This window comes from Chionomys nivalis, chromosome 2 (assembly GCF_950005125.1).
Source record: "Chionomys nivalis chromosome 2, mChiNiv1.1, whole genome shotgun sequence".
NCBI lineage: Eukaryota > Metazoa > Chordata > Mammalia > Rodentia > Cricetidae > Chionomys > Chionomys nivalis.
Genome location: NC_080087.1, coordinates 77,737,230 through 77,855,186, shown reverse-complemented (window position 1 = coordinate 77,855,186; position 117,957 = coordinate 77,737,230). Strand labels below are relative to the sequence as shown.

At 50.6% G+C, this 117,957-nt stretch overlaps 5 protein-coding genes across 10 annotated transcripts; 4 read left to right on the top strand and 1 right to left on the bottom strand.

Moving 5' to 3' along the window:
- The first annotated feature begins 3,318 nt into the window (after positions 1 to 3,318).
- On the top strand, positions 3,319 to 29,452 carry Relb (RELB proto-oncogene, NF-kB subunit). Its single transcript, XM_057762131.1, has 11 exons — positions 3,319 to 3,551; positions 4,555 to 4,602; positions 11,998 to 12,329; positions 13,650 to 13,807; positions 15,360 to 15,451; positions 16,089 to 16,220; positions 18,085 to 18,189; positions 20,005 to 20,220; positions 21,859 to 21,927; positions 22,043 to 22,120; positions 28,557 to 29,452. Exons 1-11 carry the CDS (start codon positions 3,500 to 3,502, stop codon positions 28,943 to 28,945), a joined length of 1,671 nt encoding a protein of 556 aa, XP_057618114.1. The 5' UTR covers positions 3,319 to 3,499; the 3' UTR covers positions 28,946 to 29,452.
- Positions 29,453 to 30,512: 1,060 nt separating this feature from the next.
- On the top strand, positions 30,513 to 55,838 carry Clasrp (CLK4 associating serine/arginine rich protein). Of its 5 annotated transcripts, none has more exons than XM_057755426.1 (21): positions 30,513 to 30,603; positions 31,705 to 31,824; positions 38,880 to 38,977; positions 39,452 to 39,553; positions 39,718 to 39,797; positions 42,407 to 42,491; positions 43,347 to 43,495; positions 44,174 to 44,270; positions 47,542 to 47,620; positions 47,703 to 47,776; positions 48,733 to 48,774; positions 49,994 to 50,209; positions 50,312 to 50,581; positions 51,644 to 51,895; positions 52,138 to 52,177; positions 52,435 to 52,495; positions 52,645 to 52,703; positions 52,784 to 52,830; positions 54,409 to 54,491; positions 55,504 to 55,528; positions 55,724 to 55,838. In XM_057755426.1, the coding sequence occupies exons 2-21, from the start codon at positions 31,726 to 31,728 to the stop codon at positions 55,764 to 55,766; spliced, it is 2,001 nt and encodes a 666-aa protein (XP_057611409.1). In that variant the 5' UTR covers positions 30,513 to 30,603; positions 31,705 to 31,725; the 3' UTR covers positions 55,767 to 55,838. The 5 variants fall into 5 exon arrangements, 3 of the variants coding, with proteins under 3 accessions (XP_057611409.1, XP_057611390.1, XP_057611400.1); XM_057755407.1 differs by having other exon boundaries at positions 52,784 to 52,832; positions 54,387 to 54,491; XM_057755417.1 differs by lacking the exon at positions 30,513 to 30,603 and adding an exon at positions 31,210 to 31,279 and having other exon boundaries at positions 52,784 to 52,832; positions 54,387 to 54,491.
- Positions 55,839 to 56,245: 407 nt separating this feature from the next.
- Positions 56,246 to 59,650, bottom strand: Znf296 (zinc finger protein 296). The gene is made up of 3 exons (XM_057762757.1): positions 59,345 to 59,650; positions 58,796 to 58,939; positions 56,246 to 57,272 (listed from the first exon to the last, which is right to left on the bottom strand). The coding sequence occupies exons 1-3, from the start codon at positions 59,601 to 59,603 to the stop codon at positions 56,299 to 56,301; spliced, it is 1,377 nt and encodes a 458-aa protein (XP_057618740.1). The 5' UTR covers positions 59,604 to 59,650; the 3' UTR covers positions 56,246 to 56,298.
- A 5,144-nt stretch (positions 59,651 to 64,794) lies between these two features.
- Gemin7 (gem nuclear organelle associated protein 7) lies at positions 64,795 to 69,001 on the top strand. Its single transcript, XM_057761535.1, has 2 exons — positions 64,795 to 64,877; positions 68,027 to 69,001. Exon 2 carries the CDS (start codon positions 68,035 to 68,037, stop codon positions 68,434 to 68,436), a length of 402 nt encoding a protein of 133 aa, XP_057617518.1. The 5' UTR covers positions 64,795 to 64,877; positions 68,027 to 68,034; the 3' UTR covers positions 68,437 to 69,001.
- Positions 64,827 to 112,644, top strand: Ppp1r37 (protein phosphatase 1 regulatory subunit 37). 2 transcript variants are annotated; one of them, XM_057761534.1, is made up of 14 exons: positions 64,827 to 64,877; positions 72,444 to 72,898; positions 105,832 to 105,929; positions 107,476 to 107,521; positions 107,632 to 107,732; positions 108,131 to 108,250; positions 108,532 to 108,682; positions 108,763 to 108,918; positions 109,196 to 109,308; positions 110,478 to 110,619; positions 110,724 to 110,890; positions 111,002 to 111,734; positions 111,957 to 112,043; positions 112,118 to 112,644. In XM_057761534.1, exons 2-13 carry the CDS (start codon positions 72,685 to 72,687, stop codon positions 112,037 to 112,039), a joined length of 2,124 nt encoding a protein of 707 aa, XP_057617517.1. In that variant the 5' UTR covers positions 64,827 to 64,877; positions 72,444 to 72,684; the 3' UTR covers positions 112,040 to 112,043; positions 112,118 to 112,644. The 2 variants fall into 2 exon arrangements, with proteins under 2 accessions (XP_057617517.1, XP_057617516.1); XM_057761533.1 differs by lacking the exon at positions 64,827 to 64,877 and having other exon boundaries at positions 72,301 to 72,898.
- Positions 112,645 to 117,957: the final 5,313 nt, after the last annotated feature.

The following is a 117,957-nucleotide window of genomic DNA, read 5'->3' as shown; positions in this document are numbered from 1 at the left end:
GGTCTTTCGCTCAGGGTAGTGGTAGTTGGTGTACCCATTTTTCTTGCTGGGCTCCTACTCAACCTGCCATGGCTCCCCAGGGTCCTCAGAAGAGTACAAGACTCATAGGGCGGTGGTGGTGCATGCCTTTAACCCAGGAGTCAGAGGCAGATGGGTTTCTGTGAGTTGGAGGCCAGCCTGGTCTTCTACAGGAACTAGTTTCGGGACAGCTAGAACTGTTACACAAGAAAAACCCGGTCTCAAAAAACAAAGAAGTACAAGACTCCTACAGGTGAGATCTCAGGGGCTTTTGCATGCCCCATAACCTCCCCTACAGGGGACCCAAGTACCTGCAGGATGCATTGGTGTTTCTTCCAGGAAACCTCTTACCCCCAAATCCTGATGCTCTCCCAGCAGCTCTGCCCACTGGTACATCATGGCAAGGTCCCTTTCCTGGACCAAGACTTAACTTGTGAGAACATGGCTAGGGTTGTCTTAGTGACCGCCATGTCCGTTTGCTTTCACAGACATTTGAACATGTCCAGAGCCCTTACTGGTGTGCTGGTGGGTGGATGTATGTTTGGTTAGCAGTTCCTGAGACCCGGGCAGATACAACACAGGACAGTTCTATATACATCACAGGGACCAACATTCCATCACAGCCCTCTGAAGCTCGCAACCTGGCAGGAACCCTAGAAACTTCTGTATTCTACCACATCCTTGATTTTGAGAGGTTGAGGCAGGAGGATTTGATGGTTTTGGCCAGCCTGGGCTACAAAACAGGACTTCGCATGCTGGCACTCACTTGTAATGCCAGCACTTGGGGCAAAAGGATCAGGAGTTCAGGGTCATCCTCACTGACTATAAATGGAGTCTGAGACCAGTCTGGGTTACCTGACTGAAACAATAAATAAAGGGAAACACCATGCACGCGCCTTATGCTGTCTCCAGTTGTGAGAGCAGGGCACAGCACTGTTACGTAATAATTGTTTTTCATGTTCATGATAGCCCTTTGAAGTTTGTGCTGTTGTTTATCTGTACCTCCAAATGAGAAATCCAGAGTTTTTCCAAAGTTGGGTATGGGGATACACACCTTTAATCTCAGCACTCAGGAAGCAGAGGCCAGCTTGGTTTATGTAGCCTGACAAGGAGTTAGAAATTTGAATGGTGCAGGCACACGAAAGACTATGACAAGGGTCAGCTGTACTGTGTCTTTATTGAAGCCTCACAACATCCTTGGGGATGTTGGGGAAACTCAAGTCCAGAGTGAGTGGGGAAATCAATTGCCTGGGGTTATATAACTGTCCAGAAAACCTAGGATTTGAGCACAAGAAATTGATTCAGGATCCTGAAATTACAACTTCTTTTGAGACACTGCTTATTTTTTCTTTTTTTGGTTACTGCTTATTTTTTGAGGCAGGGTCTTGCCATCGGTAGCCTAGACTAGCCTAGAACTCCTGGCAATTCCCTGCCTAAGCCTTCCAAGTGTTGAAATTACTGATGTGAGATATCTTGCCTGGTGCCCAGATTTGCTCTTGAGTTCACAGTCCTGCTGTGTCAGATCCAAGGCTGGTGTTGGCACTTGCTTTCTTGATGCTGGGCAACCAATCCAAGTCTTCTTGCTAAGAAGGGACTCTCAGTGAGCTATGCCCCCAGTCCCTCACTGGGGGATTCTAGGCAGGTGCTCTACCACTAAGCCACACCCCAACTTCTCACTGGGGGATTCTAGGCAGGGGCTCTACCACTGAGTAACCCCAATCTTTCACTGGGGGATTCTAGACAGGGGCTTTGCCACTGAACCACACCCTATTTCCCTTATTTTTCTCCTTTTCCTCTCCTTTATGCTTTGAATTGAGACAAGATCCTGCTGTGCAGCCATTGTCCCAGAATTCACTACTTGATTCACTACTTGAATCTCCTGCCTCTTCCTCTCCAGTACCTGGCTACGATATTTTTGTGTGCTGCTGATGGTACAACCTAGGATCTCATACGTGTTAGGCAAACATTCTATCACAAGTCACATCCTCAGCCCGACAGTAGGAAAAACCTAAAGGAAAGCACTGGTATGACTGGTAAATCCAACTCTGAGGCTTGTATTATAGATGTCCACCCGGACTTACCTACTACACCGGTATATGACCCCTCTGGTGCAAAAAAAAAAAATACACAGAAAGTTACTTGATGTTCCCATTTTCATATTCATCAAATTGTGGTCTGTTAGAAAGCAGTCACACTCCTGATTATTTATGGACTGTGGCTGTTTATGTACCTTGGCATAGCTGAGAATTAAGAGCATTTGGTTCTCAAAGTCTAGGTGTAATGTGTTCCATTGCAAGAAAAATGTTGCTCTTAGCTGGGCATGATGGTAGGTCCCTGTGATCCCAGCACTCAGAAGACCAAGGCAGGAGGACTGCTATGGGTTCAGATGCCAGCCTGAGCTCCACAGCAAAACCAAAACTATCTTTGCTTTGCTGTGTAGTGGGAGCTACCGCTGTCATCCCATTCAGTGCTGCAATTTCTGTCTCCTGGGAGCAGGAACTGGGCCTGATTTTCAGCATGCTGTGTCCTAGTGTTCATTACAGGCTGCAGCATGCAGCAGGTGCTGTGCCCTAGTGTTCATTACGGGCTGCAGCATGCAGCAGGTGCTCAATTAAGCATACAGCATACGTTGCAGGAATCATTGGTCACACAGACTGAGAGAAATGGAATAGAACACACAGATTTTTACAGAAGCTGTCAGAAAGAGATCACCAAGGGGCTAGCGCAGAAGATAAGAGTGCTTGTCTAACATGCAAGAAACCCTGGGTACAATCCTCAGTACTGCATAAACCAGGTGGTGGTGCATGCCAGTCATCCCAGCACTTGGGAGGTGGAGGCAGAAGGATCTGAAGTTCAAGGTCATCTTTAGCTATGCGGAGAACCGGAAGCCAGTCTGGGCTAGATAAGATCTTATCTCAAAAAAATTTAAGTTAAAAAAAAATTATCAATTGTTGCTAACTTCCCGCTCCTGACTTCCTTCCTTTTCCAGCCTGAGAAACAGCAGGTTCAAGTCCTAGTGAGGGAGTAAGGGTATCCGTTTCTCAGCTTGTTCTGCGAATAGGGCGCGGGTGAACTCTGGCAAGCCTCAGTGGTCTCGGCCAGTGCAATGGGCAGCGACAGGCACCAGACCCTGCGCAGTGCCAAGCCTGCTCTTCCCGGCCGGCCCCGCCCCCGCCATCACGTGACCAACGGGGGTTTTCCCATTCCCTTTGTCGTGACGTCACGGAGGAGTGAAAGCCAATGGGTGCGCAGGCCGGCGGCGCCGGGGAATTCCGCCGCCCCGCCCCCGCCCGCCGCCCGCCCGGCCCGGCGCCCCCCGCAGCCCCGGGCGCCGTGCGTCCAGCCCGGCCTTCGGCCCCAGCCTTGCGCCGCTCGCCCGGTCCGTGATCGCCCCAGCAAATCGGGCCGTCCGGCGCGCTTGCCCTCGTGCGCGCTTAGCCCTGAGCCGGCCTGAGGGCTGTCCGTCCCTACGGGCCGGGCCATGCCGAGTCGCCGCGCTACCAGAGCGTCCGCGCCCGAGCTGGGGGCCTTGGGTAAGCGGAGTGGAACGTCTGGGGCGGGGCTCGGGCTGGGGGTGTTCGGGACACTCGGAGTTATCTGCAGCTTCCCGCAGGACTCGCGCTTCGGTACGGAGAGTACGAGGGTGGCGGGGACACTGCGTGGGAGACGAGGCAGGAGGCAGAGGATGGTGAAGGGTCCTGCCCGAGGTACGGGCTAGGCGTCCCGCAACGGAGTGAGAAGGGGGCGGGGCCTGAGCCTGAGGCAAAGAAGGGGGCGGGATTCGGCCACCAGCGAGGGGAGGGGCGGAGCCTGACTCTGAGGGGGAGGAGCCGGGTAGGCCCAGGGGCGGGGCAAACTCCGAGAGGTCCGAGTGGAGGCTCCCAGTTTACCAAGCGGGTAATGGGCGGAGCCTAATTAAAGAACTGTCTCTGTGTTCTCCAGATTAGGGGACCAGGCGAGGCCTAAAGGCAAAGAAGGAGGCGGGGCTCAGCGACAAACTAGGGGAGGACGGGGCCTGACTTCGAATGGGCCGAATCAGGCCGAGTTTGACAGGAAATAGGGGCGGGGTCAGACTCTGAAAGCGCGAAGAGGAGGTGTGGGGCTCAGTGAGTGGGCGGAACCTACCCTGAGGAGAAGGGAAAAAGCCTGACCTGAAAATAAAGGGCGGAGCCTGGCGCAGGGATTGAAAAGGGGCGGGGCCTGCACGAGAGAGGAGGGGCGGGTTCTCCAGCATTAGGGCTGGGATGTCGCTCAGAAGGCGGAAAGAAGATGGGGTTTTCCTGGGGTATTCCTCCAAGTCTGACCTTAACCGGGAAAGTAGCAGATGTTGAATGGTGATGGCATAATCAGTGGCAGAATCGAAAACCCAGAACTTTGTCAAGAGTTAGAGAGAGAAGCCCGGCCTCACCGGAGCTCAGCAAAGAGGACGGGCCTCATTCAAAGGGCCGAGTCCAGGTGAGGACCGGGCCGGCTGAGTCTGGTCCTCTAGCTGCCCTGCCCTGTGTCATCTTGTTCATTCAGGTCTCCCTCTCCCAGGTTCCAGTGACCCTTCCTCGCTGTCACTGACGGCCTCCAAATCCGCAGGTGAGCTACCCTCCAGTCCCTGCCCATCTGCTTGTAGGAAATGGAGGGACCCCTAGAGAGGGATGATGAGCGCACCTACTTTGTAAACTGTGCCCCTCCATTCTGGTTTAAATGACTCCCTACGTGTCCATACTTCCAAGATGGTTAGAAACTTGTGTAGTGCCGGTCCCCTTTTCGAGGTTCCCCACCATCCAGAATCTGGGACCTTGGAACTGAAGTTCACATGTGATGTTACCACCCTCTCACTGGGTGAATGCACAAGTGACTTCCTAAACGCTCCTCAGTTTTCCTCATCTGTGTGATGGATGATGTACCCATTTGTTCTTTTGCGGGGCTGGAGAAAGTTGGATGAACTGATACTTGTAAAGCCAGAGGGAGCATTCCACTTAGCAGTAACTGTTAGTGGCATAGTCATGCTGAGAAGAACATAATAATAACTGTGTTAGTCATAAGTTCTCAGACCACGTGTGTTCAAATTACCTTGTTGAAAGAAAAAAAAGGACTGCTGCCCAGAGTGACCATGCATGCCTGTAACCCCAGTGCAGGAGAAGCTGAAGAGGAAGGTGGACACAAATTTGAAACCATTAAGGACAATGTAGTAAGCTGAAGGCCAGCCTTCAACTTCTCACTATAACTGAAGGGTTATAGTGAGACCCTGAATCAAAACACAAAATAGCCAGGTTGTGGTGACAAACACCATTAATCCCAGCACTCAGGCAGGTAGATCTCTGAGTTCGAAATCAGCCTGGTCTACAACATGAGTTTCAGGACAGTCATGGCTGTTACACAGCTCCGTTGGGAGAGAGCTTGCCTAGCATGCACAACATCCTTGGTTTGGTTCCCACCACTCTATAAAATGGGGTCTATTGGTTTACACCTGCAATTCCAGTACTTGAGAGGTAGGAATGAGAGGATCAGAAGTTCAAAGCCAGCCTGAGTTGCTTGTCTGTTGCTGTGACAAAACACAAGACCACGGCAACTTCCAGCAGAAAGTTTACAGTGTTTTGGAGGGTAAGTACATGACCATTTTAGCAGGGAGAATGGCAACAGGCAGGCGGGCATGGCGGGAGTGGTAGCTAAGAGCTCCTGTCCTGATTCCCCAGCAGGAGGTGGGTGGAGGGGAAGACTAGGAGTGGGTATGTGCCTCCTATGCAAGGCCACACCCACTGATTTCTCCCATATTGATTCACCAGTTGGGGACCAAGTATTTAAACATACAAACCTAGAGGAGCTGTTATCATTCAAACCACCATGGTGGGCAACATAGGAGACTCACCAGCACTCAGGAGGCAGAGGCAAGAGGATCTCTGAGTTCCAGGACAGCCAAAGCTGTCTTAAAAAACAAACAAAAAAAAGTTTTTTAAGAAAAAAAAAGACTGTCTCAAAGTGAACTAAATAAACAACAACAACAAACCTTAAGCGCTGATGTGTGGCACAGTGGTAAACTTTCGTTTAGCATGCACTAGGCCCTGCTTTCCACCCTGTCTTAGTTAGGGTTTCTAATGCTGTGAGGAGACACCATGATCATGGCAACTCTTTTTTTATTAATTAATTGATGCATACCGTGTTCTTCCTGCATATATGCTTGCAGGCCAGAAGATAGCACCAGATCTCATTACTGATGGTTGTCAGCCACCATGTGGTTGCTGGGAGTTGAACTCAGGACCTTCAGAAGAGCAGGCAGTGCTCTCTTAAGCACTGAGCCATCTCTCCAGCCCCCATGGCAACTCTTTTTTTTTTTTTTTTTTTTTGGTTTTTCGAGACAGGGTTTCTCTGTGGTTTTGGAGTCTGTCCTGGAACTAGCTCTTGTAGACCAGGCTGGTCTCGAACTCACAGAGATCCACCTGCCTCTGCCTCCCAAGTGCTGGGATTAAAGGTGTGCGCCACCACCGCCCGGCTCCCATGGCAACTCTTATAACGAAAAAGATTTTATTAGGTCAGGCTTACAGTTGCAAGGTCTAGTCCTTCATCCTCGTGGCAGGAAACATGGTGGCCTGCAGGCATACATGGTGCTGGAGAAGCAGCTGAGAGTTCTACATCCCAGTTGTCAGGCAGCAAGAAGAGAGAGTGATACTGGGCCTGGCTTGAGCATTTGAAACCTCAGAATCCACCACAGTGACATCCTCCAAGGCCACACCTACTCCAACAGGCTGCACCTCTTAAAAGTGCCACTCCCTAGGAACCTATGGGGGCCGTTCCCATTCAAACCACCATACGCCTTGAATATGGCAAAACATACACAGACAATACAAACACCTTTAGGTGTAACTTTTAGAATTTTTTTAAAGATTTATTTATTATATATACAGTGGTCTGCCTGCATGTGTCCCTGCAGACAGAAGTTGGCACCAGATCTTATTACTGGTGGTTGTGAGCCACCATATGATTGCTGGGAATTGAACTCAGGACCTCTGGAAGAGCAATCAATGCTCTTAACCACTGAGCCATCTCTCCAGCCCCCAACTTTTAGAATTTCTGAGTCTAAGTTTGGAACAACTTCTGAGAGTTTCAGTTTCAGGAACTTCCTGGGAGATGTTTTTCTATTAGATGACTATTCTCATAGGTCCCTCAAGCCAATCATGGTGCTGAATGCCTCCCGTCCCCTTGCTTAGGAGGCTGAGGCAGGAAGTTCTCAAGTGTGAAGTCATACCGTTTACATAGAGAGAGCCTACCTCAAACAAAACAAAACATCAGAGACATGATTTATTTTCTGAGATTTGATGACAGAGCTGGGTCTCACATGTGTGATACTCAGTAGCCTCAGTGGTTGGTCAGGTCTGGACTTCTCTCAGGGTGGACACTGGAAGCCTGGAGTGAGCATGAGAGAGGCTGAGAGTTTTAGAGGTGTAGAAAGGTGGGGGATGGCTTTGGAGACAGGGGTGACCCCAGTGCTGTTTCTGGACAGGAGCAAGCTGAGACTTGTGTGGTCCAAGACACATCTCTGATGTTTCCAAGGAGAGTCATTCCTGGCGTCATCTGTCCAGCGAATGTTTACTGAATGCCAGTTCTGTTGAGAGCCAGTGTGGGCATAGTCTCAGCCCTGTCCTTCAGGGCTCCCTACCCAAACGAGGAGGCAGGTCTATAAACAATTAAAGGCGGGATTATAAAAGGCAGTGAGGGCTATGAAGAGATCATGGGGTCAGTGATATTGAACAGCAGGGTGGGGAGAGGATGATGAAGTATGGCAAATGGAAGGGCAAATTCCTTCATTCTGATGGGCAGACACAGACCGAGCTCTGGGTACAGTGACGACGTGACAGGCACGGTCTCCTCTTCAGGATTCACAGTTGATAGTGTCACTTAGTAAGAGAGTCTCATACATAACAGGCAAGCTCTGAACTTCTGAAGCCCATGCCCCGCTTGGAAGTGATTGTGTTTGCTTCATTGTTGGAGATAAGTATCTAAGTTACTCAGGCTAGCCTGCAAGAGTTGCAATCCTCCTGCCTCAGCATCCTGAGTGCTGGGATAACAGCTGTGTACCTCCATGCCCAGCTCCCTGGATTCTGTTGAGGACCCCTAGGTAGAATTTATTGAGTATGGGTTTGGTTTGGTTGACACAAGGTCTCACTCTTTAGTGTAGGCTGTTCTGGAACTCACTATGTAGCCCAGGCTGGCCTCAGGCTCTGAGTCACATGCCTCAGCTCATTTGTCTTAGGATCTCTAGCTTCGTCCAGCATGGTTATCTGAGAAGGGCTTTTTCAAAACAGAGCGATTGAGCCGGGCAGTGGTGGCGCACGCCTTTAATCCCAGCACTCAGGAGGCAGAGGCAGGTGGATCTCTGTGAGTTCGAGACCAGCCTGGTCTACAAGAGCTAGTTCCAGGACAGGCTCCAAAACCACAGAGAAACCCTGTCTCGAAAAACCAGAAAAAAAAAAAAAAAAAAAACAGAGCGATTGGAGGTTGGCACTGTCAGGTTCCCTTTACTCTCCAGGCCTCAGTACACCCCATTTCACGGGAAGGGAGAGACCTTGGCATCTACTGATCTCACAGATCAAATGAGATAAGGGGTACCTGAAAACTGCTTTCTAAGGAGCAAAGTTCTGCTTCCAGGAGCCACTCCTTCCAGGAGAAGGGAAAGGGGAGGAGGAAAGACCTGGCTGATACTGGGATACTACAGGATCAGTCCTCAGCCAGTAGCCTTCAGAACTGGGTGGGACAGTTGGGTGACCCTCCTTGCTGCGGACTTCTGGGCTTGTTTGCTTCCTCTGACCTTCCCCTGTCCAGTCTGGGGAATGATGGGAAGTTGGTTTCGATTACTGAGTTTTATTGGGGAAGCGGCAGGACTTCTTCACTGGGTACCTAGTATGGTTGTTACCCTCTTCTCCTTCTGGGAAGTATGGGTAAGCCAGAGATTTGGGGAGCTGGACTATGGTGCAGAGTGGGCAACACCCTGGGTTTGGGCAGCTTCATGTTCAGACTATAGCAGTGATCTCTGGGGCCCAGGGTAGATTTTCAGGATGGAACCTGTTCATAATTTACCTAGATTGCCAGATGGGTCTCTGTGAGTTTGAGGCCAGCCTGGTCTACAGAGCGAGTTCCAGGACAGGCTCCCAAGCTACAGTGGAACCTTGTCTCTGAAAACAAAACAAAACAACTTGTGTTCATCATCTACCCCAGCCCCCCATTCCCTCTGTTGCTTTTCCACAAGTCTGGATAACAAGTCTGAGTGCTTTGGGAGGTGACCTTTGAGTTTCTTTGGGGATACCTTAATACTGGGCCCTCAACATTAAGAACTGAAGGGATAGCCCAAAAGAGGTAATGGAGATTGGGGATGGGAGCCCTAGCAAGTCCTCCTTGGGGACAAGGTGGGAGAGTCTATGTTAGAAGATGTCAAGCCTGACAGTACCTGAACTTCACCTTTCTTTTCTCTTTCTTCCACAGATGAACTGGGTGAGTATCAGGAGGCAGGTGTGTGGGAGGCTGAGGGTTCTGGGGAGAATGGGGGCAGGGCTACCTTGTTTGATGGGAGCAGGTCCTGATGTGATTCCAGGACTATTGAGGACTTGAGCAAGGTCATACTCCCAAGATCCAGAGCATTACGTGTTTGTTATATTTGTTTCTATTATCTATAATCTGTAATGGTCACTCGTGGATGTCATTGACCCTTCTTGGACCAGGCAGTGGGAATCTAGCATTGAACAAAGCTAAGTCACTGCCCCGCAGGAGCTACCAGTGTGCACTGGGGAGTTGGGAGACAAGAGAACAGAGAATGAGCAGGAGAAAGTGAGGTTGAGTGGGGCTTGCAAAGGGAGAAAGACACAGTTCAGGCAGGCACGCCTGCATCATGCCTGGAATCTCAGCACTCACAAGTCTGAGGCAGGAGGATCCAAGAGAATTTGAGTCCAGTCTGAGCTACATAGTGAGTTTTAGGTTAGCCTGTCTCAGAAAAGGGGGAGAGAGAATGGGGCAGAGAAGGGAGAGGGAGAAAGGTAAAGAGGCATGGCTTTCATAGAAATGGCAGCATAAAGTGCCTTACCGGTTGAATGAGGGGAAATCTAGAAACAAGGAAAGAGGAAGAACAAGTTCATGGACCAGAAGGTGACCGAGCTAGGTGGGAGCAAGAAACAGGAGGGGTGCAGCTGTTTTATCTGAGAGAATCATTTTAAGGAGTGTTTTGTAAGTTTGTTTTTGAGACAAAGTTTCAAGCAGCCCAGACTGAAACTGCAGTGGTGGTGCATGCCTTTAATCCCAGCGCTTGGGAGGCAGAGGCAGTGGATCTCTGAGTTCCAGGACAGCCTGTTCTACAGAGTGAGTTCCAGGACAGCCAGGGCCACACAGAGAAACCCTGTCTCCAAACAAAAGACTCAGGCTGGCCTTAAATAACAGACTACCTGAGGATGAGAATGACCTTGAACTTCTGATCCTTCTCCTCCTCCCTCCCTAGGGCTGGGATTGGATGCAGTGCTGAGAGTGGAACCCAGGGCTTCATGCCTTGGCATGCTGGGCCAGCCTTCTGTTTATGTGAGGCAGGATCTTGCCACATAGACCAGGCTCACAATTACCATCCTGTGGTCTTAACCTCCCAGTGATGGATTTACACATGTACACCTTCACACCTAGATGATGATGATGATGATCATGATTATCATTAAATACTAGGCATTGAACTAGGCCTCCCCCATGCTAGACAAAATTCTACCACTGAGTCACATTCCCAGCCCCTCACTGGGGGATTCTAGGCAGGGGTTCTACCACTGAGCCACACCCTCACTCTTTACTGGGGGATTGCAAGGCAGACTCTGCTGATGAAGTATATCATCACATTTGAGGCAAATTTTTTGTGGGGGACATTGTTAGCCTTGACTACCAAGGAATTGGGAGCCGTGGGAGGCTTCTAGGCAAAAGAGGTACAGGTTAGTACTACTAAAATCCCTCTGACTGGATGAGATGGACAAATACAAGAGGCAAAAGGCAGGAGAGGAAGAGAGCTGGCAACTGCCTCAATCCGTGAATGGAGCAGGGGCAGGAGGGGGAGACCACAGGGAAAGTAAATGTGGTTTTGAAACAGGCGCAGAGGTGGAAGTGCCCTGTGGAGTTCTGCTGGTAGCACTCCAGAGGTGGAGGCAAGAGGATCGCAGATCAGAGAGCAGCCTTGTCTGCACAGTGAAACCCTGTCTCAAAAACCCAAGTGGAAGGACTAGGGAGCCGGCTCAGTGGTTACGAGTACTTGTTCTCATAGAGACCCAAGTTTGGTTCCCAGTAGTCACGCCGAGGGTCTCACAGCTCCAGGACAGGCTGGGCACTCTTTGGCACACACCTGTATAAATACACAGACACATAACTTTAAAGATTTTTAGAGGTCTGGAGAGCTGGCTTAGCAGTTAAAATGATTGTTCTTCCAGACATCCCTGGTTTGATTCCCAGCACCCACATGGCAGCTCACAATTACTTATAACCCCAGTTCTAAGGGCTCAGATGCCCTCTTGCTTCTAAGGGCACTCGACCTTCCTAATGGTGCACAGACATATATGCAGGCAACACACACACACACACACACACACTAAATCTAAATGGGGTGGAACTTAAAGAAAATAAAGTGTGAGCCAGAATGGTGGTGCATGGATTAATCCCAGCACTCTGGATGCCAACCTGGTTTACATAGTTTGGGGACAGCCAGGCTATGTAGAGAGAACCTGTCTCAAAATACCAAAACAAACCACACAAAAACCAAGAGTGGTATGCAGTTATGGTGGTAGATCTCAGCAGAGGAAGGTGGTTCTCTGTGTTTGAGACCTGCCTAGTCTATATGGCAAGTTCCAGTTCAGTCACAGCTATACAATGAGACCCTGTCTGAAAAGAATAAACCAAAACCAGGTGGAGAAAGTGTGAGAAGAAAGGAAGGGAGCTTAGTCCCGTCCTTCACCGCCCTCACCTATTTGTCTGTCTGTCCTGCAGAAATCATCGACGAATACATTAAGGAAAACGGTTTCGGCCTGGACGGAGCACAGCTGGGCGAAATGCCTCTTTTGGTGCCCCGCGGGCAGGCCCCACTGAGCACTGTCACCTTGGGTCCAGCCGCACCACCTACTCCTGTCACACTGTCGCCATGGAGCTGCACCCTAGGCCGGCTGGTGTCACCGGGCCCGGGCCCACGGCCGCACCTGGTCATCACAGAGCAGCCAAAGCAGCGCGGGATGCGCTTCCGCTATGAGTGCGAGGGCCGCTCTGCGGGCAGCATCCTTGGGGAGAGCAGCACCGAAGCCAGCAAGACGCTGCCGGCAATCGAGGTGTGTGCGGTACTGCCCGTGCCGCTGTTGTACCTGGGAATAGGATCGTGGTGGTTCCACCCTGAAACCTCAAAACAACTTGGCTCATACTTATAAACCTCAGCACTTCGGGAAATTGGGGCAGGAGAAAAATCAGGCCAGCCTGAATCATATAGAGTGTAACCTTTTAAATATAACAACAGCAAAGACGAATTATATGATATGGGGTGGTTGTGTGAGGCTGTTCCAATGACAAACTAGTATTTATGGCCCCGAAGACAAGCCATCCAAAGTTACTTTTGCCGCTAGAGGGCAGCACTCACTCAAACTCCTGGGTGAAGTGTGTCACTTCAGAACTGCTTTCAGAGACTTGACGCCAGCAGGCCCAGCCACTGATCCGGAGCAAAGTTGTGTGTAAGAGATCAGTTTCTCTGTTGGATTTTTTTCAGTAATGGGCATTGAACCTAGGTTTTCATACTTGTTAGGCAGGTGCTCTACCGTTGAACTGCACCCCAGCCCCTCACTGGGGGATTCTAGACATCACTTAGTCATGGTCCCAGCATCCTCTTCCCCCTCCCCCTCCCCCTCCTCCCCCTCCACCTCTCCGTTTTTCGAGACAGGGTTTCTCTGTAGTTTTGGAGCCTGTCCTGTAAGTAGCTCTTGTAGACCACACTGGCCTCAAACTCACAGAGATCTGCCTGCCTCTGCCTCCTGAGTGCTGGGATTAAAGGCACATGCCACCACTGCCTGGCTTACGTTTTACTTTTTATTATGAGTCACATCCTCACTCTTTGCCCAGGTTGGCACTCATCTTTTTATCCTTCCTCAGCTCCCGAGCATCTGGAATCACAGGCCTATACTACCAGGCCTGATTTTTTTGTCTGTTTTGGTTTTTTTTTTTTTTTTTTTTTTTTTTTTGGTTTTTCGAGACAGGGTTTCTCTGTGGTTTTGGAGCCTGTCCTGGAACTAGCTCTTGTAGACCAGGCTGGTCTCGAACTCACAGAGATCCGCCTGCCTCTGCCTCCCGAGTGCTGGGATTAAAGACGTGCGCCACCACCGCCCGGCTGTTTTTGGTTTTTGAGAGGGTTTTTCTGTGTCTCTTTGGCTGTCCTGAAATTCAGCCTGTAAACCAGGCTGGCCTTGAACTCACAGAGATCCACCTGCCTCTCCTTCTGGATAGCTGGGATCAAAGGCATTGCATGGCAGGAGAGCAATCTCTAGCAGGGCCTTTTCATGATTTGTCTCTGCAGAAGAAATAGGGGTAGCTACAAGGGAGCCCCAGGGAGCTTGAATAGGGACAGGGGTCCAGCAAACACCTAATAAGGCCATGTCTTCCTACAGCTTCGAGACTGTGGCGGGCTGCGGGAGGTAGAGGTGACAGCATGCCTTGTGTGGAAGGACTGGCCTCACCGGGTACACCCACACAGCCTCGTGGGAAAAGACTGCACCGATGGCGTCTGCAGGGTGCGGCTGCGGCCTCACGTCAGCCCCAGGCACAGGTACCAGACCCTGACTCAAACCCCTGACTCTTTTTTTTTTTTTTTTAAATATTTATTTATTTATTATGTATACAATATTCTGTCTGTGTGCATGTCTGCAGGCCAGAAGAGGGCACCAGACCTCTTTACAGATGGTTGTGAGCCACCATGTGGTTGCTGGGAATTGAACTCAGGACCTTTGGAAGAGCAGGCAATGCTCTTAGCCACTGAGCCATCTCTCCAGCCCCAAACCCCTGACTCTTGACTCCAGCTTCTTCCCTCTGCTTGAGGAGACTCCAGAGGTGGACACTGCTCCCTGGGAAAGCCTGGGGCATAGGCATCTTGGCTGGACCTTCCTTGCTCGTCTCAGATGAAGGAGGAGTGTTAGGTGTGGAGACAGCAATGGCCCCCTCTGAAAACCTGCCACACCTGTCCACATCTGTTCCATTTTTGCTTTTTGAGACGGTCTTGCTGTGTAGTCAAAACTAACTTTGAACTTGAGATCCTCCTGCCTTGGTCTCCATAGGCAGGTACCAGCAGACCCATTTATCTCCGTGCTGTAGGGGGTCAGAGAGGAGACAGCGCAGGTGCACAGCTGCCCTGGCCTCCAACCTGATTTCACAGAGAACAGCTCGTGGGGATCAGTTCTCTCCCTCCACTGTGGGTGTCCTGAGGGCTGAGCTCAGGTAGTCAGGCTGCCTGGCAAAGACTTTACCTGCTGAGCCATCTAACCAACCCTAGTTTTGTTTTCTTTTGTTTTTTTGAGCCAAGGTCTCATGTAGGCCAGGCTAGCCTCAAATTCATGTTCGTAGCTGAGGATGACCTTCATTTTTTTTTCTTTTGACAGTCTCACTGTGTAGCCTGACTAGCCTGAAACTTGTTGTCTGGGACAGAGATCTTCCTGTCTCTGCCTCCCCAGTGCTGGGATTTAAGAGTATACCACCATACTTGAAATTGTCTCTGTAGATCAGGCTGGCCTTGAACTCAGAGATCCACTTACCTGCCTCAGTCATGACTGAGTGGCTGACCTTAAAGACCATTTTTTTACCTTGAACCTTTGACCCTCCTGCCTTTACCTGAGAGCTAAGAGCACCGTTGTAGCCATTTATTGAGTTTTTTACTTAATTATTTTGGAGGCATGTTTTCCTGTGCACAACAGGCTAGCCTCAAATTCTGGTTCCCCTGCTTCAGCTTCTCAAGTATAGAGAATACAGGCTTCCTTTACATCTTCTTTGATATAAAGGACCCTGGCGGGCATTTTCTTTTTTTCAAAGCAGGGATCTCTGTGTATCCCTGGCTGTCCTGAACTAGGCCTGTAGACCACGCTGGCCTCAAATTCACAGAGGTCTGCCTGCTTCTGCTTCACTGGTGTGCCACCATTGCTCACCGGCTGGTGTTTTATGTGGTAAAAAAGGCACGTTCTTGGTCTCACCTGACTCCTGGTGGCCTCTGAGAGATTCGAATCCCAGGTCTTTCCCAGTGCTCTCTGAGCCCTGTGCCTGCAGCATCTCTGCACATCCTGCTGTGTCCAGGGGAGGCTGCCTCTCAGTCTCTCCTCTTGTCTCCCTTTCAGCTTTAACAACCTGGGCATCCAGTGTGTTCGGAAGAAGGAAATTGAAGCTGCAATTGAGCGAAAAATCCAGCTAGGAATTGATCCCTACAATGGTTAGTGCCCCACCTGCTTCCCTAGCCACTTTCCTTTAGTTGGTGTTCTTTGCTTTCTCTTCTTCCTACTTTCCTTCCTCTCTCACTCTCTTCCTTTCTTTTTTCAAGACAGGGTTTCTCTGTGTAGCCCTGACTGTCCTGGAGCTCACGCTGTAGACTAGGCTACCGAGAATCCCCCCTGCCTCTGCCTCCTGAGTGCTGGGATTAAAGGCGTGGGCCACCACCACCCGGCTTCTTTTCTTTAAAAAAAAAATTACATGTCCTTTTTGTGTGTGTTTGTGTGTGGGTTTTGTGTGGTATAAACATGCCTGTGGAGGTTAAGGGATACCCTACAGATGTCGGTTTTCTCCCTCTACCGTGGGTCCAGCAGATGAAGTCAGGTTCTAGGGCTCTGCAGCAAGCGCTTTTACCTGCTGAGCCTTCTCACCAGCCCTTCACTTGGTTTTTCCTTTTGGTTTTCAAGACCAGGTCTCAGCATAGACCAGGCTGTCCTTGAACTCCTGTGTAGCTGAGGGTGACTTGAAATCCTCCTCAGTGCTGGAGGGACAAGTGTGCGTCTCCCTGCCTTGGTCCCCTTCCCTCCATCAGCCTGCTCCAGCAGCTCAACCGACTCCAGCCTCCCTTTGTCCTCCCCCAGCCGGCTCTCTGAAGAACCATCAGGAGGTAGACATGAATGTTGTCAGGATCTGTTTCCAGGCCTCCTATCGTGACCAGCAAGGACAGTTGCGCCGCCTGGAACCCGTCCTCTCTGAGCCTGTCTACGATAAGAGTGAGTCAAGGCTGCCATGTCTCTTGGGATTAACTTGTCATGGGTATCAGAAAGCCCGGATGAGCAGGGCATCATTGAGGTTTCTGGGTTTTCATTTTCTACATTTGCACAGTGGTTCAGTGTCCGCAGTCTTAGGGAAGCTGGGTCTGTACTTCTTCCATTCATTCTCTTTCCCTCCTGGACACGTAGTGAGGGCCATGACTCCAGACATCACATATGCAGATGGGCAGTGCCGTCATGTGTGCTTGTACAGTTTGCACCTTGTCTGGTTCTACAGTTATTTCTCTTTCCTTTTGTACTTTTTATTGAGTAAATTTGCTCCTTGAAATTCTGTACATATGGTGCATTAGGACTCCTCACCGTCCCTACCCCCATCTTAGCTCCTCCCACAGGTCCCTTCTACTTTCACTTCTTTGTGTTTTATTTTGTAACCCACTGATTTTAATTGGGACCCCTGTATGACCACAGCTTGGGAACTGTCCGCTGAAGCCACGTGGATTCACCTTTGGATACACAAACAACAACAAAATGACGGTCCCTTCCCCAGAACCCATCAGTAGCCAATAGTTCCTTTTGAGACAGGCCTCAATTGGCCTCAATTGTCCTTGTAGCTGGAGATGACCTTGAACCCTTGACTTCCTGCCTCCACCTCCTGAGTGCTGAGATGACCAGCCTGAACTACCAGGACCCATTTATTGAGACTCAGGCTTGTGCATGTTAGGGAAGTACTTGAGCCAAATCCCCAGGCCTGTGTTTATTATTTTAAGACATGATACCACTATGTGGCCAAGCAAATCAGCAATCCTCCTGAGTGGAGGAATCACAAGCATACACTACCATGCCTGACATCATACAGTTTGCTCTCGGCTTCTGCACCTGCTCTCATTGGCAGGAGTTTGGTCATTTGCTCCTCAACCATTCAGCAGTGTCCATGGGGAGGTACTGCTCTGATTGACGAGGTCTAGGCCATAGGATTACTGCTGACCTAAAGGATGGCTCATCACTCTGAGCTCCGAGTTTTCAGAGCTGCTAATAAAAGAAGGACCAGGAATATTGGTCAAGCTAAAGGAGTGTGCACTCCAAGATGTCAGGTCAGGTGACAGATAGACATGTGACAGGTGCTTGTAATTCCAGCCACTGGGGGAGGCTCAGGCAGGGAGAGGGTAAGTAAATTCAAGGCCAGTTTGGGCAGCTGATCAAGATTAATTTAGGTGTGATAAAAGATGAGAGCTGAGCCGGGCGGTGGTGGTGCACGCCTTTAATCCCAGCACTTGGGAGGCAGAGGCAGGTGGATCTCTGTGAGTTCGAGACCAGCCTGGTCTACAAGAGCTAGTTCCAGGACAGGCTCCAAAGCCACAGAGAAACCCTGTCTCGAAAAACCAAAAAAAAAAAAAAAAAAAAAAATGAGAGCTGTAGGTGTGGCTCAGCAGTAGAGCCCCTGCCTAGAATCCCCCAGTGAGGGACTGGAGTGTGGCTCAGAGACAAAGCACCTGCCTAGAATCCCCCAGTGAGGGGCTGGGGGCGTTACTCAATAGTAGAATTCTTATGTAGCAAGATCCTAGGTTCCATCACTTCCACTGGGGGGAAGCATACAAATAAACACAGTATTTCAGGTTGTAAACCCTCATCTGGGGACCTTGTGTCACCCTGGACAAGTCTCCCTGAGTCTGGGGGGTCTCCATTTTGGATAGACTCTAAGCAGATTTCAGAGGGGAGTTCTGGTCATTGTACGTTGTACCTGTCTGTTTGAGCATTCTGTGTCCCACCTGGAAAGGATGTCTTCCCTTTCTGTCTCTCTCACCTGTCAGAAAGCCCCATGATGTGATAACTGAATTGTTGATTTTCCTTCTGCATTCCTCCCCAGAGTCCACCAACACATCAGAGCTGCGGATTTGCCGAATCAACAAGGAGAGCGGGCCATGCACAGGTGGTGAGGAGCTGTACTTGCTGTGTGACAAGGTGCAAAAAGGTGAGAGGTCCAGAGACAGAGGGGGGTGCTGGTTTACCAGGGCAGCACTCTGGAGGGAGTCAGAGCCTTTGCTGCAGAGTCAGGCAGATGCAGGCAATGGCTTTGTTTGCTAGCTCATCTCTGCCAGGTATGGAAGCCATTGAGCTGACCAAGGGTATGCAGTGCTCTTTCAGGATGCTGCCACACTAGAAATGCAATTGCTCAAATGTTTTAAGAGGAGCTAGGGATATGGCTCAGTGGTAGAGCCCCTGCCTAGAATCCCCCAGTGAGGGGCTGGGATGTGGCTCAGTGGTAGAGCCCCTGCCTAGAATCCCCCAGTGAGGGGCTGGGGCGTGGCTCAGTGGTAGAGCCCCTGCCTAGAATCCCCCAGTGAGGGGCTGGGTGTGGCTCAGTGGTAGAGCCCCTGCCTACAATCCCCCAGTGAGGGGCTGGGATGTGGCTCAGTGGTAGAGTCCCTGCCTAGAATCCCCCAGTGAGGGGTTGGAGTGTGGATCAGTGGTAGAGCCCCTGCCTAGAATCCCCCAGTGGGGGACTCAGTAATAGGGTAAGTGCTTGTCTAGCATGGGTGAGACCTGAATTTCATTCCTAGGACTGTAATATATAATTAAACCAGTCTGATGGCACATGTCTGTAATCCCAGCACTCTGGAAGGTTGGAGCAGGAAGGCTTCAAGCCAGCCTGTTCTACACAGTGAGACTGTCTCAAAGGTCAAGCAAACCAACAACAAAAGAAGGAAAGTGTGAATGGTACAGAACTGACAGCCAGAGAAAGGAGGGACCCTTGCTTTGTCCCCAGTGGAATGGTCCTGAGTAGAGGATGGTTTTTCATTTTTGGTAGTTGGTTTTTCAGTTTTGTTTCCAAGCCTATTTGAAGAAGGGGCATTTAAAAACAAGCAAATGACAGGACATTGTCCCATCTTATTTGCTTTCTCTCCACCTGTTATGATGATGATCATAAAGCAAGAGGCTTCCTGGGAGTTTTCCAGTTCTTTGCTTTATGTTTTTATTATTGTTGTTATTATTTATTTTGTATATGGGTATTTTGTTTGCGTGTATGTCTGTGTGCCAGGTGAGTGCAGCGCTTGAAGGTGTTGGATCCCCTGTGACTGGAGCAATAGTTGGTTGTGAGCTGGCTTGTGGGTGCTGGGAACCGAATCCTAGTCTTCTGGAAGCAGCCAGTGCTCTTAACTCCTGAGCCCTCTCTTCAGCCCTTGTGTTTGTTTTTATTAGGAATGTTTGGAATCACAGGATGTGGTACAGGGTAGGCAGGGGCTCTATCACTGAGCCAGACCCCAGCCCCTTACTGGGGGATTCTAGACAGGGGCTCTACCACTGACCATGCTCCCAGACCTTCCTGGTGGATTTTATACAAGCTCTGTACCACTGAACTATGCCCCTAGTTCTTTTACACCAAATTTTGAGAGAGAGTCTCACTTAGTAATCTAGGCATACTTTGAATTCACAGTCCTGCTTTAGTCTCCCAAGTGCTGAGATTACAGCTCTTTGTCACCATACCTGTGTGATTTTCTTTTGTGTAGAGACCCTGGGTAGTTGGGTTTGTTGGTTGTTTTATACAGGGACTAACTGTTTCTCTTACTGTCCTGAAACTCACTGTGTGTACCGGGCTGCCTTCAAACTACAAAGGTTCTCCTGCCTCTGCCTCCTGAGTGCTGGCATTAAAGGAATGCACTGCTATGCCAAACGTCCCAGGGTAGTTTTATTATTTGAAATACTGGTTGGATTGGGAGGAGACTGAGTGAGTAGGGGCTCAGTCGCTTGACTTAGCTGTGTCCTCACCCTGACCTAACCCCACCAGAGGACATATCCGTGGTGTTCAGCACGGCTTCCTGGGAAGGCAGAGCCGACTTCTCTCAAGCTGACGTGCACCGGCAGATTGCCATTGTGTTCAAGACGCCACCCTACGAGGACCTGGAGATTGCAGAGCCTGTGACTGTCAATGTCTTCCTGCAGAGACTCACGGACGGGGTGTGCAGTGAGCCACTGCCCTTCACATACCTGCCTCGGGATCACGGTAACCACTCTACCCACAGCTACCCCCAACTCTGGAGACTAGGTCTTTGGCCTTGCTTGAGGAAGTATATCTCGGGAAGAATTAGAGGCAGAAGCCAGACCTGGGGGCAGTAGCTCTGTCAGTAAAGTGCTTTCTCTGCAGGCATGAGGACTTGAGTTCAATTCCCAACACCCACCCTGGTAGAAAGCCAGGCAGAGTTGCTTGTTCCTAGCACTGGGAAGATGGAGTCGGCTGGGTTCCTGAGACGTCTAGCCAGCAAGACCCAGGCTGACCAGAAAACTGCAGGCCACTCGGAAATTATCTCAAAACAAAAGAACATAATAAAGCAAAAAGTTAGATGACAAATGCGGAATGGCAACCAGGGTTGACATTTGGTCTCCGTACATGTATAACTGTACACACAGAGAAAGGTGAGAGAGAAGGTGAAAGCAACTGGGCTAGCCAGTACGAAGGCCTCAGGAAGGATCTACAGAAAACTGTGTTGAGCTTTGATCCTAATTAGGAATATAGAAACCTACTTGTATAAGTTGGTGAAGACCCAGTCCTCCTTTTAATGACTCCTGTGATCGAGTGTCATAGTGACTTCTATGACAGACTGTTATGATGACCTCTGGTTGTCATAGTGACCTCTGTGACTGTCACAATGACCTCTCTGGTTGTCATAGTGACCTCTGTGACTGTCACAGTGACTTCTGAGATTGTCATAGTGACCTCTGTGACTGTCATAGTGACCTCTGTGACTGTCATAGTGACCTCTGTGACTGTCACAGTGACTTCTGAGATTGTCACAGTGACCTCTCTGTCACAGTGACTTCTGAGATTGTCATAGTGACCTCTCTGACTGTCACAGTGACTTCTGAGATTGTCATAGTGACCTCTGTGACTGTCACAATGACCTCTGTGACTGTCACAATGACCTCTGTGACTGTCACAATGACCTCTGTGACTGTCACAATGACCTCTCTGACTGTCACAATGACCTCTCTGACTGTCACAGTGACTTCTGAGATTGTCACAGTGACCTCTGTTGTGGTTGTCATAGTGACCTCTCTGTCACAGTGACCTCTGAGACTGTCATAGTGACCTCTGTGACTGCCATAGTGGCCTCTGTGACTGTCATAGTGACCTCTGTGACTGCCATAGTGGCCTCTGTGACTGTCATAGTGACCTCTGTGACTGCCATAGTGGCCTCTGTGACTGTCATAGTGACCTCTGTGACTGCCATAGTGGCCTCTGTGACTGCCATAGTGACCTCTGTGACTGCCATAGTGGCCTCTGTGACTGTCATAGTGACCTCTGTGACTGCCATAGTGGCCTCTGTGACTGCCATAGTGGCCTCTGTGACTGTCATAGTGGCCTCTGTGACTGACTCTCATAATGACATCTGACTGTCACAGTAACCGCTGTGACTATCATATGACCTCTGTGACTGACCATCACAGTGACCCTTGTGGCCAGTCGTCATAATGACCTCTGACTGACTGTCACAGGGACCTCCATGACTGATTGTCAAAGTGACCTCTGGCTGTCATAGTGACCTCAGTGACTGATTGTCCTAGTGACCTTGGTGGCTGTCACAGCGACCTCTGCGATTAACTGCTGTTTGATGTTTTGATGCTTCTGCTCTCTCCTGAACAGACAGCTATGGTGTGGACAAGAAGCGGAAGCGAGGACTGCCCAATGTCCTTGGGGAACTGAGTAGCTCTGGTGTGTTCCTCTACCCCTGCCCACACCCGTCCCCAGGTTCTTGGGAGGGCCAGATGATCTGCTTGGGGAGGGTGGGTCGTCAGGGTAAGGAATCCTTACCTTCACCTTCCCCCAGATCCACATGGAATTGAAAGCAAACGACGGAAAAAGAAACCAGTGTTCTTGGACCATTTTCTTCCTGGCCACAGCTCAGGTGAGTGTGGAGTCTGCAGCCTCCTCCTCTCTTTGTGGGCAACAGGAAGTTCTTCCCGTCCTGTTTCTCTGTGTCTTTCTTCTTGTCAGAATTTAAAAAGAATATTTTATCTTATATGTATGGGCATTTTGCTTGCACATACATGTGTGTACCATGCGCATGCCTGGTGCTTACAGAGGCCAGAAGAGGGCATCACATCCTCTGGAATCATAGCTACTGACAGTTGTCAGCTGCCACGTGGATGCTGGGAACAGAACCTGGGTCCTCACCAAGAGCAGCCAGTGCTCTTAACCACTGAGCCATCCCCTTCAACACTTCTGATTTCTTCACCTCCTCTGAACACTTTCCCAAGGTCAGCAGCTGACCACACATCTAGCAACATGGAGTAAAAAGAATAAGGGTCTAGGAGCCTGGTAGTGGCTCACATCTATGGTCCTAGCACTCAAGAGACTGAGGAAGGGGAATTACCAATAGTCAGAGGCCAACGTAGTCTGCATACAGTTTCAAGACAAACCCTGTGTCAAGCATTACATCTCATGAAAGTGTAATTGGAAGGCTTTGGAGACAGAACAGAGGCTATGATCTCTTCAGGGAATATTTGCTATGTGACTTTTTCCAAGTCTCTCCACCTCTCTGAGCCTCAGGGATCCTTAGAAAAAGTCTTTTAAAAATTACCTTTTAAATTTATGTTATTCATTTCTGTGATGATGTGTGTATAATATGGGTGCATTGTGTCACAGCACATGTAGGAGGCAGACTGGATATGGTATTGCACACCTTTAGTCCAGTACCTGGGAGGCAGAGACAGGTACATCTTTGTGAGTTCAAGGCCAGCGTGCTCCACACAGCAAGTTCCAGGTTAGCCAGGTCTACATAGTGAGACCCTGTCTCAAAACCAACCAACCAACCAACCAACCAACAAAAATCTTAAAACAAAATACACAACCCCAACTTTGTAGAGTCAGTTCTTTTACAAGGGGATCCAGGGGTTGAACTCAGGTCATTAAGCATTTGTCGGAATATTCCCATCTGCTGAATGATTGCACCAGACCTGGAAAGATCAGCACAGATCTAGGCTTGGACATTGTCTTCTGCTCCGGGCTTGGCTGTAGCTGACTTGGCAGCTAGCTGGTTGTCTGGCATTCATTCCCAGGACCACACAGTTCAAATGTGCTGACACCTGTGTGGGGACCTCAGCTCCTGGGAAGTAGAGGCAGGAGGGCCAGAAGTTCAGGGCCATCTTAGCTACACTGTAAGTTTGAGACTCCTCTGTGCTGAACGGAAACCTCATCTCAAAAGACAGCATGATGGGATTACTGACTCTGGCATACAAGTGTGTCTGATCCTGTCAGGAAGCTAAGCAGGGTCAGGCCTGCTCAGTCCTGGGGATGGGAGCTGTCACTGCAATACATGATGCTGTTTTTTGTTTTATTTGTTCCAAGAAACTCTCTCCTTGAAACCATCCTGTTGGGGGCTGGACAGACAGGTGGCTTCCACTGTTAGAGCAAAGGCTGCTCTTTCAGAATATGGGGGTTCGATTCCCAGCCCCCACATAACATCTCACAAACACCTGTAACTCCAGCACCGAGGCTCTATTGCCCTCATCTGGCCTCCTTGGGCACTGCATGCATGTGGTGCACAGACAAAACACTCATGTACATACAAAATAGAATTTTCAAAAAAGACAGCCATCTTGCCCCAGGCTCTCCAATGCTGAGATTACAGGCTGCCATACTCAGCAGAAATAGTTTTTAAAAAAATTTTTTTTGAGACAGGGTTTCTCTGTAGCTTTGGAGTCTGTCCTGGAACTAGCTCTGTAGACCAGGCTGACCTCGAACTCACAGAGATCCTCCTGCCTCTGCCTCCCAAGTTCTGGGATTAAAGATGCGCTTCTCACCACCTGGCTTTGATAGTTTAAATTTTTCAACTAAATTAAACTTACCATCGTCTGCGTGAGTGCACATTTGCAGGACAGGGACAACTGTCAGGAGTTTTTTTCCTCCTTCCATGGAGTCATCTCTCCTGCCTGGGTGTGTTTGTGTGAGACGGGGTCAGCTTTAAACTCCCAGACATCCTCCTGCCTCTGCCTCTTGTTAAAGAAGAGTACCACCACACCTGGCCCTAATTTTGTTCTTACTTTGAGCCAGCATATCTGTCTAGCCCAGGCTAATCTGTAACACGTGGAACCCTGTCTCGGCTTCCGAAGCTGGGATTACAGGTATGAGCTACCCGGGCCACCAGAGCCAACTCAGTTATTTTATTTATATACTTTTAAAGTCTCTCACCCAGGCTAATAGTAGAGAATTGGCCTTGAGCTTCTGATCCTTCTCCCTCTACCTCCCAAGTTCTTGGGTTATAGGCATGTACTATTATCTGGGTTTATGTGGTCCTAGGGATCGAACCCAGGGCTTCAGGCATGCTAGGCAAGCACTTTCCCAACTGAGTTATATCCCCAGACCTAGATGAGTTTTTCCTTTTTCAGTTTTTAATGATTAATTTATTTTTATTATGTTCATTGGTGTTTTGCCTGCATGCATGTCTGTGTGAGAATATCAGGTCCCCAGGAACTAAAGTTACAGGTGTGAGCTGCCATGTGGATGTTGGGAATTGAACCTGCGTCTTCTGGAAAAGCAGCCAGTGCTCTTAACCAGTGAGCCATCTTTCCAGCCCCCCTAGATCAGTTTCTTTTTACAGACATTCAGTGACAGGCCCCTTAGCTGTGTTTGTGCTCACTCCTTAGTTTGCAGACCATTGCTGTGGGCTGCTTATCACAGGCTTTAAAAACCAGAGGCGCAGACAGGTGCCATGCCTCCCGCGAGATCTGTTGCTGGGGAGGGGAAGATGGACATGCAGGCCATCTGTATGGAGCAGCAGTGGTGAGTGTGAGCCTGGCAGCAGCTGGCACAAGGATGGAAGTAAGCTCATCTCTAGTTCTGAGCCTTTTCTCAGCATAGCCACCTGCTGGCCTGTTTTGACTATACACATATGTATCCATGTGCACTCGTGTGCATACACATACACACAAAAAAGAATAATGAGAGCTGAGCAGTGTTGGGAGGATTGTTTAATCCAAGTACTTGGGAGGCAGAGGTAGGAGGATTGCTGAGTTCAAGGCTAGCCCGGTCTACACAAAGAAATCTTGTCTTGAAAACAAAACAAACAACAAAAAGAAAAAGATGAAACAAAGGAATTTCTCCCCACTACCTCAACTTGCTTCAGGGCATCCAAATCCCAGTCAATTCTTAGTCACTCAGGGGCTGGAACCAGAGCCATCCCATCCTGGGGTTGCTGTACCATGACTGTCTCTGGTTTTCATGCAATTGGTATCTGTTGCACAATGACTCTGCCCCTTGTAACCACCAATCCTAGCCATCTCCCCAGCTTCTCTCATGGTTCCCAAGTCTCATGGCCCCACCCTCATTCCAGGTTTGGGGGTGAGGGGGCAAAGTCGCTAATGATTAAAAACGGGATTCTGAGCACAAAATCTGTTCAGACACAACCTCCAGGACGGCCGACGGGTTCTGGCACATGGACTCGTTTCTTTGAGACAATCTCATGTAGCCCAGGCTGGTCTTAAACTCACAGAGCTCCACTTGCTTCTGCTGGGATTAAAGGCATGGCCACCAGGCCAGGCCTTGGCTGAGGGCATTTCATTTTTAGGTATATTCACTCCAAACTTGAGAGAGAGTAACAGGCTGGAGTGTTGTTTCTCCCCAGGAGCTGTGGTGCTTGCATGTGCATCAGAGCCTTGGTCCCTTTTCATGCAATTTCTACCTCCTGGCCAAAGGTGGCTGCTGCAGCTCTTGCCATCAACTCCATGTTCCAGTTAGCAGAACATTAGTGAGCTCTGCTCTCCTTGTGCTGCTGTGAGAAACACGAAGACCAAATTGCAGCAACTAAGGGGAGGAGGAGGCAAGTATTTATTTCAGCTTTAGGTCCCAGTCCGTCACTGAGGGAAGTCGAGGCAGGAATTGAAGCAGAAAGCATGGAGGAGCACCTATCGCTGCTTGCTCTCTGGTAGACACTTAGCTAGCACTTTTTTTTTTTTTTTTTTGAGACAGGGTTTCTCTGTAGCTTTGGTGCCCGTCCCAGAACTAGCTCTTATAGACCAGGCTGGCCTCGAACTCCCAGAGATCCGCCTGCCTCTGCCTCCCGAGTGCTGGGATTAAAGGCGTGCGCCACCACCGCCCGGCTTAGCTAGCACTTTTATTTAGCTCAAGACCACCTGCCCAGGGAATGTAGCTGGGTGTCCTATGTTAATTAACTATCAAGACAATTCCATACAGTTATGACCCTAGGCCAATCCAATCTGAGCAAACCCTCCTTTAGAATTCCCTTCTCAGGAGACTCTGGGCTGTGTCAAGCAGACAGTTAAAGCTGACTGCTACATATGGCAGCATTGAACTCCAAGAGCTGGCAGGCATGGTGGCTCACCCTGTAAACCCAGCACATGGGAGACTGAGCTAGGACTGTGGTGAGTGTGCTGAGTTCTACAGTGGCTGCCAGGGCGTCTCTGTCTCTCTGTCTCTGTCTGTCTATCTCCCTTCCTCCCTCCCTCCATACCCACTCCACCATAGCTATACCCTTAGCCCTGCTCCTTTTGAGAACCTGGATCCTGCTCTGATTCTGTGAGTAGACAGGCTGTGACTAGCTGTTATTTCACTCATCGCCTTTTTTTTTTTTTTTTGGTTTTTCGAGACAGGGTTTCTCTGTGGTTTTGGAGCCTGTCCTGGAACTAGCTCTGTAGACCAGGCTGGTCTCGAACTCAGAGAGATCTGCCTGCCTCTGCCTCCCAAGTGCTGGGATACTCATCGCCTTTAATAATTTGCTTATTGGGGGCTGGAGAGATGGCTCAGAGGTTTTAAGAGCACTGGCTGCTCTTCCAGAGGACCTGAGTTCAATTCCCAGCAACCACATGGTAGCTCACAACCATCTATTGGTGTGCAAGCATACATGCAGGGCGGAACACTGTATATATAATAATTTTAAAAATAATAATTTTATTATTAAAGAAGAATGATGGACTGGAGGATATAGTTCCATTGTGAGAGGCAACTTAGCGTACAAAGCCTTGGGTTCGATCCCCAGTACCATGTAAAAACTCAGATGTGGTAGCACTTGGGAGGTAGAGGCAAGAGAATCCAGAGTTCAGAGATATCCTTGGCTATTTAGCACATTTAAGGTTAGCCTCGGCTACAGGAGACCATGTCTTATTTTTAAGGATTTTTTAAACGTGTTTATTTTGCATGTATGTGGGAGCACACATGCTCCACTCAGATTGCATGTGGAGACCAGAGAACATCTTACAGGAGTCAGTGCGTGGGTTCTAGGACTCCACTTGCACAAGTCATCAGGGCTGGCAGGATGTACCTTTCACCAGTGAGGGGTCCGGATGGCCTGAGACCCTGCCTTTAGTTTTGCTTATTTACTTGTATGCAGGTCAGGGTGAGTGTATGGCACAGGCATGCACCCCATGGAGGCCAAGAGAGGGCATCAGATCCCCAGGAGCTGGAGTTACAGGTGGATTTTGAGCCACTGGAAGTGGGGATGAGGAACCCAACCTTGTTCCTTTGCAAGAGCAGCAAGTTCTTAACCACTGAGCCATCCTTCCACCACTGCCTCCTTAAAGACAGGGTCTTGTGGAACTTGCGTGTTACACACACACACACATTTTGGGTTTTCTTTATTTTTTTTATTTTTATTTTTTTTGGTTTTTCTTTTCTTTTTTTTTTTTTTTTTTTTTTTTTGGTTTTTCGAGACAGGGTTTCTCTGTGGCTTTGGAGCCTGTCCTGGAACTAGCTATTGTAGACCAGGCTGGTCTCGAACTCATAGAGATTCACCTGCCTCTGCCTCCCAAGTGCTGGGATTAAAGGCGTGCGCCACCACCGCCCGGCACACATATATATATTATCTACAAAGGCAAACACTCATAGCATTAAAAAAATATGTTCTAGTGTGATGACTCAGTGGATAAAGGCAATTGCCATATGAGCTTGGACCTGAGTTCTGTCTCCATATAAAGGTAGCAGGAATGAAGTGACTCCACAGAGGTGAACTCTGACCTCCCATTCACAATGGCAGCAGGTTCGCCCACTCACACACATCATGCACACACACCCATACACACAAAATAACATGGAGTGGTGGCACTTCCTTCCTACTCAGGTTAGGGTTAAAGGCCTAAGATAGAATACATTTGCCAGGCGGTGGTGGCACACGCCCTTAATCCCAGCACTCGTGAGAAGAGGCCAATAGATCTCTATGAGTTTGAGGCCAGCCTGGTCTACAATGCGAGTTCTAGGACAGTCAAGGCTACACAGAGAAACCCTGTCTCCAAAAACAAGACAAAACAAAAATACATTCAGTACCATGGGGTCCAGGTTTCTTACTGCCTGGCTCGAGGTGGGTTCTAATCCAGCCATCCTCTCTTCACCAGGCCTGTTCCTCCCACCATCAGCTCTGCAGCCGCCAGACACTGACTTCTTCCCTAGTGCCATATCTCTTCCTGGCTTGGAGCCTCCTGGTGGCCCTGACCTCCTGGACGATGGCTTTGCCTATGACCCTTCTACCCCTGCGCTTTTCACCATGTTGGACCTGCTTCCCCCAGCACCACCACTTGCCAGTGCTGTGGTGGGTGGTGGGGGTGCAGGGGCCACGGTTGTGGAGTCTCCTGGCCCGGAGCCCCTGACGCTGGACTCATATGCAGCCCCGGGTCCTGGAGATATTGGCACCGCCAGCCTTGTGGGCAGCAACATGTTCCCCAACCAGTACCGAGAGGCAGCTTTCGGGGGTGGTCTCCTGTCCCCAGGGCCTGAAGCCACGTAGCCTTTGAGGTGCCAGAGGAGGTACTGGGTGAGGAGTGTGCTATAGCACACCCCATTCCCTGAGGCCAGCCTTGACCAGTCTTCCAGCTTCCTCATCCTGAATCGGACATCTACAGTGCTGGCAGGAAGCTAGAGAGAGCTCCGGTTCTCCTTGAGCCCATTTTACAGATGAGAGCGCCAAGTCCGAAGAGGAAAAGGGGCTCCTGCAGGAAGGCCCCTTCTCAGTACAGATTCTGAGAGATTGTACATAGGGGAGGAGGGAGCAGATCCCTGGCCCTCTTCCCTGATCCTGAAGGTGGGGGTAGGTTGTTTGTGCAGTTTTCCCAATAAAAATTAGTTTTTTGAGGCTTGGGGGTCTCCTCTTCTTTGCCTGAGAAACACTAGGTTAATTTGGAATTAAACAGTTGTGGCTGAGGGGCTGACAAGTTGGTTAGGCGGTGAAGAGCTATTGCTGCTCTTGCAGAGGCCCCAGGATCAATCTCTGCACCTACATGGCAGCTCCGAATGTGTGTTGGTTATTCTTGGTTATCAGCTTGACTTACATCTGTAACTAAAACCCCAAAATGGAGGGCACACATATTAATTTTAAGTAAGTAATCTGAATATAATCTGGGCCACACTTTCTGCTGGAAGCCTACATAAGGACATGAACGAAGGAAGCTTTTGTTCTTTGCCTTCTTGCCCTCTCCTTGCTAACAAGGCCATTTTTTACTGGCAGTGGAATTCCTGTGTCCATCGAAGTCCAGCTGAGACATTCAGCCTTGTGGACTGAACAACTACTGGATGTTTAGACTTTCTGCTCATAGCTAGTCATTGTTGAATTAGCTGGACCACAGCCTGTAAGTCATTCTAATAAAGCATCTTTCTATGTATGTAGAGAGATTCATTCTATAAATTCTGTTGTTCTAGAGAACCCTGACTAATACACAACACATTTGACGCCCTCTTCTGGCTTCCAGGGGCATCTACATATACAGGCATGCACATACATCTTTTTTGTTTTGTTTGTTTTTGTTTTTCGAGACAGGGTTTCTGTGTAGCAACCCTAGCTGTCCTGGAACTCGCTTTGTAGACAAGGCTGGCCTTGAACTCAGAGATCTACCTGCCTCTGCCTCCAGAGCGCAGGGATTAAAGATGTGCGCCCGGCTAATAAATCGTTTTTTTAAAGGCTTTTATTTATGTGTTTTCTGCGTAGGGGTGTTTTCTTTGCATGTATGCACACCAGAAGAGGGCACTGGATCCCATGGGACCAACCAGAGTTATAGACTCCTGTTGTGAGCCATTTGGGTGCTGAAAAGTAAACTCAGGACTTCTGGAAGAGCAGCCACTGTTTTAACCGCTTAGCAACCTCTTCAACCCCTAAGATAAAATAAATCTTTAAAAACGACAACAAAAATGTGTCGGGAATACTGTGTTTCTTTGCTTGCGCTTCCAGGCCACAGAGTCCCTAGGACCCGCCCCAGATCGTGCCACCATACAGGTCCCGCCCACAAGTCGAACCAATCCACTAGACCACACCCAGCTCCCCCTGATCCCTCCCTCGCGACTGCGGAAATGCCTACCGTGCGGCACCGCCTCCTTCGCTCAACCTCTGACTTCCGTTTCCGGTGTGAGCCGTGAGCGCGCGCGAGCGCAGCAGTGGGAGGCGGCGACCAGCCGGTGAGTGCAGGCGTCGGACCCCGACCTCCCGGCTGCCGAGCGCTGGCAGTCAGGCCTCATCCTCGCCCGGGGCGTTTCTGGGATTGCCGTGGGTGACTATCGGGCCCTGAGGGCCGCCCCACCTGCTTCCGTCCTCACAGGCCTCAGGCTGCGCCCCTCGCCCCTCCGCGGGCCCGAGTCCGCGCCGTGGGGCTCGGCCGGGACCCTGACTCCCAAACGGAGCTCCGCCCCTGCCTCACGCCCACCGCGCCCAGCCGGGCCGGCACTCTTCTCAGTTTCGCTTGCATGCTTGACCCGCTTCACATCCCCTCGTTCGACCTCAGCCGCTTGGCCATCTCAATCGTCTGTGCACGCCCTTCACCTGGCCTCACCCTCCAGCAGCACATCGCTGCTGTGCTTCGGAGAAGCTTGCCTTCCCTCCACCAGCCTTCATCTTCCTACTCTGCTGTAGCCCTTCCCCCTCATGCATGGCTCCTGCAGAGCGTCTCTCAGGTTCTGTGAGCCCAGCCCTGGCAGCTCAGGATCAGACACTTCTTTCATTCCAAAATTTCCAATTTCTTTTTTCCAGACGGGCCTCACTATATAGCCTTGGCCAGTCTGGAACTCACCACCTAGACCAGGCTGCTCCGGACTCAGACTTCTCTCTGCCTCTGCCTTCCCAGTGCTGAGATTAAAAGTATGCACCACTAACACTGGCCAGTTTTTTCTTTGCTTTTTTTCTTCTCTTTTCTTTTTTTTTATTTTAATTAAAGCGGCTGTCCCCATGTAGGCTACACTGGACTGGTACATATAACCCAGGCTGGCCTTAAACTCAAGGCAATTCTGCATCAACCATCCAAGGGCTGCCTATTCCATAATCTTTCATCTGGACTTTAGCACATTATCTAGGACAATCCCTTTCCCAGGAGAGGGTCTTTCTCGTAGTGCCCGAGCTACCACAGCAGGACTGTGTACACATCCTTCTCCACACTCACCCTCCAGGTCTGCCGCATAGCCTCTCCCAGGAAGCCATCAGGGTCCACACCAACTTGTCAGAGGACTGTGGCTCTGCCCTGTGGTTTTTCCAGTCTGTCTGACGTGTCTGGTGCCCTTGTCCCTCAGGTAGAGAGAGGCCTCACCACGATGTGGCACGAGGCTCGGAAGCATGAGCGGAAACTCCGAGGCATGATGGTGGATTACAAGAAGAGGGCGGAGCGGCGCCGGGAGTACTATGAGAAGATTGTGAGTGACCATATTCCAGCATGGGTGGGAGGGCCCCAGAGGGAAGGGTCCTGTCAAGGCGAGAGCCCTGTTTCCACAGCATCCTTCTCGTTCTTTCCACTATGACTGCTTCCTGGGGCGCTGGAGGAGGAGCTATGGGCTTTGCCCACTCTAGACAAGCCCTCTACCATCCTAGCTACCCTGTATCCCGTCTCTTCTTGAGAAACGTGTTCTGTAATTCTCTGGCTCAGTCTTCCTGCCCTGTTTCTCCTGGTTTACAGGTGTGTGGCCACACTCACCAGACAGTCATTTCTTCAGCCAAGTCGTTGGGGTTTTTGTCAGCTTCTTGTATCTGGTGCAGCCCTGTGTAAAACTGGCATTGAAGTTGGAGGACCCTGTAGCTCCAGACATAAGACTTTACCCCTGGAAAACGAAACAAAACACCCCAACAAACTCCATGGTTTGGCCCAAAAGGCCCTTGTGGCCTCTGCTGCCCTCTCAGTGACTTTCCTGAGTATCTTCCCTGGCCTTTTCCATATCTGCCACCAAAGATGGGCATTGGTTTATGACGCCTTCCTTTGTCTAACTATTGTTTGTTTTGAAGACCCCCAGCTTGAAATGACAGTTGCTTACCTGGCCCAGTCTTTTAGATTCCATTCCTATAGACATTGTACTAACTATAGTGTCGCTGCCTAGCCTTTCTGTTCCCCTTGTCTTCAGTCTTGTCCCTTGCAACCCATCCAACAGACTAGAGAGATCTTTCTGAAGTGCAAAACTGGCCCTCTTCCTCCCTTGCTCAGAATTCTTTGGCTCCTGAGTGTCTTTGGGAGAAGGCCAGGCTCTTGACCGTAGCTTTCAATGGTCTACATAGTTTGTGTTTTGTTTTTTTTTTTGGGGGGGGGGATTCCCCCTAGGAGGTTTTGAGAATGGAAGCCAAGGCAGGGCTTATGCCAAACAGATTTGAGCCACACCCCTAGGCCCTCACTGGGGGATTCTAGGCAGGGGCTCTACCACTGAGCCACACCCCAGCCCTTCACTGGGGGATTCTAGGCAGGGGCTCTACCGCTGAGCCACACCCCAGCCCTTCACTGGGGGATTCTAGGCTGGGGTCTTCCACTGAGCCACTTGACCCTTAGTCTGAATTTTACCTCTCCTCCAGATTCATGCCATTCCATGGTCTGCCTGACTCCCCTGTTCACGTTATCCAGGCCTTCTGGCTATCCCTAATATTTCCTTGTGCATGCAAATTGATGCACCATGTGGAATCAGTTTGGCTCTAGGCGGAGGAATGGAATATGAATGAGAGGCAAACATGACAGAAGTTTTTCTCTTATCTCTGGAGAGTTTTGTTGTGAGGTCTGAGAGAGCTGTGGAGGCTCCAGCTCTTGTGTCTTCATTCCACCCAGCAGCAAGGAGGAAATGAGAGAAGGAGGACAGAGGCTCTCGTGCCTGTTGTTGAGAGGGTTTCTGGGTGTTTTCCTGTGACCCTTGGCCCCTGTCCTGTTGACCTTTCATCCTCAAGGAAGCAGACATGCATAGACTCCATGCTGGGTGGGGTTCCACACCAGATTATGAAGTGACCACTGAAGTAGGAGCATGGAGGTGTGTGGCCTGTCGGTGGAGAGCAACTGCCTGAGATTGTCTCGCAGGCTGGTTGGAGGATTGGATGTCTAGATCAGTATGCCTTGCCTGTTGGGTGTTTTGTGGCACGGCAACATACCAAAGAGAATTCCTTGAAAGTCAAGCCTGGTGACCCTTTGAGTGTATTTGGAGTTATGTTCAGATCATGGAGGACTCAGGCATCTGCATCACCACAAAGCCCACCCCAGCATGGGTGACAACTCATAAAAGCTAGAGCTCCCTGCCGTGTCTACAGGTGGCTCTACCAGTGTCTTTGGCCTTAGTCAGCACTTGTGTTGCTGTGGCAACAGCTTTAAGAAGAATGTTGTCAAATTAGTAGTAAGTGTCAGAGCCTTTTAAGAGGCCTTAGCTTCCTGAGCCAGGAGGGAATGTCTAAGCGGGCAGGAGACAGCCACACAGCTTGTGTGTCACAGTTTGTGTGACCTGTGCTCGGGAAGGGTTAACTTGTGGGCTGGGATGTGGCTCAGTGGTGAGTGCTTGCCTAGCCAGCACCCTCTCCCCCACATACACATAAAGAAAAGGAAAAATAACAGACTCACAGTCCCTGATATTGCTGGGTACAGTGGAATTGGGATTCAGACCGGTGGATGAATGCCACAGAGAGAGCCTGAAGAGTAGTGTTCAGGCTCCCCTTCCTGACAGTGCCTAGGAACAGCCCCTCACTGGGTGACAAGTGTCTGTGAGGCTCTTTGTCATGGGGACCATATAAGCAGCCAGTGTCCTGCCCTGGAATGTGATCTGCATTAAGATGTGTGGAGCCTAGCTGTGAGAGACACCAGCCCACTGCCGGTGGCTGGGGTGGCCTGGGGGAGTTATGGAAGCAGGGGTGAGCAAGCCACGGTGGACTGTGGCTGCTTGAGTTGAGTTTGTCTATGAGCTGCTGGTTTTACATCCCTGATCGCTGATCATTCTTGGTGACTGCTTTTCTTTGAGTTTTGTGACTTTTCTGTCATTGTTCCTATTCTTGACATCTTTCTTTTTTTTTCTTGTTTTTTTTTTTTTTGTTTTGGTTTGTGGGTTTTTTTGTTTGTTTGTTTGTTTTTTGGTTGGATCTTGCTAAGTTGCTGGCTTAGAATTCGCTGTGTAGCTCAGTCTACCTCAACTCACATTCCTTCTACCTCAGCCTCCCGGGTTCTGGGATCACACGTGTGTGGCTCCATGCCTCTTCTCTAATCAGTCCTGTCGTTTGGATAAAGAAACGTAATCTACAGGACATGGTGCTGTACACTTTTAATCCTTGTATTTGGGAGGCAGAGGCAGGCGAATCTCTGTGAGTTTGGGGTCAGCCAGAGCTGCATGAGCAAGACTATCTGAGAGGGAAAAAGAGAAAGAAAAACAATCCCTGTTAATACACAGGTGAGATATAAACAAGTCTTACTCTAGAAGGCCCATGTCAGCCGTGCCCTGTATGTAAGGGTAGTCCTTGGTGAAGGCAGGGATGTCCCCTACACTGAACTGTGAGGCTTAGTGGGTGGAACTTGAGCTGTTGGCCTTGGACATCCATTGGTAAGTATTGGAGTTCACGGAGGCAGTGCATGACAGAGCATGCGCGCATGGACTCCGGGCCTATCTGAGCTCAGAGGCAATACAGCCTGGTTGTAAGAGTGGATTCCGGCCGGGCGGTGGTGGTGCACGCCTTTAATCCCAGCACTCGGGAGGCAGAGGCAGGCGGATCTCTGTGAGTTCGAGACCAGCCTGGTCTACAAGAGCTAGTTCCAGGACAGGCTCCAAAAACCACAGAGAAACCCTGTCTCAAAAAACCAAAGGGGGGAAAAAAGAGTGGATTCCGTTGATTTGTTTGCCTCTGGTGCCAGGGATGGAGCCTAGAGATTATTATATTTTATCTATCTATCTATCTATCTATTTATTTATTTAGGTTTTTCAAGACAGGGTTTCTCTGTAGTTTTGGGGCCTGTCCTGGAACTAGCTCTTGTAGACCAGGCTGACCTCAAACTCACAGAGATTCGCCTGCCTCTGCCTCCCGAGTGCTGGGATTAAAGGCGTGCGCCACCACTGCTCTGGTGAGCCTAGAGATTATTTGTGCTAAGTATACATGCTATCTTCATGCACTACTCTCAGCCTGGATTTTACATCTTAGGAAGGGACAGCCTGGTTCTTTGCAGTGTATCTCACAAAGCCAAGAGTTAGAAGAACGTCATTGTCTATGGATGAATGAATAAGGAAATGGTGGACTGGGTAATGTCTCGGGGATTAAAACACTTGCTATGCAAGCATGAGAACCAGAGTTTGCTTCCCCAGAACCCACGAAATGCTGGGTAGGCATGGTGGCTCACTTGTAGTTCAGCCTCAGGAGGGCAGAGGCTGGATCCCAGAGAAGCTGGCTAGCTAGACTAGCCCTGTCAGCCAGCTTTGCATTTGATTGAGAGACCTTGCCTCAATGAATAAGGTATAAGGGAGATGGAGGGTGATTCCTGAGCCCAGGGCCTCCACGTGCATGTGTACCCATCCAGGTGCACACACTCCTGCAAACATGCACACACATGAAAATGGGAAAAGGAAAAAATGTGACTATGCATACACTGGAGGTGTGTATCCTCACATCCAGTGTGGAACACGGAGCCAGTACAGCAAAACAGTACCACACTCTGGGTATGGAGCTCTGTGAATTCCTGGTCAGAGTAAGTTACATGTGAGACCCTGTTCCCAACCAAACAGGAAAACCCAAAAGGCTATTGTATGATGCAGCTTGATCCTGCATTCCAGTTGATGTAGTCAAACACTTACCTAGAATGGCGGTTGTTAGGGGCGGGGAGCCGGGAAGGGCATTCTTTAGTGGGTAGAGTTTGCACTTTGCAAGAGGAGGCTGTAGTAGAGATGGACAGCCTAATTCACGCTGAGAACCTCTCCTCGTTGGTTGAGGCTTCTACACTGTGCTTACCCAGTTAAGGGCGGGGTGGGGCTTTGGTCAGTGAGAGAGCACTGAGTTTAATCTACTGCGCAGCAGAAAAGTTCGAATGAAAATGGTTGAGCATAGATTCTTCACTAGGTGCTTTTTACCACAGTGGCAATTACCCTAATATTAACACCTTAGAAAGGAGCTAGGTCGGGCTGGAGAGATGGCTCAGCGGTTAAGAGCATTGCCTGCTCTTCCAAAGGTCCTGAGTTCAATTCCCAGCAACCACATGGTGGCTCACAGCCATCTGTAATGAGGTCTGGTGCCCTCTTCTGGCCTGCAGACATACACAGAGACAGAATATTGTATACATAATAAATAAATAAATAAATAAATAAATAAATAAATAGATAAATGTTTTTTTTAAAAAAAGAAAGGAGCTAGGTCCATCTAGGGACAGATGAGTTCTGCTTGATGTGGGTGTGATCTTGAGTGTGGTTTTGCCTCACTTTCCTCCTGTAGGAAATGGGTGTTTCTGGGGTTGCAGAGGTTGAGTGGAGGATGTTTTCACAAACTGCTTAGCTCAGATCCTGGCTGTTAGGATAGCTTGACCTTTCCATAGTGCCACTCCCCAGGCATGCCCTGGCGTGGGGGCGCTTACTTGGGCTCTGTGCCTGTCACTTCTGGGATACAGATCCCTCCAGGGGCTCTTGCAGACTTTATGCTGCACCTGGTGTCCCTAGAGGCTTGGCCTCAGACTTGCTGGAGGCTGTGTGGCCTGAGGACTGAAGGAGGCAAGCAGGTGTGGAGCAAAGGGCTTGATTCCACAGCCACCTGCTGCCCCCTGTGATCTTGGGTAGGCCCTCTCTCTGTCAGCTTCACTGTGAACTGAGGGTCTTGACAGCCCAGTGCTGGGCAGAGTCATGTGAGCAGGGGGCCAGCTGTGGCTGCTCTGGGCCCCTGCTCCGACCTACATCCACCCCTGCTGGGCGTGAGAGGGGAGCAGACAGAGCTGTGAGTGGAGCTGGGATGGCAAGCAGGTGAGGCTGTTTCTGTAGGAAGAATTCTTTTCTTCTCTTGCTTAATTTACAGGCCCTGGGGACATATCCAGCAGTGAGCAAAACAGATCCCTGCCCCTTGGGATGTTCATATTCTTGTGGGAGGCTGGTGGCGATGGAGCTAGCTGAGCTAGAATAGCAGGTGCTTGTAGGCGCCCTGAGGAAACAAGTGGGCCCAGTAAGGCATTTATGTGGAGCGGATTAGGGATGCTCTTGAGGAGCCATGAAGTAAGTGAGAGAGCAGCCCTGCTGAGGGGGAACAATAGCACAGAGCCTGGAACTTTCTGGAAGTAAAAGCAGGGAGACCCATAACCTGGACCAGGATAGCCAGGGGGAAAGTCAGGAAGACACCCAGAGCACGCAGAGGCTCTGGGGAGAGGAGGTCATGGCTTGGAGGGACAAGGAAAACATTGCAGAGGGCAGGGTAGCCACATGCCCCAGGAAGAGGCGACCGTGGAGAGCAGGAACCAGCAGAGCAGAACTGTGGGAGCCAGCTCAGGATTTATGGTGCAGCATTGAGCCCCCGTCCTCTCCCCCAGTGATGTGATGTGATGTGACCACAGGAACTGCCAGGCCAGAGCTCTCTGCCTTCCCTGCCACCAGGTTTATGCTTCCCATGGTGCTTCTGTGATTTGGATTTGTATGTCCTCCCCTAGGCTAGGACCCAGGGTTGAGTCTCCAACTTAGGTATCCTTTTGGGGGACTGGTTTTTATTTTATTTATTTGTTTATTGTTTTTCGAGACGGTTTCTTTGTGTCACCTGGGCTCCCTAGAACTTGTTCTGTAGACCAGGCTGGCCTCAAATTATAGCTCTACCTCCCTTTGCCTCCTGACTGCTGGGGTTAAACGCCTGGGCCACCATCCCCAGCTCTTTGTTTAGCTTTTTATCTTCTGTAGTTTCCTTTTGGTACTAAGGGTAGAGCTAGGGCTTCCTGCACTGTCCCACGGCTACAGCCTCAATCCAGGGTCACTTGTGTGCAGTTCAGTTTCCTTGTGCTTTGCCTGTGCTGGCTGTCAGTTCCACCACCCTAGGGCCCTAGGGCGTATGGAGCAAGACTTTGTCTGCCTGGTATCTCCCTGGAGCCTGCAGACATGACTGCCACTGCTCTTGCTCGAGTGATTTCGCTGCCCTCAAGGCTGCTGCAGGCCAGTGCTCACATTGTGCTCTAGATGAATGGCCCCAGATAGGTACAAAGAGTTAGGGGCAATACTTTAGACAGTATGTCTGTAGCCCGGGTAGGCTATTAATTTACAGTCTTCTGCCTCAGTTTCCCAAGTAGCCAAGAGAGATAGGCTGGCTGTCAGGATGGCTCAGCTAGAGCAGAGTTCAGCACTGCTGGCCACATCTGGGAGGGCAGAGTTCCCTGTCCCAAACGGTGGTTCGGATGCTGGCTGTGCATATTGGCTCACCTATAAGGTGTGGCCAGGGACTTGACCCAGAGACCAGCTGACCACTAGGCCTGCTTGTGGAGGCATGGTGGGCCTTGGCTCCTTGGTGACCTCTGACCTGTCCCTCCCTGCAGAAGAAAGATCCCGCCCAGTTCCTGCAGGTGCATGGCCGCGCCTGCAAGGTTCACCTGGATTCTGCCGTTGCCCTGGCTGCTGAGAGCCCTGTGAACATGTAAGACTGTTGAGGGGTGGTGTAGTGTCAGAAGGGACTTGGGGGGTACTCTTGAGTCTGCAGTAGAGTTCGGGTAAGGACTGGCTTTTGTGTGATTGGGCTGGGAAGATTGTGTGTGTGAAGTTGACTGTTAGAGGTTCTGTAGACAATCACGGTGTGGGGAAAACTTAGCGCTGACTGAAGCTCACAGGGGCAGGGGGTAGAGGGGATGTTTCAGGGTGACTGTGGTTCTTTTAGTGGCCTCCTTGACCTGGTTTAAGTTCCTTGTTGTTGCCTGGCCCTGAGAAGTGGGCCAGCAGATGGATGGCTTTGTTGTTGGGACCAGATCTTAGGTGTAGTTTGGGGGTGCAGCATCGAGACCTGAGCTGGAGATGAGAGTGAAGTGACACTGGGGGTCAGAGGGGACTTGAGATGGTAGGGACCGGGTGCTTGGATTCTGAGTCCTGCCTCTCTGCCTCACCCCTCCCACCTCAGGATGCCTTGGCAAGGGGACACCAACAACATGATTGACCGCTTTGATGTTCGCGCACATCTAGACCACATCCCCGACTACACCCCCCCACTGCTCACCACCATGTAAGTCCTCGGAGGCGGGGCTGCCAGGGACCCCATAGCAGCTCTCTGCCTCAGTGTACCTGTCACCTTTCTTGGGTAAGAAGAGCCTTGTCCATTCCTCCCTTCGTCAGAAGCCTCCCCACTTCTCTTTGGTTCACCTTTCCTTTAACCTCTCCCACCAAAAGCTCCCCGGAGCAGGAGTCGGACGAACGGAAGTGTAACTACGAGCGGTACCGAGGCCTGGTGCAGAACGACTTCGCCGGCAGTGAGTGGCGGGGCGGGGCATGGGGCGTGGGGCTGAGGCTCGACGACCTAGACAAGGCTCACCCAGGTACTCGCTGCTGGTTGCCTTGGTTCTGTCCCAGTCTGTGTGCTCCTCTCCCGCCTGGGCCTTGAGACTAGCACAGGGCTCTCTGGAGGTTCTGCCCAGGCCGCCTCCCATCCCTTCCCCCCGAGTCTGTAGGGTCCTTTAACTGAAAAGGAAGGAGAAGGGTGCACATGCACTGTGCCCACTGCATGGGCGAGGGTCGCAGGAAGAAACACTGCTTTGTTGTGAGCAGGACCTCGGACAGTTCGACTGGCCTTCACTGAGGCTCCAGAAGGCGAGGGCTCCCCGCCCCCAGCTTCCCCTGGAAGGCACATCCTCATGGGAAGGCTTTTCTGTTAGCTCGTCTGGCACACCTGCGTATGACTGGGGGTGTGATTTGTGTAAGGCTAGGGAACTGGCTCAGTAGTTAGGAGTACCTGCCATGAAAGCCTAACAACCTGGATTTGATCAGGAGACCCCACTCCTGAATTGTCCCCTGACCTCCACATGCAAGCCTTGTTGCATGTGCGCATGGCATGCGTGGACACATGGGTGTCTGTTTGAGAATCTGTTTCTGTCCCTAGCATTGCAAACATAAAACAAACCCCTCCTGTGACCCCGCACAGCTTCCAGAAGGGCAGAGGACTCCTTAGTTTCCTTTTCCCCGTCAGTGCTTTGTGCTGGGGATGATGCAGGGCCACACACAGAGACGCTAGGGACCTGCTCTCCTGTCTTGCTGCACCATTAGATCTCGGGTTATGTTTCTTACTGTCTACATGTTTGAGACACAGTCTTACTCTGTAGCCCAAGCTGCCCTGAAACTGGTGATCCCCTCCCTCCAGAGCTGCAATTATAGGCAAGGATCACTGTGCCCAGCTTGACGCCCATTTTACAGACAGGACTCAGAGGTGTCTATGGAAGTGAAGTCTTCACTATGGATACAATTGTCCAGGGTCACCTACACACAAACCCCTTTACTGGCAGGTCTCGGGTGTCTGCTCCGGGGGTCAGCTTGAGAGTTCAGGGATTACATATACAAATCTTGTTTCACGCTGGCACAGGAGGCCTGCACATGGGCTTGATAGTCCCAGATTTCCGTGTTTTAAGATGCGTTTATGTATTTCTTAATATCATTAATTTATTTATTTTTTTTGTTTTTGAGACAGGGTTTCTCTGTAGCTTTGGAGCCTGTCTTGGAACTTGCTCTGTAGACCAGGCTGGCTTTGAACTCACAGAGATCTGCCTGCCTCTGCTTCCCGAGTGCTGGGATTAAAGGCGTGTGCCACCCCTGCCCAGCAGTGCTGTCATTTTTGCCCAAGCCTTGATTCCTTAGAGCTAGAGCCCGGACTTCCCTTACTTCTTCATTCACTCCTACAAGCAGTGTGTCCTCTGCTGTCCAGTGGTGGACAGAGAGCCACGGCATAACCACACGAACAGTTTAAGAACAAGCCTAGGTAGTGTAAGAGACCGCTTGCTAAGCGTTCCTGAAGGGAAGTAAGGCGGAGCTGGGTATACATGCTTTCTACTGAGCCAGGGAGAGGTGTGGATTCCAGTCCCTGGAATAGGGTGCATAGAGGTTCTGAGGTGGGTGTCTGCCACGGCCAAGAAGGGGCCGTGCTGTGTTACCTAGCCCAGACACCAGGTGTCACTGGTAGAAAGCTGAAGTGCTCAGGTTGGTACAGTGACCCAGCACCAGAGGTGCTGCAGAGGCTGAGGCGGGGGAATCTCAAGTTCAGGGCTTGCCTGGGCCAGCCTGAATAACGTTGTGAGACCCTGTCTCACAAAGATGGGGATACAGTTTCAGGGTAGAGCACTTACTTGTCGTGCATCCTCGGTGTCCCTTCACCCTCGCCCTTCAAAAGAAAGGAAAGCTGGGGCTGGAGAGATGGCTCAGCGGTTAAGAGCACTGACTGTTCTTCCAAAGGTCCTGAGTTCAATTCCCAGCCACCACATGGTGTCTCACAGCCATCTGTAATGAGGTCTGGTGCCCTCTTCTGGCCTGCAGGCATACACACAGACAGAATATTTATACATAATAAATAAATAAATATTTTTAAAAAATAAAAAATAAAGAAAGAAAGGAAAGCTAGGCAGAAGCCTGCAGAGGATAGGGAAAGCTGAAGGGAAACCATGCTGCCTAAGTACCCTGGGAAGTTCCTGAAGTGGGTGCCGGGGTGTAGGAGAGCATGATCTTCAGACACCCCACCAGTACAAACCAAGCCACAGGACCTCATGGGGTGGTGGCCAGTGGGGTCCACATGATACCCAACACTTACAGGCATGCATATGGTTCTGGAGGCCAGAGAGGCCCCATGACAGCGGTAGGACCCCTAAGTCGCTAGTGCTCACTCTGTCAGTGATCCTACACAAGAGGGAACTGAGGCACATTACCAGGATCACAGGGAGAGTGAATCATCTAGCTGATGTTGTATACCATGGTCACGGGGTCTCGATAGAAGAGTGATTTGAAATAGGGGACCCTGCCTTGGCTGCCCACTCCCGTCTTTGCACTCCACTCCACACGCACATATGCTAGGCTGTGCTGACCTCTGACCTCTCCTTGCCAGTCTCTGAGGAACAGTGCTTGTATCAGATCTACATTGATGAACTGTATGGAGGCCTCCAGAGACCCAGCGAGGATGAGAAGAAGAAGTGAGTCAAGGGCTGGTCTGATGGGTGGGGCCAGCCCTCCCACCTCACCACCGCAGTCTATGGTCTATATGTGGAGAGGAAGAGTCAGCAGCAGAGGACAGGCTCTGATTGAGCTTGTTGCTCCCACTTTGCAGAGTAGGAGGCATGAGCCCTGTGGGGAAACTTCCTGAGTGTGAGTCCTGTGGAGAGGGCCGAGGGAAGGCAGCCTCTTGGAGTCAGCCTTAAGTCAGGAGCTGTCAGGAGCATGGGTGATGGGGGTGTCATGCACTTGTCCCAGTGCCTGCATGCAGTAAGCTTGCCACCTAGAGATGCTGATGTCACTTTGCAGAGGTTGGGGTCCTAAGCCCAGGGTTGCCAGCCATCTCAAAAGCCAACCTGGCTGGGCACTGTAGTTGGAGCCCTGATCATATCTGGGAGCACCCACTGTAGGATCTGCTTGGACATGCTTGGGTACTTCCCAGACACTCAAGCCTTGGCTTCAGGATAAGGGTGCTGGGATGAAGCAGGGGGTTTGATAGCAGAAATCAGTAGTGGCCTCTCAGTGTGTCCCCTGAAAGCAAAACTGGGGCACACTTTGTAAAGACGGCTCTGGCTCTGCACTCAGTGAGACTTAAGGCCTGTGCATGCAGTCTTGTCTCCTGACAGGAGTAAGCCAACATGGGCAAGGTGGGGCAGCCCAGGACAGTGCCTGGGTCAGGAGGCCAGGAGAAGAATGGGAAGGACCAGGCCATAGGCGGGAACTAGAGTGGAGTATCTTAGGTGGACATATGTTGCCAAGGACTCAGGATCTATCATGGGGCTTGCCTGTGGCCCTACTCCTGCTAGGTAGCCCCTGGCTCATGACTCATTTCGCAGGCTGGCAGAGAAGAAGGCTTCCATTGGCTATACCTATGAAGATAGTACTGTGGCCGAGGTAGAGAAGGTGGCCGAGAAGACAGAGGAGGAGGAGTCACCAGCTGAGGAGGAGAGCAATTCGGATGAAGATGAGGTCATCCCCGACATCGGTGGGGTCCCCTCTCTGCCCTCCCCACCTGCAGCCCCTAGGCATCGATTTTGTGTCTTGTCCCTCACCCTCTGTAGCGTACCCATGCTTACAAGGCCTTCCTCTGCCCCAGCTATAGGACCTTAGCCTTCCCCTGCTTCCCTGGCCCACTCCCAGCCTTCTCTGTCCCTGTCCCCTCTCCCAGTCATTTCTGGGCCCTGTTTCTATAAGATTTTCCCACCTTGGGGCTGGCTTTCCTAGAGCTGCCCCCATCCTCCAGCATCTGTCACTCATCCCCATGCTCACCGCCTTTCCTCCTATGGAAGTCCCGAGTGAGAAGACTGCGGCTGCCACCTTTCCAGCCTGCTCTTCCTGTACATGTGGGCTTAGCCTCAGGCAGAGCTGATATCTCCTGCCCTCCCTCCGTGCGCTGCTCTGATGCCCGCCCCACGCCTGTCTCTGTCCACCTCCCATCCTCTTTTTCCTGCACTCCATCTGTAGACTCATCCACCCTTCCTTATTTGTCCCCCTTGTGCAGTATGCTGTCCTGACCAAGCCCCAGCTTGGGCCTCAGCAGAGCCAGCACAGCTACATCCTCCCTGAAGGTGTTCTACCTGGTAGACCTGTCCCCACTTGGGGCACTACCCCCTTCTATCTTCTCCTGGGACTAGGGTCCCTGACAGCCTTTCTCTTGCTGCAGACGTGGAGGTGGATGTGGATGAGCTGAACCAGGAGCAGGTGGCTGATCTCAATAAGCAGGCTACAACCTATGGCATGGCTGATGGAGACTTTGTCAGGTGAGACCATGCCGGCTGACATGCTGGACTCTGTCCCTGCCCTGACCTCCGAGGCACCTCTCTGGTACCACAGCTATCCTTCTCAGCCTGTGAGCAGTGCACTGGTGGAACTTGCTGCAGAAACAGATCCTGTCACACAATGTGACCTAAAAACTACTAGGTTCCTTGGGGACAGCACCCTCTTGTGGGGTGCAGCTTTATGCATTATTCTTTATATCAGTGGCACCAACAGACCAGAAACTGTTTTCGTGTGGAACCTAGGGATCAATCCCAGGTCACTACCCAAGTCTGAACCCACAGCTCTCTAGCACAGTGATTCTTTATTGTTTGTTTGTTTTTGTTTTTGAGACAGAGTTTCTCTGTGAAACATCCCTTGCTGTCCTGGAACTCATTCTGTAGACCAGGCTGACCTTGAACCTGCCTCTGCCTCCCAGGTGCTGAGATCAAAGGTGTGTGCCACCACTGCCCAGCTAGCACAGTGATTCTTATTACAGTTCCTTGGTGTTACGGTGCTACTTCATAACTGTACTTTTGCTACTGTTATGAATTGTAATGAGAATGTGTTTTTGGCAGTGGAGGTTTGTCAAAGGGTTTGACCCATAGGCTGAGAGCTCCTACTCTAGCAGTTTGACCGCTGTCAGGAGCACACGACCATTGGCCTCACCTACCTGGGTCCCTCTCCCTTTCCTGACCGCAAGCCCCTGTGTGGCCTCCTCACTGGAGTTGTCCAACGCCTAGTCTGTCTTCTGAGCCCTGTTGCTATTCACCTTGCCTCACCCCTGGGCACCCTACTCCATGATTTCTCAGGCTTTCTGTGTGGCTCTTACCTCTGTGCTGAGGTTTCCTGTGCAGTTGGCACTATCTGAGGGACCCTATACTCAGTCTCCTCGTGCTTGAAGTTCCCCAAGCTAGAGCCCTGAGCACTCTTTGAAGTCTCCAGTCACTGGGATTACAGGCTTGCACTACCAGGCCTAACCAGGCCCGGCTGGGTTGGTTGCTTTCATTTGTTTTGTTTAGTAAAAGTAGCAAGGATATTTTTATTTGCAGAATGTGAAAAAGGGATGAAGGTGTCCCATCCTGCACCCTCTCCCTGTTCATTTGGTTTTTATTTTTCTTGTTTCTTTGTTTTTAAGTTTTTTTAAAAAATATTTATTCATTATGTATACAGTATTCTGTCTGCATGTATGTCTGCAGGCTAGAAGAGGGTGCCAGATCCCATTACAGATGGTTGTGAGCCACCATGTGGAAATTGAACTCAGGACCTCTGGAAGAGCAGTGAGTGCTCTTAACCTCTGAATCATCTCTCTAGCCCCGTTTGTTTGACTTTGAAAAGGGTTCTCAAAGTATCACCAGGCTATCCTCAGTCCTCTAGCAATACTGGGACTTCAGGTGTGAGCCACCATGCCTGGCTAGTGCGGAATGTGTTCTTTCTCTTTTTACTTATTTATTTGGAGATAGGGTCTTATAACTCAGGGCCTCAAACTTGCTATATAGCTAAAGATGGCCTTAAACTTCTGATCTTCCTGCTTCTACATTGCCAGTGTGAGGATTTAATGCTGCATTGTTCTTCAAAAAATTTTATGGGCTGGAGAGATGGCTCAGCAGTTAAGAGCACTGACTGCTCTTCCAGAGGACCGGGGTTCAATTCCCAGCACCCACATGGCAGTTTACAACTGTCTGAAAATGCAGTTCCACAAGATCTGACACCTTCACAATCAATACACATAAAATAAAGTTAAATAAATCATTTTTTTTAATTTTTTTTTTTTTTTTTTTTTTTACCTTTCTTTGGTTTTGCGAGAATGATTTTCTCTGTCTAGTCCTGACTGTCCTCTGTTGCTCTGCAGACCAGGCTGGCTTCTAACTCACAGAGATCCACCTGCCTCTCTCCGAGTGCTGGGATTAAAGACGTGTGCCTCCACTGCCTGGTGGGTTCTGTTGTGTTTTGTTTTGGATTTTATTTCATTTTATCTGCATGTAGTTAGTTCCATGTATCATGTGCATCTGGTATTTGCAGAGGACAGAAGAAGGCATTAGGTCCCCTGGAGCTGGAGTTAACATGCAGCTGTGAGCTGTCAGATGTGGGTGCTGGGAACTGAACTCAGGTCCTCTGGAAGAACAGTAGGTGTTCTTAACCTGTGAACCGTCTCTGCAGCCCCAGGCGCTGAGCTCTCACTCCTAAAGCAGCACCTGTCTTTCAGAAGGTTCTTCAGGAGAGTGCTTGTGGTTATGTTGTGGTTGGGATCCCAGCACCCACATGGTACCTCACAGCCAGTTCCTCCAGGGGCACCAGGCACACGGGTGATACACAGACACACTTGCAGGCCAAATACCCATACACATAAAACAAATGTAAAAACAGATTTTTTTTTTAGGTGCTCAATAAAATCTATTGAATATTCAAAGAAATTTGGTGTAGTGGCACACACCTATGATCCTCAGATCCTCTGAGGCAAGAGGGTCTTAAGTTCAGAATCAGCCTGGGCTATAGAACAAATCCCATGAAAGGGAAAGTCAGGAAAAGAAAAGAAAGGGCAGGGATGCATGCCTGTACATCATTTAGTTAAGAGGATTACTTTAGTGAATTCAAGACTAGCCAGGCCTGGCTGGAGAGATGGCTCAGTGGTTAAGAGCATTGCCTGCTCTTCCAAAGGTCCTGAGTTCAATTCCCACCAACCACATGGTGGCTCCCAACCATCTGTAATGAGGTCTAGTGCCCTCTTCTGGCCTGCAGACATACACACAGACAGAATATTGTATGTATAATAAATAAATAAATATTTAAAAAAAAAAAAAGCCAGGCGGTGGTGGTGCACACCTTTAATTCCAGCACTTGGGAGGCAGAGGCAGGCGGATCTCTATGAGTTCGAGACCAGCCTGGTCTACAAGAGCTAGTTCCAGGACAGGCTCCAAAACCACAGGGAAACCCTGTCTCGAAAAACCAAAAAAAAAAAAAAAAAAAAAAAACCCGGGCGGTGGTGGCGCACGCCTTTAATCCCAGCACTCGGGAGGCAGAGGCAGGCGGATCTCAGTGAGTTCGAGACCAGCCTGGTCTACAAGAGCTAGTTCCAGGACAGGCTCCAAAACCACAGAGAAACCCTGTCTCGAAAAACCAAAAAAAAAAAAAAAAAAAAAAGACTAGTCAGGCCTGTAACTGCCCTTCCTCAGGGAGAAAGAAGGAAAGAGTTGTATCCAAGAATCCCGAAGTACCATTAGGTCCCTGCTGTCTTTGCTAGGGCTCTGCTCACCCTGTGACCTTTGCCCTCTGCAGGATGCTGCGAAAAGACAAGGAGGAGGCCGAGGCCATCAAACACGCCAAGGCCCTGGAGGAGGAAAAAGCCATGTACTCGGTGAGTTCTGGGTAGGATGAGGGGGCAAAGGTGTGTCTCTAGTGAAGGCACACTCCTCACCATCCTGGCACTTCCTATCTAGGGCCGTCGTTCCCGGCGACAGCGAAGAGAGTTCAGAGAGAAGCGGCTGAGGGGCCGCAAGATCAGCCCTCCCAGGTAGAATTTTTTTTCCTGGGCAACTTTACTCACAGCCAGGGGCTCAGGAGCGTAGCCTTGGCTTCAGGAAGGAGTTGCTCTAAGGACAGTTACTAGTGAGGAGTAGCATTGTATGTTTTCCTCTGCCACCTGCCATCTAACCCTGCTGGCCTGGGGACTCTTGGGGAATGGACAGGAAGCTACTGGCGATGGCTAGAGGAGCTGTGGCCAGAGCTCAGGGCCCCAGTCATAGTGGATTTGTGCTGCTCTGTGACCTCTGCAGAGTCTAGAAAAATGATTCCTCTCTTCTAGCTGGGCTCTTCCTCTGCAAAGTGAGGAACCCTTACCTCCGAGGAGAGGGGCCTGAGCCACTTCCCACATGGAAGTCTTGAGGCAGGGTTGGATAGAGTGGTTGCACATGAGGGGAGGCTTGGCCTGGTGACCCTAGGCAAGTCTCTGATAAAGGAAAAGGATTGGATGTGGCTCTAAGGTTTAAACTGCTCAGGGCTAGGAAGCCCTGGATTCTCATTATTCCTGCTTTTAATAATAATAACTCAGTGGCTCTGTCAATATATTGACTCAAAATTCTAGATGCAGGCCACATACCTGAGCTGGGATCTTGGCTCCTTCACTTTTGAACAGTGTGACCCTAGGCAAGCCACTTGCCCTCTCTGGGCCTGTTCCTGTCCTATGAAGAGTAATCAGAATTCTTGAAGAGTCGCTGAGTTAAGTTAGGCACTCTGTTGTTTTCACACAGCATCGATCAGGGACTGGTTATGGGGAAGTTCTTCCAGTGTGGGGTTGGAAAGCCGGGCAGCTTCAGGGCTGCTCATGCTGTGATAAGGAGACAGGTGTGGGTTCCCCATAGTCAGGGTGCATAGGCGTAGTCTGCAGCACTGGGGATCTGGGTGGGAGAGGCCCAGAATTCACGCCAGCCCACTCTCAGCTCTCCTTTGTTTTTCCTGTTGTCTACATAGTTATGCCCGCCGAGACAGCCCCACCTATGACCCCTATAAACGGTAAGTGTCAGCACCCAGGACAGAGCCATCATCATGGCTGACCTTTTGGGTCACCCCTGTCACAGATGGCATCTTGTGGTCTGTGGGTGGTTGTTGAATCCATATCAGTTTTGCTTTTCCAATTTATTTTCCTCAACACCGTCAACAGAACAGGCTGTGGTACACACCATCAAATACGGCATAGGGGATCTGGAGATTGGGTGTCTTTAACACACACTCCCAGAAATAGTGAGCAGTGCCAGGCACTGACAGTCTCACCCAAAAAGCATGGTGCAGGTCCCATGGTGTTGGGTGGTGGAGGGCAGTCCAACTTAACTTCTGCCTGCTCCTCTCTTAAGGCCAAGGGTGGGGCCTGGTGGGGCTTTTGTGTTGGCTGCTTTGCTCGAAAGGGTGTTCCACTAGGCCCCGGTATCTCAGGATGAAATTAAACTACATGGAACAGCTGAGAATTTATTCTCCAGGTCAAACAAGAAGACTGCAATATTTTCATTGAGTGTATTGAAGCCCAGAGCCTCATGCGTAGGCAGCGGCTGTCTCTGAACTGTACCCAGCCCTCATTTTCACTGATTACGTAAAGCCAGGCATTTTCTTTTTTATATTCGTTTACTGAGACAGGGTTTCTCTGTGTAGCCCTGGTTATCCTACAACTCTATGTAGAGTAGACAAGGCTAGCCTTGAAATAGTCAGAGAACTGCTGGCCTTAGCCTTCCCAGTACCAGAATTAAAGGCATGCACCACTACCACCCCCAGGCCCATTTTCTGTTTTGAAAAATTACATTTGTGTGGGTGGGTGCAGTGCATATGCTCCAGGGCTGGGGGTAAAATGGCAGCTTAGAGGAATAAGGTCTCACTGTGTGTGGGTTCAGGGGTTGACCTGAAGTTGTCACGCTTAGGAGCAAGGCTTTACCTGCTGAGCCTTCTCACCAGCTGCAAACTTACTTGGTTTTTCGAGACAAAGTTTCTCTGTGTAACAGTTCTGGCTGTCCTAGAACTTGCTCTGCAGACCCGGCTGGCCTTGACTCAGTAGTAGGATTAAAGGCATGTCCCATGACCAATTAATTTATTTTTGAGACAAGGTCTCTCTGTAGCTCTGGCTGGACTTGACCTCTCTATGGATGTTTACCTGGCTGGCCTCTAGCTGACACAACCCACTAGGGCCCTGGTGCAGCTGGGGTGGGTTCTGAGTGCTGGCCTCCCTTTTGCCCACCCTCTGCTGCAGGTCACCTTCGGAATCCAGCTCTGAGTCCCGCTCCCGCTCTCGCTCCCCGAGCCCAGGCCGCGAGGAAAAGATCACTTTCATCACCAGTTTTGGGGGCAGCGATGAGGAGGCAGCTGCTGCGGCCGCTGCGGCTGCCGCATCGGGAGCCACCCCCGGGAAGCCCCCTGCACCCCCCCAGCCCGGCGGCCCCACTCCAGGCCGCAATGCCAGTGCCCGGTCGGTAACGCTTGTGGGCACCCTAGCCGGTTCCCGGGGGGTGGGGGGTGGGTGGGGAGTTTCTCTAAGGGCAGTGGTGCTGATGGCTCCGTGCTCCCACAGCCGCCGCTCCTCCTCGTCCTCCGCCTCCAGGACGTCCAGCTCGCGCTCCAGCTCGCGCTCCAGCTCGCGCTCACGCCGTGGCTACTACCGGTCTGGCCGCCATGCGCGCTCCCGCTCGCGTTCCTGGTCCCGCTCGCGCTCCCACTCCCGGCGCTATTCGCGCTCCCGCAGTCGCGGACGGCGGCACTCCGAAGGCGGTTCCCGAGAGGGACACCGCTACTCGCGCTCGCCAGCCCGGCGTGGCGGGTACGCGCCTCGCCGCAGAAGCAGGTCCGCACTCGAGCTCGCATTTGGGCGGTTGCTGGCATTGGGGAGGCAGGCTGGGGACAGATTGCTCTTTTTCAGCAAGCACCTATTTGGAAGCAGGACGGGGTAGGTGCCCAAAATTTGGGGTGGGGCCTGATCATTCTTCAGGGATACTGGACATGGAGGTGTCTCTTTGACTCCTGCCTGGACTATCCAGTCTACAGGACCTGGGAATCTGGTGGGTGGGGCTATAACCTTTGTGGAAGGGTCAGGTTCCCAGGGGGCAGTGGAATATGGGCTGTGGCTGCTTTTAGGTTTGGTGGGGAAGAGCTCAGAAGCAGGGGCAGGCTTACTGACCCAGCTGGAGTTTGTTCTTTCGTAGAACGGGGGCAGCGTAAGTGTTGAGGGTAGACCCTGGCCCTGCTTATGATGTGTTATGTTGCCGTGTTACTGCCAGTCCGCTGGTGTGTATCAGTCATAGCGCCGTCCATCCACCTGTGGGAGCTGTAACTGCCAGGCTCAGTCCTGGCTCCCTCATCCTCCTGTTGCTCTAGAGAGGCTGAGAGTACTTGTTTCCTGATGGCTGTGGTCACTCAGGACTGTGACAAGCACTAGTCAGCCCGAGCAGATTTGTTACATATTTGGAAGTTGACTTCTGAATCTTTTCTGTAGCCCAACCACAGGAGAAAGGCTGGGGAGGGAAACGGAGCCTATCACAAACTGGATGCCAGCCCGAGACTCTCACTAGTACCCCAAGCAGGGAATCTCTGGGACTGTGCAGCCTGTCCAGGGCTTGAGCGCTGGTGCTGGCTAATGTGTGGGGTAGGGAGCGCCACAGGTGTGGACCAAAGTGGGGCACTGAGTGCCCTGAGCTAGGCCACCCCCGGATGTTAGCACCTGGGTATCCCATGAGATAGAGAAGTGTGGCCAGCATACTCAATGTTCTAGAATGTGCCCAGGGAGCAGCAGGAGCTTTCGGAGGGAAGTATGGGGGAGGAGGAAAGTGGACTGAATATACTCAACCCTATTGGAGACCCGTGGACTTGGAAATTGAGGTGACAGTCCTCTCCTCTGCTACACTGCTAGGAGCCGCTCCCGTTCAGGTGACCGCTATAAGCGGGGTGCCCGAGGTCCCAGGCACCATAGTAGCAGTCGTAGCCGCAGCAGCTGGTCCCTCAGCCCTTCCCGAAGCCGCAGTCTGACCCGTAGTGGAAGCCGAAGCCAGAGCCGGAGCAGAAGCCACAGCCGCAGCCAGAGCCAGAGTCACTCGCCATCGCCCCCGAGGGAGAAGCTGACCAGGCCAGCAGCGTCCCCTGCTGTGGGCGAGAAGCTGAAAAAGTGAGTAGGGGCCTGGCTGGAGCTGAGGGAGCCCCCACTGGGTTCATTTTGTGGGGAGGTGTGCGCACTGCCTTATAGAGGCATTGCCATCATGGCCTCGGCTGGGGTAGACTGTTAGAGAGGGGTGTGATCCTGCCTAGGTTCTGTGGGTCAGGAACACATTCTGAAGGTTCTGGAGCCCATGGCTAATGGCTGTCCTGAGGCCCATGGTAAGGGTAGCACTCCCATCTCCTCCCACCCAGGACCGAACCTGCCGCTGGTAAAGAGACAGGAGCTGCCAAAGTCAGTAAGAATTTGGAACTCGCCCGTCTAATTCCTGTCAGCAGCAGTGTCCAGAGCTGGGCCCGGTGGGCCTGCAGGGGGCCCAGGGGGAGGGAGAACCAGCCCAGGGACTACTCTGGGGAGGGGCTACCCAGGCAAGCTAAGTCCCATCCCTGACTCCCACGGGGCTCCAGCTGACCCCCAAGTCCCAGGCTCTTGGCTGAGGTGGGCTGGACGAACTCTGGGCACCCACGCCTATCCCGCCCCTTCTCCCGCAGCCCAAGCTGACCCCACAGGAGAGGCTGAAGCTGCGGATGCAGAAGGCTCTGAATCGCCAGTGTAAGTGTCCCGTGTCGTCGTCGTCCCTCCCCCCCCTCCAGCCAGAGCTGTGGGAAAAGTGGGATGACCTCTGAGCCTGCCAGAGCAGGTCAGGTGGTGGTGTGGGGAACCCTGAGCACAGCCCTCAGCCCCACATCCTTCCTCCACAGTCAAGGCGGATAAGAAGGCTGCTCAGGAGAAGATGATACAGCAGGAGCATGAGCGCCAGGTCAGGCCAGGCTCAGAGGGGTGGGGCACTTGGGTGCAGTGGGGGGGCTGAGCCACCCCTCACAGCTGTTTCTGCTGCAGGAGCGCGAGGATGAGCTGCGCGCCATGGCCCGAAAGATCAGAATGAAGTAAGGCCCTGGCCTGTGGTCAAGGCAGCCCTGCTGCAGGAGGCCCCTCCCCCCTTTCATTGGTTTCCCCAGCCCATTGCTGTCCTCATGTTCAGGCGGCTCTTCCTGATGGCCTAGGCTCCTCACCTTCTGACCTCATGTCTGAACAACATCCCCATACTCTCTGGCCTCCCCACGTCTGACAACCGTGTCCTTGGTGTTTAATGCTTAATAAGTGGTAAAGTGAAGCCCACCCCATGGTGGGTCTCTTAGGTTAGGGGCTTTTCCTTTCCCCTTTCTTCTCCTGCGTTAGATGTTGGACTGTGGTCAGAGTCCTGGGCCTAGATCATAGGCTTGGGGTTTTGTCTTAAGTCTCTCTGATCAGGTGAAGCCTGAAGTGGCTCGGTGCCCACCACACTCACCACACTAGACAGCTAGGATTAGTACCCAAGTCCTCAGTTTGCCTGGGGCCCTTAGGAAAAGCCTGGGCTGTTGTACTGTGTAACAGGGCAAGGAGGGGAGCCAGTCAGGGATGGGGTTCTGGACCTGTCGGTTCTTTCTGATTTGTGCTATGGGTGGGAGCTGACATTTTGCGCTCTCTGAGCTGGGCTGCCTTTCTCTGTGGGGCAGTGATGGGAATGGCCCTGCCTCTATATAGTTAGGCATGTGACCTCCTGGGCTGTGGGGGACCTGCTGCCGCTCCTGCTTTCTCGTTTTCTAAAAACAGATACACACACGTGCACATATATACATATATATTTGGCTTTTGGTTTTTATTTATTTATTTATTTATTTATTTATTTATTTATTTATTTATTATGTATACAATATTCTGTCTGTGTGTATGCCCGACCCCATTACAGATGGTTGTGAGCCACCATGTGGTTGCTGGGAATTGAACTCAGGGCCTTTGGAAGAGCAGGCAATGCTCTTAACTTCTGAGCCATCTCTCCAGCCCCCTGGGTTTTTTTTTTAAAGATAGGTTTTCACACTGTAGCTTTTGGTGGCCTGGAATTCACTAAGTCGCCAGGGTATCTCTGAGTTCATGGCAATCCTCCTGCTTTATCTTCCCAAGTGCTGGTACTACAGGCATGAAACACCATGCCTGGCTTGCTGGAAGAAGGAAGTGAGCAAGCCAGCAGGGCACATGAGGTGGCGCATGCGTGGATGTCAGAGGACAAACTCCAGATATCAGGACTCTCTTTCCAGTGTAGGACCTGAGGATGGAATCCGGGTTGACACAGTGCTCCCCTGAGCTGTCCTGTCACATGTCATTCTTGTTTGCCGAGTTCCTTTTACTTCTTTTAATCTTTCCTTGCTGCACGCCTGTGTTGGATTAACATTTTAGGTGTAGGTTAATTTTATTGGTGCACCTTCAGAGACTGCTGTCAGGTGGAGGAAGAGGCCAGGCCTGGTGTTTCCCCTCACTGTCTGCCTCATTCCTGCCTGAGCCTCAGTGTATGCTGCTTCTCACTGGATAGGAGCACGTTAGGCCTGGCTTTCCTGGTAGATACAGGGCAGCCCAGTCTGCACCGGCAGTGCCTACAGCCCGCAGGTGCTCACTCCTCCCTGTTGGTTGCCTCCCCTCTCCCCCTGCAGGGAGCGGGAGCGACGAGAGAAGGAGAGAGAAGAGTGGGAACGCCAGTACAGCCGCCAGAGTCGCTCACCCTCTCCACGCTACAGTGCGTATTTTGCCTACCATTGCTACAGTTCTCACATTGCCAGGGTCAGGAGAGTTAGGCTGCTTCTCGGGACCATTAGAAAAACTGGGGCTGGGCGGTGGTGGCGCACGCCTTTAATCCCAGCCCTCGGGAGGCAGAGGCAGGCGGATCTCTGTGAGTTCGAGACCAGCCTGGTCTACAAGAGCTAGTTCCAGGACAGGCTCCAAAAACACAGAGAAACCCTGTCTCAAACCCCCCCCCCAAAAAAAAAAAGAAAAGAAAAACTGGGTGTGGTGGTTCTTACCTAAAATCCAGCACTCCAGGGCTAGAGATCAGGGTTACCTGGAGAAATCCTGCTTTAAATAATAAAGGAAGAAAACAGTTCTGATCTGGCGGCGGAGAGTGGGGCAAGAGAGTCCAGCCAGATTTCACACACACCACATATACACATGCCACAAAAACAAACAAACAACCCCCCCCAAAAAAAAGGCCGGGCGATGGTGGCGCACGCCTTTAATCCCAGCACTCGGGAGGCAGAGGCAGGCAGATCTCTGGGAGTTCGAGACCAGCCTGGTCTACAAGAGCTAGTTCCAGGACAGGCTCCAAAGCCAGAGAAACCCTGTCTCGAAAAACCAAAAAAAAACAAAAACCCAAACCCACAGCACTGTGGAGTCTCACACAGGAGGCTCACTTGTTTTGTTGTTTGGGAGCAGCCTATATGGGGAATTCATCTTATTGTTTAAAAAAGTTCTAGACAGTTTGGCAGACACTGGGAAGACAGAAGGATCTGAGTTTCTGAGTTTGAGGCCAGTCTGGTCTACACAGCCAGTTTCAGGCTAGCCAAAGGCAACATAGTGAGACCCAATCTCAAAACAGTAGGACCTTGCTTGAGGCACACACAGACTGCAGGTGCCCCATCTGAGCTGAGAATGTGGAGAAGGCTTCACCCTCACAGAGGTGGCCTGCAAGGTCGAGGCAAGGGCTCCAAGATGGCCAGTGGAGGCTGACTGGCATCACTGTCCTTTTCTTTCAGGTCGAGAGTACAGTTCTTCTCGAAGGTGAGGCTGCTGGTCCAGCTACCAGGGGTGACTCTTCAAGTCTCCTTTGCCTCTTCATTTGGTGTGGCTGGACTTGTTCCCTGGGGAAGACACTCCTCCTTCCCTCAGCAGCCCAGTCTCCAGGCCTGTTGGTGCATGTGTGCTTGGGAGAGGTTCCCAGCATCCCACCCTCATAGTTTTCTCCCTTCTCCGCAGGCGCTCAAGGTCCAGGTCCCGAAGCCCCCATTACAGGCATTAGACGGAGGACTGAGTGGGGGCTGCGATGCCCTGGGTTTCTGTAGTGAAATAAAAGCTAACATTATTTAATGCCCTTTGCTGTTTGCTGTCCTGAGTAGGTGGGACTTGCAGGCTACATGCAGCTGAGGACTGCCGCAGGTGCGGCCTAGCCTGCAGGGTGTGGTGAGGGGGGCCTGCCCAGGAGGCAGGGGCCAATCCAGTCAAGGGCTCAGGCTGTGTGGCATGTGCGGACAGGGCCAGTGGATGACGGGCTAGGACTGGACTGCGCCCAGGGGCCTCTGGTGACAGGTCCAGGCCTCTCCTTGCCCTTGCCCGGCCCCTGGCCTCACCCACACCAAGAACCGGGAGCACGGCTTTCTGTGCCAGTCCTCCAGTGCCGAGGGCACTCACCCCACTCCAAACCGGTCTGTCCAGCCAGCCACACTATGGAGGGGGAGCCTCCCACCTCAGACACCCCAAGAAAGCCAGAGTCCAGGCACATCATGAATAAGATGATTTATTCACATAATGGGAAGGATGAAGAGACAACAGAATTACACTGAGACCATCTCTGGATGGTTCTGGCACAGGTGCTTATTCAGGGTGGCTCGGAGGACAAACAGAACAGAGCAGTGTGGGCACTTATAGCGGGGACTGCCAGGCCCCAGACCATGCATGCGGCGGTGGCGGTTGAGCTTGCTACTTTGGGCACAGGTGTAAGGACACTGGTCACAGGCGTAGGGCCGTTCACCAGTGTGTGAGCGCCGGTGTACTGTCAGGTTACTGCTGTTGGCAAAATACTTCCCGCAGAACTCACAGCTGCTCCCAGGTCCGCGGCTCTTGCCCGTTGACTTGGGGGTCTTCTTGGGTGTTGGCTTCTCACCCTTTATAGGGTCAGTCCTTTGTACTTTGGCAGTGGCTCCCCAGTCCATAGCATCTGGGCCTGCTTGAGCCCCACTGCCAGGGGCCCCAGGTTCCTGTATTCCTGCTGTGGCTGCAGCTCCAGCCTTCTCCACCTCCTGGTGTGGGAGTGTGCTAGATGGAGCAGCTGCATGGTCAGCTGGTTCTGGAGGGGCTGTTGGGGAGACCCCCCTGCTGGTGGCAGGGGTGCAGGGACTCCCAGGTGTCAGCTGTCGGTGGGTCTTCTTGTGCCTGTTGAGCTTGCTGCTCTGAGCACAGGCGTAGGGACACTGGTCACAGGCGTAGGGTCGTTCACCAGTGTGTGAGCGCATATGGACCTTGAGGTTGCTGAAAGAGCTGAGGGTCTTCTTGCACACCAAGCAAGTGGGGCTCCGCCGGGCAGCACTACTCACTGTGGGGGACTTGTCCTCAACTGGTCCTACCACTGCCACTGCCGACACGGCTGCAGCTACCTCAGCCAGGCCCAACAGTGGGGATTCTGGGGTCTCCGATTCTGTTTGGTAAATGGATAGCCCATGATCCCACTGGGCATGGCATAGCAGCTTCCATGCTCCGGTGAACTGTCTGCCACATCGCAGACAGCTCAGAGCCTTCATCTCCTTGGATTCTGGAAAGGGGAAGAGGGAGCAGGGAGTCAGTGCTTGTAGGATGGTTAGCAGTACCAACCGGGCCAGCATCTTCCTTCATTGATAAAGAGACACAGATGCTACTCTCTGGAAACTTCCTCAACTGTGAAGATGGCTTTCTGTTTCATAGTAAGGGGAGGTCAGCGAGACACTGGAAAATTAGGGACAGGAGCTCCAAAAGCAGATCTGCTGAGACCTCAGAGCTGGGGCCTGGCACAGACAGCCGCTTACTGGGGAGATGGGCTAGCGTCTGCTTTCCAAATAGGAAATTTCCCTAGACCCATGGTATACAATTACAGGACACTTCCTAGAGCCACCAAAGACCCAGACTCTGGATGGGAGCCAAAGCCAAGCAGAAACCTGTTATACTGAAGACCTCCTTAGCTGCGTAATCCTGGGCAAGACCTACCCTACACTACAAGCCTCAGTTTCCCAAGTTGCTGGACCGTAGGAATCTGAGGCCCTTTCCAGGGTTTTAACTTCAGATAGGGAACAGCTGAGAGTCCTGGTCCCTATAAGCCCTCAAACATAAGATGAGCCGCTGATACCAAAAGATCCACAGCTGAGCCAGGGTGGTGGCACACACCTTTACTCCCAGCATTGGGAAGGCAGAGGCAGGCAGATCTCTGTAAGTTGTAGCCCAACCTGGCCTACTTAGAGTTCCAGGTCTGCCAGGGCTATTTAGAGACCGTGTCTCAAAGAAGAGCACCCACAACTATCCAGGCTGCCTAAAAGGCTAAACTCTACACACCAAGTGCCCACTCTGGTAAATCCACCTTAGCCCCTCCCTCAACTAAAGCTGATTGGATTACAGACCCTCCCTGGCCCATCCCTAAATATTAATCTAGTTCCCAAGTTCCAGGCAGGCACAGCAGGAGCTGGGGCTGGAAATTCAAGTTCCGGTCGGATCAAGTACCTAAATTTTGCGACCACTCACGGAACAAAGTATCACACATAGTTTGAATTCCTCTTTCATATATTCGACTCTGGAGTATCCAGCGCTCCGACTAGGGGCTTCCCAGCACTCAGCTGGGAGATCCCAGCAAGGGAACACGCCAGAAGCCCCTACCCTGCCTCTGAACTGTCTTGATTAGAAGGATCGAAACACAGTAGGGGTGCGGGCCTCCAACCCTCTCCCGGAGGCCACTGTCCCCACCTCCTCCAGGTCCCTCTACTGCCAACCCTGGTCCAGCCACCTGGCCAGTTATTTCTGTCCGTGGGGAAGGAGAAGTGAAACTAAATTGGGGGTGTATGGCAAAACCCCGGGCCGGTCTTCTGAGGATGGCCACACCTTGTGGGTGGCCTTCCTCTGCTGCCCAGCCCCCGCTCTACCTCTAGTCCCTGCCCTAGGACAGACAAGCCCAGGCCACGCCTAGGTTCTACCCTAAGGGGAGCAAGGAGAAAGGGGAAGTAACGCTTAGTGCCCCATCTGTCCACCTTAGCCCCTTCTCCGCAGGGCAGGAAGCCCAACCCTGGATCAGAGGGGGCACTGCACTGAAATTACCTGAAATGGGGCCGACGTCCTGGAGGATCTGACAGCCCAGTTTTTTGTGGTCCATGAAAGCGATGATGGCCTCCAATGGGAAGGTCTGCAGGCAGCGGCCGCAGGTCAACAGATCTGGGTGCTTGTTGGTCCAGGGCTGGCGGTCTGCAGGGAGGAAGCGGGTGGTGAGCGGTGGGGTGGGGCCCGGCTAAGGGTGAGGACACCAAGGTGGAGAGGGGAAACCCGGAGGTCAAAAGCGAAGGCTGGGGAGGCCAGGCCGTCCGGGGCCAACCCCAGGAGAGAGGTACCCACCGGAGGGTTCCGGTGCACGCTGGAGCGAGGGCTGGGGACGCCAGGTGGGCCCCAGGGCAGAGAGGTACCCACCCGAGGGTCTCGATACACGCAGGGGCGAAGGCTGGGGACGTCAGGCGGGTCCCGGGGCAGAGAGGTACCCACCTGAGGGTCTCGATACACGCAGGGGCGAGGGCTAGGGACGCCAGGCGAGTCCCGGGACAGAGAGAGACACCCACCGGAGGGTCCCGATGCGCACAGAGAGGACTGCGGACTCACCGGAAGGTTCAAGGCTCAGCGGTATCCACGGGGCCCACGGGCTGCGCGCGCCGAGGGGCAGCGGGGCAGTGCCGAAACGACGCTCGGTACTGAGGGGTCCCGGCATGGACACGTCCTTCGGGGCCAAGGGCCCAAGGGCCAAGGCCCCCGCGTCGCGCTCTGGCTTCACATCAATGACGAGCTCTGGCGTCTCCATGTCGTCTTGGTCGGGCTCGGGGTCTACACGGCGCGGCACGTAGCCGGCCTTGCGGCGGGACATGGAGTAAGGCGCAGGTCCAGACAACCCGCTCGGCCGCCGGACGCTCAGGTGAGTGGCCTGCGAAGACCCGCGCCGAACTTTTACACGTGCTGGTCCTGCGGTGGCTCCGCCCAAAAGGGGCGGGGCCTTGCAAGGCCAGTCGCGGAGGCCAAACCCGACCTTCCTGGCCCTGCCCGCTGCCCCGGGGTGAGTGCGCGTACTATCCTATCCGCTCCACTGGAGTCGATTTCACTCCAGTGGGAAAGTGCTGTTTCCAAACCACCACAGCGCTGGTGTTACCTGAGGTTCGGGATGTCTCACCTCATACCCCAAACGAGAGGTTGTGGACACCTCTTAGCAGATGGGAAGAAAATTCGCTCTTTAAACATTCATTTTCCTGCCGGGCGGTGGTGGCGCACGTCTTTAATCCCAGCACTTGGGAGGCAGAGGCAGGCGGATCTCTGTGAGTTCGAGGCCAGCCTGGTCTACAAAGGGAGTTCCAGGACAGGCTCCAAAGCTACAGAGAAACCCTGTCTCAAAAAAAAAAAAAAAAAAAAAAACCAAACATTCATTTTCCTTTCTTTCCAATATTTTTTTTTTCCTTTTTCTCTAAGACAGCCCTTGAGTAGCTCAAGATGACCCCGAACTGGATAAGTAACAAGTAATGGATGACAGCTTAGGGCTTTTGATCTTGCCCCTGCCTCGGCAGTGTCAGTTTTACAGGGATACATCACTACACCTATTTTATATGGTGCTGGCCATTGAACCCAGAATGTGCATTCTAGGGCACGTATCCTACTCATGGGCTACATCTCCAGACTTTGGAACCCCATTTCTGAGCACCTACAGTAACAGCAATGAAGAAACCGTGCCATAATCTTACAATGTGGAGATGCGGGGAGTGGGGGGGGGGGCTTCTGGTAATCCAAGCTACCCAGGAGGCTGAGGATCACAAATTCAAGACCAGCTGGGATTATTTCATAGTATATGGAATGCTGTATGTTTTGACAAGTGCTGTGGGGGAAAAAATCAAGCTGGGCAGGGGGCAGGGTTGCAGCCCAAAAAGGGATTTGGTTTCCTACTCTGTACCAGGACTGAGAACGCAGGTCAGTATGGAGACCTTGGAAGGCAGTGGTAGCCATTGCAAACTGGTAGTCTCAGCATATGGAGTGTGGAAGCAGAATCAGCAGTTCAAAACCAGTGTCCATCAGCTACATAGGGAGTTTGAGACTCTGACAAAAAATAAATTTTAAAAAAAGCTGATTTTGGTGGTGGTACACTGTGTAATCTCAAGTGCTTCACTCGGAGTTGGAGGCAGAAGGATTGCCCAAGAGTTCCTGACCAGACTGGCCTACATAGTGAGCTCCAGGCCAACTGGGGTGCTACTTGGGGAGATCTTGTCTCCAATAAGTCTGAAGATCCGAGGTTTGTGAGGGAGCAAAGGGGAGTCAAGAGCCTGAGCATTCAGGACTAAAGGAAAGGGGAACACACCCGGAAAGGTCTTTTGGTAACTTTGAGGTCTGTTGCTTCTGCTGGTACCAGGGGCTTTGAGGATTCGAGTCAAACGGAGCACTAATCATCCACCTCTGCTTTCTTTGTAACCCCAGGCTACTCTCAAAACTAAAGAAATGGCCAGCAAAAAAAAAAAAAAAGGCGGGTGGTGGTGGCACACACCTTTAATCCCAGCACTTGGGAGGCAGAAGCAGGCGGATCTCTGAGAGTTCGAGACCAGCCAGGACAGGCTCCAAAACCACAGAGAAACCCTGCCACTACTGCCTGGCAAACAAGAATTTTTTCTGCTGCATTGTTGGAAGTGGTAGGACACGCTGCCCCACCCTCAATCACACATGAGTTTCTTTGCTTCCTGGCACACCACAGGTCACAGGAGAACTGTTTACTGCTCCCCCATTACAAACTCCCCTAGGTTAAGGCCAGTAGTCCCTGCCCCAGGTGTCCTGAGGCTGAACTCTGAAGTCCCTCACATTGTTATTCAGGCGTGGACTCTATTGTCCTCTTGCAGGTCCAGGACCTCCCTGGGCAGTTTATCTAAAGTAGCCACACCCTGCCGTAGGCCTTGCAAATTAGTCCTGATGACCTCCATCTGTTCCTAATTCCTTCTGGATCTCAGCTTCCTAAACTCTAAGAAGACCTAGAGAGTCACCAAAGGTGACTTTATTTTATTTATTTATTTACTTGTTTACTTGTTTTTGAGGCAGGGTTTCTCTGGTGGCGTTGCAGCTGGTCCTGGAACTCGTTCTGTAGACCTGCCTGGCCTCGAACTCACAGAAATCACCTGCCTCTGCCTCCCCAAATGCTGGGATTAAAGGCTTGTGCCATAATGCCCGGTCCAAAGGTGAATTTTTTAAATGTACTTTTAAAGATTATTAAATCAGCCGGGCGGTGGTGGCACACACCTGCCTTTAATCCCAGCACTCGGGAGGCAGAGGCAGGCGGATCTCTGTGAGTTCGAGACCAGCCTGGTCTACAAGACCTAGTTCCAGGACAGGCTCCAAAAAACCACAGAGAAACCCTGTCTTGAAAAACCAAAAAAAAAAAAGATTATTAAATCAATTTATTTATTATTTATCTTCAAAATATGTCTATTTGTTTTCTCTCTCTCGTGTGTTTGTATACGCTGCAGCATGCAAGTGGGGGTCCAGTCCCTTTCCTTCCTATGTGGGTCTAGGGAATTGAACTCCAGTCCTTAGGTTTGACAGCAAGCTCATTAATATTAATCCATTGAGCTATATCACCAGTTCTTTCTTTCTTTCTTTCTTTCTTTCTTTCTTTCTTTCTTTTTTTTGAGAAGTGTGAAGGCTAGGGTTGGGTTTTTGTTTTTGAGATAGGGTCTCTCTATGTAGCCCTGGCTGTTCCAGGCCAGCCTATTTCCCTTCCTTCCCTCCCTCTTTTCTTCCTTTCTTTCTTTCTTTCTTTCTTTCTTTCTTTCTTTCTTTCTCTCTTTTTTCTTTTTTTCCCTCCCCCGCTCCTGTTTCTTCTTTCTTTCCCTCCCTTCTTATCCTTATTTCCTTTCTTCCAGGCTGGCTCCAAATTCACACCAATTCTCCCTCTGCAGATGCCCCATTTGATCACTGAATTTTAAGCCCTTCTTAACTTGCTAAGATTATTCCTACTGTCCTTATTGTCTCCTTTTTGAAGGATGTAAAGGGACCAGAACCCAGGGCCTTGCATTGGTTAGCCCAGTGCCCTGTCACAGAGGTATATGCCCAGCCTCATATCCTTCTCCCTTTGTCTGTTCTAACAGGTCCATGCTCTGTAGCACAGGCTAGCCTTCAACCTCAGATCCTCTTGCTTCAGCTTTATCAAGCATCAGATACAATTTAGCTTTATTTCCCCTCTTGTGCTAAGGATGGAACCCATGGTCTTGTCATGTTAAGTAAGCCAAACCAAATCTTGCCCCAGTCCCTCTGAAAGATCTTGGTTTATTTTTACTTTTTTTTTTGTGAGAAAGGGTTTCCTGGAACTCACTTTGTAGACCAGGCTGGCCTCGAACTCACAGAGATCCACCTGCCTCTGCCTCGGAGTGCTGGGATTAAAGGCGTGCACCACCACTGCCAAGCAATTTTGGTTTGTTTATTGCTCACTTTTAGCCTCTTTTACTTCCCCAATTCGAAAGCGAATGCAGGTTCTGAGAGAGCAAGATCGGGGTGACCAGTTCCATTCTTTACTTTTTCTCAGTGATGTAGGACTCTCTGATTCTGCTTCGGAAGTCCTCCAGCTTGGCCTCCCTGGTAGCTCGGACAGGCAGGCGCCCGGTACCCAGCTTCTGCTTTCATGCTTTAATCAACAACTGTGTGAGGACGGGCACTCTTTCCAGGAATATCTGCAGAGCACCTGTGCACCAGGCAGTAATGGGAATGCCACCGTCCTCCCCTCCCTCAGAGGAACTCTACCTGGACCGAGGTCGGTGAGGTTTCCCATTCTCCCCTGCAGGACATAGGGTTTTCTCACGTTGTAAACTAAGTTTGCAGAAAGGGCTAAAGGACAAGATGAACAACCTCTGTCCATCCAAGATGCAGCACACTGTAAGCCTCTTCAGGGTCTGTGGAGGCTGAGAGAATAAGGTTCCTCCTGGAGGGGAAGGGAGGGGACAGGAGAACTTCTCAAGTGGCTGAGAAGAAATCTAGTCTCTGAGCCTTGGTCTTTCTGTCCTTCCTTCCTTCCTTCCTTCCTTCCTTCCTTCCTTCCTTCCTTCCTTCCTTCCTTTTTTCCTTTCTTTCTTTCATAGTTTCTCTGTGTAACAGTCCTGGCCATCCTGGAACTCTCTCAGTAGACCAGGCTGGCCTTGAATTTACAGAGATCTACTTGCCTCTGCCTCCCAAGTGTTGGGATTAAAGACACCGAGTCGGCAGAGCCTTGGCTTTTTTTTTTCCTTTTTGCCTCCTTAGCTTGCTGCCATCTCCTTTTTTCTTTCCTCCTTTTGTCTTTCTTCTTCCCTTTTGTCTTTCTCTTCCTTTCTTTCTTGTGGGCTTTCTTTTTTTTTTTTTTTTTTTTTTTTGTTTTTCGAGACAGGGTTTCTCTGTAGCTTTGGTGCCCGTCCCAGAACTAGCTCTTGTAGACCAGGCTGGCCTCGAACTCCCAGAGATCCGCCTGCCTCTGCCTCCCGAGTGCTGGGATTAAAGGCGTGCGCCACCACCGCCCGGCTGGGCTTTCTTTCTTTATTCATTCATTCATTCATTCATTCATTCATTCATTCATTCATTTTTGCGCAGGCTGATCCTGAACTTTTGAAACCTGTTTCTGCTCCCAAGCACTGAGAATACAGGTGCGAGGCACTACTCGTTTCTCATTTCTCCCTTTTCTTTTTAAAAAATTTTTATTTATTTATTTTTTATTTAACTTTATTTTATGTGCATTGGTGTGAAGGTGTCAGATCCTTCCTTCCTTTTCTTTTTTTAAACCTTTTTCAGACAAGGCCTTGAACTTTGACAATCCTCCTGCCTCATCTCCAGAGAGCGGTGGGGATTCCAAGCCTGGGAGTCACCATGCCCAACTTTTTGAGCTTCAGTTTCGTGCTCCCTAAAGTGGGCATCTTAGACTTCCCTAACTCGCAAGCTGGCAGAGCCCAGCGCTGGCCCGGCGCCCACAAGTGGCCAACCAACACGTGGGGAAGCGGCGGCGCGGGCGGAACTCAGGCGCGTGGGGCTCGGTGCCCACCCGGACCCGTTGGCGACTGCGCTAGCGGAACCCAGGCGGTCCGGGCTGGGTGCCTGCCGGGACCTGTGCGGCGGTGGCGGCAGTGCGGGCGGAAGTGCAGCGTCTTCAGAGACGGCCTGGGTGAGTGCGCAATGGCCTTGAGCCTGTCAGCCGCCTGCTCTACTGCCCAGAGGAGGTGACCTGGAGGGGGGACTATGCTCGGACGACGGGCGGGGTGGGAGGTGGCTATCCTGGGCCTGGAGGACACGCTTAGAATTAGAAAGGAAGCTGACCTGCCCACGGGCGCCTGGGAGAGAACAGATCCGCCCTCCGGCGCTTATTCTCTGAAATGGCCCAGTTTATCGAATTTGCACGGCGGCGGGAGTGGACAGTTATCTCCTGGTGTGCGTGAACAAATAAACACGTGCCTCCTCGCCTAGAAGCTCAGCCAATTACTATCCTGATAACGCTAGGTGGACCTAATGCCCTCCAAGCGGTAGCCCCTGGCTTGTCTTGAACTCACAGTGTGATCCAAGATAACTCAATTTTCCATCCCGTCTTCACCTGCCAAGTGCTGGGATTATAGGCCTGCTCTACCACAATTTATGCTAAACTATTGATGGAACTCGTTTAATGCTTGCTCCACAAGTCCTCTACCACTTGAGCTATACCTCCACCCTTCCCTGTCCCCATTTCCCCGTCCCCTTCATACATAATTCACCCTTCCCTGTCCCCATTCCCCTGTCCCCTCCACTACCAAAGGCTGGCCTTGGTCCGAGGTGTTCCCTGTCTCAGTTGCTCAAGTTCTGGGGTTATAGGTGTTGGCCACTATGCCTAGCTCTGCTCGCCTTGAGACCCCAAAGAAAGACCTGTGAACTGCTGCCTCTTGACTGACCAAAGTCATGGGACGAATTCGCCAGGCACTGGGATGGATGGGTTTGGATTTTAACCTCTGGGCATGAAACCCAGGATCTCTGGATCAAGGACTCTGAGGTCAGGCCAACAGGGAAGATGAGTAATTCTAGGTGTCCTTACTAGAGATTCTAGACATTAGCACATAATCTTCCTTATTTCTCTCAAGTCTTTTTTATTGCCCTTTTTTTCCCTTTTTGTTTCGAGACAGGGTTGCTCTGTGTAACAGTCCTGACTGTTCTCGAATTCACAGAAATCCCTACCTCTGCCTCCCAAGTGCTGGGATCAAAGGTGCCGCAATCAAAGGTGTGCACCACCACCTGGTTGTTGCTGTTTTGTTTGTTTTTCTTTTTTTTTTTTTTTTTCTCTAAGAGTGTGTTTGACACAGGATGTCTTGTAACCCAAGCTGATCTACAAATTGTTTTGTAGACCTTGAACTTTTCATCTTCACCAGAGTCTGGTGTTTATATGGTAATGGGGATGGAATTCAAGGCCTCCTGTATATTAGGCAAGCACTGGGCACCAATTGAGCAATATTCGTAGCTTTTTTTTTTTTTTTTTAAAACTATTTATTTCATATGCATTGGTGTTTTTGCCTGCATGTGTATCTGTGTAATGGTGCCAGATCCCCTGGTACTGGAGTTACAGACAGTTGTTGGCTGCCATGTGGGTGCTAGGAATTGAACTCAGGTCCTCTGAAAGAACAGCCAGTGCTCTCCACTCCACACCCACCCCCAGAGACAGGGTTTCTCTGTGTATCCCTGTCCTGGAAACCACTCTGTAGACCAGACTGGTCTGGAACTCACAGACAGTTCTGCCTGCCTCTGCCTCCCAAGTCCTGGGACTAAAGTTGTGCACCACCACTACTGGGCAATATTCTTATCTCTTAAGTCAGTTTTTGTTTCTTGTTTTTTTTTTTTTTTTTTTTTTTGGTTTTTCGAGACAGGGTTTCTCTGTGGTTTTGGAGCCTATCCTGGAACTAGCTCTTGTAGACCAGGCTGGTCTCGAACTCACAGAGATCCGCCTGCCTCTGCCTCCCGAGTGCTGGGATTAAAGGCGTGCGCCACCACCGCCCGGCTCAGTTTTTGTTTCTTTTTCTTTCTCTCTCTCTCTTTTTTTTTTTTTTTTTTTTTCTTTTTTGGTTCTTTCAAGACAGGGTTTTTCTGTAGCTTTGGAGCCTGTCCTGGAACTAGCTCTTTTTTTTTTTCTTTTTTTCTTTTGGTTTTTCGAGACAGGGTTTCTCTGTGGCTTTGGAGTCTGTCCTGGAACTAGCTCTGTAGACCAGGCTGGTCTCGAACTCACAGAGATCCGCCTGCCTTTGCCTCCCGAGTGCTGGGATTAAAGGCGTGCGCCACTACCGCCCGGCCAGTTTTTGTTTCTTAAATCAAGTCCCACCTTGTGTCCAGAGCCTTCAGGGCCCAGGCTGTTAACAGAACAGAACCAGCTGAGGAGAAAGCGCTTGCTCCAGCAGTCTTTCTCTGACCTCTGACAGCCTGGACCTAGCAAAGGAACAGCTAGCCTTGTTCCTGTAGCAAGGTGACTCAGTGCGCATAGAAGCACTCATCATGTGGTCCTCTCCCAGGGACTCACGCAGTGGAGGACTCCTGCGACCTCTCCTCTGACCTCACCTTCACATGTGCACCGTGACACACCCACAAAACCCAAGACACTGCAAACACTAAAAAAAAATTTGACAGTTTCTTTAAGCCCAGGCTGCTTTCATACATTAGTTGCAGTTCCTCTGGACCATTCTGGATGTGGCTGCCAGGCCTGAGTGAGGCTAGAATGGAGAGGCTGTATGTCAGAGGGGCTGGGACTCTTCTTAATGACTTATCCCCAGAATCATAGAAAGCTGTGATAGAGGTAGACAGAAAGGGACAGGGATGCAGTTTGGTTAGTAGAGAGCTTGCCTCTCATGCAGGAAGATTTGACTACCATCCCTAGCATGCACGCTGTAAACTGAATGTGGTAAGCAAGCCTGTAATCTTGGCCTGCGGAGGTCAAGGCATTAGGGTCAAAAGTTCAAGGTTATCCTGGGCTACAGGAAGTTAAGGCCAGTGTGGCCTAGGACCCTCTCTCACAAAGAAAAAAAGCTCCCCCCCCCCCCCGCCAAAAAAAGGCAAAAGAGCCCCATCTGGTGTCACAAACCTGCTGCACACCTAAGAGGCAGGCTGGGTGCCTGTATATTCAGGGTCAGTCTGAGCTACTTAGCTAGGATACTGTCTCCAAAACCATCTAACAACAGACAAAATTCCCTACCTGGGGTGGGTCGGGGGTTGGCTCAGGTTTTAAACAGTAGAGCTGTGGTGTGGAGGTGAAACACTAGTCTGTTTCTATTGGAGCTGTGTCGCCTTAACCCCTTCTACATTCTTCCTTAGCCAGGGCCATGCAGACCCCAATGCCCATTCCTATGCCAGTGCCAGTGCTCCGCCTCCCTCGGGGCCCTGATGGCTTTAGCCGAGGCTTTGTCCCTGATGGACGCAGGACCCTCCTGAGGCCAAAAATTCCAGAAGTTGGAGGAGAAGGTCGTATTCAAGACCCCTCAGAATTGCAGGAACAGCGGGCCAGAGCCACTCTCCGAGAGCGCTACCTCCGCAGCCTCCTAGCCATGGTGGGGCACCCTGTGAGCTTCACGCTGCATGAAGGTGTGCATGTGACCGCTCAGTTTGGAGCCACAGACCTGGATGTAGCCAACTTCTACGTGTCCCAGCTGCAGACTCCCATAGGCGTGCAGGCAGAAGCCTTGCTTCGATGTAGTGACATCATTTCCTATTCCTTCAAGCTGTAAAGACGGGTGTCTCCCTGGTAGGCATTGCCACAGTATCCCCAGTCTCCAGCTGTTCTTGGGCCACAGAGCTCTCCGCACCTTCTCAGACTTCGACATCCAGCTCCAAGGAACTATAGCTTCACTCCAAACAGACACCTGGTACTGCGTGCTGCTAATCCCAGCTCTCAAGAGGCTGTGGTGGGAAGATTGGAAATTCAAGGCCAGTTCATGCTGCATTGGGAGATGACTGTACATTCTAGATCTCATTTATTAAAAGTACCATTCTACCTCAGAACACTGAACTTCACAGCAACAGGGCCCCGAGGCCAGTCCCTAAGACCAGGGTGGATGTGGGAGGTGGGCTCTAAGAACAGCTGAGGTGGGTGGGCACTGAAGAGCTCTGAAGCTGCTTCTCCATCTCCCCTCCTGCCAAAGAAACCATCATCCAAGGAACTCTGGCTCTTGTTTCTTTCTCTATTTTATTTTTGTTTTTTTGTAACTTACTCTGTAGACCAGGCTTGCCTTCAACTCAGAGATCCGCCTGCCTCTGCCTCCTGAGTGCTGAGATTAAAGGCATGAGCCACCACTGCCTGACTCTTGTTTCTTTTTAAAGTTTTATTATTATATGTGTGTGGGTGTTATGCTTACATGGATGTCTGTGTATCACATGCATGCAATGCCGGCCGAGGCCAGAAGAGGGGCCCAGTTCAGTGGAGCTGCAATTAGAGACAGTTGAGAGCCACTCTCTGGAAACTCTGTGATAGCAGCCAGTGCTCTTAACTGCTGAGCTATCTTCCCATCCCACCCCAAGCTTTTTTTTTTTTTTTTGGTTTTTCGAGACAGGGTTTCTCTGTGGTTTTGGAGCCTGTCCTGGAACCAGCTCTTGTAGACCAGGCTGGTCTCGAACTCACAGAGATCCACCTGCCTCTACCTCCCGAGTGCTGGGATTAAAGGTGTGCGCCACCACCGCCCGGCACCCCCAAGCTTTTTTTTTTGTCTTGTTTTGTTTTTTTTGTTTTGTTTTTCGAGACAGGGTTTCTCTGTGGCTTTGGAGCCTGTCCTGGAACTAGCTCTGTAGACCAGGCTGGTCTCGAACTCACAGAGATCCGCCTGCCTCTGCCTCCCAAGTACTGGGATTAAAGGCGTGCGCCCCCAAGCTTTTTTTTTTTTTTTACTTATTTATTTATTTTTATTCTTTTTTAATTAAAATTTCCACCTGCTCCCCATTTCCCATCCCTCCTCCCAAATATTGCCCTCCCCCCACTTCCCTCCCCCTATCCCCACTCCTCTTCTCCTCCCCCCACTCCATTCCCCCTCCCTCTCGATACTGAAGAGCAGTCCAAATTCCCTGCCCTGTGGGAAGACCAAGGTCCTTCTATCTACGTCCAGAAAGGTGAGCGTCCAAACAGGCTAAGCTCCCACAAAGCCAGTTCATGTATTAGGATCGAAACCTAGTGCCATTGTCCTTGGCTTCTCATCAGTCTTCATTGACCGCCATGCTCAGAGAGTCCGGAATCAACCCATGCTTATTCAGTCCCAGACCAGCTGGCCTTGGTGGGCTCCCAATAAATCAGTTCCACTGTCACAGTGGGTGGGTGCATCCCTCGTGGTCCTGATTTTTTGCTCATGTTCTCCCTCCTTCTGCTCCTCATTTGGACCTTAAGAGCTCAGACCGTTGCTCCAAATTGAGACTCTGTCTCTACCTCGATCCATCGCCAGATGAAGGTTCCGTCCCGATGAAACTTCTTGGCACCTACACAGGAACTCCTGGATGCCCCAATGAGCCAGGGACTAATGGAAGTAGGGCGCAGGCAGAGCAGGTCCAGCAGATCACAGCAGAGACTGCAGCCCCAGCAGCAGGGGCCCGCTTTCCCTGGCGGGGACCTTGAGGCCTGCCCTCTAGTCAGGGACTCACTGCTCTGGGTTGGTAGCCTTAGTGAAATGCGCCCCCAAGCTTTTTTAAAGACTGGATCTGGCTATGTAGTTCAGGCTGGCTTGTAATTCACAATCCTCCTGTCTCCTCCCAGGTGCTGGGATTTCGAGCCAGGCTACCTTGATTTTCTGTTTACACTTTAGTTGTGTCCCATGGAGTAGAGTCCCATATTTAACATTTTTTTTGTTTTAAGATTTTAAAATTTAGGTGTTATGTCTGTACTTCGTGAGTATAGGTGCTTGAAGAGGTCAGATGAGGGTGTCTAGTCAGCAGGACCTGGGGTGATAGGTGTGTGTGAGCTGCTAGACATGGGTGCTGAGGCCAGGATTCAGCTTTTCTGGAACATCATAGCAAGTGCTCTTTACTGCTGAGCTGCTTTTCCTGGTGTAGTATTTAAAAGTTAGTAGGAGGTAGAGGCAGGTAGATCTCTGTGAGTTTGAGGCCAGCCTGTCTACGGATTGAGTTCCAGGACAGTCAGAGCTGTTACCCAGAGAAATCTTATCTCAAACCAAAAAAACAACACAGGGTAAGGTAAAACCTGTGGGGCTCAGGAATGCTCCTGGTCTCCCCAAATGGTCCACATTCTCTGTTCTCTGAACAAGAGATCGGCAAGGGTGGCCCTTTACCACGAAGAAGCGCTCCCTTTCCTCACAAGGTTGTGTCTCTCAGGCTTCTGGTCCAGGGCGATGTGGTCTGCTGCAGTAAGCAGCAGTTTTGGTTTCCCATAGCAGGGGACCGCAGTGGTGGTGGTGTTCACACGCTTCTGCGTGACAGTGCTGCACATTCGCCAGTTAGCATGAAGCTTTGCCCTTCCTCAGTGTGCTCCAGCCTGCTGGTGAGGCAGTCAGGGTCGCCTGTTTCTGTCTCCTGTCACTAGAAATCCTTCAGTAAGATGGTATTCAAAAGCAGTCCCCAGCTGGGCATACGGGCACGTCCGCAATCCCAGCACTTGGGATGGGGAGGGGTGTAGAAGAGGAGCAGGAGTTAAGGACAGTGTTTCCTGCGTAGTGAGTCTGAGGATAACCTGGGTTAGGTGAGAAGCTGGCAACGAACAAAACCCATTTCATGCCTTTTTAAGTTCAGGTAAATGAAGAATACATTAATTGTAGGGGCTTTTGGTACTTCTCAGTCTCCAAAGTGCAGGCTCCCACAACTGAACAGGAAAGCCTCAGCCGCCACCCCTCGGTTCACAGCGACGCTTCCAGTTAGGGTCTGCCTAGCTCTCTAGTAGTCTTGGCAACGCCGTGCTCGCCCCTCCCTGAATCCCCTTTTTTGGTTTCAGTCTCACTAGCCCCGGCCTTGTTTGTCATGGGCTGGGAAGGCGGAGCGAAAGTACTGAGACGAATCCTGAGCTATGGTATCATTCCTTGGAGGCGTGGCTTCGGCTTGCTCAGGTTTGGGTCTGTTGACTTACCTACCTCTTCGGAATGTCTTCCAATTTTGTTTTGTTTTAATCAGGTTCATGAATACCCCCACAGACGCGTGTTCTCTGTAGCTTTGGTTCCTGTCCCGGAACTAGCTCTTGTAGACCAGGCTGGCCTCGAACTCCCAGAGATCCACCTGCCTCTGCCTCCCGAGTGCTGGGATCAAAGGCGTGCGCCACCACCGCCCGGCTAATGTTTCTGATTCTTAATTTATATTTTCAATTTTTATTTCTTACGGTCGTGCGTGTGAAGATCAGAGGACAATTTTGTGGAGGCGGTTTTTTCCTTCCACATTTACATGGGTTTTGGGTATCGAACTCAGATGGCATTAACAGCTGACAGCCCTTTTGCAGACCCCGGTGATACGATTTCTGTCGAATTCATTCCCGAATTACTTGGGCTCCTGACGAATGTGCAGGAGCCTGAGTGTTGACAGCGAAGTTGAAGGGGGGGGGGGAGGGTCTGAGACTCGCGCATGCGCGCTGCTCCGGGAGACGGCGTCCACCTGGCCCCGCCCCTGGTGTTCTGCAGTTCTTCCTCTGCAGATTCGTCGCTCACGTTTCTCTTTCCCGTGGATCCTACTGCTCTTTGTTTCGATCGTCGTGTCTCTCTCTTTACGATCCTTTCAGAACAAAAGCTTGAATCTGTGTTGTGCTTTTCTCGGTACGCAGCGGGCGCCTCGGACTGTAACGAAAGTGTGGCTGCGGACGAGCAGGTACCCGCGAAGCTAGGCAGAGGCGCGTTGGGGCTCCCGGCGGCGGCGGCGGCGACGACGACTACGACAGGAGCGGACGGAGGCGGCGCCTGAGGCAGCAGCTAAGCCCATGCCCCGGAACGGCGGGCGGACCCGGAGAGACGAGTCTGGGGCCCGGGGCATGTCCCCGGGGCCCCCGTGAGGAGGAGGCGGCGGCGATGGAGATCCCGCCGCAGGAGGCTCCGCCCGGTCCGGGCGCGGACGCCGACGCGGACGCCGACGCCGAGGAGGCCTCAGCCGAAGCCGGGTCTCCTAGCGCGGCCTCGCCCCCGGCCGATGGGCGCCTCAAGGCTGCAGCCAAGCGCGTCACGTTTCCGTCGGACGAGGACATCGTGTCCGGAGCGGTGGAGCCCAAAGACCCCTGGAGACACGGTAGCTACGGCGAGGGTCGCTTGCGTGGACGAACCGAGGGGCGGGTGGGACCGCGACAGCGCTGACCGGCACGGAGGTGGCGCACGGAGACAGCGGCGTCTAGTTTAGAGCTGGGGGCGGGGAGAGCTTGGAGGGAGAGTGGGGAAGATGCACGGGACTGGGTTCTCAAACCCTGACCGTCTGGGACTTTGGGAGGCTGGCAGCCAGCCTTTGAGTTCAGAGTACGTCCAGTGATAGTTGGAGAGAGCCGGGCCACAGAATTGGGGAAAAGGTAAGTGTCTGGGGCCGCGGGGTGGCGAGAGTGAAGCTGCTGGTCTGCAAACCTCGAGCGAGGCAAAGAGTGGCTTTGGCCATTGCTGTCCTGGCACTGGACTGCGTAGGGAAGTAAACCCTCGGACTGGGAAAAGAGGCCCAGAGGCAGTAGACAGGAAAGCATAAGATGTGGTGTCCAGTTTGCGGGTGGAGAGGAATTCCACAGGAAAGTTCAGTAGCAGAACGTGGAGCCCGGTTTTTGGCAGGGTATTTCTGGGGAAGGATTTAGAGATTTTACCGACTCGGGCTTCTCTGGTCAACAGAAGGTGAAAGCCAGGTGGCTTGTTTTTTGGGAGCTAGGAAGATCTGTAGGTCTGGGTCTCTTGGAAATAGTTAGTGGGGGTGGTGGAACCAAAAGGGCACTTCAAGGAGTGCATTAGCTTCAGTGGCCAGGGCAGGTGAAAGGTTGCTGGGGAGATGGACACAGGTGAACCCCGTTTCTGTGCTGAAGAATTCTGTTTTGCTGGGGTGGAGCCAGTGAACTGAGGGCACCCACTGGTCGTGTTCTTTAGAAACCAACCTGCGTGTCCAGGAACAGACAGATACTACTGCCAGGCCGTGGGCAGCTGGTGGCTTTGATGTGTGTTAGGGTGGGGAACTGGATTGCAGGAAATGGTACACTGGGAGCCCGCCATATGCCAGTTTGACTAGTAATTATCAAAGAGACCAAAGTTAATTTAGTCTCAGCCTGGGGAGCCAGCCAGGGGCCGGGTGGTCTGTTTTTGGGTTCTGAACTTCTGGGAACCAGTGCGGAGGACCCGGAGAGTCAGCTGGGCCCCAGCAGCAGCCTGGTGACCAGTGTGGAGAGATCAGAGCAGGAAGGGGAGAGGTGGAGCAGTGTGGCCGTTCAGAAGTGGGTAGGAAACCTGGTGTGGCTGTCTGCAGCTGTGACCCAGAGAAGGCTGAGTCTGGAAGGTCGTGCCTTCAGGAGGGTTTGGGCTGAATGGTGAAACCCTGTTTCACTATAAGAAAGCAAAAGGAAAAAAGAAAGGAAGAAAAGACAGCTGGATTGAATTCTGTCTTCCCATTTACTCTCTGCAACTGCAGAGAGTTTACTTAGCTCCCGTGAGTGGCAGGAGTTTACTGGGGACTAAGAGAAGTTACACGTGAACAAGTGCCTGGTGAGGTTGAGCCCCCCTAAATCTGTGATAATTGCCAAGGCAGTCTTGGGGCCTGGAGAGAGGTTGCTCATTTAATGGGGGCCAAAACGGACTGTGTCTAGGTCTTCCAGGATGAGGGTTCAGGTGGTGGGCTTGGAGGTGAGGGCACTTAGAGAGTTGGGCATACTTCTGGACAAAGTTTCTGACCCACAGTTTTCCTGAAAAGGCAAAGTCTTTCGTTACTTTCTGAATTAAATTTAATTGTTTTGAGACTGTCTTATAGCACAGGATCACTTTCAACTTCTGACGCCCCCCCCCCCTTGCCTCTATATCCTGAATGATGGGATTTCAGGTATGTGCTAACGCTTATGCAGGGCTAGGGGTGGAGCCCAGGGCTTTCTTAGTGCCAGGCAAACACTCTACCATAGAGCCACACTTGTAGCCTCTTTTTGGTTTTTTTTTTTTTGTTTGCTTGTTTTGTTTTTGAGATTGGATAGAATTTGATAGTCCAGGCTGGCCTTAAATGCATGACAGTCCACGTGCATCAGTCTCTGTCTCCAAGTTCTAGGATGACAGACACGACCCACCATGCTCTGCAAGATTTGTCGCTTGTGAAAGCTGTTTTCCCCTCCTTTGTTTGTCTCTGAATGGAGGTGCTAATTTTTTAGTTGTAACTATTAAATAGCTCTTGTAAATACCTGTCCCTTAAAGCAGCTAATTGGATTGCTACTGGTAAGGGTGACAGGTACAGGTGATGATGACTCCCAGGCCAGAAGGCTGCCATTCCCCCAGCCTTTCAGAGTGACAGCAGGAACTACTCAGTTCTCACTTTTGGAGGAGAGGGTAGAGAGACAACCTTGACTGCTGACTGGGAATAAGCTTGAAAACTTGGTGTCCATAGGGGCAAGAATGTGAAGGTGGCCAGTTTGGACAGAGCCATCAGCCACCAGGTGCACAGGGGTACAGCAGAGTTGTCCATTGCCTGGGAAGTATGGGGAATGGGAAGCTCAATTGGCTCAGGTTAGTGAGAGCCCAGTTGAGAGATAGGGGTGTCTGAGGGAGTGGTCTGACCTGGATCGGGGCAGCAGATAGTGAATTACAGTTGGTCTCTGAGCCCTGTATAGCATGGGGTATATAATTTATGACCTCAGACAGTTCCCGAGTGACAGTCATTGGAATGTCTGAATTGAGGGACTGAGTTGTCTCAAATCCACTCTTCACAGGGAGACATGGAAGAACTGACTGGGCCTGGGGGTGTTGGGAAGTAAAGGGAGCACGGGGCAGGGGAGCAGCTCTGAAGGAATCTGCCAGCACCAGCTCCCATTTAGCCTAATTCAAGGGGTGGGAGTGGGGTGTGTGTGTGTGTTAGCGGGAGTAGGATAGGGTGGGGCTCTAGGTGCCTGTCTGAGATCCAGAGCCCCTCAAGCATTGCAGGGACCTGGGGTTGGGGGCCCCTTGATGTGAGGTGATCTAATGACCCAACTGTTTCCTTGTCAAACCAGGGCCATTGGTGATTTATTATCTGTTTTCTCCTTGGTGTTCCCAAAAGGAATGGAAACTGATTCTGGCCTTTTAGTCCCACTTTCCTGGGCCCCACCTGGAGCCTAGTAGCAGTGTGACCAGCCTGAGGGGAGGTTTGTGGGGCCCTGGCAGAGCGTGTGTGTGTGTGTGTGTGTGTGTGTGTGTGTGTGTGTGTGTGTGTACTGTGCTTGCTCTATGAGTTCCTCTCTAAAGTAGGGCCAGTGGGCTTTGCGCTGTAGTTGGCTGGGGTGTCTGGGAGGATGGGATGACCATGACTTGGGAGCTGGAGCCAGATGTGGGGGTGTGAAGTGAGACTTGGAGAATAGGGAGGTGGTGGAAGTCGTGAGCAGAAGAGGCATGTTGGCATGTGGGTACTGGGAGAGGGAGGGAGCTAGGCAAGTCTCCTCTCAAGAGAGGCAACCCTTGGGTCCTAGCTTTTCCCGGGAATGAGTAGCCTTTCTAGACCAAATCACAAGCAAGGCCTCGGCAGCCACTGCTGGATTCTGGGCTTTGCAGGCTTGTGAGAGGGACTTGTGATCTAAGCACATGATGTCGTTCCCCACCCTGCAGTTCTGACAGTGGCATCCGGCCAACCTTCACTCAGTCCTGGTGCTGCCCACTAGGAGATTTTTAGTGAAGTTCCATGTGACCATCCCTAGCCACCTGGGCTTTAGGGGAGAGGCTGGAGAGGGCCGTGGCTGTGCTGAGAACAGCCATACTGTTTATTCTCTCTGTCCTTTACTCCTGGAACTGGTTTGGCAGGTAGAAGCCTTGTGACAACAGCACATGGGGAGTAGGGCAGGGAGGGCCACGGGCCACGGGCTGGATCTGTGTAGAGTACTGCTGTGGGACCCAGGGCCACAGCACAGGCCACAATCTACCCTACTGCTCTTGCTCCATCCTTGCCCTGCCCACAGTGTGCCTTTCAGCCCTGATACTCTTCTCTTCCTCCACTGCTTGCCAGCCCCTCCCCCGCACTGTCCTTCAGGCTCACTCCTCAAGATCAATGCCCCTACTTTGGGGTAGGTCTTGGCCTCCAGGTCCAGCCTTGTCTGTGGGCAAATTACCCAGTCTCTGAGTAAGTTCAATCGAGAGTGTAGGGGACAGCAGGAACGTTACTGGCCTGTGCACAAGCCTGCTGAGGACTTTGGGCCAGTCACTGCTCCCATCACATGCTTCGTGATGCCACTCTCTGACCTGTGGGCCCAGGTGCGCCCAGCTTCTCAGACCTTCAGTTCTTTTTTCATTTGTTTTGTTTTGTTTCCCAAGACAGACTTGGTCTGTATAACAACCCAGGCTAGCCTGGAGCTCACAGAGATCCGCCTGCTTCTGCCTCCCGGGATTAAAGGTGTGTTGTGCGCCACCACAGCCCAGCCCTAACCTCAGTTCTTGATCGTATTCCTGTGCTGCCTCACTTCAAAGATGAAGCATTCGTTGCTGATTGCAGTCTGGTTCTAAGTACAAATGTGGGAGGTCATGAGGGTTTTAGATCTGATACCCTGTGGTGGCACTTGGAGGAAGCTCTGGAGCAGTTAATCCAGTTTGTGCCAGGACAGAGCTCTTCCTCCAAGGTGCCAGGCAGGTATTGGCAACACTCCTGAACCCCACTGAAGCACTCAGAGCTGGCACTCGGCACAGTCCCTGAACAGATAGTGTCTCTAGGGCATTGCTCCAAAAGGATTAAGATCTGGAAGCCACAGACCTGGGCTGGTCCTGCTGCATGCTTCAGGGGCTTGGTTTTGCACAACAGACCTTCTTTCCAGGCTGTTCTGACCTCCGGTTTGGCTCTCCTGTGCTCATGCCTTTCTTAGCAGACTGCAGGCTAGCAGGGTGACCTTGGTTGGCCTGCAAGTGCACAGCAAGGTGAACGCTGACATGTCTAACACAGGTGATGGCAGCAACCTTCTGCAGTAGAGCATGGGGCTAGGGCTGCAGTGTCTGCTTTCTGGGTGACTTCACAGGTCCCTGCTCTCCATGACCGGGTGCCTACCATGTGCTAACTCTGTTTAAGTCACACAGCTACCCCAGTGGATAGGCCTGTGGCCACGAGGACTAGAGCACTGAGAAGTGGAGTGACTTACCCGTCTTTTTCACACAGTTCCAAAAAGGGGCTGGTCTGGGACACAGACCCACGGGATCAGCTACTAGAGCCTGTATTTGTGGCCCTTGTACTGTCTGCAGGACCAAAGGCAAGTGCATTTAGGCCAGCAGTCCGTGTCACTTCATCTAAACAGAGGTGACAGTCGTTGCCTTGCAGGGCCTTGACTTTAGGCACTCAAAGGGAAACTGGCTCCTGGGTGACTTCAAAGTCCCTAGAGGGTTGGGCTACTGCTCTGCCTCTGGTAGTGATGACTTGTCCCTACCCTTGGCCCTTAGGACACGCTTTTATAGTGCTGATGCATATTCTTGTTGCATAAGTGACTCAGTGGCAGTCACCCCTGCTTGGTTCATTCAAGTGCTACATGCTAGGGAAAAGATGAAGGGAGATCACAGAGTGACCAGTAGATGCTTAGACTGGGTGCTGAGGCCTGGAGTAGGGGGATGGGATGGGATGGGATGGGACAGAACTGGGACATCTGCTAAGAAGTCCTCAGAGTCAGCTTGGTATGGAACAGCTGCAGGTGTGTGGGGACTAATGACACAGCCAGCCAGATATGCACAAGGGCAGGAAAACTGGGACGCCACAGGTGAGGCTGAGCAAGGCTGCAAAACACCCTAGTATACAGGAGATGGGGCTGCAGGGGTTGGTTTGTTTGGGGGTATGTGTGTGTGTGTTTATATATGCAAATTATTATTGTTTTTGTTTTGTTTGAGACAGGGTTTCTCTGTGTAGGCCTGGCTGTCCTGGAACTCGCTTTGTAGGCCAAACTGGACTCAAACTCACACTTGCCTCTGTCTCCCAAGAGCTGGGATTAAAGGTGTGTGCCACCACATCCAGCCAGATTAGTTTTTAAGAGTTTTGACTGGCTGGCCTGCAACTCTATGTAGATCAGGCAGGCATCAAAATTCATAGATCGCCTGCCTCTGTCTTTTCAGTGCTGGGGTTAAGGGGGTGCAGTGCTGCACCTGCCCTCTGTGTTTGAGGCATGCTCTCACATTGTAGCCCAGGCCAAGCCGAGGCTCACTGTGAACCTTCTGCTTCATTCTTCAGCGCTGTGTGCAGGAGCCACCACGCCTGGGATTTTGTGTTTCTTTTCTCTCTCTCTCTCTCTCTTTTAATATTTATTTATTTATTATGCAATATTCTGTCTGTGTGTATACCTGCCGGCCAGAAGAGGACACCAGACCCCATTACAGATGGCTGTGAGGCTGTGAGCCACCATGTGGTTACTGGGAATTGAACTCAGGACCTTTGGAAGAGCAGGCAATGGTCTTAACCTCTGAGCCATCTCTCCAGCCCCGATTTTGTGTTTCTTATTGAACCCAGGGCCTCTTGAATGCTAGGAATGTACTCCTCTTCCAGGTTGCCTCCTCAGGCAACAATAATTGACTCTGATCTGAGCCATTGCTGGTGATTTGTTATACCTGTCCAAGATCCCTGTGACTTTCCCGTCTCATCCATTCCTTCATTTTTAACAGTACAGCCCACTAAAGCCTGGGGGCTCTTTTGCTTTAGGATATACCACCCTCTGACCTCTTCAGGTAACTCCACAGTCTCCTCAGGTATCTTAGCGTCCTGTGCAATAGTGATATCTTGTCACTCGTTAAATCCAGAAATTCTTTTTTTCTTTTTTTGTTTCTCAAGACAGGGTTTCTCCATGCAACAACTCTGGCTATTTTGAAACTTGTTTTGTAGACCAGGATGACCTCAAACTCACAGAGATCTGCCTTCCTCTGCCTTTCAGTACAAGTGTTGGGGTTAAAGGTGTGGGGCACTGCTGCTTAACCAGAAAAATTCTGGCTCAAGGGTCTCTGGTAAGAAAATAGGGAGCTTGAGGGGGGCCTCCTTTTGCATATTTTTTAATGTTTATTTATTATGTATACAGTGATCTGTCTACATGTATGCCTGCAGGCCAGAAGAGGGTAGATGGTTGTGAGTCACCATGTGGTTGCTGGGGACCAAACTCAGGACCTCTAGAAGAGCAGCCAGTGCTCTTAACCGCTGAGCCATCTCTCCAGCCCCTCCTTTTGCATCTTAAGAGTGTCTGTAGCAGCAGAAGTAGCATGGGACCCAATGGCCATCAATCTGTTGTGGTCATGGCATGTGCGCTTCTTCCCTCAGGAGCTGATTTGTTTGTGGACTGAGGATGATGCTGATCTATACTAAAACAAGCAAACCTGCTGTAGGGACTACTGTGGCTCTGGTGCTGAAAGTGAAGTGATAGTCTTCGCTGCCTTCTCTTGCTGTAAGGAAAGCAAGTGCAGTCTGCCTGAGGGTGACACCAGCTCCTCCACTCCTAGGCTACATGACCTTGGACAGATATTCTTGTGCTTTTGTTTCCCTGGTTGGCAGATAGTTTTGGAGGTTTTTGTTTTGTTTTGTTTTGTTTTTGTTGTTGTTGTTTTTCAAGACAGGGTTTCTCTGTGTAACAGTCCTGGCTGTCCTGGAACTCACTTTGTAGACCAGGCTGGCCTCGAATACACGGAGATCTGCCTGCCTCTGCCTTCCAAGTGCTGGGATTAAAAGCGAGTCTTGGAGTTTTCTGTCAAGTTGTTTTGACTTTGGGAAGGGGAAGTATGCAGCTGGGCACAGCCTGCCTATGCTGTGGGTGCCCTCTGTGAGGTGGCTCACGGTGCCTTTAGATGCTACTGTAGGTTCAGGTCTGTCCTCTGAGGGCTACGTCTGCATAGGCAGTGGGGGTGGGTGTGCAGAGCCCCTGATTCCAGGAAGGAGCTCGAGGCTGGGTGCCAGAGTCCTTAGAGAGATGTACAGGACCTGGCTGTGTCCCCATATTGGGAAAGCTCCTTGAAGGCCAGGTTCCTCCGAGCTTCTAGCCCTGCATAGTTTTGGCCTCTGTCATGGGCAGGGCTGGGCGGTGATGGTGGTGCACAGTCAGCCTCACACGTTGCCCTCACCTCCTTTCCTTTTCTCTGGGCAGCTGCAGGAGCTGTTGCCTGAAGCTGGAGGTGGCAGTTGGGAAGTGTCTCTGCCACTGCTAGCTGTGCTCATGTGACTGGCCCAGCATCCTCTCCCTTCCCAGCAAGAGCTTGCAGGCTGGTGATTCAAGCAAGGCCACGGCCTCCCAACTTGGTTTAGGTGGATGGGGGTAGGCCCACCTGCATGCTTCAACTTGAGACCCGAGGTCTCAGACCTGTGGCCATCTCACACCCACTCCTCCTTTCTTCCTTTCAGTCTCAGAGGCTGCAGCTGCCAGCAGTGCAGTCATAGAGCTCCTGTCTGGCCGCCTTCCCCTTCCCTGTGCTGTGCAGAGGACCATTGGGGCTGGTTCCCTAGAGAGGAGAAGGGAGGAGCTAGGGAAGTGGAGTTGCCAGAAGATGCTGGCAAGCCTCCAAAGCACCGGCCAGCTTTTCCTTGGAGGGGTGGTGATGGTGGTGATTGGGGAGCAAGGGGTACACTCAAGGCTCCCTTTTACTCATCCCCTACCAGGTTTTGGCTCTGTGTTACTGACATAGGTCATCTTCACAGTCGGCAGCAAGGGGGTAGAGACTCAACTGGAGTGCCAGGGCCACATAGGCCTCAGGGGAGGGGCTGGCTCTTCGGGAGAACTCTGATACTTTGCCCTGTCCAGGGCGAAGTCTCCAGAGTTACAGGATGAAGCCCACATAGATGCCCAGCCTCCAGCCCCAGACTGAGATGCCCCTTATGGTCTTCCTGCTCATCCTCCCCAGTTGGCCCAGACGGCAGGCACCACTCTAGACAGAGCCCTGCTCTCCCCTGGTAGCTATGATACCTCCTCACATTGGTTTTTGTTTGGGTCCATTCTCCCCCACTAGGCCAGAAGCTACCAGGGGACTCGTACCTGTTCTTCTGGCTTTTGGAAGGAGCCATAGTCTTGAGCCTGGGAAAACCAAAGGATTTGGGACAGTGTATTTGTTGGTACCTTGGAGCACATAAGCTCAGAACAGGGCTGGAGGGGGTTGTGATCAAGCCTGCTTGTCCACTCTTCCCCCATTTATGCATGTGTTTATTTAGTGTTCTCTAGACCGGGTCTCACTGTATCCCAGTCTGGCCTTGAACTTTTATTTGCCTGCCTGCCTGCCTGCCTGCCTGCCTATCTATCTATCTATCTATCTATCTATCTATCTATCTATCTATCTATCTATCTATCTATCTATTTTGGTTTTTTTGAGACAGTATTTCTCTGTGTAGCCCTGATATCCTGGAACTCACTTTGTATACCAGGCTGACCTCGAACTCAACTCATGGGGATCCGCCTGCCTCTCTGCCTCCCAAGTGCTGGCATTAAAGGTGTGCACCACCACCTCCCAGCTGACCTTGAACTTTAGCAGTCTTCCTGCCTGAACTGTGCCAGGATTGTAGGTGTCCTTCTAAGTATCAATTTGTTTTAAAGGTAGAGTTCTGTAGTCCTGGGTGGCCTCAAACTTTAATAAGTAACTGAGGATGGCTTTGAATTCCCGTTCCTCTTGTCTTTGTCCCTCAAGTGATGGAATTACAGCCTGGTAAACCATACTTGGCCCTTCTGTTCCTTTTGAGACAGTCTAACTGTGTGGCCCAGGTTGGCCTGGAACTCAAGATCCTCTTGCCTTAGGCTCCCAAGTGCTGGCACTCAATGTGTGCACCTGGAGGTGGACTTTGTTCATGCCTTTGTTTGTCAGTCTTCTGGCCCCTACCAACCTGCATGCAGAGTAGAAGCAAGTTATGCTCCCATCATGCACTCCAGAGGTCTTGAAAAGCAGCCTGGGGGCTGGTGGGATGACTCAGCAGTAAGAGCACTGGTTGCCTTTTCAGAGGACCCCGGTTCAAGGACTCTTAGCACCCACGTGACAGCTCACAACTGCCTGTAACTCAGTTCCAGGGAATCTGATACTGTCTCACCAATGTACATAAAATTAAGTAAATTATTGAATAAAAAAAGAAAAAGAAAACACCTGTTACTCCCTTTATCTCAGATCACACTTTGATCCACTACTCAAGGTCTAGGATGACTTGTCTCTGCCTCCCTTCCTGGCTGCCACTGGACTCACCTGACCCTGTACCACCAGCTTGCTTTTAAGGCTTGAACGTATAGGAGTGCCCCACATTGCATCTGTCTGGATTGGTAGCCCTGAGCACACAGCTCCCAGGGTTCTTTGTAGATCTGCTTATGTGCTCTCCTACCTGAGACTGTGTCAGACAGAAGGCCAGAGTACATTTTCTCTGATACTACTGTTCCTCCAAAGTCCACACCACATGGCACCATGCATGGCTTTAACCAGAACTTGATAGGACATTGGGGGAAGGAAGTGGTGAATGTTGCTGATCTCAGTGGTCCCAGGAACAGCAGGATGGGTCAAGAAAAGGCTGTAGACAGGTTACCCAGCCTTCCTCTGGCATCTCACCATGCTTCTAGGAATGCAGTTTAGACCCGAGGTGCCGGGGCTGGAGAGATGGCTCAGTGGTTAAGAGCATTGCCTGCTCTTCCAAAGGTTCTGAGTTCAATTCCCGGCAACCACATGGTGGCTCACAGCCATCTGTGGGGGGTCTGGTGCCCTCTTTTGGCTTGTAGAATATTGTATACATAACAAATAAATAAATATTAAAAAAAAAAAGAAAAAGAAAAAAAATAGACCCGAGGTGCCAAGAAACAGGCCATCTGTTCTTAATTTGCCTTGTGTTAGAGGTCAGGGTGCTGGCCCACTGCAACAAGGTAGTGTTCAAGGCCCTTTGCCAGTATGTGGTTCCAGTCCTTCCCTGGGAGGAGGTTCTGGGAACTCCACCTTGGTTGGTCCACCTGTAGGGCAGAGATCCAACTCTCGCTGCCCTCCAGCATCACTCAGGGCAGCAGCTGCCCAGCTCCAGCCTTTCCCCCCCCAACCCTGTCCTGTAAGCCCCTCTGCAATCTACTGGCTCCCCTGCGTACACAGCCCCAGAGCCAGAGCTGAGGTCTGACACTGCTCCACCAAAGACCCAGTTTTCACCTCCCCAGGAGTGGACCTGTGGGCAACTAGGCAGCCTAGAACTGCTTGAGGAATGGCTACACAGTCTTCCCATCACAGCCCCTGCCAAGTGACCTCTTCCTGGCAGTGTATGAAGGACAATAACTCTTGAAGCTGTCTGTCCTTCTGATTGTGGTTCTGCCCTAGGGCAAGAAATGGGACCTCACTGTGTTCTGTCCTGTTCTGTTAAGAGTCTCTTAGCTACCAGTCAGTGGTGGCACATGCCTTTAATCCCAGCACTCAAGAGTCAAAGACAGGCGGATCTCTTGTGAGTTCAAGGCCAGCCTGGTCTACAAGAGCTAGTTCCAGGACAGGCTCCAAAGCTACAGAGAAACCCTGTCTCAAAAAACCAAAAAAAAAAGTCTCTTAGCCAAGGTTGACCTCATTAGGTGAATCCATCTTCCTCTGCCTCCTATACTGGGATTACAAGTGTATGCCATGGCTCCCGGCTTCACTGTGCTCTTGATTTGTGTTTTTTGATGGTTCATGAGCTTTGTGTGTGCTTTTTTAAGATGCTTGACCATCTTCAGTGGAGAAATTTTTGCTTTTCACATCTTTGCCCATTTATAAGTTGTGTTGTCAGAAGACACAACACTGTCTGTCCAAGTTCTCTGTATATACCTGGGTACCAGATTATTGTGAGGCGGGTGTTGTTTCCTCCCAGCATCTCTGGATGGCAACCAGCCACACAGAGATGCAGATGACACTGCCAGTCTGTGGCAGGAAAAGTTCAGAACTGCTCCTTTTCGTGGCATCTTCCATTTTGAATGTTTTTACACCTTGAGGCAGGATCTTATTATGCAGCCCTGGTTGTAGATCGTGTTGGCCTCAAAGTCAAAGAAATCTGCCCGCCTCTTTCTCATGATTTCTTGAATTGAAAGCATGTCCCACAAGGGCAACCTCTCTTCCCATTTTTAAAAAAGCATGGCTGAAAGGCCCAACATGATAGCACATGCCTGTGATCCCCACTTTTGGGGGTGGAGATAGGAGGATCAAGGCCAGCCTGGGCTAAGTGAGCTGTGACTCAAAACTCAGGGGTCAACCAGATGTGGTGGTTCATTCCTGTCATCCCAGCATTCAGGAGGCTGAGGCAGGGGGATTGCCACAGTTTAAAAACAACCTGGTTTACAGAACTTGACCCCCCCCCAAAAAAAAAACAACAAAAAAGCATGCTTTAAAATTCATCGTGGGCTGTGATAACTCACCCAGCTGTTTCCGTTTCCTCATTGCTGAGCCAATATCTTCCCATTTTTAAGCCACAGAAACAACCAATGCTGATTGTCCCTAAATCTTCCTAAACCTCCTGAATGGCTTTCCCACAAGTTCGTAGATGGCTTTACAAGGTCAAAGGGTGGGAGCATTTGAAGCTGTGGGTTCAGTTTGTGTTTGTGGACTGAGGCTTGAGTGGGCCCAGGCTCCATGGTCATGGTCACCAAAGTAAGCAGAGTATGCTGGACTCCTGGGGCTGTTTTCAGTGAGTGAGTGAATGCTGACTGCATTGGGGTGTCTTGGGGGGAGGGTGGGGTTTGTTTTTGGATTGAGAGTCTCACTCTGTAGCCTAGGCTGGCCTTGAACTCTCTGAAATCCTGCCTCAGCCCCCTGACCAGTTGACACCAGCATCTCTTGTGACCAGCAGCTTTGTTTAGGAACTAAAAGATACCAATACCCACTCACTCATTACTGATGAGGTGAATGGACAGAGGGGAACAAATCAGGTCTGTTAGGACAGTCACAAAAATTCCAAATCATATGACAAATCACATGACAATACGAGGAGGCCTGGTGACACAGGCCGGTAGTCCCAGCTACTTGGAAGCCTGAGACAAAAGAATCATGAGTTCGGCACCTCCTGAGGCTGCAGAGTGAGTTCTAGGTCACCCTGAACACCTCCATTGGAGCCTATCTCAAAAACTATTGTAAACATGGGATGGGGCTGGACAGAAGGACACAGGCCTTTGATCCCTTCACTCAGGAGGTAGAGGCGGCGGATCTCAAGGCCAGCCTGGTGTACATAGTGGGTTGCAGACAGTCAGGGCTACATAATAAGACCCTGTCTCAACATAACAAATAGGCTGGCCTTGTGATGTGGTACTTGCCTGGCCTCAGACTCAGCATCAGATGCTTTAAGAAAGTTACAGGAAAACGGGTAACACAGATGTAGAGTTAAGTGATTACTGAAGATCCTTTAAGAAGAGGAATGAATAGTTAGGGACTGGAGAGATGGCTCAACAGTTAGCACCTTTTCCAGCTGGACCTGGGTTTGATACCTAGCACCCACATCGTTCTGCTCACAATTGCCTGTAACTCCAGTTCCAGGTGGATTTGGTGCCCTCTTCTGACCTCTGTGGTCTCCTGCACATGTATGGGACATAAATCACAACATACATATACACTTTGTTTTTTGAAACTGGGTTTTCTCTGTGTAGACCTGACTGTCCTAGAACTTGCTCTGTAGACCAGGCTGGTCTCGAATTCAGAGACCCACCTGCCTCTGTCTCCCAAGTGCTAAGATTCAAGGCGGCGTGCACCACCACTGCCCAGCAATTTTTTGTCATTGTTGTGTTTGTTTGTTTTTGAGACAGGATTTCTCTGTACAAAATTTTCTTTTAAGTTTTCAGCATGAACTGGAGAGATGGCTCAGTGGTTAAGAGCACGTACTGCTCTTCCAGAGATCCTGCCTTAAGCTCCCAGCATACATATCAGACAACTTAGAAGGGTTTCAAAATCCAACTTTGGGGATCTGAAGTCTCTGCCCGTTAAGGTACATGCAGTCATGTGGGACCCATGTACCAAAATCACAAGCACACAGAATTTTAAACAGTAAGTCTTTCTTTTGAAGTGATTTAGCAATAGCCATTTATCTGTTTGTGGTGAGCTGAAAGGGGTCCCTAAAGGGCCCTCCATCTTCCTTTTTGGTAATGAGATAATGGCAGTCTCCTAAGGTTCACTGGCTAAGATCTTAAGCTGCTAAGAAATGCAGGGTCGTGAAAACTGCTCAAGGGAATGAGATGCGACCACTGCACGGGTCCTGAGGGTGTTGGTTTGGGCAAGAGTGAGGTCACACACAGGGGATGCTTAGGCCTCAGCTTATTTCTTTTTGAAATACTGCATGTAAAGAAGTGCCAGCTTTGCATGGTGACTTGTGTTGGAGTTGTTTTCTTTCCAGTGTTTATAATTGTAGTAGTACAGTGTGTGTGTATGATGTGGAGGCACATGCATGGTACACATCAGACGCTTTGTGGCATCTCTATACTTTCATTCCACTATTAGCTGGGCCTGGGACCGAATTCTAATTGTCAGGCTTGCCTGACAGGCACCTTTATTGAGCCACCTTCCTGGCATGTGCCACCACATGTTATGTTGGAATTCTTGACTCTCAGCTGTCAAGTGACCTCACTCAGGCTCCAGCATGAGGGGCTCCTTTACCTTCCCATGCCCCCATTTTCCTATCTTTCTATGCTGCCTCAGGCCCACCTGCCTTTTCTTCAGCTGGACTTAGCAGGGCACCTGCTCCCTCCTGGGCACCTGAGACACCAACCTCTGTCCTCTGGTGGCCTGTCCTTCCTTAACCCTAAACCATGTTAGGTGCTTTTCTGGACTGCATTGCGGGTCATCACTGACTGGGAATGTCGTATAGATATTGCCTGCCATGACACCTTATGGGGCACAGTAGGTTTTCTGGTGAGGTGTGGGATTAAGAGAAGAAATGGGTTTCACTGTCCTATTTTCCTTGGAGTTAGATCTGTATCAAGGAATACATGAGCCTCAAGCTCAACCATTTTCTAAAGATCTGAGCCCCTGTGGTGTCTGTGCTGAGCTCTGGCAAAGAGAGCAGACAGGTCCCTGCTGTCAGAACCCAGAGGTGATGGGTCACTGTCCACTTCTGACTACCTATCCTGGCAGGGCTGCCGTCTAGAAGTGAGAGGCCCCAGGCCACAGAAGCAAGAGGGGATGACAGGTTGCTCTGCACCCCCTTACTGAAGGTGGACAGGACCAGTGTCATTGCATGGAACCCTACAGAAGTAGTTAGGGCTGCATGAGCTGCCATGGGCCTTAGATGACTGGCAACAGGGGTTTGGGGGCAAGGCGCAGAGTACAACCTCAGGTGCTGGCTACCTTTTTTGCTTTTGTTTTTTTGAAACAGGGTTTCTCTGTGTAGCTTTGGAGCCTGTCTTGGAACTTGCTTTATAGACCAGGCTGGCCTTGAACACACAAAGCTCCACCTGCCTCTGCCTCCTGAGTGCTGGGACTAAAGGTGTGTTCCTGGTTTTCATTGGCCTGAAATGTGACACGTAGGCTAGGTCGGGTGGCCAGTGAGCCCTACTGTCTGCTGATCTCTGCCTCCCCAGCACTGGGATTACAAAGGCATGCTGCCATACCAACATTTGGGGTTTGTGTGTGCGTGCATGCATGCACTGTGTTTGTGGAGCCTGAAGTTGACTCATCGAGTCAATCTCACTGACTCCAGTTAGTCCAGATGCCAGCTGGCACCAGGGATGTCCATCTCTGCTTCCTGAGTAAAGGATTACAAGCACCCGTCACATCTGTGCAGTTCTGTGTGAGTGCCATGGTCCAGGTTCCGGCCCTAATGCTTGTGAGGCAAGCCATATCCAGCTCACCTCAGCTTTTTAACATTAGTCTAGGGATTGAGCCCAGGTCCTCGTGCTTGCCAGCAAGCATTTTACTGACTGAGCTGCTACCCAGCCCTGCCCCCACCCAGACTTCGCACAAGTACATTAGTAGCTGACATGGGTGTGAGCTGTGTGTAGCTTGTGGCTCAGCCCTCTGTGTAGCAGCCAGTTCTAGGCATCCACATGTGTAGGGGGTGTGATGTTTTTGCCCCATTTTGCAGATGAGGGGAGGTTGCAAGCCATCCTGTCTCTCTAGGCAACTGAGCCCTCCAGAGCCTGTTACAATTTTACCTCCTGGGGCTGTGCATCTACTTTGCTCATGGACAAACTGAGGGATAGTTCCAATTCCAGGTCTGAATGGATGAGCCACCCTGGGCTGCAGCCTACTCCTTATACTTGCATCCCTAGCCCTGCCCGCGACTCCCTAATGTGAATCCTTGGGAGGCTAGCTCCCACCATCTGCTCCACAGAGTAGTCTTTGGTCCTGCTATTCCTCTCTCCCTGGTGGTCACCCCTTGCCTATCTCCAGGTTGTCCCCTGTGCACCCTCAGCTACCCAGCCCTGGGTAAATATTTAAGGGTAAGCAGTGGGTGTGTGAGGAGGGTTTCCGGGATGCAGTTGGGCTGGAGCAGGTGCTGTGAGCCTCTCCCTCTGCAGCCGGGAGCTGTTTGCTCTACTCTCCTGCCACCTAGTCACCAAGGTGTTTGGTCTTGAACTGTGATGAGAGCTGCTGCTGCTGCTGCTGCTGCTGCTTACAAAGCTTGAGCCCCTTGCTGCCACTCTGTGTTAGCTGGTTTACTCGCTGCTTCTAGAAGTCTGTCTGTCCTTGCTTGTTTTCTGGGCATAGAGACCTAAGCATGAAATAAGAGGCAGGGCCTGAAACATTTGAGGTCCCCTGGTTGGTCATCAGGGATACAAGGTAAATGGGAGTGGTCCATACCTTACCTTTGGGCCGGCCACACCTCACTCGTTCTGTCTCTGGAGCCTCCTCCCTGCTGATGTGTCTTAGGGCACACAAGCCTGGCCATTCTGACTAGTCCAAGAAGTCCCTGCCTCCGGTACAAGGCCTGACTCCCAACTCCATGCCCTCACTAGTCACTGTTTCCTCTGTTGTCACCTGTGTCCTTTGAGGATCCCCTTCCTGCTGGGGCCATAGAGGAAAGCCTGCAGAAAGCTTTAGGTCAGTGACAGTCCCACGGGGACCTTACTGTCTTCCCAGCACCGGGCTAGATGTGTTCTCATAGTTGTTCAGACATTCGTCCACTCCGATTTAAGTTCTGTGCCCAGGACCATGCTAAGGGTGCAGCAGTGGCCAGGATAGACCTATCCTGCCTCACTGTCCAGAAAGGGAAGTGTGAGAGACAGGAATATGGGGTAAGGGATCAACAACAGCTCCATAGGCACCTGAGAGGAAGATCTGAAGGAAGCCAACACATACAAATGCTGGGATAGGTCATGTGACACTGTTGAACCCACCTGTGAGGGTCCCAGTGACTTTCCCGGCGATTTCACCTTCATCACCACTGCTAGGAAGCAGATACTGACTTGGAAGCCTGGCCTGATGAGGACCTGATGTTTACCTCTCAGCATTGCTGGTGGCCGTTCCTGTGCCCCAGGAAGGAGGATCCTTTAGGCAGGGAAGCAAGCCATGAAGAGATAAGAACAAAAAACCCTGTGCAGATTGACTTAGTCAACCTGGATCAGACTGTCAGCATATTTCAAACACAGTGCAATTTGGGAAAAGGTTTCCAGGCAACAACAGTCCAGTTTCAGGTGCACAGTAAAGCTTAAGTTTGACTACTTAGAAACTCCGTTGACAAAGACCATGTGACCCTGAAGTCTACATAGACCTCTGTAGTCCGTGAGGGTTCCATAGCTAAAAGGCTTGCTATCTGGTGTGGTCTCTGATTGATAGCTTGAAGGTCAGCAGGCTGTAGAACACGAGTGACGTCCCCCTCAGGATTGGTTCTATTAACTGGGATCTGGGGAGGGAAAGTCTGGGTAATCATTCTGGGGAATTTGGGTGAGATCTTATATCAACAGGAGGGTGAGGTCTGCCACCAGATAGCAAAAAGGCCGCTCCCAGCCTTCTGGGCAGGAGAACAGGTGTTTTATCTCCTTCTTGAGGGAGGCCCCTGCATGTTTAACATTCCTAGTTCAGTTCCCTAGTGCTCTGGGCACAAAGAACTTTGTGCCTCCAACACACAGTGGTGGCCACTGAGAAAAAGCAAGGTTTATCTTTAATTTTTGTGTATGTGATTATGCGACCATATGCTATATGCAATGGTGTGCTTGTGGAGGCCAGAAGAGGACACTGAGTCCCTTGGAACTGGCATTATAAGCAATTATGGACCCATGTGTGCCCTGGGAATTGAAGTCTAGGCCTCTGAAAGAGCAGCAAATACTCTTAACCACTGAGCCATCTCTCTAGCTCCTAAATTGTTTTAAATAACTTGAAAAATTAGAACAAGAGCCAGTCGTTGATGGAGCACACCTTTAATCCTAATACTCGAGGCAGAGGCAGGTGGATCTCTGTGAGTTCAAGGCCAGCCTGGTCTACAGAGTGAGTTCCAGGACAGGCTTCAAAACTACACAGAGAAACCCTATCTTGGGGAAAAAAAAAAAAAACAAACAAGCAAACAAAAAACTAAAACAAGGCACACAACATGGCTTAGAGGGTAAAGTCATTTGCTGCCAAGCCCATTGACTTGAGTTTGATCCTCAAGACCTACCAGGTGGAAGGAGAAAACCAACTCTCTTTGGTTTTTCAAGGCAAGGTTTCTCTGTAGATTTGGAGATTGTCCTGGAACTAGGAAGCAGAGCAAGATGCTCCCGTAGAGGAAATGAAGCCCCTCCCCAGCTCAGGCCACACCTTATTTTGTCGCGTCAGCCTGTGTGCAGGGGACTGGTCATCACAGTGGCCATGTGCGGCATCAATCATGACTGCACACAATAATGATAGAGCAGGTAGGCTTGCCTTCCTAGAGGAGATCCTGGGGTCTCTCATCTTCTGAAGCACCCAGTACTGGTGGAACCCAGTACTTGGGCAGGGCTGGGGAGCTTTTGGACAGAGTGGCAGCAGTGAGGCTGTAAAGTTGTCAGTGCTCCTGTTGGTCGTTGTTGGTATCTGCTCTTGCTCTACCTTTACCCAGTCTCGGAAATTGTTACTGGGGCTCATCCTCCATGGCACCTCAACAGCCATCATGCCATGAGTGATGGCCTCCTTGGTGCTGGTTGATGTGAACAGACATGGTGTGGTAAGTTACCTTTTCTGTTAGCCTGGGCAGGTGAGTCTTCAGTGTGCACACAGGATTGGGATCTGGATCAGAGGCTCTGTACCCTGGACTGGCTTTACCAAATGAAAGGGCTACTACCTGTTTTCTCCAATCTGTCCAGCTTCTGATTGTTAGCCCACCCTGCAAGTAGAGGTAATAGCTCAACCTTCTCCCTTATAAGATGTAGTACCCAGGCGTGAAGGCAGGATTAGGAGCCCAAGGTCAGCCTCAGAGGCAGTGGGTTCATGGCTACTGGTTTAAAAAAGTAATGGACAGTCAGTATTGAAGAGACCCCGTCAGAAGCCTAGGGTGGGAGTTAGAAGAGAGCCTCCCCACCAAGGACTTGCATCCTGGCCACAGCAGCCCTCCTCACTGCTCCACTTCCCTTTGTCCTTGGGGTTCCAGAAGTGGCCCATGCCAGGTTCCTATAGACCCAGCCCAGTGTGTGTTAGAAAGCAGCTCTCTTTCGCTGGGGGCTACGGATATCTCCCATTTGCAGTGCCACTGGCAGCCGTCCTGGCACGCCCAGAGGAGACAGCTCACAGGAGGCAAGTACACAGTCTCAGCACTGCTGTTTTGAGACCCACCCAGCTGGGAGTGTTGCCATACTGTTCAGGACTTGCCCACTCTGTTCTTCTGTTCCCTCACCCTGCGGCAGGCGAGGAGCCCTGGTGTTTCTAACTCCCACTGCACACCTACTGAGGGCAGAGTGTGCAGGTGCTCCTGGGAGAGGCAGGGTGTGCTCTGGATGGCCAAGGGAAGCCAAGGCCGTGGGCAGAGAGCAGTCCCAGCCTGAAGGGCTTGCTGAGGAACCTGGGCCTCCACTGAGAATGGTGCCCTACTGCACCCCACCTTCCTCCCTCCCCTGGAGCCCCACCATGCGCCTCCCCTTTCTGTATCGCATCTCAGACACTCTGCCAAGAGCCTGGCCTCTTGACAGCAGCTCTGGGCTGGGCACAGGAAGTTGGTTTTTCTGTTCTCCCTAGTTTACTGATGTGAAGTTGTTGATCCCACCAGGTGAGAATAAAACCACTATGACAGTTTTTGAGAAAAATTTGAAGCAAGGTGTTTTAAATACTGGCCAGGACAATGGACACTGGCCAGGTCCATACCCAGGATTTCCAGAGAATGGCACCAAATTACATTAATCAGAGGCTTATAAGGGCAAACCCCACTTTGTCCAGTCAGGGGCAAGCATACATCCTGATTACTCCTGCCTATGTACCTCCTGCTTGTGTGTGGTCAAGCACGTCCTGTGCAGTTGGCGCAATCAAGCTTGTTTACAGAAGCAAAAAAGAAAAAAAATGTACAGGACTTGTTATCTTACATGAACTACAGCCCCCAGTATTCCAGGAGTTTATCTATCCTTGGGCTAGTGGGGCTTACAGGTTAGAGGTGGGTTTTTTTTTTGTTTGTTTTATAGATCAACTAAACAGTAATTTAAACCTAAAACACAACTTTAGCTACCACAGTCTCCTTGACTAGCCAGGAATTCAAGTTAATTCTTCTGCCTCAGCTCCCCGCCCCCCATGTCAGTGCTGGGAACTTAGACAAGCCTGGTGGTACACACCTATAGTCCCGGGATTTAGGAGACTGAGGTGGGGGAATCACCTGGGTGTTTCAGGATAACTAGGGCGATATGAGTGAAAACGAGGATATGATCACTCCCACGTGTGGTTGGAGAAGATATGAGGGAGAATGCAGCCAGAGGTATCTGGAAGAGTCCAGACTGAACATGGCCAGCTGAAGAGACTGGCACTCTGGGAGGGAGAGGGACAGGAGAGGAAGAGGAGAGAAAACAAAGACTCTGAAGCTGGAGGGAGGGGGAAGCCCAGCCCTTGGAGAGGTTTAGGGTGGAGGTGTGGTGAGAAGTGCTGAGAGAAACCAGATTTCTTTGGTACTCTGTCACGCTTAATCTTGTCTGGCTAACCTTCCTAGGAAGCAGCCCCCTGTATTTCTTTCCAGAGATGACTGAACTACAGCTGTGTGTGCCCAGTTGCTGGAGTTTGTAAATAAAGTTTCCCCCTCAAGACAGTTTCTCTGTGTAACAGTCCTGGCTCCTGGGACTTTGTTGACCAGGCCGGCCTCGAACTCAGAGATCCGCCTGTCTCTGCCTCTGCTGGGATTAAAGGCGTGCGCCATCCTTTAAATGCCCAACCGTGAATACAGTTTTCTTTTTTACATATATAATTTATTTTTATTTTATTTGCATTTGTGTTTTGCTACATGTATGTTGGTGTGAGGCTGTCAGATCTTGGAGTTACAGTTGTCAGCTGCCATGTGGGTGCTAGGACTTGAACCCAGGTTCTCTGGAAGAGCAGTCAGTGCTCTTAACCACTGAGCCATCTCTCTAGCCCCATGAATACAGTTTTCATTTGAGCATAGAATTCAGTTTTGCACTGGGTGGTAGTGGCACACGCCTTTAATCCCAGCACTCAGGAGGCAGAGGCAGGCAAATCTCTGAGTTCGAGGCCAGCCTAATCTACAAGAACTAGTTCCAGGACAGACTCCTCCAAAGCTACAGAGAAACCCTGTCTTAAAAAAACAAACAGAAAAAGAATTCAGTTTTGCTCCTTCTCTGAAGTGGAAGTATTTGTGGAGTTGACCCAAGTGTTCACAGAGGGCACTCTTAAGGCTGCTTGACATGGCTGTGTCCATGCGCATGTTCACTTGCTGCAGCAACAGTGCTCTACAAGCCTGGCCCTGCCACCTGGCTGGCAAGAAGCACTTCCTGGCATTGATGTAGCTGGGCCTGAAGTTCAGGACTTTCCCTCTCAGCCCTGGAAGTGGGCCTATTGGAACTGCCAAGGCTTCTATGGGCTCTTCCAGGCCTGCTCCTCACCCGTGCCTCAGGCCACTTGGTAGCCACCAAAACCAAGCGTCACATGAGGTGGCCTCCTCTCTCCCCACAGAAGAGAGTCCTCCCTAGAACCTCAGCAGTGCTGCTTTTGCTACCTGCCTCTGCGGTTCCTCTCCACCATGCCCCTCCCTCTGCGCTGGTCTCCCCACCCCCACCCTACAACAGGCCATTCTAAGGATTGCTACTGCCAGCTGCTGTGCCGTCCTCTGTTCCCCACTCTGAGGCCCCCACGGGGCTGGGGTTTGGTGCCTGCTAAAGGAAGGGGAAGACCTGCTCCCTATAGTGGTTGCCTGGGGGACCAGCCCTGCTCCGTTTGCCAGCTGGCCTCTTCCTCTTTGTTCCATAATAGCAACATATTATCTACGTTGCCAAGTGTGGGGGCTCTCAGGATGGTGTCCGGGGATCACCTCTGGGCTCATTAATACCCAGCCAGGCCCTAACTGAGACCTCCCAGGTGAGATAGCACTTTCTGAGCCTGCCTCCAGATCTCCTTGTCCATGGTAGGGACCAGGGAGGTTGTTCCTTGTTCCCAATAAGGACAGCATGGAGTTAGGGGTGCAGGTGAGTAGCCCTGCTTCTGGGCTGTGTGCACCCCACCCTCAGTATTATTCTCTGGTGGGAACCCTTACAGGATGCCCATTTCCTACCAGCTCCCAGCTGCTAGGGATGGCTTGAGATGCTGCTGCCCCCTTGTGCCAGGCTGATCCTGCATTCCATCCACATCCTTGCACCTGTGTACAAGTGAGCTCAAGCCTCCCGGTGGTGTCACCTGATGCTTGGCATCAGATTTCTCAGTGTCTCTGTGAGAGCCACAGCAGCCTGTCCCCAGGGTGAGGTGGGCCCCAAGACTGAGGCCCTGCTTGGCAGCCGCGCTGTTTGTTCTCTTATGGAACTCAGGTCTGTCCCTGGTGGCTGCTCCTTGAGTGACAGATTTGTACCCCTACCCACCCACCTCCATTGCTGAGGCAGTGAGAAGATGGGGCTGCCTTCTTGTTTCAGAGGCTTGCTTCTTCTGGCTTAGTGACTAGGCAGATGCCCTACACTCTGGTGGGCTTCCTGTATAAGTTGGAGATGAAGGTGTACCTGTCTCTGGGATCAGTCCCAGGCCTGGCTAAATGAAGTTGTCTGTGGAAAGGCCTTAGCCATGCATGGTATCCCAGTGTTTGTGGGGCCAAGGCACAAGGGTCATGAGTTCAAGGCCAACATGGGCTTCTAAGTGAGCGCGTTCTGAAGACTGAGTATAAACCACTGCTCCTGACTCTCCAGCTGTGTCGCTGCTGACAGCCATCTAATTCTCTGGTTTCCTCATGTCACTTATCCCTGAATCTGGGTGGCTCTTTCAGAGAGGTTGCTGGGGTCATTTGTCTAGTCTTGTCAGAGCAAGCATCAGAATGTGGTCTTTAGTCATTTGTCACTTCAGTGGGTCCATTCCAACGTAGCTTTCTTTGGAACACACAGAGATGCCACTCTCCTTCCTCTCTGACAACCATTTCACTTGGCAGCTGTTCCTCCCTTGGTACACAAAAGGTTGAGCCTGAGTTGAGTGGGCACACTGAGGTGTGCTCCACAGAGCCCTTCACGGCACACCTGCTGCACTGCCTCTCTCATCACAACAAACACTGTACCAACTTACAGCCCCAGTGTCTTTTTTTCTCTCCTAAGATTTATTTATTTATTTAGCTGGCTTGTGGTGGCACAGCGCTTTAATCCCAGCACTTGGGAGACAGGCAGGTGAATCTCTAAGTTCAAGGTCAGCCTGGTCTACAGAGTGAGTTCCAGGGAATTAGGGTTACACAGGGAAAACCTTTCCTGAAAAACAAAAACCAAAGTAACAACAATAAAAGATATATTTATGAGTATGTATGTGCTTAAGTGAGTATGTATGTATACCATATTTGTGTAGGTACCTTTGGAGGCCAGAACAGGATGTTGAATCTCTTGGACCTGGAATTGCAAATGGTTTGGGCTGCCTGTTGTGGGTGTTGGGAACGGAACCTAGGTCCTCTGCAAGGATAACAAGTATTCTCAACTCGGAACTGTCTCTCCAACCTTGCCTCTCTCTTCGTTATCTTTAAATACATACAGGTTCATAATGATTAATATGCTCGCTCCCAAGCCAGTTGTGCCTTTAACCACACCGGTGGTGTTCCAGGTCTTGCTCACACTGATGACTCTGGAAAGAGACTGGGTTACCACAGCATAAGCATCACGGGGCCAGCTTTGAGCCCCTACTCTTATTTCTTTTTTTTTTTTAAATATTTATTTAGAGCCGGGCGGTGGTGGCGCACGCCTTTAATCCCAGCACTTGGGAGGCAGAGGCAGGCGGATCTCTGTGAGTTCGAGACCAGCCTGGTCTACAAGAGCTAGTTCCAGGACAGGCTCCAAAAAAACCACAGAGAAACCCTGTCTCGAAAAACCAAAAAAAAAAAAAAAAAGAGTTAAATATTTATTTATTTATTATGTATACAATATTCTGTCTGTGCATGTCTGCAGGCCAGAAGAGGGCACCAGACCTCTTTACAGATGGTTGTGAGCCACCATGTGGTTGCCGGGAATTGAACTCAGGACCTTTGGAAGAGCAGGCAATGCTCTTAACCACTGAGCCATCTCTCCAGCCCCCTACTCTTGTTTCTTTACTGTATCTGTCACCATTTAGAAAGTGGAAAATTGATAAAATGTAATTGTCATTTTTATTTTGTTATGTGTATGGGTGTTATTGCCTGCATGTATGTCTACATATCACATGCATGCCTGGTGCTCACAGAGGCCAGAAGAGTACATCAGATCCCCTGGGACTGGGGTCACAGACAGTTGTGAACCACCATGTGGAATTGAACTCAGGCCCTCTGGAAGAGCAGCCAGTGCTCTTAAGTGCCAAGCCGTCTCTCCAGTCCAGTTTTAGTATTATTATTATTATGACATTAGGAGCTGTATCTCAGCACTTTTTTTTTTAATTTCTTTCTTTTCTTTTTTTTTTTTTTTTTTTTTTTTTTTGGTTTTTTGAGACAGGGTTTCTCTGAAGCTTTTGGAACCTGTCCGGGAACTAACTCTGTAGCCCAAGCTGGCCTCATACTCACAGAGATCCGCTTGCCTCTGCCTCCCAAGTGCCCGCCTAATTTTTATTTTTATTTATTTATTTTTATTTTTTTTATTTTTATTTTTTTTGGTTTTTCGAGACAGGGTTTCTCTGTGGTTTTGGAGCCTGTCCTGGAACTAGCTCTTGTAGACCAGGCTGGTCTCGAACTCACAGAGATCCACCTGCCTCTGCCTCCCAAGTGCTGGGATTAAAGGCATGTGCCACCACCGCCCGGCCCCTAATTTTTATTTTGAGTCAGGGACTCACCATGTTGTCCAGACTGTCCTTGAGTTATATGCCTGCGTCCCTATACCAGGCTGCGCTGTCAGTCTTCTTGTTGACTAGACAAGACTGAGAATTGCCAGCGATGACAAAGCAGCCCATATTAGTTTAGGTCCATTTCACCCTAGCTGATGTCACTGGCCTGGACCTGTGGCCTTTGATTGAACCAAGTGTCTATTTGGAGCCCTACTGGTTCCCACTGCTAAACCCTGGGACTCCTGAGATCTTTGAGACAGGGTTTCTCTGTAGCTTTGGCGCCTGTCCTGGAACTAGCTCTTTTTTTTTTAAGATTTATTTATTATGTATACAAGATCCCATTTCAGATGGTTGTGAGCCACCATATGGTTGCTGGAAATTTCTGGAAGAGCAGCCAGTGCTCTTAACCACAGAGCCATCTCTCCCGTCTCCTGGAACTAGCTCTTGTAGACCAGCTTGGCCTTGAACTCACAGAGATCTACCTGCCTCTGCCTCCCAGAGTGCTGGGATTAAAGGTGTGAGTCACCACCATCAGAGGGATCTTTAGAGACAAAATACTAAATAGATTTACAAAAGATGCCAATTAGATACAAGTAACCACCTTTTAAAATTGTCACCTGCTGTTTGTGCTTCTCTTCATGGTCACCTCAATAGCCCGGTGGAAGTGGCTGTAATTGATTTTGTTGCAGAGTTGTTGTGAACTTCCCAAATATTCAAGTATGTATATGATATGAGAACATTTGTTGTTTCATGTTTTGTGGGGTTCATGGGGTACTGGAGATGTAAAATAGGACTTTTTGTAAACTTTCTACCACTGAGCCACACCTCAGCCCCTCAGTGATGGATTCTGGGCAGGGGCTCTATTAGTGAACTATATATTCAGCTTACTTTTTTATTGTAATTTAAGACAGAGTCTCACTAAGTTGCCCAAGCTAGCCTTGTACTTACTCTGTAGCCCAAGCTGCCTTTAAACTTTGGGTCCTTCTGCCTCAGCTCCCAAGTAACTGCAACGCCTGGCTTAAATGTATTTTTCTAAAACATTCAGAAGCAAAAAATCTGGGCAGACAGAAATGTAGATGGAAGTTTCTGTCCCATCAGCAGCTCCCAAGTAAACATACTGAGGCATAAATTAATTACAAATACTCAGCCGGTAGCTTAGGCTTATTACTAACTAGCTCTTACCAATATTCCTTATTTACACTCTGTCACAAGGTGGTACCTTTATTAACATGGCATGTTCATCTCCTGTTGTTGTAATAAGAGTGGCGGGGCTGTGTCCCCGGCACCCAGCCGCCCTCATGGCTAGCTTATGCCCCGAAATAATTACACAGAAACTGTATTCTTTTAATCACTGCCTGGCCCATTAGTTCCAGCCTCTTATTGGCTAGCTCTTACAATTGATCTAACCCATTTCTAATATTCTGTGTAGTACCACGAGCTGGCTTACCAGGAAAGATCTTAACCTGCGTCTGTCTGGAGTGGGAGAATCATGGCGACTCCCTGACTCGGCTTCTTTCTCCCAGCCTTCTGTTCTGTTTACTCCACCCACCTAAGGGTTGGCCTATCAAATGGGCCTAGGCAGTTTCTTTATTAATTAACCAATGAAAGCAACAGGTTAGAAAGAAATCACTCCCACATCATTTCCCCTTTTTCTGTTTAAACAAAAAAGAAAGACTTTAACATAGTAAGATTACATATAACAAAACAGTTATCAAGCAAGAATTACAGTTACAATATTTATATCTACTTTATCTTTTATCATAACTAAGGAAAACTATAACTATTTATTCTTCAACTCCATCAAAGACTCCAGAAGGATATAATATTACCTAAGTAAACAAGAAATAAGAAAATTTTAGAAATGACAGAGACATCTTGCTGCCTGGACAGTCACCCAAAGTTCCTCTGTACCTTTGGGGCATCCATCTTCAGCCTACAGGCCCATAGTTTTCAGCAGACATTTCCATGAAGCAGGAAAATTCCAAAGACAGTTCAGTCACTTTCTGCTGTGTCCTGCAGAATGTCTCGCAGACTCTTTTATGAGTCAGGAACCCCGAAAAACCATCTCACCTTTAGGCAAGTTCAGCAGTCCTCTTTCTGCGGGTTCTCTGTGTCCAGTTTATGCAACAGTCCAGGCAAGAGCAGTTTCTTGCCCAAGTGGCTATCAAACTCCATAAGGAGCTTCTTTGATGCCCATCTTCCTCTTGAAGTAGATTGGTGCTGCCAGGAGCAGATGTGTCTCATTGTCATGAAAAGCCCTAAGTTATTAAAACATTAAATGCCATATTCTGCAGTCTTTGAAAGATATGAAGAATGCCTATCTAGCTGAAATATATCTATGCACATCTAGAAAATTTAACTAACATGACTAAAAAGCTTGACAATTATTGATGATTATCCATTAACAACCTATATACATTACATTTTTAAATGAACTACATAATCACAATACCTTAAGAGCAGAAATACATATACATATAACAAAATTGACCTTAAAATCCATACCAATGCAAATTATTCATACCTATATCATATCCCCCTTTAAATGTAAAAGGACATTTATAAACAATATTTGGGAATATGGGCGCAGTTATTTCTCTCCAAACTGCTTCCTGCTGAATAGGGGCATCGTTAATTAGGTCTTTCATGGTATAACCTGTGTGCCAGGGTCATCTCAGTTGGCAGTTGAGTGAAGTAATTTTTTGAAGGTGTTCACAGCAACCTTTCAGGAGGGCGTGGTCTATCATACCATATTGGTATAGACGCAATCCACAGAGTCTCATCCTCTGTGAAAACAAAAGAAGACCCTCTCCAAAGCATCATATCCTTAGACCCATATTCTGAAACCATAATACCCTTATATCCATTCTGGTTTAGCTTGGCAGCCCATATAATGAAATGTCTCTCTGCACTTAGCTCCTTTACAGTCAAAAATTTTAAAGAAAACACAATAATACAAAGAATCCAGACTCTCTGTGAATTTTCCATTTTTACGTGGCTTATTTTTCTTTATTTCTTTTAATCTATAACTATCTGTACTCTGTCTCTTTAAAGACTTTACCCTTTTTTTTTAAAGACATTAACTTTATTCTTTATATATATATTTTTTTCTCTCTCTCAAGCCTATGTACATTCATCCAACAGTGTATGAATCAGTTCTATTGTGAATCTGTAATTTTTTTACTATCCAGGAGCATTTCTTAAAATGTTAAGCACTTCTTAAAAACTTAAGCTGCACCATGTACAGATAATACGGTACCGCCTGTGTCCTGCTCAGTCCAAACCTTAACTGCGCTGTTATTATGGTAATTATGGTAGTTCCTGCCTGAGACCAGCACAGTTCCGCATGGCCGCTCCTGCCTCAGAGCCATTTGGTGCCCCTGAGCCATACACAGTTCCAGGCACACAGCGAGTCTAGTTGCCATCAAACAAATCGTAGCACTTTATTCCAAATGTTCCATTCAAAGACTCTTTCTCCCGCAGGAGCCAGACAGAGATCGCAATGGCGGCACAGTGCAGAAAGTCGGCATTTTAAAACAGCCAGTTTTTTTCTGTTGCTGAGTCAGGACAATTTCTTTGCGGCACGCAACCCACAAACAGCAAAAAGCTGTCTTAAATTCTCTCTGTGTCCTTTTTAAGCCTTCTCAGGTTTTATGTGGAGTTCATTAGCACGTTGGGTGCCACTCTGTTGTAATACAAGAGGCGGGGGCGCCACTCTGTTGTAATAGGAGCTGCGGGGCTGCGTCCCTGGCACCCAGCTGCCCTCATGGCTAGCTTATGCCCCGAAATAATTACACAGAAACTGTATTCTTTTAATCACTGCCTGGCCCATTAGTTCCAGCCTCTTATTGGCTAGCTCTTACAATTGATCTAACCCATTTCTAATATTCTGTGTAGTACCACGAGCTGGCTTACCAGGAAAGATCTTAACCTGCATCTGTCTGGAGTGGGAGAATCATGGCGACTCCCTGACTCGGCTTCTTTCTCCCAGCCTTCTGTTCTGTTTACTCCATCCACCTAAGGGTTGGCCTATCAAATGGGCCTAGGCAGTTTCTTTATTAATTAACCAATGAAAGCAACAGGTTAGAAAGAAATCACTCCCACATCATCCTGTCCCTCTGCATCTGGCTGGCCACTCTAGACTCCACCCTTCTTGTTCCCATCCTCAGTTTAGCTCTGTTCAGTTATTGACCAGTCAGCTTGTTTATTAAGTCAATCACAGCGACATATATTCACACAGTGTAAAGGAATATTCCCCAGTGTTCCCCCTTTTTGTCTAAATAAAAAAGGAAAGTTTTAACTTTAGCATAGTAAAATTATATACAACAAAATAGTTATTAAGTAAGAATTAAAACTACAATATCTAGTCCATTTGCGTTTGGGGAAAATATTTTATTATATAATAATATATTATTATCTTTGTGACTCTGAAGTTTTATACCTAACTTATCTTCTATCATAATTAAGGAAAACTTTATAGTTAGAGTTTTTCTTAGTCATAGTTAACTATGACTATCTAGTCTTTATCTCCAGAAGGGTGAAATGTTATCCAACAACAGGGATATGGACAGTCACCCTAGGTTTTTTATAATGTTAGGGCATCTAACTTTGGCCTAAGGGTTAAACAGTTTTTTGAGAAACAGGGAATTTTGAAGGGCTGTCCTACCTGGGCTTGGCAAAGTCTGGCAGTCATGTTCTTTTGCATCCTGCTGGGCTAGTTTGAACAGTATACTGTCAGTAATTGAGGGAAGGGCAATTTCTTGCCCAAATGGGTAGCTTTTACCACCAAGAAAGCAAATTCCATATGGAGTTTTTTGATACCCATTATCTTCTCTGAAGTAAATTGGTGCTGCCAGGAGCAGATGTGTCTCACTGTCAAGAAAAGTATTATGTTATTAAAACATTATAGATGCCATATTTTATAGATCTTTGTTTGGAGACCATTTATCTAAATATATCTGTTTAGCCTTGAAAACATATCTAACATTACTATAAGTTTGATATTATAGATGATTAACTATTAATCTGTACTTCCTAATTATACATTATACATTTATGAGCCGCATAAACACAATACTGTAAACAAGAGTAGAAACATAAGTACAGCGTAACAAAATTAACCTTAAATTTGTATCTATAAACCAAAATCTATGCCAGTGTAAAATATTGAGATTAGTTAATTTTTTTGTTTATAAGTCGATTTAATAATCTATCCTTTTATCCTATCATTTCAATATTCCCCTTTTTCTCCTCAGAACAAGATTATTGAATCTAACTCCCTTGAGCAGCTTTTTTTCCTGACTATTACCAATAACAACTTGTAACCAACCCCTCTTAAATAATAATAGCATCTATATATGGGCATAGTTCTCTGGACTATTTTCTGTTATCTGTGGGCACTGTTATATTTGAGGGACCCTAAGAAAATTGAGGATTATGGTTCAGTCCTGACTGGAATTTTCTGTGAGGCTGTATCATCTCAGCCAACAGCCTTGAAACTCTTCTGGGTGCAGAATTTTGAGGAGACTGAAACAGAGGCATTTTGAAGTACTGGTTCGCCTGGACCATCTATTTTCATTGGTGTTTGGTTCCCTTGTTCTAAAAATACATAAAGTTTTAAAGGTAACATACAATATAAATATAGACTGCATTGTACACATGTTAGCCAAAGATGATTTTTTTTTGTTATGTGTTTGAGCAGTAAAATATACATCACATGTCTTGTAGTTTTTTAAAGTTTTTTCTTTATATCTGTAACCAGGATTTCAGGAGGTCTTTAACTCGGAATGAATCTACAGCCTGTCATTTCCTATGGAAATAAAAGCATAACATCTTCCCTAAAGTAACATATCTTTTGACTTAATTTTTTAAAATTTTTTATTGCTTTATAAATAATACCATTCAGCCGGGCCGTGGTGGCGCACGCCTTTAATCCCAGCATGCGGGAGGCAGAGGCAGGCGGATCTCTGTGAGTTCGAGACCAGCCTGGTCTACAAGAGCTAGTTCCAGGACAGGCTCCAAAACCACAGAGAAACCCTGTCTCGAAAAACCAAAATAGAAAATAAAAAAAAATATATAAATAATACCATTCAAAATTTTCACTTCCTCCCCTCCTCCCATTTTTCTCCCGCTCCCCCACTCACCCTCCCCCCTCCCTCCTCTATCCAGGCTTAGGAAGGTCTGCATCCAAATAGACTAGGATCCCAAAAAGCCAGTACATGCAGTAGAGACAAATCCCAGTGCCATTATCATTAGCTTCTCAGTCTGCCCCAAATGTCAGCCACATTCAGAGGGTCCAGTTTGATCCCATGCTAGTTCAGTCCTAGTACAGCTGGCTTTGGTGAGCTCCCATTAGATCAGGCACACTGTCTCAGTGGGTGGACTAACCCCTCGTGGTCCTGATTTCCTTGCTCATACTCTCCCTCCTTTTGCTCTTCAACTGGACCTTGGGAGCTCAGTCTAGTGCTCTGATGTGGGTCTCTGTCTGTATCTTCATCTGTCGCTGGACCGAAGGTTCTATGGTGATATTCAAGATAGTCATCAGTCTGACTACGGGACAAGGCCAGTTCAGGCACCCTCTCCTCCACTGCCCAGGGTCTTAGCTGGGGACATCCCTGTGGACACCTGGGAACCCCTCTAGAGCCAAGCCTTTTGCCAACCCCAAAATGGCTCCCTTAATTAAGATATATTCTTCCCTGCTCTCATATCCGTCCTTAAATTTTTAAGTCAAGACATTTTTAAAATATATAGGTTGGTTTAATCTAGCAGTTTTCATAATCAATGTGCCTTAGTTGCTCCTGTTTCTTTAGTAGCATTCTAAAAAAATCAGAGAAACCCTGTCTTGAAAAACAAAACAAAAAAAGGTTTTGTTTTGTTTTTCGAAACAGTTTCTATGCATAGTCCTGGCTGTCCTGGAACTAGCCTGTAGACCAGACTGGCCTCGAACTCACAGAGATCCGCCTGCCTCTGCCTCCTGAGTGCTAGGATTAAAGGCGTGCACCATCACCGCCTGACTCTAAAACAAACCTTTTTAAATATTTTTTTAAACAATTATTTATATTGTTTTGGGGGTGTCATTTGTACCCGGCACATATATGAAGCTGGAAGACAACCTGGGAGAGCTGGTTCTCTTCTTCCACCATGTAGGTTCCAGGGATCCGCTCAGATTGTTAAACCACCCAGTGTGTGGGTTAGTCTGAGGAAGAGAGTTTTGATGAGGGATCACCTAGATCACCTAGTGGAGCTGTGTTCATGTCTGGGGGTTTCTGATTGTCACTTGAGGTAGGATGGAAAGTCCATGCTGAATGTGTACATGGTTTATGGACTGAGCGAGCCCTGAGATGTGCTGTAAAGCAGGAGGAAGCTAGCAGGCAGTATAGGTCCATCTGCCTCTCTCTTCCTGACTCCGGGTGCGGAGTGAGCAGTTGTCGAGAGTTCCTGCCTGTGTGACTTTGTTGCAGTAAAGGATTATAACCTGTAGCTGAGGCCAAGAATAACCCCAGGGGGGCTTTTGGTCAGGATGTTTGTCACAAAAATGAAACCAGAGCACCCACTGAGCCAAATCCCTAAGCCTGGCCTTGTGCTGGCATTGCTGGGGACCTGGTGGTGACCATACCCAGCTACCATATGGTAGGAGAGGGGTTTTAAGCAAAAGTCTTGAGCTGTGTATGTTTCTGCGACTGCCTGACAACCCAGCACCTTGTAGAGGGCCGTGCTAGTTTGTGTGTGATGCCCATGACCCGGAGCTCTGTCATGCTGCTGTTGGGAAGGAGGGATGGATGGAAGGCCCTGCAAGGCAGCAAGCAAGGGCTGTGGAATCTGAGCCTGCTCCTTTGCCCACAGCCCAAAACGTGACCGTGGATGAAGTGATCAATGCCTACAGGCAGGCCTGCCAGAAGCTGAACTGCCGACAGATCCCCAAGCTCCTCAGGCAGCTGCAGGTATGAGGGATGGGGACACTCACCAGTGCCTGTGCATGCTCACGTGCATGTGTGTTTGTGAGTGTGTAGGTAGCACAGCCCTGGGGCCTGCTCAGCCTGCTCCCCAGCCAGGGCCTGTGTAAGCACAACTGTAGAAATCTTTCGTTTAGCTGTGAAATTAGCAAGGATCCAGAATCACATTAAGTGATAACCTCTGGCTCTGTTAGCCCCAAAGAAATTCTGTCCTCAGAAAAAAGTCATCTTGTCAATTTATTCAAGTCTGAACTCCAAAATTCAATCCTAAAAGTGTGAATTCTAAGGTGAGCAAGCATCAGTCTGGGCTCCATATTGAGGTCTGACTCAACAAACAATAAAACAGCAAAAACCCAAGTTTGGACCTCAGAAGTGATATGCACTCCCCACTGTTTAGGAAGCTAACATAAACCAGCATTGCCCATCATCCCAGTACCTAGAGGGTGGAGGCAGGAAGATGGAGTTCAGGGTCATCCTCATCTACTGAGTGTGAGGTCAACCTGGGCTATATGAGACCCTGTCGACCTGAGTGTGACCAGCTGGAGCCTACATGGTAGATAGAGGTAGAGGACTAAATTTTTCTTGTGTGCACAGTGATGTGTGCGTGCACTCATGCGCACACCTGAAAAAGAGTTTAAATATAGACATGGAAAGCAAAATTGACTTCTCATTTCTTCCCTTTCCCCCTAGTCCCAGGAGGCTCCTATCCTCAGCCTGTTAGAGAATTTGTAGAAGAGATTGCTTGCTCAGAAGTGCCGGCACCAAGCACTGTCTGAGTTAGTGTGAATGTGGGCAAACTCTGCCTGTAGCTTTCTGCTCTATGGCCACCTCTGGGCCCCATCTCTACACAGGGTCATTTGGAGTGCCTGGGTCAATGTTCTGTCTGTGTTCCTGAACTCTGTCTGTTCTGCAGTTAGCAGAGCGGGGGCTTGTGCCTCCCAGGGAAAGAGCCACTCCGTGTGGCATCTGAGGCAAGGATGAGGGCTGACTGGACCTGCACCTTACTGGCCAAGTATGTTGTTACGCCAGCCTTAGCCTGTCTGTCCTGGGGCTTTGTCACAGTGCTCAACCCTGGAGTGACAGTGAAGCCCAGAGACTGGCACCTGGCATGTCTGTGGGTTAGATGTGCCCTACAGGAAGGGGCAGGAAAAACAATTGAGCCAGTGCTATTTTGTCTTTAGCTGAGAGCCACAGTGTGACTGTCAGCCTGCCCATCTCAGTTCCTTGGGACAGACTTCCCTGAGTCTGGACATCTCTCCAGTGATGATGGATACCCTCGCCCTCAGCTCATCAGCTGGAGTGACGGGACTGTGGCTCCCTGGCTCCAGGCAGATTTATCTCATGCCCTGTGTGCTCAGAACCAGCTCCTGTTCTCCCCTGGGCCTTTGTCCAGCTGCCCTGCCCAATCCTATTTCAGATGCCATCTCACTGCAGGGCATGGCAGAGCCCATTGAGCTTGACTGCCCCACTGGTAGACCACCCCAGTTGCTGGGATGTCTTACCTGCCTTGACCAGCCCCATCCTGCTTTCTTAGGAGTTCACGGACCTTGAGCAACGCATCAATTGCCTGGATCTAAAAGGTGTGTATCCCCAGGGAGAACAGAGTGCCCAAGGGATCAGTGGCTTCTGCAGGAGATAGAGACTGGTGGTAGTGTGGACTCTCCACATAAAGGTACCTGTTCCTTCCCAGGGGAGAAGCTTGACTACAAGACCTGTGAGGCTCTGGAGGAGGTCTTTAAGAGGCTGCAGTTCAAGGTTGTGGACCTGGAGCAGACCAACTTGGATGAAGATGTAAGAATCCTGCTGCCACTAGGCTCCTAGACCCTCTTGAGGCTTGGGTAGGGAAGAGGGCAAGGGCAGGGCCTCATGAAGAACAGAAGGAATATCTATGTAACCAGGGTGATCCCGAGGCCCTGAAGGTGAGGCCTGTGGAGCTGAGTGAGGGGCAAAGGTGGCCACCAGGAGCTTTCCTGGCTGTCAACGCTGCAGAGCTGAGAGGCACCTGGAGAGTTGCAGCCTCTGAGGGCTGCGTGTTCCTGAACGATGTAGAAGATCTCCACCCTCCCGGGTTATCTAGGGCGTGTCTGTCATTCTGGGGCTCTGGCCTGGCCAGCACTCCCCCTATGGTACAGTCCATGTGTTTCCCTTGGCCATCTGACCTGAGGCCAAACCCACATGTCTATCCCCAGGGTGCCTCAGCCCTCTTTGACATGATTGAGTACTATGAGTCGGCCACCCACCTCAACATCTCTTTCAACAAGCACATTGGCACCCGGGGTTGGCAGGCTGCTGCCCACATGATGCGCAAGGTAGGTACCTCACAGGCTGGTAGGAAACAATGTGGGGAGGTACCTACCCCAGGCCCATCTGCTTTCCTACAAAGTAATGCACCCCCTTCACTCCTCCCTAGCATGACTCTTGGAAAGTGGCCTTGTTGCCAGCCCTTGTTTACTCCTTTTTGCAAAGACTGGGGCAGGAAAGGAAGTGGAACTGTTGGGAAGGAGGGTCCCAGCAACAGGAATCAGGGAACTCAGACACAGGTGCTAACTGTGACTACTAAATGACCCATCTCCTGACTCGTCCCCACCAGACAAGCTGCCTGCAATACCTAGACGCCCGCAACACACCCCTGCTGGACCACTCTGCACCCTTTGTGGCCCGTGCCCTGCGCATCCGCAGCAGCCTGGCAGTGCTGCACCTAGAAAATGCTAGCTTGTCCGGGCGGCCCCTCATGTTGCTGGGTAAGTCTATGTCCATAGGCCTGCCGCTGAACAGGTGACCCAGGGCAAGGGCTGGCCACTCACTCCCACCCACTCCCCAGCCACAGCTCTGAAGATGAACATGAACCTACGAGAGCTGTACTTGGCAGACAATAAGCTCAACGGCCTGCAGGACTCAGCCCAGCTGGGCAACTTGCTCAAGTTCAACTGCTCCCTGCAAATCCTGGACCTGCGCAACAACCACGTGCTAGACTCAGGTGCGCCTGTCCACACTGTCGCCCAGCACCTTCTGTGCCCAGCCCTGTGCTTGGGGGTTGGGAGTGCTGGGCACAGGTGTGGCCTGTCCCAGAACTGCCTCTCAGGCTCACAGCTGGCAGGGCAGACAGATGTACCTCTGACAGTGACAGCCCTGATAGGGAGCCTGCGCAGGAGAATCTCAACCTAAGGATCAAGAGTCCTCTGGGTCTCACTGGTACAGCATCAGCAGAGATGCTCTCCAGGGTGGAAGAGGTGCTAACCTCCTGTATCCCCTAGGTCTGGCCTACATTTGCGAGGGTCTCAAGGAGCAGAGGAAGGGTCTGGTGACCCTGGTGCTGTGGAACAACCAGCTCACGCACACAGGCATGGCCTTCTTGGGCATGGCGCTGGTGAGTCCAGGGGCCCTGTTCATTGGCCCCATCCTACCTGGCCCCAACACATGTTTTATTTTTAATTTTTTACTACATTTATTTCTTTGTGTGTGTGTGTGTGTGTGTGTGTGTGTGTGCTTGCACGTGGAGGTTGGAAGACAGCTTACAGGAGTCAGTTTTCTCCTACCTTGTATACATATCTCAGGTATAGAACTTGGATCTTTGGGCTGGCTAGCTAGCCCTGGGCTGTTTTTTCTTTTCTCTCTCTCTCCTTTTCTTTCTCTTCTTTTTCTCCTTTTCTTTTTTTTTTCTCTCCCCTTCCTCCCGCCTACTCCCAAAACAGGGTATCTCTGTAGACTAGTCTGGCCTAGAACTCAGAGATTCACTTGGCTCTGCCTCTGAGTGCTGGGATTAACGGCGTGCGCCACCTTGCCCAGCTGGACCCTGTTTCTTTAATTGGTTTTTTGTAGCAGACTACGTAGGACAATGCTTTGCACAAACTGAATATGTTGACCTAATGGGAAGCAGTATGTTTTTAGTCTGTCTGTCTGTCTTTCCTTCCTTCCTTCCTTCCTTCCTTCCTTCCTTCCTTCCTTCCTTCCTTCCTTTCTTTCTTTCTTTTCTTCCTCTTTTTTTTTTTTTTTTTTTGTTGTTGATGTTTGTTTTTTTTTCAAGACAGGGTTTTCAGTAGCTATGGAGCCTGTCCTGGAACTTGCTCTATAGACCAGGTTGGCCTCAAATTCACAGAGATCTGCCTGCCTCTGCCTCCTGACTGCTGGGATTAAAGGTGTGCGCCATCACCGCTCGGCAAGTTTTTAGTCTTTTTATTATCACATAATATATAAAATCATTCCAGCAGATACTAGGGGAGGGGCACTTTTGTGCCCAGTGCCCAGGTTCCCTCCTACAAAAAGGCTGTCTTTCAGGGTCCTTAAAGCCATTCAGAGACAGGCTATGGGTATAGGGGCCACCTGGACTCTGGTAGGGAGTGGGCAGTGTGGGCTTTGGGGAGACCCAGAATGGGAAGGACTTGAGTTTCCCAGATCTGTGGTAGGATTGTGCTCTGAGAGGCAAAGCAAACGGAGAAAAGGATGCGAGCCTCAGCTCCTTTCCTGGCTCCTGTCCTGACACCCCTTTCTGGCCTTTCCTCCATCATGGCCCTCCCTCACCCTCCCTGTCCCTTCCAGCCGCACACACAGAGTCTGGAGACACTGAACCTGGGCCACAACCCCATTGGGAATGAGGGTGTGCGCAACCTCAAGAACGGACTCATCAGCAATAGGAGCGTGCTGCGCCTTGGCCTGGCCTCAACCAAGCTCACATGCGAGGGTAGGATGCGGGCCAGGCGCGCAGGGGCCAGCGGGGCTCGACAGGGCGGCCGGCCAGCGGCCAGGCGTGGGGCCCGTGGCCAGCCCCTGCGGTCCCCCTCCCAGGCGCCGTGGCCGTGGCAGAGTTCATCGCCGAGAGCCCCCGCCTCCTGAGACTGGACCTCCGGGAGAACGAGATCAAGACAGGCGGGCTCATGGCACTGTCCTTGGCCCTCAAGGTGAACCACTCCCTGCTTCGCCTGGACCTGGACCGAGAGCCCAAGAAGGAGGCGGTGAGGGTGCTTGCTTTGTACCAGTGCTGTCTTGGGCAGGGCAGGTGGGAGGGTAAGTGGACCAGGGTGGGGCAGAGGCCACACAGAGCCCTAGCAGGCCGGGTCCCACAGGTGAAGAGCTTCATCGAGACGCAAAAGGCACTGCTGGCTGAGATCCAGAACGGCTGCAAGCGCAACTTCGTGCTAGTGCGAGAGCGGGAGGAGAAGCAGCAACTGCAGCCGTCGGCCTCCATGCCCGAGATCACCATCACCGCGCCCCAGCCCCTGGAAGAGCCTGGGGACCTGCCAGCCATGGGGGCGCAGAATGGGGCCCCTAGCCCTGGCCCTGGCCCTGACTCAGACTCGGACTCAGACTCTGACCAGGAGGAAGAAGAGGAAAAGCAACAGGATCAGCAGAGGAACGAGGGTGGCGCTGACCAGAGCCCCTCAGCCCCCTGCCCTGCCCTCATACCCTCCACGGACTCCCTAGGCCCTGGGGCTAAGAGCCCCCCAGGCAGCCCCTCCTCCCCCACTGAGCAGCGTATTTCTGTCTCCAGCCCAGGCCGAGGCCACAAGGTGTTTGTGGTCACCCGGGTGGAGAGTCCACCTGAGAGGCCAGAGCCCCCTGTTCCTCCCACCTTTATCTCCTCTCCTCCACCCTCTCCTCCCTCCCCACCTGCCTCTCCACCATCTCAGACCATGGACATCCAGCACCCAGAGTTATCAGAGGCCCAGCCCCCGCCGGAGCCATCTCAGGCAGGGCAGCCTCTTCCCAACGGCCTGAAGCCTGAGTTTGCCCTGGCACTGCCCCCAGAACCACCCCCAGGGCTGGAGACGAAGGGGGGCAGCTGCAGCCTGGAGCACGGTAAGAAGAGTGAGAGGCGGAGGATAGGCCATCAAGAAACACTACCCATGGGTTGGCTTCAGCTTCCCTTTCTTCGGAATGGCCCGTAAAGGGATAGGAAAAAGAATTTGTCCGCTCCTACCCTGGGCCCCAGAGGTCTCCCTGGGGTGGGGACTGTGTGGTCTGGAGGGGCAAGGCTGTGCCCCACCTGCCTCTGAGGGAGCTGCCACCTCCTGCCTATAGCACTGAGCCGCCCCCAGGGTGCCAGCAAGCTGGAGGAACTGCTGTTAGAGGCCAGTCAGGAGGCCCCGCGGGACACACTGTGACACTGTAAGTAGGTGACATCTGTGGGAACTGGGGGAGAGCTAGGAGCCTGCTCTGACCACCCCACCTCTGTTCCCTAGTTCTTTTGTTCCGGCTGATCTGTGATGAGCTGAAGCCATCCCCAAGGATCTGCTGACTCCCCGCCTGGTCCCCTAGGAAACCAGGCAGGGTATCTCAGGCCTGGCTACAAGGAACACTACAGCCACAAGGGGCACAGGGCTGGGAGTGGCTTTCCGGACTCGAGCACGTATTTATGTGTCTGCAGCTCCCCATCTTGGGGCTGGAGAGGACAGGAAGAAGAGGACAGGAGGAGCTCTCCAGGGTCACTGGCCACAAGGCTGCCCCAGTCCTAGATGGCCCACTGACCAGCCTGCCCTGGGGGAGGGGTAAGAGGCAGGGCAGATGTAGGATGGCCTTCTGGCCCCTTTCAGGACCTGGCTGGTGAGTGTGGTGGTGGAGTTTGCCAGCCCCTGTGGGGTGGGGCCAGCTGACGGGAACAGAGCTTTCTTTCTTAAGTGCAATAAACTCTATCAGGGAGCTGGGCACGCAGCAGTGGAGTTCGGGGACCCTGCGCCCTGGCAGGCACTACAACAGTGGGCAGTGGGTAGGTGGACGGGTGAGGGTGAGGGTGGGCGGGGCTGGGCCTCTCCTGCTGGTGCAGCTGTCACGCCTTCTCTAATAAACGGAGCTGGGTCCACCACCTGCCTCTGCTTTGTGCTGGGCTCAGCTGCCCGGCGGGCGGGAAACAGGGTGGGGAGTCACAGAGTCTCTGCTGGCTTGGTGCTGGTGTCCCCAAAGGAAACCCAGAAGGCTGGACAGACCTCCCCACTTCCTCTTATCCATCCACACCTCGAACAGCACATTAAGGCCGCTCATTCTCTCCCCCGCTTGCAGCCAGCCTGGAGGTTCCCAAGGTGTGTCAGGTGAAGGTGTTTCTGTGGCTGAGATAGCGGGTCCAGCCTGTCCTTTCTTGTCTCCATCTGTTGCGGGAGGGGGTGCACACAGGGCCTGTGAGCAGCCTGCTCTGTCACTAGCACTTGCCTGGCTTGTGGACCATCTTTAGGAGAGCTTTTCCCCTGCAGAACACCAGAGCACTGCCAGGTCCGTGACACAGGCTTGTCAGCCCTGCCACCAAAGATTCTGAGAAGGGAGGTCACAGTTCAGGCCACCCTGGGCGACCTAGAAAGTGAAGAGTGTTAGTGGAATACTGTTTACTTGTTTTTATATACATACATACATATAACTTATTATTTACAAATTTTTACTCCCGAATTGATTTTCTTGCTTCTCTATACTTCTTTAAATTTTATTCTCTATTTCTGAGCACTCATTACTCACGTATCCACCTGTGGTACAATTTTTTCTCCTGGGTTCATCACATTTTTCTCCATATATCTGGTCACTTCCGTGTTTTGGGGGTGTTCACTGATCGGCCACATGTTAGGCGCCACTATGTCGTGGTCAGGGACCAGCCTGAACCATAAATTATTTCTCTGAGCAGTAAGAAGTCGTGGGAATAAAGACACAACTCATATGGCTTTATCGGGAGGGAGTTTTCAGGGATCCCTCATGAAATCCTGAGTTCACATCCTGAAAAATCACCTGCGTTCATTCTCCAAACAGCTTTTATACCAAAATGAAAACTATGGGGAAATTCATTAGCATTCTGTTTCCTAGGTAACCAAGAGAATGACTGTGGTCACATCTACACCTTTCTGTGCCCATTTTGTCACGTCTTTCTATGCCTGCTCTGTCACACAGACTGAATTAACACCTCTTTCCCAGGTGACCTCCCAAATTACAAAGAAGGAGCAGAGCGACATTAGTGTATCCTGACCCTTTGTTTAGGATGGCGTCAGTTTGTCTCGAAAGGCCAGGTGACCACCTGTGTGGCAGGCATGAACTGTGGCCTGAAATTCTGGTTGCCATACCATGTAGAAATATGGGTCTGTATAATATGGCCCTACAGTGAGCCCTGGCCTAGACTCCATCAGTGAGGGGCCAGGTGGGCCTCAGCAACAGGGTACTCACTTGCTTGGATGTGGCCTTGGTTCAGTCTTAGGCACCACCAGAAGTGAAAAGTAAGGGGAGCCGTATATAGGAAATGCCTGCCACCTGCCTGTATGGGTACAGGCTGAAGCCTCATGGTGTCCTAAACCTGGGAGTCATTCTTGATTCAGCAGCACTAAAAGTTGCCGGGTGTGGTAGCTCACTAGGTGGCACTAGGGAGTCAGAGGCAGGCGGATCTCTGAGGCCAGCCTGATCTAGTCTACGTTCCAGGACATCCAGAGCTACACAGCAAAACCCTGTCCCGAAAAATTAAAACCAAACAAAAACGTGGGAGTCCTCTGTACCCCACAATTGTATCTGTCAGAGACATTTTAAAACTAATTTTTAGGCACATGGATGTGTATACAAATTAGTGTTTGAATATGGTGCATGCCTGCCGTGGCACACTCACGGAAATCAGAGGGAGCCCTGGGTAGATTCTGCATTTGATTTGAGTCAGGATCTTTCTCAGCAGGCTAGCTGGCCCAAGGACTGGAGATTCTTCTGTCTGCTCCAGTCTCCTCATAGGAACCTTGGGGTTACACTGTCTGGCTTTTACATGGATGTTGGGATTTGAACTCGGGTTTTCAGGCTTGTACAGCAAACTTTTTTTTAATCCACTGAGCTATCTCCCCAGCACAGAAGCCTCTTTCTTTCTTTTTTTTTTTTTAATATTTATTTATTATGTATACAATATTCTGTCTATGTGTATGCCTGAAGGCCAGAAGAGGGCGCCAGACCTCTTTACAGATGGTTGTGAGCCACCATGTGGTTGCTGGGAATTGAACTCAGGACCTTTGGAAGAGCAGGCAATGCTCTTAACCACTGAGCCATCTCTCCAGCCCACAGAAGCCTCTTTCTTGAAACACTAGAGGCTTGTACTTCTGTCACCAACTGCTGCAGACGTCACCACTCCTTAGGACTCATTGGACATGGACACTTGTTTGGGAAGCCACACAGAGGCCACTGCCAACAAAGTCACCATCTGTTGCGTCCCATCTCTTAAGTACGCAGAAGACACCTGTACAGCCACCCTGCTACGGGCCCCTTCTGGGCTAGGCTGGGGAGGAGCTGAGGCATTCTGGGTTCTGCGGAAAGCCTGCCTGGTGGGGTCTTAATAGTATAGTCCCCAACCATCTCAGGGACTATGGTCAGTGTATTAAGTCTCAGCAGCTCTGGCCCTGTACACACCCTCCATGGGCCTGGGCAGGGCTCCTCCTGTTCTCGGCTGTGTCTCTGCTTGTACCAGCTCTCAACATGGCGTAAGAAATTGGTCCTTCCCAACTGCTGCAGAGACGATGTCCATCTCAGAGAGATGCTGAGGTCCAAAGTCCCAGGAGCTCGTTTCTGAGATGATCACATGAAAAGGAGCCCTTAGGATGGGCCCCAACTAGCATGCAAAGGGTACTTATGAAAGTGAATTTGGGGGCCGGGGTGTGGCTCGGTGGTACAGTACCCACCAAGCACGCCGGTTCCACCCTCAGCACCTGCGTCCATCTGTAGTCTCTGGTACTCAGGAGGCTGATGCAAGGCTTATTGGAGCCCAGGAACTCCAAGCCAGGCTGGGAAATGCAGCAAGAGCCTGGCTCTTACCAAAGAAAAGACGAGAATGTGGATACAGCCATAGGGCTGACCTTGTGACAGCTGGATTGGAGTGAATCTCCATGTGCAGGAAACAAGTCTGTCACTGTTGCCACAGCCTTGCAGAGCAGAAGTGTCAGCTCTGGAGAGCTGGTTTCCAGGACCTTGGCATTGCAGGCTGGAGATGATCGTCTGGCCACATACTTCTTCCCTCTGAAAACTCAGCCATTTGTCCCTCTTGCTTTTGGTTGTGTTTTGTTCTGAGACAGGGTTTCTCTGTGTAGCCATGGCTGTTCTGGAACTCCCTCTGTAGACTGGTTTGCCTGCCTTTACCTCCAGAGTGTTGGGATTAAAGGTATGCAGTGCCATGCCCACCTGGTTTGGTGGTTCTGAAGCTGTACCAGTCTTAGTGACCCCGACACCCTGACACAGGAAATGTTCCTTGATAGACTTCTTGGAGCTCAGCTTGAGGGGCAGCTGCTCTCCACAGTGTCAGGGACACCACCCCTGCAAGCTGGCAGTCAACCCCAAGGGCTACAAACATCACTGGTTGTGGGACAGACTGAGGTTCTCATCTCAGCCATTGCAGTAGCAGAGATACACATGGCTCTTAGAATTCTGCTTGGTGGCAGCCAGCTCTTTGGCCTGTGTGAGATCACACCGAAGCCCTGTGGTGTATGGGGGGATTGAATCCTAACATTCTGTTTGGGTTTAGCAGACACACAGTCAGTCTCAAGATAGAGTAGGCAGGATGGAGTGAGGCATCCAAGAAGTGGAGGCTGGAGGATCGCAAGCTAAAGCTCATCTCTGCTACGGGTCAGTCTGGGCTGCGTAAGGGAGGCCCTGCCCAAGAAACAACCCGGCTGTGGCACTCAGCAAATGCTTCAGCTTTCTGTGGTCTTGGTCCTCCAGCTCCAGTTAGGGTGGTCTTGGCTGATCCTGGGATACACCTGTTCCAGCCTTAATCTTGTGAAGAATCAAGTGCAGCCTGGCAGATGGGAGGGGAGACATCTGGCCCCCACAGCCTGTGCATCAGTGGGACCTGGTGGCGTCAGGAGGCCCTGTCAATACAGTGGCTTCACCTTACTGTGTGAGAGCAGTGGTCACAGGGATCAAAAGAGGCATAGGATTCCCTGGAGCTGAAGTAACAGGTGGAAGTGGTTGGGACCTCTGTTGACTGAGATTTCTGTCCTGCCCAGTCCTGCAGTCATTCAGTACTAAAGAAGCACACAGAGGCCTACATTAATTATAAACTGGTTGGCCTATTAGCTCAGGCTTCTTACTAACTAATTCTTACATCTTAAATTAGGCCATTATTCTTGTCTCAGCCACGTGGCTTGGTACCTTTTATCAGTGAGGCGTTCCAGCCTTGCTTCCTCTGTGACTGACTCTTACCTCGTCCTAGAATTCTCCTGTTCTAGTTGCCCCGCCTATACTTCCTGTCTGGCTACTGGCAATTGACGTTTTTAAAACAATACAATATAAACAAGAGGGTACAAGACCATTGTCCCAGAGTAGACCTCCTCCTGACATACATAGGTTCTGAAAACCAAAGATGGGTCTCCTGGCTGATTGCAGAGCCTTTTTTTTTTTTTTTTTTTTTTGCTTTTTTTGAGACAGGGTTTCTCTGTGGTTTTGGAGCCTGTCCTGGAACTAGCTCTGTAGACCAGGCTGGTCTCGAACTCACAGAGATCTGCCTGCCTCTGCCTCCCAAGTGCTGGGATTAAAGGCGTGTGCCACCACCGCCCGGCCGCAGAGCCATTTTCTAAAACATAGATTTTTAGTTAATTTAATTTTTAGAGAGGGTCTCACTATGCAGCCCTGGCCGACTTGGACCTCTCAAAGATTTGCCTGCCTCTGCTTCTGGAGTTCTGGGAGGAGGAAAGGTTTGTGCCACCAAGCCCAGCACTATGAAACGCCAAACATGAGCTTAGCCACAACAAGGCTGAAAGACACATTTCCTAACAGTTACAGGGCCCCTCCGACTTGTGTTCACTCAGCCAGTAATCGTGAGAGACCAAGGAAGTCGGGTGGACTGGCTTAGCCCAAGACCTAAGGGATGTGAAGCCAATACCAACAACCAATGAACCACACAGCCTGAGAGTGGGTGAGCTCTTGGTTCCTGCGTGAGGGGTACTGTCCTCTTAGTCCTCAGGGTCCTGGCTCAAAAGTCACTGATTGGTCAGGAGTGTAAATCATCAGTAAGCCCCTCCTAGAGCCCCCTGCCTAGGAACTCCCAGTGAGGGGCTGGGGTGTGGCTCAGTGGTAGAGCCCCTGCCTAGAATCCTCC

Bases quoted from the DNA above. Each gene is read 5' to 3' on its own strand.
- Relb (XM_057762131.1), top strand. From the start codon at position 3,500: ATGCCGAGTCGCCGCGCTACCAGAGCGTCCGCGCCCGAGCTGGGGGCC. The intron at 12,330-13,649 runs GTGTGTGCGGTA...GTCTTCCTACAG, and splicing joins AGACGCTGCCGGCAATCGAG to CTTCGAGACTGTGGCGGGCT. The intron at 21,928-22,042 runs GTGTGTTCCTCT...ACCTTCCCCCAG, and splicing joins TGGGGAACTGAGTAGCTCTG to ATCCACATGGAATTGAAAGC.
- Clasrp (XM_057755407.1), top strand. From the start codon at position 31,726: ATGTGGCACGAGGCTCGGAAGCATGAGCGGAAACTCCGAGGCATGATG. The intron at 31,825-38,879 runs GTGAGTGACCAT...CCCTCCCTGCAG, and splicing joins GGGAGTACTATGAGAAGATT to AAGAAAGATCCCGCCCAGTT. The intron at 50,582-51,643 runs GTCCGCACTCGA...CTACACTGCTAG, and splicing joins GCGCCTCGCCGCAGAAGCAG to GAGCCGCTCCCGTTCAGGTG.
- Znf296 (XM_057762757.1), bottom strand. From the start codon at position 59,603: ATGTCCCGCCGCAAGGCCGGCTACGTGCCGCGCCGTGTAGACCCCGAG. The intron at 58,940-59,344 runs GTGAGTCCGCAG...TCCTCCCTGCAG, and splicing joins GCTGAGCCTTGAACCTTCCG to ACCGCCAGCCCTGGACCAAC. The intron at 57,273-58,795 runs GTAATTTCAGTG...TCCCCTTTCCAG, and splicing joins GGACGTCGGCCCCATTTCAG to AATCCAAGGAGATGAAGGCT.
- Gemin7 (XM_057761535.1), top strand. From the start codon at position 68,035: ATGCAGACCCCAATGCCCATTCCTATGCCAGTGCCAGTGCTCCGCCTC.
- Ppp1r37 (XM_057761534.1), top strand. From the start codon at position 72,685: ATGGAGATCCCGCCGCAGGAGGCTCCGCCCGGTCCGGGCGCGGACGCC. The intron at 72,899-105,831 runs GTAGCTACGGCG...CTTTGCCCACAG, and splicing joins CAAAGACCCCTGGAGACACG to CCCAAAACGTGACCGTGGAT. The intron at 110,891-111,001 runs GTGAGGGTGCTT...CGGGTCCCACAG, and splicing joins GAGAGCCCAAGAAGGAGGCG to GTGAAGAGCTTCATCGAGAC.